The 144,179-nt window shown below is 38.6% G+C and overlaps 5 protein-coding genes across 7 annotated transcripts in view; 3 read left to right on the forward strand and 2 right to left on the reverse strand.

Annotated features, from left to right (window-relative positions):
- Positions 1-934: 934 nt before the first annotated feature.
- On the forward strand, positions 935-5,942 carry LRIF1 (ligand dependent nuclear receptor interacting factor 1). The gene is made up of 4 exons (XM_070939897.1): positions 935-1,029; positions 2,502-3,987; positions 4,314-4,556; positions 5,409-5,942. Exons 1-4 carry the CDS (start codon positions 974-976, stop codon positions 5,865-5,867), a joined length of 2,244 nt encoding a protein of 747 aa, XP_070795998.1. The 5' UTR covers positions 935-973; the 3' UTR covers positions 5,868-5,942.
- Positions 5,943-8,493: 2,551 nt separating this feature from the next.
- On the reverse strand, positions 8,494-35,014 carry DRAM2 (DNA damage regulated autophagy modulator 2). Of its 2 annotated transcripts, none has more exons than XM_070939900.1 (8): positions 34,974-35,014; positions 28,310-28,464; positions 19,654-19,721; positions 18,924-19,063; positions 15,094-15,271; positions 13,999-14,078; positions 12,593-12,685; positions 8,494-10,448 (listed from the first exon to the last, which is right to left on the reverse strand). In XM_070939900.1, exons 2-8 carry the CDS (start codon positions 28,438-28,440, stop codon positions 10,341-10,343), a joined length of 798 nt encoding a protein of 265 aa, XP_070796001.1. In that variant the 5' UTR covers positions 28,441-28,464; positions 34,974-35,014; the 3' UTR covers positions 8,494-10,340. The 2 variants fall into 2 exon arrangements, with proteins under 2 accessions (XP_070796001.1, XP_070796000.1); XM_070939899.1 differs by lacking the exon at positions 34,974-35,014 and adding an exon at positions 34,652-34,770.
- A 529-nt stretch (positions 35,015-35,543) lies between these two features.
- Positions 35,544-67,712, forward strand: CEPT1 (choline/ethanolamine phosphotransferase 1). Its single transcript, XM_070939901.1, has 9 exons — positions 35,544-35,564; positions 38,068-38,469; positions 45,938-46,085; positions 50,021-50,162; positions 56,628-56,712; positions 60,126-60,257; positions 64,127-64,285; positions 64,534-64,659; positions 66,786-67,712. The coding sequence occupies exons 2-9, from the start codon at positions 38,131-38,133 to the stop codon at positions 66,903-66,905; spliced, it is 1,251 nt and encodes a 416-aa protein (XP_070796002.1). The 5' UTR covers positions 35,544-35,564; positions 38,068-38,130; the 3' UTR covers positions 66,906-67,712.
- Positions 67,713-72,992: 5,280 nt separating this feature from the next.
- Positions 72,993-117,598, reverse strand: DENND2D (DENN domain containing 2D). The gene is made up of 12 exons (XM_070939902.1): positions 117,535-117,598; positions 110,309-110,487; positions 107,504-107,616; positions 105,155-105,224; positions 97,315-97,392; positions 96,438-96,578; positions 83,749-83,897; positions 82,774-82,951; positions 82,058-82,099; positions 80,219-80,303; positions 73,703-73,942; positions 72,993-73,054 (listed from the first exon to the last, which is right to left on the reverse strand). Exons 1-12 carry the CDS (start codon positions 117,596-117,598, stop codon positions 72,993-72,995), a joined length of 1,401 nt encoding a protein of 466 aa, XP_070796003.1.
- Positions 117,599-140,480: 22,882 nt separating this feature from the next.
- MYBPH (myosin binding protein H) overlaps positions 140,481-144,179 on the forward strand; it is a 26,979-nt gene continuing 23,280 nt past the window's right edge. Inside the window, exons 1-2 of one of the 2 annotated variants that reach the window (XM_070941604.1) lie at positions 140,481-140,737; positions 141,892-142,032. In XM_070941604.1, the coding sequence (XP_070797705.1) occupies positions 140,581-140,737; positions 141,892-142,032 (298 nt within the window). In that variant the 5' untranslated portion in view covers positions 140,481-140,580. The remainder of the gene's footprint in view (positions 140,738-141,891; positions 142,033-144,179) is intronic. The other variant, XM_070941605.1, reaches the window with a different exon arrangement.

A 144,179-nucleotide genomic window follows, 5' to 3' on the forward strand; every position in this document is an offset into this window, starting at 1 on the left:
CTAGACATACCCAGTAGACATAGTCACATGGTGGCTCAGTGACTAAAACGCTGAGCTTGTCAATTGAAAGGTTGGCAGTTCAATGGTTCGAATCCCTAGTGCCGTGTAATGGGGTGAGCTCCTGTTACTTGTCCCAGCTTCTGCCAACCTAGCAGTTTGAAAGCACGTAAAAAAATGCAAGTAGAAAAATAGGGACCATGGAGGGAAGGTAACAGCATTCTGTATGCCTTTAGCATTTAATCATGCTGGCCACATGACCATGGAGACGTCTTTGGACAGCACTGGCTCTTCAGCTTTGAAACAGAGATGAGCACCACCCCCTAGAGTCGGGAACGACTAGCACATATGTGCAAGGGGGTCCTTGACCTTGACCTCTACCCACTTCACGTAACCATTCTTCATACATTTTAGCTTCCAGACCCCTAATCATTTTTGTTGCTTTTCTCTGCACTCTTTCCAGTCTCTCAACATCTATTTTTCCCACAACAACCCTGTGAGGTGGGTTGGGCTAAGAGAGAATGACTGGCTCAAAGTCACCTAGCTGGATTTTAAACCTGGGGAGGGGTGTAGATGTAGAATGTAAATTCTGATGACACTTGGCCTGCTAAAGCTAAAATTGATGTATTTAGTTTTAGAATGTATATTTAATTCCTACTGTAACATAATATGTAATTTGTCCAAAAGTTAAGGATTTATTCTTTCAGTTGAATTAAAAACTATTAATAGAAATGTATACATAAATATTCTTTTTTAAGGGTACAATAAATTAATCTGCCAAACTGAAAAAGTAGCATCATGATCAAAACCAGGCAAGAGTTCTAATCTCCCTTTTTTTTCTCAAACAGGAAGTACTCATATCAACCCGGATATCCTTCTTGCTAACTCCCGGAAGCTAAAAACCACCTTCCTTCCAAATGGCTATAAAGGTAAAAAAAAATGGCGCTCCTTTATTAAGAAACGAAAGTAGGACGCGATGGACGGAAGTGTACAGGAAGTGGCTGTTTATGGCTGTACAGCGAGGACAAGAGAGTAGGTTTATTAGGCTTTCCCCACGTCCATTAGAGTGGATTTAAGAGTTATCCCTTGGCAAAGGAGAGATTGTCGTCTCGGATCGGGGTAACTCTTCCGGGATGTAATCCTGGAGTTCCCCAGTTGCGATGTCCGAGGTGGCGCTGGGGGTAGTAGCTACGAAGGGGAAGGAGAAGGGGGAGGGGGACCCTGCAGTTGACACCCCATCGTAGTGACCATTGAGGGACATTTTCCTCCCCAGCTCTCTGCTTGCGCAGGAAAAGGGGCGGGGGGCGACGTAGTACCAGACCACACCAACTATCCCGGTTGGTTGCGAAGACGGAGGGCTCCGCCTCTCTAAATTGGAGGAAAGCAGCTCTACTTTCCCGCGCTCCCAGGGCGCCCCGTAGTTGTTACAGGTGTACCCGCTGCTCCCTCGCGGGCCCTGTATTGTAGGGGCTCCTCGCTGATTCTTGAGAAACATGGCGAAAGCCATCCCTGTCTCTTCTTTTTCCTGTGGAAGGTGTCCCCTTAGATAGTCATTGAACGGTGAAGTGGTTGGGGGAAAGGCTGCCATTTTTATCTTCCTCAATCCTTCAGTGGGCAAAGTGTGGCCAAAGTAATGTGGTTTCAAGCAGATCTGAGCGCACTGATAGGATCCTACTTAAGTAGATATGCAGAGTTTGGAATGTCAAATGTTTTTACAACAGCCATTAGGGAAATATATATAAATTATAAATGAATTGTTGAAAAGAAGAAAGCTTGGGGTAATTTGGAGCAGGTACTTGCAGAAAAAGGCTGAACTTCTGATCTGAAGTAAAATGTTCAGGTCCAAAATTGGTTTAATTATATACTTACAATTTGTGCCTAATCCCAGTTTGTGGATCTCAAAGAATGAAGGAAGACAGTGAAAATAATACTCTAAAATTTGAAAGCATTTCAATTACGTTGGAGGCAAATAGCTCTAGACTTTCTATCGGCCTGATTGATTGATTGATCAATTGATTCCACTTCATTCAAATTATCCCACCTTTATTATTCTATCTAGAACAGATAGGTTGTGTTTCTCTTCTGCCTTCTAGCTAAAAAATATTTTAGTTCATTTGTTCAAAGAATATAATAAGATCTTAGGACCTATTTAAAAAGCAAAAAAGGGTAACAATTTAACAGAAGAGCTATTTATTGGCTGGAGGAATGGAGAAGTGATATAATCACCAGTGGGAGTGTGCCTTCGTTTTTTCTTCAGTATTAGTGTTTAAATTACATTTTAATGCTTAAGTTGCATTAAGTTACATTTTTATAAAACTAACACAGTAGATGGAATGATTTTTTTTCTGTAAGTAGTTATTAAAAGGCAGTTGATGGTATTTTGGAATTTAGAAGAAATACCACTTAAAGTAGAATAATATTGATTAAACTCACAAAATCAAAATATTTATTTGAAACTTAATAGCTTGTTATAAGAGTAATGGATATATATTTTTCTCTTTAAGTATTACAGATTGTGTATATCGACTAGTTGTAATGACTGGGCTGGATGGAAAAAAAGTTTTGAAATTGCTTCCAGCTTCTAAACCTTTAAATAACTTGAAGCCTCTGGTTCAGTCTCCAGTCGTGTCTCATGCTGTTAAAGGAAATGTTTCACTATCTGTTCATGATTATGCGAAGACTTCATTTGCAAGTACTATTACATCTGCTGCTGCTAAAATCTCTAAATTAAAGACCATTGCAGCCAGGCGTTTAATTTTACCGAAGCCTTTAAATCAACTAGAACAAGTTAATGTAACATTTGTTGTAAAACAAAATCCAATTACATTAACAGTTTCTGGCATTCAGAGTAGTTATTCAGCTGATAGATCATCCTTGCAGAAATCTTTTGCTCCAATTTATTTGGACACAAGCACAACAGTTGTGAAAATAGAAAATGCTCCACTTTCCATAAAACCGCCAATGTTACCTTCTGACCACCACCTTCAAATACCCGCTCATACTAAAGTTAAAACTCTTCCAGTTTCTGTTTTGCCACCAGTAATTCAGGACAAAATCCTGGCTACAGTTGCAGCCTCAAATACTTCAGGGACAGATGAAAATAACAATGCACCAATTTTTGTATCACCAGTAAATACAGTGAAAATGCCTGCTTCTGAATCCTTGGAAACAAAATCAGTGGGAGAAGTATCCAGTTCTTTAATACTGGCAACACCACAGGAGTTTGTCAATAGCTCTGCTATAGAAGTATCAACCTCTGGTAGTATGGAAAATAAGATGGGTCCTATCAAATGGGTTGTTCATGAAAATCCACAGTCATCAACATCTTACCTTGTCCCTGTAAAATCATCTAACAAGGTGGCATCTGAGCTCTTAAAAACTGATATGAAAAATACCAAAAACAATTCTACCAGTATTTTGCCTGTTTGTTCTAGCAGCCTCCATGAAAGTCATGCAAAAATGCCTTCTATAAAAGATGATACTCTAACAATGTGCAACGGTGTTGCAAAGTTGTATTTACTGGCTAAGAAGGAGGGTAATATTTTATCAACATTCAAGCTTAGCAAGCAAGAAAGCACAATTGTCAGAAAACAAACATCAGAATTAATTAGTTCAGTTATAGATAATGCCATAACTAATCAGGTTATCAATCTTGTTTTATCAAAAAATAAAAGGATTGCATCTAATGTGAAAGAATCTAAATTCAGTGATAATACAATACCATATCTAGAATCTGAAGTAAATAAGAATTTTAAAACAGAATCAACACCTTCTGCTTCACCACATAACAATCTTCAAATAAGCAGTATCAGCCAACATGAAGCAGTGTCCTCAGGGAGGAGTGCTTCCATTGGGATAAATGTTGCTCAGAAATATGTCACAAAAGAAAACACATATGATAGTATACATAAAGATCTTTCTTCTAAAGCAGCTACTGATCCTACATCACCACCTGAGGTACATCATGCAATCAAAGAAGAAGAAGAACAGGTAATTCTTCATATCAAACTATTTATATTGAATATATCATTGGGATCATGCTCATATCTGCCAATATGATGAGTGGAAATGGAAATGAAATATTTTTTCTGTAGCAACCTCTTCCTTGAGGAATAACTTGCTGAAGGACGTTGGCATGGGTTTTTTCCATTTTTTTATAGACCTCACAATTTTAGATCATCAGGTGATAAATAGATGCTTGATAAATAGATGCTTGTATTTTATATCTTTTTATATTCAGTATTTACACATTTATTGTCTCGTAAAGTACTTTTAAGGAATAAAATGATTGAAATGAGTAATGTTTACTATTTTAGGTTAAAATATCTTCAGGAATGCCAATTTGGATGAAGCATATCCAAGAACAACAGAAAAAACAGTATCTTCAGTTGAGAAAAAAATTTGGTCTCTTTAAAGAAGAGAGAGTTTATCTTAGGAGAGTTTCATCAGTTCCATCTAAAAATTCAGAAGCATCTGTATTTTCCAATAGTGTACAAATGAATGACATTGATAATTGGATGTCTACACCTATAAAAAGTGAATCTGAAAAAGAAGAAACGGTATGTAGAATATTACATTTATGATTAATATTCTTTGATACTTATCCCTAATAATAACTATTATGAATAATAAAGCCAGTCACAATGATTGGCTGGATTATTGTGATATCATTAAATGTTTATAGGTTCATTTTATTACAGAATATGTGGTTTTCAAGAAAAGTATGGAAGTATTAAACTAACATCAAAGTATATGCCGTATTATTTTTATAGCTTTTGACATGCTATTTTTAGTGTTTTGTAACATTCACAAAGGAAGAGATATAGTAATAAGTGAAGCAATTTGAGTACTTTAACTTTTGAACGTAAAATAATATCCCACTACTTGTTTTTCCTTTATGAAAAGTGATATATTGAATGTACTGTGAAACTGTTAAACAGGAAGTTCTCAGTTTTATAGGCCAATATGGTGATGCCTTAAAAGAAGAACAATTTTAGGGGGTCATGTGCTTATCCCTTCCATCCCTAATAGGTTCCTTTCAAGGACTTCCTCCCAGCACAAGCTGTAGTGGCAGTAAATCTAAACTAGTGGACTTGTTGAAGTTGCATGTTGGTTTAGGAAGGGTGTTTCAGAAGGCTTTGAATTCAATAGAACCAAAGCTTTTCCTGGTATGTTTTCTAGCCCAGTCTGTAATACACTTCCTTTTGACCCCTTCTAAAATTGGATTTTCTAACATTAGAACACATTCAAAGTAGAAGAAAAATTGGGTTTTCAACCATAGGAAGAAAAAGGGAGATATCCTTGGGACATTGTCCACAAGACATTGAGTTGCATTCAGAATAGCTGTAGAGTGGGTTGCTTAATTTATATTGTCACAATAGTATACTACTCTTTTTATTCTTTATTTACAGATAATTGGGGAAGAAGGAGGGAAGTTGAATATAAAGAGGAAGACAAAAGCAATACCAGTTTTAGAAAATCCAAAGAAGAGAAAAAATGATGTCACAACAATGCAGAACTCTGACTCTGAGTGTAACAGCTCTTATTCAGTAATGGAAAACTTGAATAATTCTTGCACACAGAACTTATCGGAACAAGAACATTCTAGTTTTCTTCAGTGTCCTCATAACGTCTCAGATCCTTGGGTTTGTAACAACTCTGAAGTGGACAGAGTTTTGAAGTCTACTTTGAATTGCCATGAAAATGAAACTGCTCTCGATGAAAGTTCTTTCAAAAAGGATATTTTTCCTTTCAGCCCCCCAGACTTGGAAGAAACAATAAAAGATGAGAAAATAACAAGGCTTAAACTATTGCTGAGGGAACGAGAAGCAGCCTTAGAAGCACTTCGAAAAAAAATGCATCAATGTTAAAAAAGCTAGTTTGCAAATTGCTAAAATGTTACCTGTTGCTGTTCATTTAACATATAATAAATCTAATTTTCCTAATGTTTACCTGGCATTAATAAGTACAACTATGAATGAATGGAGTCCAGTTCCAAGACAAGATGTATGCAAATCTAGAATCTTATTGACAAGAATATAACTTGCTCAGAAATTTATTTAATTCATTATATTTTTTACAGTAAATACAATTTATATTCATGCTGATCATGATCAGTCTCGAGACAGTGGTTTCACAAATGAAGTGTAGATAGAATTCTTCAGTTGCAAATGTCTCTAAAGCATATAACTAGCTTAATACTGACAGAAATGTATTAGCTTAGATTTTATTTAGAACATTCAGTGACTAATATTGAATATTGTTATTTAAGTGAGTAAATTTGTTCCAAAACTCAAAATAACATTTTTGAGTCACTAACAATAACAGCAGTAGCACTTACATTTATATACTGCTTCACAGTCCTCTCTAAGCAGTTTATAGAGCCAGCATATTGGCCTCAACAATCTGGGTCCTCATTTTACTGACTTTGGAAAGATGGAAGACTGAATCAACCTTGACCCTGGTCAGATTTGAATTGCCAAATTGCAGTCAGCCAGCAGTCAACAGAAGTAGCCTGCAGTACTGCATTCTAAGTTCTAACCACTGCGCTACAGTTCATTTATCTCAAAGGTGCTTTTTTCAAAGGCAACTGAACTTTCTGGGTTTTTTTCTTCTTTGAAGATGTTTCGCTTCTCCTCCAAGAAGCTTCTTCAGTTCTGACTTGATGGTAAAAATGGAAGCATAGACCCATAGCTCATTTAGTTTCTCAAGAGCTTAAATTTAGATCCAGACTTAAACAAATAATGTATTGAAAAGAATTAGAACAGTGAACTGTACTGCAAAGTACAGTAATTTGCAGTTTGCTACTTATACGCTTTTCCAAGATATTCCAGCCATTGTCTGCTTTCCTACGGTACTTATTTTTGATGCTATGGTGACTCTCTAAACAGCTTAGAGAGGACTGTGAAGCGGTATGTAAATGTAAGTGCTATTGCTGTTGATCTTTAGTGACCCCTCCATCTCTTAAATAATTATGTCAGTATTGTGGCCCCAGAGCAGCTCAGAAGTAATCAGCTTGTTTGGGATTTGTTTTAGCTTCATAAAAATGGATTTGGTAGAATGAATTTGCTATTAAAATAATAGCAAAATAAGACATCCCCGATAATAAACCCAATCGGGCTTTGGAGTGCATGCGCTAAAATAAGTCTCCCCCCGAAAATAAGCCCTCCCTGAAAAACGCAGAGCTGGAAATCAGGTAAGATGGCAAGAGGAGCCCCATCATGCTCGACGCGCCCCAAAATAATAAGACCCCCAAGCGCTTTTCTGTGAATGTAATTCATGAATTCTTTTCAGAAAATCAGTGTTTCTCCTTTTCTATAATACATGAACAGGGAAATCTCACTGGCTTATTCTTTAACAGTATTACTCATTTGATCGGAATGTAAACCATGCTGATTTACTAACTCTAACTCAAGTTTTTTTGTTGGTTTCTGTATGTTAATGGAGCTGTGTGTAGTTGGTACCTACCTGGACCTTTGAGATACAGTGCTAAGGGATAGGGTTGTCCTATCTTCAGTTGTGTTGGATCCTAACTTGACCAACTAGACTGTGTGTAATGGAGCCTTGAGCTTCTGGTTCTGTGAAAATGGTCTTGTGTTTTCTTTGCCCCTCCCGTTCACCATAGCTTTTAATAGGGGATTTTGCCAGGAGGAGATTCATCAGGTGGAGACACCATAGCCTTAGAAATTAAGCACTACTGGGGATTGTGGAGGACCTTGGCAAAAGTCAAGATAGTGTTTCACTAACTGGCAAAGGCCATCTTGTGTGGCAATGACTATAGATCCAGTTTCACATTTATAATGCTGGGGCTTTTGGTATCTAAGGTGCTGACTGGCCCTATTGACTGGTAGTGGGAACTGCTGCAGATATTGTACATATTTTGCTGCTTCCTGGCCAAGATGCTTTCTGTAATTCCAGGGCCCACGGTGGTTGGACACCAACAGTGGCAATTTGATCTGGAATTGGGGGAGCTTTCACTGTCCCCCTTGTCATGGTCAGGTCATGCCTGATAGCCATGGGAGTTTCTGGTGTAATTAATCACTGCAGGAAGATAGGGCCTATTATATTGGAACGTAAAGCCATCAGGTGAGATCATGTCACCATGATATGCTGATGGTATCCAATTATATTTCATATATCGTATTTTTTGGACTATAAGACACACCAGAGAATAAGATGCACCAAGAGGTAAGCAAGAAAAAAACTTTTTGCCCTCCCCAGCCCCCAGAAGCACTCTGCAGGCTTCCCAAACGCTCTGCGCGTCCCACTTTTTTGCAAAAATGGGGCACGCAGAGGGTTTGGGAAGCCTGCATAGTAGTGCTGGGGGCTGGGGATTGGGAGGCCAAAAAACGGGCCCATTTTTCACCCATTTTCGCAAAAACAGCATTTTTGCCCTCCCCAGCCCACAGGAGCACTCTGCAGACCTCCCAAAGCCTGTGCGTGCCCTGTTTTTGCAAAAAACAGAGAAAACTTTTCTATAAACTTTTGTCAGCAAACTTTAATCTGCAAAAATTTTATTTTATAAATTATCATTTTTTATATTACATAGTACAATATTTTGTGAGGTTCTTAAAAACTTTCTATAAACAATTGGCAAAAGTCAGTAAAAATCATTAATAGTAGTATTTTCATATAAAATGACATTCTTATATATTGCATTGAATGTTATATAAGCATATGTACAGTTCTGTGCAAAAGTTTTTGGCAGTTGTGCAAAAATGCTGTAAATTAAGAATGGCTTTCAGAAATAGATTAATAGTTTATTTTTTTATCAATTAACAAAATGGAAAGTAAATGAATAGAAGAGGATTCTAAATCATTTGGGTGATCACCCTTTGCCTTCAAAACAGCATCAATTCTTCTTGGTACATACAGTTTCTGAAGGAATTTGGCAAGGTTCCTTCAAGTTGTTCCAAACATGTTGGAGAACCACAGAACTTCTGTGGATATAGGCTGCCTCAAATCCTTTTGTCCCTTCACATAATCCCAAACTTGATGTTCAGATTAGAGCTCAATGAGGGCCAAACTATCACTTCCAGGACTTCTTTATACTGACGATAATTCTTAATGACATTGGCTGTATGTTTAGGGTCATTGTCCTGCTAAAGAATTTGTGGCTAATCACAAACCTCCCTGATAGCATGGTATGATAGGTAAGTAGAAGCCTGTATTTCTCAACATTGATCCTGATCCTGACCAAATCTTGAATTCCATTTGAAGAAATGCAGCCCAAACGTGTAAGGAATCTCCACCATGCTTCACTGTTGCCTGCAGACGCATTATGGTATGCTCTCCAGCCCTTTGGTGAACAAACTATCTCCTGTTACAGCCAAATGTCATATTTTGATTCATCACTCCAGAGCACCTGCTGCCATTTTTCTACACCCCAGTTCCGATATTTTTGTGCATAGTTGGGTCACTTGGCCTTGTTTCCATATCAAAGTATTGTTTTTTGGGCACAAAAAGCTCTTCTGCCCAGACTTCTCCAGACAATAGATCGATGTACTTGGGCCCCACTGATTTCTGCCAGTTCTGAGCTGATGACACTGCTAGACATCTTCCAATTTCAAAGGGAAGTGAGCATGATGTGTCTGTCATTTGCTTAATTAAGTTTCCTTGGCCAACCACTGCATCTTCAATTTTGCCCAATTCTTTCTGCTTCTTCAGAAGAGCCTGAACAGCACATCTGGAAACTCCAGACTGCTTTGCAATCTTTGCCTGGGAAAGACCTTGCTGATGCAGTATAATTTAGCTTTTGTCTTGTTCCTGTTCTCGGTTTTGCCATAGTGTATGACCTGTGACATGAAACTGTCTTCCACAACCTCACCTTAGTAGCAGAGTTTGGCTGTATCTCACCCAGTTTTAAGCTTTTAAGCCGTTTCTGTTTCAATTAGTGACTGTTTCAATCTACATATGACACTGATGTTCATTAGTCCCTGGTTGGTATAAATTGGTTAATCACATACCTGACTCTAATCCTACAAAATCCCTGACTTGTGCAAGTGTAAGAATTGATGCTGTTTTGAAGCCAAAAGGTGGTCACCCTAAATATTGATTTGATTTGGATTTCTCTTTTGTCAATTTACTTTCCATTTTCTTAATTGATAAAAAATAAACTATTAACACTTATATTTCTAAAAGCATTCTTAATGTACCGCATTTTTGCACAACTACCTAAAACCTTCGCACAGGACTGTACTTATATCCATGTATATGGGCTGATGCCAGTGGAACTAATAAGACATCATGATTTTTGCATATTAAAAAAATGGGAGTGCTATATGTGAACCAAAGCCTTTTTTCCAAGATAAGTTCTAATTTATGTCATTTTCTCCGTTTTCTTCTCATATGCTTCCTGTGATTGGTATTCCTTGCTCATCTTGTAGAAGCTGCTCTTGAGTGTGATAAAGATTAGGGCCAAATAGTCTTGTTTCCATATGCAATGAGATTTTCTACAATAAATGGTGGAAATGAATGAAATTTATTAGTAAATTTGGTTCTGTTATGATAAAACAACAACTTGATTCTACTTTATAAAAAATAATTAAGGAATCTCATGTATAACATTACTGTCTTAATAATTTTATCAACATTCAAAAATTGCACAAAATCATCTCAAATCATTCCATCTGAGACTTTGTTCTCTTCCTTGTCTACCCCTTAAAGAGAGTCCCTAAAGTCCCTGAAAGTCACTACTTCTAAATGCTGAATGGGACTGTTTCCAGAGTTTTGCCTGGACTCCTTCCTTTCCCAACAGGTAGAAGGTCTTCCTGGCTCCCCGTGAGATGTTGCTCTCAGGTGCTCACTGTGTTCTTGGAGCCCTTTCCTTTGAAAGCTGTATGATGCCAGTGAGTTGGGCTTCAGAGAATCAGAATGTTTCTAGGCCCAACCATTGATGTCACTGGCCTTGGAAGGACCTCAGGTAAAAATGAGTTTCAAGATTCCAATTCTAAACAGATATGTTCAAATCCACCACAGACTTGAACATATACAGTACTACATAAATATTAGCCCAACAATGAGTAATGGAGAGAGAAGGAGAGAAATATTTTGCAGCACACTACCTTTAATTTTTTTCCTTGTTACTGAGCCAAACTACATATGTTTGTATTTCTTAGGCTTATAGGCTGCTTCAACTGTACCCAATTTTAAGCAATGTATGCTTCATCTCTCATGATTAAAACAATACAAATTCCAAAAGGCCTGAGCCATCTATTCACAGGTAAAATGCTGGTTTATTGGAGGAAGTGGCAACCAAGAAAGATCCATTTAAGACCTCTGATAGTAATGCTCTGAATAAAGACCCAAAGGGAACCCTCCCTCCCTGATCTTATTAAGAGTGCATTTAACAGGTAACTATAATCAAAGTTTGACCCTTGAGTCCATCAGAAACAAGATCTCATACACAGTAATCAGAGGAATAATATCTCTGGTTACCTGCATGGCTTTCTGCAACACAGCAGCCACTTTCCCTCCCCTGCCCTGGGCTTTCAGCTGATGCAAAAACCAAAATTCAAATCAGAAATGTGAGGGTCACACTTCTGACAGTCTCTCCCTTCACCCAATTCTCAGTAACATGCCAGGTTTGTCCTCTCTACAATTAAATCATGGGTTAGGAGACGTTTACTATGAAAAAGCTAATATATTACTCAATTCTAATTCAAAAATAAGAAAATGCATTGCTAACAACTGAGCAATTTGCTCTATCTTTTATAGATGCAATTATTCTGAAAAATATACTTCAGGATCAGTTTCTGAAAATAAAATATTCATATATCTCTATTTAGCTTTAAGATCAGAAAATCAAGAAATAAAAAAGGAAGTATTTTGAATAATCACCTATTTTACTTATAATATCAAAGGCTAATTTCTGTTCCAGAATTCATAATAAATTTTAATAAAGTATTTTCTTTATGTCCTGTAAGTATGGAAAATTGTCTTGATGCTTTCTAAAAGGTAATGGTAAAGGTTCCCCTCACACATATGTGCTAGTTGTTCCCAACTCTAGGGGGTGGTGCTCATCTCCGTTTCAAAGCCAAAGAGCAGCGCTGTCCAAAGATGTCTCCGTGGTCATGGGGCCAGCATGACTAAACACCAAAGGGGCATGGAAAGCTGTTATCTTTCTACCAAAGGTAGTCCCTATTTTTCTACTTGCATTTTTTACATGCTTTTGAACTGCTAGGTTGGCAGAAGCTGGGACAAGTAACAGGAGCTCACCCCATTACGCGGCACTAGGGATTCGAACCGCTGAACTGCCACCCTTTCGATCGACAAGCTCAGCGTCTTAGCCACTGAGCACTGCGGTAGAAACTTGATGGTTTCTATTCCAACTCAATTGCAGATAGATTTAACTTCAAACTTTCCAAATCTAAGATATTTAATAAAACAGAAACAAAACACCTGTCTCTATGAGCCAACTCCTATTTGTGTTTCTCATACAATGTTCACTCCAAAATGGCAAATCCCTCAGATATAATTTGGTTCCAACTACTTTCTCTAATTGCTAAATCCAAAGCCATCTGTAGCCACTGTCTCCAGATTAAGAATACTTCCTGTCTACCAAAGGTTTGTTCACCCTTGCAGTAGAGAAACTTACCTGGAAGTCACGGATGAAAGTCAGGAAAAAACTGACAAAAGTGAAAGCCAAAGACCATTCAGAGACTGTGGTAATGATATGAAAGGTATATCCCTGTAGAAGATATTTTTTAAAAAATGTATTAGTTTCCTGCGGCTGCGCATAACCTGCCGCTTGTGGCCAGGATTCTGGAGAACAGCCGCCCCCAACTCGCCCGCCACCGAGAACAGGCAGCGCTGCCCCTGCTACTTTCCTGGGGCTGCGGAGTGATTCTCATCCTGCCACTTGCAGCCAGGATTCTGGAGGAGAACCGCTCCCCCCTCACCAGCTATCGAGAACAAGGAGTACTGCTGCTGCTGTTCTGGGGCACCCAAGCTGGCCAGGCGCTCCGGACCGCAGATGCGTGTCATCGTGGGCTGGAGGGCTGGGGCCGCGCAAGAAGCCTACTCGGGTGGGGAGGGAGGGAAGCCCTGGCCCGTCCATCCTGGCTCTCTCTAGTAACCAACCGCCGGGATCCTGTCTCCGCATCTTTGGGCACAGGAGCTGTTCTTCGCGTGCGCATGCGCACCAGAAGACTAGGTGGCCAGCACGCATGCACACGTCGGAAACCATCTTCCTGGCACGCGCATGCTCACTGCGTGACTGCTCTTTCTGTTTCTGGCGCTCCCGCATGCATGAAGACCAACTGGCTGGCACGCCGGAACCCAGAAAAGCAACGGGCAATGGCTCTGTGTGCCCAGAGAGATGGCTCTGCATGCCATTTCCAGCACGCGTGCCATAGGTTCGCCATCATGGCTCTAGAGATTATGAGAGCTGAAATTTGGAAAGGCTTTAACAATACCAAAATATAACCAAAAAAAAAGAGAGAGAATAAGACAAATAATAATTCTCAATGGAAGTTATTAATGGCTATTAAACATGGCTTGTGTGTCTACACATACACACAAATATACAAACACACATTTTCTCCATGTTTACAGGCATTAGTATAATAAAAGACCTTTTGTTCATGTCCTGTCTTTGAACTTCTCAGTAACATCTAGGAATAAAATTTTGGCCTGATTCAGCAGAAAACCTAACTTTATTAAACTAGCTTTATTAAATATGAAAGAGGCTAGACCAGCTACTCTGGATCTCTTTTTAAATTGCAGTAATGAAGCCAACTGTAGACTTCTTATGTTTGTGTGTATTAGCAGAACTAAGTATGGTATTTTGGGGAAACAATATATAAACACTACAATGCACTAAGAATATCTTGGAATGTCTTCTGCAATGCACTTGACACATTTCATTTGTGTCTTCTGTTTTTTAAAAAAATATTTTATTATAACACAATATGACAAACACATAACATACAATATTTGAATATATCCTCTTTTTAACCAATGTTTCTTAGTGGTTTTCTTTTTAAGAAAAATCAAACTTACTTTCTCCTGGGGATTCCAATGCTGCCTCTGTAGGGAATCTATTCCACTTAAGCTGAGTAAGATGAATGAAGAAATAGCCACTTTAATCATTAAGGAATATCTTTGAAATACAGAGGAAATAACCTTACTCTCCATCCATTCTTGTTTAATCCCACTTGTTTTTTTTATTTAAAGGCTGTACACCCTAGGTGTTTTGAGAAGGGATGGTGTAATCTTTAGAGTTATGTCTAGTTTGCCCCATCCTTTTGAAATGTGCCAATAATGCAGCAAATGTCCCATCTTATGGTCAGTCAGTACCAAATACAATCATGGCATCATCCAGAAAATTGTTAAGGATCAGGAGATTCTCATAAACCCATGAGATTAAGAAGATACAATTGAGAAGAGAATCAACAAAAATCAGGGATTCTAAAAGTTCCGCTCTCCTCCAGCACCCCAATGCAATGCCCACGGCTTGCGCGGGGCAGACCGTGGTGGCTGCAAGGCCAAGATGCTGCCCATGCAACGGGGGGGAAAAAAGGGTGGGGGGTAGAATGCAGGCATCCCTTGCAAACCGGGAGAAAAGGTAAGTAGAACCCACCTCTGATACCTGCCTTTGTGTATGTGTGTGTGTATGGATGGATAGATGGATAGATAGATATAGATATAGATATAGATATAGATATAGATATAGATATAGATATAGATATAGATGTAGGTCTTTGGTTATTCGGGTTTTCTCCCGCATAAAATTGGAAGTGTCTTGGCGACGTTTCGATGAAGTCTCAAATATCGCTATCTGCAAACCACTATAAAAACCTAGAGATCTAGCATTATTGGAAGTTCATTATTTCTAATTAAGAGCAAAATTATAATGGTATACAGATATAGATATATAGATATATAAAATATATTTATTGTTTTTGTTGCATTGTCTAGCTACCTCTCTGGGAAACAAAAAACAAAGCTTCTAAAGTTTATATATTTTATAATCTTTTCCAGCACTGTTATAACAAGCAGTCATGTTAGCCACCTGAAGATAAAGTGTGTTTCATTTAAAATAGACTTTTAAGAAATACTCATTCATCACTTGTACTGTTTTACCACAAAGGATACTACTCATTATGCTTACTGTGCACCATAGCAGTATTGTAAATCTGATCCAAAATATATCCTTCCCATGAATCTGTGGTTGCATCTTATAGGAAATAATTGTCTGAACCAGAATATATATGACTCCAATTCCAAATGTGAGGAAAGCTCCAAATGTATGTATGAAAAATACAGCAGTTTTCTACAGGAAAATAACATAATTCAATGATTTTTAGAGAACATTGGAGTAATAGTTGAAAGGTTCAAAAAATATAACAAAACTGAATCTTTGAATAGACCCTCTCAACTTTGGCTGAATAACAAATATCGCTATCTGCAAACTACTATAAAAACCTAGAGATCTAGCATTATTGGAAGTTCATTATTTCTAATTAAGAGCAAAATTGTAATGGTATATATTCTAAAGACAGCGATTTTGCTCAAAGGCGGCAATTTTATTTAATGAGTCTTTTCGCCAAACTACAATACTCACCCAACTAAACGATTAATTTAAGAAAATATTTTCCCCTTTTTCTTTTGCCAGGTTACAATTTGGTGAAAAAAATAATTGGCTTTTTAAATCATAGACCAAAAAAAAGAACAACATCCAAGGATTTGCAGGCTTCTTTTGCGTGTGCTAAAAGTGTTTATGATTCCAAGATAAAATCACTGGGTAAAATGGGATTCGTGTAGAAGAAAGGTTCTTTGCTCACTTTTCTGAAGTTTGCCAAAAAACAAACAAACCCCAACAACTAAATAACCAACTAGATTTCTGGAGGATACATAAATCAATAGAAGCTTTATAGGTCATCTAATAGCTATCTGGAGGAAACCATACACTGAATTTGATAATAAGAACCAGCTGTCAAGCATGAAGATGGCAATATCACAGTTGAGGATATCTTTATTACTGCAGGACTATAGCCATCACTGAAGACAGAATGAATTTTGTTCATACATCATTTTATACATAATCAGCCCATAAGCTGAAATGCAAATGGGTCATAAATCAAAGCAATGATCCCAAACTTACAATTAAGTCTACAACAGAATGAATGGAACAGAATAAAATGAGTCAAAATATTTCTGAATGGTTCAATGAGGGTCTAAAACTCCATAGAAATTCACCAGGGCTTAAAAGAAAGCAGTTTTACTGGAGAACCTGAAATATGACTGGGTTTAAATTATCGTGGAGGAATGGACAAAGTTGCCTGGGCAGAAATATAAAAGACTCATAATAATGGTTATGATATATTGTTATAATAGATTCCAGAGTGGATGAAACCAATTACAGTACTGACTTGACGGAGGCAATTGCTTTTTCACAAATAAAATATGAAATATGAAATAAACAGACACTAAATGTTGTGCTTATCTGCTCACTTAGACTTTAAATATCAGTACGGACTAATATTCAGTGGCAAATTATAAGCAAAAATTCAGAAGAAAAATCAAAGGGACCAATATTTTTCACAGAATTATAGGTACAAAAAGTATTTTCCTCTGCTGATGGTATATATTTATTTGAAACTCTCTAAATCTAACCCTTCCTTTGCATTTTAGTTTATTATAATAGTAACTGAAAATGCTGACTCTATTCTATAACCAAAAGATTTATGATTGCAATCCCCCAGAGTGACCATGGTGTAAGATTGATGGCCAATAAATTTTACAATAAAGAAATAAAAGGTGTTGTTTATATTCTGTTTTCCTTTAGTGAGATCAGGATGATTATGTGCCATTTCCAAGTAGTTCATCAAGCAAGAACACTTAACTTCTAACAGCTTTCTACATTATGTGTTTACAGACATGTCTCACAATGACTAATCCTAAAAGATATATTGTGACTAACCAAAGACGAAGCTTCAACGATAGGAACTCTTCTTTCTCCAAACTCAACATTATAATCGTCAACTGTCTTTGGCTTGAAAGGAATACTTTGCAGCAAGTATTTTTCATTTTAAGGCCAAAATGTGAGATCTCGACAGCAAGTATTACTGCTATCACAATAAGAAATGCCAGATTCTAACATCACATTCAAAACTGCACCTACTTCTGAATAAAGGTTCCCCTCGCACATATGTGCTAGCCGTTTCCAACTCTAGGGGGTGGTGCTCATCTCCGTTTCAAAACTGAAGAGCCAGCACTGTCCAAAGACTTCTTTGTGGTCATGTGGCCATCACGACTAAATGCCAAAGGCGCACGGAACGCTGTTACCTTCCCACCAAAAGTGGTCCATATTTTTCTACTTGCATTTTTTACATGTTTTCAAACTGCTAGGTTGGCAGAAGCTGGGACAAGTAACAGGAGCTCACCCCATTACACGGCACTAGGGATTCGAACCGCTGACCTTTTGATCAACAATCTCAGCGTTTTACCCACTGAGCCACTGCTCAGTCATTAATAATTCATTTGTTCTTCATGAAGTATTGTGATGAAGGAATTAAGAATAGAACATTGAGAATAAAGAGGCTGAGATTTAAATTCATATTTGGCCACAAAACCTAATAAATTACCTTGGCCTGTTGCTATTTCTCTGTTTAACGTATTCCATTGGACTCTATAGAATAACGCTTAAAGGAAAGGAGTACAAATGTAATAAATATACTTACAAAGTATTTTTAAAAATACTTTTTGTGTTTCAAACCTAATTAATGTATGAGGAATAAGAGATTTGGAATTAACTTTGATATTTAGCATCAACAATCTGTTTACTTTATGGAAAGAAGGGCACCTCCTCGACAAGAAAAAATACTTTAGATAATTTTGATAAGAAACATAATTAATGTCTTGAAAACAAAATCAATTATTTTCCATAAAATAAGTATCTTGACAGCTTTTAACAACTTACAATCTAGTTACATTTAGTTACAGTCATAGTATTTATTCAATGGGAAAAGGTTTTAAATTTGCAGTAATTTATCTACACTCTTCTTAATCACTGTGAGATTTTTTTTTATTCTTCTCATTATTTTCATTCTACAGTGACATCTAGCGTTCATGACACAAACTATATTTGATCTATTTAAACTATATTTGCTTGGAAAAATTATATAGACTAAATAAGCAATAAAGAACATTACCAGCAAATGCTCCTGACCACACTGTTTTAAGAGAAATGTTAAAAAAAAATGTGGATGTTTATTCCAGCAATGCCAAATACTATATTGTATTTGTTACATTTTCTCAAAATATAGCTTGCTAGTTGTCAGGACTGATTTATTCTGAGATTTATTTCTGAGATTTATTTGTACTGAAATAGATCCTTTTTATTTAACTTAATTCTATTAATAATGTAGTATTTTGCTTGCAAATATATTCATTTTAAAAATATTATCTGGCCTAAATAAAATAAAACCATTCCAAATAGCAGTTTGTCCTGGAAACTTAAAAGTAACTTACATTTATTTGATTTATATCTTGTTGCTTATGGTAAATAAAATTAAGAAATAGCTATAGAAATATCCTCAGTATCCAACTACATTGTAAAAGCCAATCAATACCAATTAAAGGTGCTTCCAAGTAGACATATACTGTTCAAAATATATTGTACATCTTAATTTTAAACTATTTTAACTGATGTTGTCTTGTGTTTTTAATAGGCTGTACACCACCCTGAGTCCTTCGGGAGAAGGGCGGTATAGAAATAAAATTATTCTTATTCTTATTCTTGTGCCGTCTCTTTTGGAAGCATGGAAGAATTGGTGGGAAAAAATGATGTTCCCAATGTCAATAGTATAACACATACCTTTCTTATCAAGTTTCATTTAGGCATATCCTTAGAATAGGCTATTACAGTCTTATGATGAAGATATGTACTTTTGTAATTCAATCATCACAGACAAAACACAAACCTGGAAGTTTGCAATGATGCAAATCCCAAAACAGCTAACCATTCCTATCACTAAGCCAGCCTTATTGAGTCTGAGCATCTTGGGTTCTTCAGGGTTCAAAGCACTGACTTGTTTGTACCGAACATATATGGTGGCGATACCTGTGAATGAACAATTGAAGTAGAGTAAGAATAGAGAAGCATGATATCAAATGCAATGAAGACTAAGTAACAATTATAGCCACATGAAAATTGTGGTCTTTTATGCAAGACATAACAAAAGAATTGTAGAAGTAAATTAACTGTCTGAGGACTCCTTTCATGCTAGGTATAAGGGTTTGGAGAAACCTGCCAACCATGATTTTTAATCCAGCCATCCAATAACTCCACTTAAGTAACTATAGCTTACGTTCTCTGAATGTAAAGCGGAGAGTGATATGTTATTTAGCTATTCCTGCAGTAGCTGTGCTCCCCTACTCTGCCCAGGTGTTGTTGGAATAGATTTTCAGACTATTTCATTAGAGTAGATGCAACTCTGTATAACTGTTTCAATCTTTAATGTCTGTAAAATGTCTGTAGTGTTTTTGTCTCAATTGCATATGCCAACTGCATTGCCCCAAACATCTTTCAGTGAATGTTCTTTTCCTTTAGTTAAGATTTATCTGTAGTTAAGATTTATCTTACTCTGTAGTCTCATTAAAGCCCACATCTAAGCAATCTCAGAAGCTCAGTATTATTTTTACTGTACTTACCCAAGAAGGAAACAAAGCATAACATTATTCCAAACAAGCATCTTTCTGGAGGTGTTGTTCCTAAGTCACTGAAAGATAAGCAACTTATGATACTAAGCATCCTGCAATGCAATTGGAATGACAAAATCTATGAAATACACAATTAACACCCATTATTAATGTTGACACTAATGATAAGTGATGTAGCATGAGTAAAGATAAAGATTTCTTTAATAACTATATTGTTATTATACATAGTTATATTATACATATAACTGCATAGTAACATAGATAGTGGTTTGCCAATACCTATCTCCATGATGTATTTTTAAATCCCATATGAAGCTTACAGACCTGGGACTTCCTGGAGATTTTTCATTCAACTACTCCTACATCTGAGCCTGCTAAATATTTTAGAATCAGCTAAGGTCAGCAATGTATCAAATTATTTTTCTGTTCTTTCAAAAAATATGTGTAATGATATGTGGGACTGACCTTAGAAGACCGGGGGTGCTTCCCAGGAAATTATCAGATAAGAACGGGTGTAGCACACAGGTGCATAATGAGCAGAGAAAGAAACTCAGAAAAGAACTTCCCTAACTTGTCAGGCAGTAAAATAGATGTAGTCAAACTGTATTGAAATAGTTTATCATACAGTAAACCGAGCATAATTATACTTACCAAAGCATATACATTTAAAAACAGGAAATACATATTTGTAAATAATGGCTAATATTTACATAGCATAAGTAGTTACGCGTATTTTACATAAGTCAGTTCAGGGTGACTTAAGACTGTTAAGACAAATCTGAGTCTTAATATTTCTTCTCAGTTTCATTTAAGATCAGAAGCCAAGGATGCCATTGAAGCCCCTAAGTAGTAATTGATGTCAAACATCGATAGTATCAATAATAATGAATTTATACTTTAATAAATCAAATAACAGCTCAAGGAACTGCAGTCACTGCTATTTTGAAGATAAAAGAATTGCAGAGATATACTATTTCCAGCTTCAATTATACAATACTTACAAAATATCATCTATAACCCAGGCCTAGGCTATTGCTTCCTATTAATATATAAGAGGTCAAATATCTTAATAGATACTGTAGTCTTGCAATTCATAAGCAAATACCAATTTTTGAAGAGCAATATATCAAATTGGTTTAGAACCAAGGCTTGCTTTAAAACAGAAGCAGCAGCTTGAACTAGGAGGAAGAGAAAGAAAATACTGTACCTTGTTTAACATTGTACAATTGTATGTGCAAATCCTCAAATCTCTTTATTCTCTAATAATAAAGTACAATGAACTTCAGCTGACTTGCTTTAGAACTAAAAATTGGTCTACTAAAGATGTAAAGAGTTTCAGATTACATCTTGACCTCCATGACTCAAAGCAACTACGCCTATATTATAAGGGACCAGCAAAAGAGAATACTTAGTTCTGCAGTCAAAATCTACACCAAATGTCTGTCCTTCACATCTCAAAATAGTAAAAATTATTTTCATAGTTGCCGCATTGGGAATGAGCTGTCTGAAGTACTACTAATTTATTTTATTTATTTATTTATTATATTTCTATACTGCCTTTCTCCCGTAGGACTCAAGGCGGTGTACAGTCAAGAAAAATATAGACACACAAACATCATAAAATTGCTAATTAAAATTATTACTTAGTTTGGTCAATTAAATAAAACCCAGAATTAGATAACATTTAAAAATCATTCACATGTTCATATGTTTAGCCCCGCCTGTTGCAACATCAGGGTCTTGAGGGCACGGCGGAAAGCACGGAGATCTGGGATATTCCGTATCTCCGGGGGCAGTTCATTCCAAAGGGTTAGAGCCCCCACAGAGAAGGCCCTCCCCCTGGGAGTCGCCAGTCGACATAATTTGATTGACGGTACCCTGAGTAGTCCCTCCCTGTGAGAACGAACTGGTCAGTGGGAGGCTATTGGTGGCAAAAGATGGTCTCGTAGGTACCCAGGTCCTAAGCCATGGAGCGCTTTAAAGGTGATAACTAACACCTTGAATCGCACCCGGAAGACCACCGGGAGCCAGTGCAGCTCGCGTAGGAGAGGTGTTACATGGGCGTAACGAGCTGCACCCATAATCACCCGCGCGGCTACGTTCTGGACCAGTTGGAGCCTCCGGGTGCTTTTCAAGGGGAGCCCCATGTAGAGAACATTACAGTAGTCCATACGGGAGGTAATTAGGGCATGAGTGACCGTGTGCAAGGCGTCCCGATCCAGAAAGGGACGCAACTGGCGGATCAGGCGAACCTAATAAAAGGCACCCCTGGCCACGGCCGTCAAATGATCTTCTAAAGATAACCGTGAATCCAGGAGGTCACCCAAGTTGCGGGCCCTCTCTGTGGGGAGCAAGATCTCATCCCCTATTGTCAGTGATGGTACCAGCTGACTATACCGGGACCCCGGAAGCCACAACCACTCAGTCTTGGAGGGTTTGAGTCTGAGCTTGTTTCTCCCCATCCAGATCCGCACGACTTCCAGGCAACGGGACATCACAGCAAGGGCATCATTGGGGTGGTCTGGGGTGGAGATGTATAGCTATGTGTCATCAGCATACTGATGAACACTCACCCCAAAACCACGGATGATCTCGCCTAGCGGTTTTATATAAATGTAATAATTAGCTAGAGCAGGCATGTCCAACCTACTGTCCATGGGTCACATGCGGCCCTGAACATTTAGTAACATGGCCCACAAGATATAATGAAAATATTTTTAAAAATAAAGTAAGTTTGTTATTTACATATATTTATATATATATATATATTATATGTGGTTCAGGCAAGCCAAAAGGTTGGACACTCATGAGCTAGAGGCTTTAAGAATATGGAAAATATAAAAGATTTAAATATAAGAATTTAAATTTACAGCAAAATTGGATGTGGTGGAGAGAGAAGGAAAAGAACAAGTTTTTATACAATATTTCCAGAAGTAAATGAAAGTTCAGATATACATCCATCATAGAATTGTAATATACACCAAAGGAACCAAGATGATAAAACTTGACATTATTTGAAATTAAATTCATTGGGCCTATGAACATCTTGGGAATAATCCAATGAGCATCTTTAGAGATAGTTCTTGATTTATGACCATAATGCAGACCGCCCATTCCAGCTGTAGTTTGTGATAGTCATAAAACGGGTTAAGCTTTTTTTTTACAGAAGTCATTAAACAAATCCACAGTCATTAAGCAAACACCACAATCATTAAGTGAACCCATTGTTTGCTACCAAATGTTTTTGACAAAATTGGAAGTAAATACCAATTTTCAGTAAAATGTTGTAAATCATGGTCACATGACCACGGGATGCTGCAAATGGCCATAAATGTGGACCAAGTGCCTGAAATGCTGTCATGAGACTGTGAGGGAGGTGACTCATAAGTACCTTTGGTGGGGTCCATTGTAACTTCAACTCTGATCATTAAGTTCAGAATTACTTGAATTGTGAAGTTCCACAATGAATGGAAACATACAAAACCACCAATGTGTTCCTGTACTTTCTTCATTCCAATTCAGTTCAAGGAGCTTTGAAAGGAATCTCCAAAGTTCAAAAAACAGTTCTTTTCAAAGTAATCCACAATGTCTTTTAATGGCTTTACAAAGAAAGAAGAAACACAATGACTAATAAACTTTTAACTAACTGGCACAGCAACAAAAGGTTTGGCGCAGGAACGGAAGTGGAGAAGCTGATGGATTTTACTGGAAACAGACTTTACAATAGAATTAAAAAGGATATGTAGAGTTTTAAGCGTGGAAGTATTGACCTTGAATTAAAATGCTTATGGACAGATAAGGAAATGAAGAAGCAAAATAGATAAATTAGATAGCAATGTTTGAATGCTTAATTGTTTAAATGATTCAAAGTTTAAGTGAGCTTTACATAAAAACAAGAAGTGCTTATGGTAAAATAAAGATAGAAAGATAATTAAAATAGAAGTGGGAAGTTAAGGTGACTAAATTGATATTTTCATAAAAGCATAATTTGATGTAACATGTTTTAGTTTTAATTTGATAACAAAGTGGTGGATGATAATTATGATCAATTGTTAATGATTATAGATGATATACTAAGGTACACAGATGGAAGTCATAATTGTGATTGAATTTAACACATGTTGGAAATGATTAATATTAAGAAATAGATGGGGACACACCCTGGAAGAGTATAGTTGGAAACAGTGGATTAATAGACAATATATTGAAAAAGAAATTTTTAAAATAAGTTAGCAGAATAGTAGTTGGGAGTTTTGGAGGAGAATATGCTGAGAACTCAGCCAAAATAATGTAATGCTGGAAATCAGCTAAATAATAGGTGGAGTTATGGAGGAGAATGCTGTTAATCAGCCAAAATAAAGCATGCTGGAAATCAGCCAAAACAATGGAAAAGTCTGGTAATCAGCCAAATAATAGTTGGAGTTATGGAGGAGAATATTTTATTTATTTATTTATTTATTTTATTAGGCTTATATGCTGCCCTATCTCCAACAGACTCAGGGCGGCTCACAACAATAAAAACGATAATAATCCATTATACAAAGTTAAAATGCTAATTAGATCAGATACAATTAAAAACCCATAAAAACCGCATCAGTCCAGGCCGGGGGACTCGAATAACCAAGTTTTTAATTCGCGGTGAGAGGTGCAAAGGTCAGGGGCCAGCCGAAGCCCCATGGGGAGTTGATTCCAGAGGGTGGGCACGCCCACAGAGAAGGCTCTACCCCTGGGGGCCGACAGCTGACATTGTCTCGCCAACAGTACCCTAAGCAGGCCCTCCCTATGGGCGCGAACTGGGTGATGGGATGTTGTTGCTGGTTGCAGGTGGTCCGCCAAATATCCTGGGCCTAAGCCATGTAGGGCTTTATAGTTCATCACCAGCTCCTTGAATCTCACCCGGAGGGCAACCGGCAACCAATGCAGGTCGCGCAGGAGGGGTGTTACATGGGAGTATCTGGATTCTCCCATCACAACCCGCGCGGCTGCATTTTGCACCAGCTGAAGCCTCCGAGTGGTCCTCAAGGGCAGCCCCATGTAGAGAGTGTTACAGTAGTCAATACGGGAGATGACTGTGTTACAGTAGTCAATACGGGAGTAACTGTGCATAGGGCATCTCAGTCCAAAAGTAGGGGCACAACGGGCGCACCAGACGAATCTGGGCATATGCCCCCCTGGTCATGGTCGTTATATGGTCTGCTAAACTCAACCGTGAGTCCAGGAGGACACCCAAGTTGTGTGCCAGGTCTACAGGGGGTAAAACTTCACCCCCTATAGCCAGCGATGGAATCTCTCCTATGGACCGAGATGCCGGTACCCATAGCCACTCGATCTTGGCAGGGTTGAGTCCAAGTCTGTTCCTTCCCATCCAGACCCGTACCGCTTCCAGGCACCGGGCCATCACGTCGAGGGCATCACTGGGTTGGTTTGGGGTGGATATAAAGAGCTGAGTATCATCAGCATATTGGTGGTACCTCACCCCGAAACCACGGATGATCTCTCCCAGCGGTTTCATATAGACGTTGAACAGGAGGGGCAAGAGAACCAACCCCTGGGGCACTTCACAAGTGAGGGGCCTCAAGGTTGATCTCTGCCCCCCTGCCAACACTGCTTGCGTTCGACCCAAGAGGTAGGAGGAGAACCACCGTAAAACGGTGTCTCCCACTCCCAACCTCTCGAGGCGATGCAGCAAGATACCGTGGTCGACAGTATCAAAAGCCGAAAGATCTAATAGGACCAGAACAGAGGAATAACCTCTGTCCCGAGCCTTCCAGAGATCATCCACCAGCGCGACCAATGCCGTCTCTGTGCTGTACCCGGGCCTGAAACCCGATTGGTACGGTAATTCGCTTCATCCAGGGTCAGCGGGAGCTGACATGCCACTACACTCTCAACAACCTTCGCTAGAAAGCGGAGGTTGGAGACCGGACGAAAATGACTCAAAACAGCTGGATCCAAGGTCAGTTTCTTGAGGAGGGGCCTCACCACCACCTCCTTCAAGGCAGTCAGAAACTTCCCTCCCTCAAGGAAGCCGTTATCACCGCCTGGATCCAGCCGCGTGTCCCCTCCCAAGCTGAATAAACCAGCCAGGAGGGGCACGGGTCCAGGACACAAGTGGCCGCACTCAGCTTCCCCATGATCCTGTCCACTTCCTCTGGGGTAACAGAATCAAATTCTTCCCAAAGCACAGGACCCGCTGCCTCTTCACCGTCTGACTCTGTCCAGTCAGAGTCCAAGCCGTCCCAAATCTGAGCGACCTTGTCCAACAGGTGCTGGCTAAATTCCTTGGCTCGCCCCCGCAAAGGGTCTTCCCTCACCCTCTGAGTCAGGAGGGAGCGGGACATCCTGAACAGGGTACCTGGGCGATTCTCTGCGGACGCGATGACATCAGCGAAGTAGCGACGCTTTGCCGTCGCCAACTCCACCAAGTAGGCCCGTATGGCCGACCTTAACTGGGACCGGTTAGATTTGGAACGACTGGCTCTCCAACGGCTCTCTAGGCCTCGCCTATGTCGTTTCATCCTCCGGAGCTCAAGGCGCCAGCCAGGATCTGTGACTTGTCAGAGGCCACAAAGGGACGACCCGGTCAAGAGTCCCGGCAGCAACCTCATCCCAGGCATCCACCAGGGTCGTGGCCGGGGCGTGGGAGAGAGAGAGAGGTATCATCCCAAGCTCCGTTTGGAACCTCTCCGGGTTCATCAGGCACCTGGAGCGGAACCAGATGGTCGGCTCCGCCTCCCAGCGAGGAGGGGCGGCGTACTGGAAACTCAGCCGAAGGAGATAGTGGTCAGTCCATGACAGGGGATAAATGGAAGACAATCCCCCACCGAGCCCCACTCGCCACTGCTCCGAGACAAAAACAAGATCGGGCATGTAGCCGCCCTCATGTGTCAGGCCCTGAATAATCTGAGTCAGGTCCACAGCTGCCATGGAAGCCATGAACTCCCGAGCCACCCCCGACGCCCCACCCAGGGACGGCAGATTGAAGTCCCCTAGAACAATGAGTCTGGGAAACTCCACCACCAGCCCTGATAGGGCGTCGAGTAGCCCGGGCAGGGCTGTTGATACGCAGCTGGGAGACAAGTACACAATCAACAAGCCCAACTGCCCACATGGGCCCCACTTCATGAGGAGAGCCTCACACCCGTCTATCTTAGAAGCAGTGACCTCCCGCGGACTAAGGGTCTCCCTAATAACAACCGCCACCCCCACCCACCCTGGGCCCTTGGCTGATGCAGCACCCGGAAGCCTGGTGGGCAAAGTTCAGTCAGAGGGGCACCACCCCCACCGAGCCCAACCAGGTTTCCATAATGCAAGCCAGGTCTGTGTTTTCCTCCTCAATCAAATCACGAATGAGGGAATATGCTGAAAACTCAGCCAAAATATGTTATGCTGGAAATCAGCCAAACAATAGGTGGAGTGATGGAGGAAAATGAGGAGAATACATTGAAGAATAATTATTAATAAGGGGTGAAAAAGAAAATGTTGGGCGATAATTAAAATGAAATGGAAAATTTTGAGATGTCTGTGTAAAAGTTTAAGATCAAGATAGGATGAATTGGGTCTAGAAAATGAGAAAAATAGAAAGAAATTTTGATTAATAAATTAAAATAAAAATTAAGTTGTATACATTTGGAAATTAAGATTCGTAGTGATAAAATTGTAAGGTAAATATATAGATTAATAGATTAGATTGATTTTGTGTTCAACGTTGATTTTAAAAGGAAAATTTAGATAGAGTGGTATTGAATTTTGATTTATAATTGAATTTATAAATTGAATATAAAAATGTAGTATAGTAGGAGATTAAGATGTATGATCAGATAATAGAAAGATTTAAATTAAGATGTTGGAATTTATGTTAAAATTATTTGTTCTCATTTGTTAAACTAGTATACCCATTTGTGACCGGACCAAGACTTCGTTCTTGAGAAAAAAAAAATAAAAATGTTTATGTTGGAAAAAATAAAAAAAATTTACACAAGGAGCTTTGAAGAGATTTCTAAGCACACTCATCCTTGTTTCTTACATTATATATTTGGTCTGATACCAGTATTTAACAGACAAACCATTTTGGAAAACATATGAATGAAAAATATATTTAAAGTAAGCAAATAAATATGTAAATACATTTGATATCCTGCCACCTTAGTAACCTTTTGCAAATCTAATTAAAAGAGCAAGGGAAAGAGGGAAGAATCACTTCAGTATGTGTGTATATGTAGTGTGTGTGTGTGTGTGTGTGTGTGTGTGTGTGCAGAGGGGCTGCTATGAAGCAGTGTAAGTCTAAGCTCTAAGTGCTATTTCTATTGTTATATTGTGCATGTCTATCTATCTTATGAATATATTATGAAATAAACTTCATCCATTTTGATATGGAGAGGTAAACCTAACAATGTTTGTTAAAAGAAAAATGACAATAAAGAGAAAAAAATCCACTACTACTGTTAGTCTTTCAAATTCACAAAGAATGTTAATGTATTTTAAGTTTGTCATTTCATTTTATAACAAACTCAAATTATTAAATGCTGTGGCTTTTAACCTAACTCCAGTTTTAAAAACTTTTAGAGCAAAAAACAGGAGTAAGAAAAGTTTCGTAGATGTAACATTAGAACATAAATTGCAGTGCAAAAATATAAAGTATACTGACCTGATATAGGGTACCAAAGGGTCAATATGGTGTAAGAATACTCCAACAACATATGGAAACACAAAAGTAGCAGATGAGCAAATAACCAGGGAAGAAGGCAAGAAACTCAGTCCTTGCTGAAACCACCACATTTCAAAATGATCCAGAGTCAAATACTGAAATAAATAAACAAATAAATAAATAAATAACTTTTTCTTTCTTCTTGCCTTGAAAGCAAATAAATTGTATGTATTTATAATAACATTTCTACATCATCCCATTTCTTCCAATTCATTAATATACTATCCTTCTGCTCTGTATTTCAAAATATTTCCTCTTTTCATTGAATTATCAAATCAGGACATCATTTGAAACAGTATTTTCAGCTTCCCTATTTGAGTTGTATTCTAACTCTAGCTCAAACCATGATAAAGTGAACAAACTATTTGGAGCATGTTTTTAAGAATAGGATGGGGAAATAAAAGATCAAATCAAAATGTTGATAACCTTTATCTTCTAGTCTAAAAAAAGGTAGAACCCAATGCCGTACAATTTAGCCTTTAATATATACAATTATATATTTTGTAATAGAAAGTACAAACAACCACATTCATGCCTCCCTCATCTTCCATTCCAACTCCACAGGACTGCCTTTAAAGACCATGTAGAAACTGGAGGTAATGCAAAACACATCTAAAGGTGGCACGGTGCTAAGAGGGGATTAAGGGCTTTCTTATCTAATTTTCTAACCAAAATTTTAATGGCTTCTGAAAGGGGGGTGGGTATAAACAGGGTGGATCATGGGATTTGGGGGGCAATCCACAGAGGGAGGGATTAGCAAATAATTTTCCAAAAGTGAAGCCAAAGTCAACACAAAATTACATCATAGGAAACTCGGAACTGGGAATAGGCAGACTTAATACTGGCATGGAAATGGGCTGTTCCATCAAGGTTATGGTTGGGAGGGGCAGATATGGTGGGAGCAGGAGGCCACATCATGTCAGAGGGGTACGCACCCACTATCTTCAAGCAGTGGCGTGCTCTGACCTCCAAAGTTCTTCTCGTTCCTTGGGTTGCTCAGGGTCTCAGAGCCTGAGTCTTAGGCTGATGTTATGCAACGCCAGGTCCGCGGCTAACAAAGCCCCCCTCATCTGTGACCTAATTCAGGAGGGGAAAGCGGACCTGGCAGGTATTACAGAGACCTGGTTGGGCAATGAAGGGGGGGGTCCCCCTCGTAGAAATGTGCCCACCAGGTTTCCACACATTCCATCAGCCAAGGACTGGGGATAGGGGTGGAGGTGTGGCGGTCCTTATAAAGGTAGGTCTTGACCCTAGAGAAGTCACTGTCCCACAGACAACCGGATGTGAGTCCCTCCTCATGAAGTGGGGTTATGGGTTACAGATGGGCCTGTTGATTGCGTACCTGGCTCCCTGCCACGTATCAGCAGCCCTGCCTGAGCTCAACGTAATAGCCGAGGTGGCAGTTGAAACTCCTAAGCTACTGGTTATGGGAGATTTCAACCTGCCATCCATTGGTGAAACGTCTGAAGGGGCTCGGGAGTTTATGGCTTCCATGACGGCCATGGACCTGACCCAATTAGTTCATGGCCCTACTCACATGGGGGGACACACTCTGGATTTGATCTTTATCTCTGACCAGTGGCTGAATGGTCTAGATATAGGGGATATAGTCATCGAACCCTTGTCATGGTCAGACCTTCTGACCACTACAACCCACCGCAGGGAGGCGGAATCAATTAAATGGTTCCGTCCCAGGCGCCTGATGGATCCTGATAGGTTCCGGATGGAGCTTGGGCCATTTCCTGAGACCCTGGCTCATGACTCAGCTGAAGACCTAGTGGCATCCTGGGATAGGATGGCCACTGGTGCTTTAGACCGGGTCGTGCCTTTGCGGACTCTGACCCGGCGTCAAACCTACCCAGCTCCTTGGTTCTCTGATGAGCTGAGGGAGATGAAACATCGGAAAAGACGCCTAGAGAGCAGTTGGAGGACTAGCCGTTCCGAATCCGACCGAACACTAGTGAGATCTTATATTAAGACCTACTTAGTGGCGATAAAAGCGGCAAAATGTAACTATTTTTCTGCTTTTATTGCATCGGCAGATAATTGCCCAGCCGCCTTGTTTAGGGTTACCGGCTCTCTACTCCAGCTGAGAGCCCGGGAAGACCCTCTGCAAGGATGAGCTGAGGATTTTGCACAATATCTGCACGATAAAATCGCTCAGGTTCGGGAAGGCTTGGACTCTAACTGGGTTAATTCGGATGAAATGACTTGAGGATATTATCTGGGATGAGTTTGATACCGTGACTCCTGAGGACGTGGACAGGTTACTGGGGAAACTGAATGCGACCACATGTTTATTGGACCCGTGCCCTTCCTGGCTAGTGCTGGCTACCCGGGAGGTTACACATAGCTGGCTCCAGAGAATTATTAATGCTTCTTTGAGCAAGGGATTCTTACCTCCCGCCTTGAAAGAGGCGGTGGTGAGACCCCTCCTTAAGAAGCCCTCTCTGGATCCAGCTGTTTTAGCAAACTATCGTCCAGTCTCCAACTTTCGCTTTTTAGCGAAGGTTGTCGAAAGTGTGGTGGCATGACAGCTCCCACAGTATCTGGATGAAGCTGTATCTAGACTCGTTCCAGTCCAGCTTCAGGCCTGGATACAGCACAGAAACAGCATTGGTCGCGTTGGTTGATTATCTCTGGAGGGCTCGGGATAAGGGATGTTCCTCTATCCTGGTCCTATTAGATCTCTCAGTGGCTTTTGATACCATTGATCATGGTATCATGCTGCACCGGTTGGAGGGGCTGGGAGTGGGAGGCACCGTATTACGGTGGTTCTCGTCCTACCTCTCTGACAAGTCGCAGTCAGTGTTGACAGGTGGACAGAGATCGACCTCGAGGCCCCTTACTTGTGGGGTGCCACAGGGGTCGGTCCTCTCTGTGGTTTTGGGGTGCGATGTCATCTGTACACTGATGACACTCAGCTGTACATCTCCACCACAAACCATTCCAATGATGCCCTTGAAGTGATGTCCCGGTGCCTTGAGGCCGTACGGGTCTGGATGGGGAGAAACAGGCTTCGACTCAACCCTTCCAAGACTGCGTGGCTGTGGCTGCCGGCATCCCAGTACAGCCAGTTAGTCCCATCACTAACTATTGGGGATGAGTTATTGACCCCCGCAGAGAAAGCTCGCAATTTAGGCATCCTCCTGGATGCACGACTGTCGTTAGAAGATCATATAACAGCCGTGGCCAGAGGAGCTTTCTATCAGGTTCGCCTGATTCGCCAATTGTGTCCCTTTCTAGACTGGGACTCATTACGCACAGTCACTCAAGCCCTCGTCATTTCCTGACTTGACTACTGCAATGCTCTCTACATGGGGCTCCCCTTGAAGTGCACCCGGAAGCTCCAACTGGTCCAGAATGCGGCCGCGCGAGTAATTATGGGAGCAACATGGCGCTCACATTTAACACCTCTTCTACGCGAGCTGCACTGGCTTCCGGTGACCTTCCGAGTGTGCTTCAAGGTGTTGGTTCTTACCTTTAAAGTGCTCCATGGCTTAGGACCTGAGTACTTACGAGACCACCTGCTGCAACCGATAAACTCCCACCAACCAATACGCTCTCACAGAGTAGGCCTACTCATTGTACCATCATTAAAACAATGTCGTCTAGTAGTTCCAAGGGCGAGAGCCTTCTCTGTGGGGGTACCTACTCTTTGGAACAAAATACCCTCTGGAATACGAATAATCCCAGATCTTCGCACTTTCCAACGTGCCCTGAAGACCTTTCTGTTTCAACAAGCAGGGCTAGCATAAACATCTAAATTCTATGCCAAGGTCTTAGCAGATACACTAAGTTGACTCAATTTTTTATTTACTGTTTATAAAAAAAAAAATTATATGTATATAAAATCTTATTCTGTTCACCGCCCTGAGTCCTTCGGGAGAAAGGCAGTATAGAAATTCAGATAATAATAATAATAATAATAATAATAATAATAATAATAATAATAATAATAATAGTAGGAAATAATCTGATATGTCACATAACACCAGCACTGCAGGAGCTGAATGAGATGCTGATGAGACTGGATTTTACATTTTTGTCCATCAAGTCTTTCCCAAGGACCTGGGATAGGCAGATATTGTTTGATAGTGTTAAAGGTACTGTCACAGGATGTAAGCTATTCCAAATAAAGATGCCTTTTGCAATTGACTGGTGTTGATGTTGTCAATGCCAGTGGTGTTCAAGTGGTGTTCCAATTGTTTTGGGACTGCATCCAGGAGCCTATTATGTCAGCCAGCTATTTAGACTGGATTTGGCATTTTTGTCTAGAAACTGGCATGAGGGAACCCAGATGGCTTCATGCCTATGGTGGGACTAGAACTCAGTCTCCCAGTTTTTAGCATGATGCCTACAACTACAATCAATAGGCTATAAAGTCTACATGGCTGAGGACCTGATTATCTGTGAGATTGTTTACTTCAAATAGATTCTCCCCAAAAGATACTGGCAGGGAGTATATGCTCATAGTTTCATCTTCCATGAGAGCTCAGAAACAATCTCTCAATGTGGAGGTTGCCTTCTTGAAGAATAATTTATCTCTGAAATAAAATACGCATCCTCATTTTTGTTAATTGAAAGGCTAGTTAAATTTCACCTTTTTCAAGGAATATTTGGAAGCTGTGGAATGAGTAAAGGATGTACACAGGATTTATTATTTCAATTTATATAGCTGTCCATTCCAAATATATGACTCTAGATAGCTACAGCAATTAAAAACAAAATAAAATTAATGCAATATAAAAATTAATACTGTGTTTTCCCCAAAATAAGACCCTGTCTTATGTATTTTTGAACCCTGAAATAAGCGCTTGGCCTTATTACCATGTGCTCAAAAGCCCGATTGGGCTTATTATCAGGGGATGTCTTATTTTGGGGAAAACAGGGTATAACAAAATATAGAATAATATTTAAAAATAGAACACAATTCATAGTCATGTTATTCCAAAATCCATTAATTATCAACAATAATTAACATAATCATGGCACAGGTTCTGTCATACATTGAGATCCCCGCATCCAATGGCAAAACCAAGTCCTTAAGGCCTTACGAAAAGATCAGGACTAATCTGATCTCCGGGGTATGTGTGTGTGAGAGAAGGGGGGGGGAGGGAGGAAGGAGAGAGAGATTCCAAAGGATAGGACAAGCAATAGAAAATGAAGGACATTGCCTATTACAGACTGTTATAATATTATAATATGCGGGTTTCTATTGTTATATTTTAATGTAATCTTTACTTTATAAGCCACATTGATTCAACAACAGATAAAGTATAAAAGTGTCTGTAATAATTATGATATAAGGTACACACCCACACAAGCTAATTCTGGAGCAAAGCCTTATTCTGCAAGTATTTTATTTTGTTGCACAACGTGCCACTGAAATTGCAACTAACAAAAGAGAATAGCCTTACATAATCAACTACTGCATTTTAACATTGGTAATATAGAGACATTAATTGCCCACTGAGATGAGATAATATTTAAACAGATTAGTAGAAGAAAGAAAACTGAATTGTTGAAGATCTGAAAGGTTCTTAAAAGAGAATGGGTAGAGTGAGAAGAAACTTGTTTTTTTCTGTTTTCTGTTTTTTCAAGATTTTAAAAGCACCTACAAACAAGGGCTGCCTTAACCAGTGAAAAGGTCTGGCTGATTTTGCTTCTGCAATTATTTAGAAATATTATGAGTTGTAGAGGAGAATAAAAGTCCATCTTGACTTCTAATTCATCTTTATTACATATTGTGCCTTGATAAATGGCTAGAGTCTGATCCATTGTGACTTCTATGGAACTGGGGTGATGGATGCCAATGAAATTCCATAACTAGTCAAAGTAAACCTCATGCAATCATTATTTTCTGCAGCCCATTTTGAAACTCAATTGGTCCTTTTCAATGAAACATTTACTGTCCCGAGACAAATCTCAGCCAGTTATCAATCAATCTTTTTATTGATCAATCTCTGTCTCCCTGTAATGCAATTCAAAATTCAAAACCTCTATAATTATATAGAGGATCAATTGGACTAGAGAACTGAGCACAGCAAACAACTTGCATCTTTAAACTACACTATCAATAATACTCTTTATTAAGAAAAAAAAAGTTTTAAACTGTTCGTTGCCCATACTATAGTATGGAGAAGTAGCCATTTCAGTTTCACATTTAGAACCTGCCCATATTTTGTTTTTTCTTTTTAAACAGAGAAAATAGGAAAGAGGGACAAAATAGCTGACAAAGCCGATGTATTATTATCACTAGCAACTGTCGGTCGTGAACACCTGAATCGGAGGGTCTCTGCTTCAGCCAAGTGATCCAGCCAGATTGGGAAGAGGCTGGAGGAGAAAGCTAAGGAAAGCTGTCTTGTCCTCTCTTCTCTCGGGCATCACCGTAACGAACACTATATATTCTTCTCCTGGTGGTTTGAAAAATACAAAATTTTTCTGAGGACCCAGATTATGGGGGCAATAAGCTGACTTTGTATAAATATACAAAAGTATGAAGGCTATTGCTTAACGCATTGTAAGCCGCCCTGAGTCTCCGGAGAAGGGCGGCATATAAATCAAATTTAAAAAAAAAATAAGCAAAAGCTGCAACAATTACTTTTCTTGAGCTTTCATTTTATGACTTCGCCCTCACCCCGGACATATCCTAGAGATCCTAGACTTTAAAAATCTGCCTAACACGATATAAACTTAACCTCCGCCACCAGCAGCCCGTCAGCAGCCTCCTCCTCCTCCGGCCCGAGTGGCAGAGAAAGCCGCGCTCTCCCTCGCAGGGTGGCGCCTGACTGGATATAACCCTTTCGTCGTTTGTGCTGGCGAAGCGCGCTCTGACATTCGACAATCCCAAACGAGGTTACTCCAGCTATTTACTACCTCACGCTCTCTTGCAACCGCCTCATCTCCCCGCCCACAGGCGCCTTCGAGGGCGGGCCTATACGAAGTGGACGGGAAACGACGGAAGCAATCAGAGCTCGCGCCCTCCCTCCCTCTCAACCCCGCGTGTGGTTGCCGCCTCTTTGCCCATGCGCATCAAAGCACCGATCTCCGGGTGTCCCACGCACGCCCCCTGCTCCGTTAGTTGCCTGTTCCAGCCGCGAGCCCTTCCTAAGCAACCACACAGCCGGCCTTATTTACGGCAGGCGTAAAAAAAGGACGTAAACGCGCCTCCTGGGCGAAGAGGCTGGTTAAGGTAAATGCCGGGTGTTCTTGGTGCGCTTCGGGATTGGCTCTGTTGGGCGGTAGAAGCTTGGTCTCTGGCCGGCGTCGGGTGTCTTTCGAGTTCAGCCAAAGAAGGTTGACTCAGGTTGGGGTCTCTCTGCCTCACCTGCCGCGAAGTGGGTGGGCAATGGTCGTCCTTCTTTTCTCTCTTGTTGAGCCTGGTAGGCTCCTGCGCAAGAGACAGACAGGGAGGGTGTCGCTTGCGCTGCCTTGTTTTTCCACTCGGAAAGGGCTGCTGCCGTTTATGCCCGGACAGGCTGGCAATCAGTCAGTCAGTCAGTCAATTCGCGGAGGGAGCGATGTAATCGGAGCGGGCGTTCTTCAAATGCCGGGGACAAGTCAAAACAACCCTCTCCTCCACGTAGATATAAGCAGAGTGCTTGTGTCAAATACACGGGTGGCATGCATAAAATAAAGTGTGCCTCAGCATTATATGGATTTTCAAGATTGAAATACCTGGTTTGAGTTGTGTTCAGATTTTCGATTGCTGGTGTATTGGTGGAGATGCATCAGCGTTTCGGGCAAAGTGCTAATTGCCGTATCTACTTTCCTTTAACGAAAACCTTAAAATTGGAATCTTGTACATTGTATAAACCCGCCTTATTTGTAAAATCACAGTACTCTTTCTTCTCAGTCTTTTTGTCACTTAAATTACATTAAGAGTAACACGATTTCCTCAGTAGTGTTCTTCTGAAGTGTTGTTATATGCAGCTCCCTTAAGAGAGTTACATATAAAATTGCAAAAACTTCTTTTCATTGATTACATTTTCTTTTAGTTATTGTATTTACTGAGTACCTTAGATTTACTGACTTAAGTGAATCAGTTAACTAATTTGCTGCAAAAGATACATCAATTATGTACTTTGCAATTATATAGAAAGCAATAAAATCTATATTAGTAAAGTTTTAAATACTCTTAATTGTTAAATGGAGACGCTGATAACTTCAAACAATTTGGAACATGCAGTAGGTTACAAACTTATTCCATTGTTTTCAATTTAGTTTACTATACATATCTCCGAACAGGAACTTCTTAAAGAAAAAAAAATTATTGAAATAAAATTATTCAGGCTAAATCATGCTCAAATTAATCTCAACACTTGCTCAAATCTTCCTTTATCTATAAACAAAAGAAAGTACAAACTGGACCATAACACACATTTTCCTGTATTAAATAGAGGAAATCTAGAACTCTCCATCTGCTGATTGTCTTACCATTACAATATAGAAATAGTCTTATCATTACAATATAGAAATGTTCCTGATTGCAGCCCATAATACTTCTGTCATCGGCCCTTCGGTCTCCTCCCTCTTTTGGAATGCATCTGTCATGACGGAAGTGCATCTTCAATGTAATTCCTTACATAATCCATAAATATTGCTTTCCAGGGAATAGCAAGAAGTTATTGGATGTGAGCAGCACACTTTATTTAAGTGGAGGGTTAAGATTAAAACAAAGCAAAGCAAATAGGATTAAGAATTTAATGAACAGAAGGGCTTTGTGAAAATTATTTTAAAAATTTGATGACTCCGATCAGGAGATACACATTTTACACATAGGAAGCATGTATTTGAATGTGTTTTCATTTCTAAACTAATCAGTATTAAGAATTACCTTAACTAGTAATAATCAGTAAGTACTTTTTTGAGATGACTTTCCATAATGTAATTATTTTTCATTTTTATTCTTTATTATTGTTGGTTGCACAGTCAACCAGATGTTTAGACTGGATTTAGCATTTTTCTTTACCTATTTAGTACTTCTTAAATACCTTGGATAGAGAGATATTGTTGAATAATATTAAAGATACTATCATAGGATGTAAACTGTTCCAAGTTAATCTGCTTTTTGCAATACACTGATGGTGATTTTGTCAATGTTGAGGGGTTCAATTGCACCCAAGGCATCTATTATTCTTACTTAGATTTATATCATAACTTTTCTCCAGGATCTCACAACAGCTTAGTTATGGATGTCCTTTCATTTTACTCTCACTAGAAATCTGTAAGATTGGTTGGGCTGAAAGAAAATAAGTGTTTCATAGTTACTTTTTGATTCATTATGACCATTCTTCAGTCTCCTCAGTAACAAGTCCCAAACTGTAGAGTATTCACTAGAGTGTTGCATTTATTTTTTTAAAAAAGGAACATTAAAGTTGGTGCAACTATAGCTTGGTTTAATGTATCTACAAATATCCTGGACTTTCAGCTATTGTAGAATAGGAATAGGAATAGAATTAGAATTGAATTGAATTGAATTGAATACTTTATTGGCCAAGTGTGATTGGACACACAAGGAGTTTGTCTTGGTGCATACGCTCTCAGTGTACATAAAAGAAAAGATACATTCATCAAGAATCATGAGGTACAACACTTAATGATAGTCATAGGGAACTTGTACTTCTCACCATTAAACACTTCAAAATTTTACAATATTTTTCCTCCTATATTAATCTAAATACTTTCTGTTCCAGGATCTTATGTTTCTTTACAACAATTAAACTTTGTCAGATACAGACTTTAAAGTGAATAAATCCATGAGTGGGAATCGATCACTGAAGAAACGATGTGGGGAATTGCATCTGGAATCCCCTGCACGCTATGGTCACGTTCCTTCTACAGGATGTACATTGAGCAAATTGTTTCAGTTGCCAACACCGCCTTTATCAAAGCATCAGTTAAAACGATTAGAAGAACACAAATATCAAAGTGCTGGACGGTCCCTACTTGAGCCACTTATGCAAGGTTACTGGGAGTGGTTAGTGCGAAGAGTACCAGCCTGGATTGCCCCTAATCTGATTACAATTGTTGGACTGATAATAAACATCTGCACAACCATAATATTAGTATTTTACTGTCCAACAGCTACTGAGCAGGTAAGTTAAGATCTCTAATTCTTTTTTGTGATCACTGTTAATTTTATTTGTTTTGTTAATATTCTGTGAAATTTAAAGATTTGTGAGGAAAAAAAAGGTGAACCACTTTGTGTGCAAGATCTTGCTAGCTTGATATTATGGGAATTGTAGCTCAACATACGTGAAAAACATCAATGTAGAGAAGGTACAATTAAAATGTATTACAAAATGCTCTCCTTTAATTCAGTGTCTTTGTAAATTATGAGATATATACATTTAAGCCATGCAGAGCTTCTGTAATGGGCTGAGATAATCTTGAAGAAAAGGAGGAAGAACCACAGTTAAGGCAATGATCAGATGAAAGAAATCTCAGCAGAGAACAGATTGGGATTTGAGAAAGCATCTCTGACTTGACTCTTCCTATTCTCTTTAGAATAAAGGCAAGGAGAAATGAGTTAGACACATTTGGAGTTGCAAAATTCTGTTGCTGTAACCCTATAATAAAAGTAGTTTTGGTATTCATGACTTCAGCATTCAAGTCTGATTTATCTCAAAGGGCTGACATCTTCAGTTTCATAAAACAATTGTTTGGTGTGTGTGAGGATATACCTGTTTGCAGCTTCTTAAGGCAGCTGTGTAGAGGTTGGTACTGGGTAGTTGCTATCCAATCTCAGGATAAGATTCAATAATTTTAAAAAGTTCCAGACACTTGATAACATTTATCCCTGCTTGCTATCAATAACTTTTTGCCTTCCAATCAAAATTCCTTAATATATTGTATATTATGAATCAGCATTTAGCCAGTTATGCTGAGATAGTTGTTCTACTGTCTTTATTCATGAACTATTTAACAGTTACTAAATAGGATTCCTAATTAAACCTTTCATGTGAAAGATGAATAGCTACTCGGTTGTAAATATCTTATTTTAAATTGCTATTTGATTAAACTAGTGAAAGTTCAAAGGATTGCTAGTTGTTATCAAATTCACTTATCCTATCCTGAGAAAAGATAGTGTGCACCTTAAACATTTCCCTGGCTGATGCTTGTGCAGAATAATTTTTTGTTAGCATCTCACAGCATTTTGCACTGATAGGAACCTGTTTTAAAAAATTAATATACCAATATCTTTCATCATTAGCTACAGGTGGCTAACTCCTTTGGTTGCTTTTTCTCCAAAGTTACTTTTTTAAAAAGGTTATATTTTCCTATTTTACCTTTTCAAGAGATTAGATCATTTTTATAGCTCTACAATGGATTTTTCAAAATTTTTACCCTCTATGTACAGAGCTGACATTTTACTATTTATGATACTATAATTGGAGGCTACGTATTTAATACATAATGAATATTGATGAGGATGTTTCAGTAAAAAAAATTGTTGAATCTTTTTAATTGTTTTTTTTACAATTTTTATAACCATTCATCTCCTTACCGACTGAGGAGGGACTAACAGAATGGCAACAGTTGCATTTAAAAGAAAAGAAATGCAAAAAGAATTTTAAAACAACCATATGATCGTTTTTCCACTGTTAGCAATAGCAATAGACCTAAACTTATATACCGCTTCACGGTGCTTTTACAGCCCTCTCTAAGCAGTTTACAGAGTCAGCATATTGTCCCAAACAATCTGGGTCCTCATTTTACCATCTCTGAAGAATAGAAGGCTGAGTCAACCTTGAGCCTGGTGATATTCGATCTGCCAAATTGCAGGCAGCCAGTAGGCAGCAGTACTGCATTTTAACCACTGCGCCACCACAGCTCTGTTAGGTACCCAAAATCAACAAAGGACTTTGGAATTCAAACTTATTTTCCTCTTTACATACCAAGCTCCAACTTCCATATAACAAAATGAATAGAAGCATATTCTTAATGAAGATTTTTTTTTTCTGGAATATCGCACTTCCCCCAAAAAAATGCATCTGGCCCCCAAGTGGGCCTTGTTTAAAGGCCTTGAGTTAAACTGGTGACATGTTTGATTGCCTTTAATAATTGCTCTTCTTCTCACATTTGTGGCATTTGCATTTTGTTTCAATTGTATTGTTTTTACTATATGCTACCTAAAATTGTTATAGTATTTGATGGCCATCTCTGAAATAAGTATATTATTTCTTTTTGCTTTACTTCAACAAACTTTCATTCCTCCCATCAGAAATTAGCCATTATCTTTGTATCATCATTTGCACATCCTGAAATTTCTCAATTTTTTCATACTTATATGTATTTTTCCTTGATAGAATGCTTACTGTTTGGTTTAGATTTTTGCCACTCGTGTAACTTTCAATTGTCCATTCCATTTTTCCTGTTGAACACAACTATCTTGATATTTGAGACATTAATATTCCAATCCATATTCATTGTTGCATCATGCAGTCCATCTGACAAATGCTGCAAATCATTTGAGTTTTTACCAAATATATGGTATCATTACCTGCATACAAAAACATATATAGATACATTTCTCCAACCAAAATACCTCTATTATCACTATCACAAACATTTATGCATTTATCTATAGATGTAAGTATATTAAACAAGAAAAGTACATTATATATTCTTGATGGTAGAACCATTTACTAGGTTCTATTGATACGCAAACTATGTTCAGCAACTTACCACCTTCTATTAAAAAGATCACTTGGTATTTTGGGGAAGTGCTGTATTGTGGAGAAAAGCAGCTCAGGAACAGATTCCTTATTTAGGCAATTTCTCTGTGAGGGTGGGCAGGTGTAGGGAAAAATGGGTCAGGTACAGGATAAGATATAGTAATTGAAAAAGTCATAAACATTGGGCATTGGTCATAAAGTTACCTTTTTTGTCACTGTTGTAACTGAACAGTTGCTGTCCGAGGCAGTTGCTAAGCAAGATCTACCTGTTATCTTCAAATAAGCAGCAGAGTTCAAAAGGAGTTTTAAAATCAAGGTGGGATGTTCAGAGAATTGCACATATGTGGAAAAAAATATAACCCCCACCTTTTGGGGCTTATTTACAAATTGTCACTGAAATGTGATTCAGAAACCAAATATATTTAAATATTTTACATTCAAATGCTTGCAGCATTTCAACAGAACAATTGATGTGCAACAATGGGAATATCAATGGAAGACAAATATTAAATATACCACAAATATAGTGGACTGTATATGCGCTTAGCTCAGGATGTGATAATGATGACTGCAAATATTACATTCGAAGAAAACTAGTGTAAAATGTTTTATCTTTGGTATATTATTCAGTCCAATTTCAAAAAACTGCTGGAAATGCAATAATCAAGGTAGATCATTTTTTCACACTTGGTGCACTGTTGGAATCCTGTTAATCCTGGATGATGATTCGTTATAGAATGAAACAGATCTTAAAGATTAATTTTCTTTCCTGTTTTTCTGCCAAACATCAAACTGTACATCAAAAGTAGAGAGAGAGCTTTGATTATGATAACAGGTGCCTGCATATCTTATGCATCATAATTCCTTCTTTAGATGAAGGGAAAATCAACTTGTACAAGCATGCATCAATGTCAGAAACAAGGCCAATACAGAATTTAATTTAATTTAGAAACTGTTTATGGATTATGATTGCCCATGTGGATTTGTACCACAATCTTAGTCTGCTTTCTATTAAGATAAGTTTTAAAAATGTAGATGTTCTCTGATTTAATGCAGTAAAGATACACTTTCTCAGATTAGAAAAAAAGCAACTCCTTTTTTTATCCATAGTTCTTATATTTGTTATTTTACTGATTTTTGAATATTGTTTTAACTTTAAAACTGGTTTAGAAGAGCTTTGTTGATTAAAATCACCTTTACTTTTTACTGTGTGCACGCACGCACACACACACACACACACACACACACACACACATACACACATACCCACAGCATATACTCTTTAGTTAGTGTACCTGAATGCCCTCACATAACTGTCTATAAACATATAAGCGGGGAAAAAGATTTATGTGTATTTTTAATAAAGTTTAAATGAAATGGGAAAAAAAAGTAAAGGTGATAGACTATAATTGGAAATGATACTTTAAAGTGAAGTTTCACTGTTATACAAAATTGAATGAATTTTGTCTTTCTAAGGGGCTATAAAATATATTTTATCCTTTCCTTTAAACTAAGAACTATGCTGTTCTTTTTGACTCCACCATTAGCAGTAAAATCTCAGGTTCAAAAGATTTTTGCCAGTGGCAGCTAAATTCACATTGGCAGATTCTGGAAACTTTTATGAAACAAGAACTTGGTTATATGAATATGCATAGATATATCTCACAAACATATTTATCTTTGTGATTATAAAACTCGTTTAAAAGGCAGAAAAAGCAACAAGACATTCTTTTTTTTAAAAAAGGAGAAGCTTAATCATGGAGTAGTTAAGCATTGAGACTAATTATGTTTAACCACAGAGCCTTTGAAATTTGGTTTTATCTTGAAAGTACTACGAAAAATGTATTTAGATGCAGATTTGATCAAATTCAACTCTGAAAATCCCCAGATTTTTATTATTGATTCTTTAATTTGGGCACAGATGCACAATTTATATGCTTGGCACGTTTAGCATTCTACATCTGACATAAGTGAAATACAACAGAGAGGAATTCCTACCCCCCCTTACCCCCATTTCTAGTTTGGTTATTTGTTTTTGGTAACGATATAGCATCAGAAAAGCTATCAGATAGGAGAACAAATGAAACAAATACAGATAAATCATTTTATGAATAAATACAGTATATAATAATAATAATCCTTTATGTAGTCAACTAATTGGAAAACAGTCTAATCCTGAACAGTTTAAAAGCTTGAAAGATGTGGTCTTTAAATCTTTTATTGTGAAATCTAAGACTAGGGCAATTATAATGCAAATATATGCATGCTTGCACAAAAATATATTGCACTGAAAGTGAGGTTATTCTGAGTGTTAGAACTATAGCCTATGTGGTAGTCCTCGACTTACAACAGTTTGTTTAGTGACCATTCAAAGTTATAGCAGCATTAAAAAATGTGACTTATGACCGGTTTTCATAGTCACAACCTTTGCAGCATCTCCATGATCATGTGATCAAAATTCAGATGCTTGCAACTGGTTCATATTTATAACCTTTGCTGTGTCTCAGGGTCACATGATCCCGTTTTGGGACCTTCTGATAAGCAAAGTCAATGGGGAATTCAGATTCACTTAACAACCAGGTTACTAATTTACCAACTGCAGTGATTCACTTAACAACTGTCATAAAGAAAAGTCGTAAAATGGGCAAAACTCACTTAACAAATGTCTCACTTAATAACAGAAATTTTGGGCTCAATTGTGGTCGTAAGTCAAGGACTACCTATATGTACAGTAGTTCCTGCCTATGGAGATTCTCAGTCATCCAGGTCATGGTTGTCCCAAAGGTGCTTTTTCAAGCGGCAACTGGACTTTCGTGGCTGGGGGGGGGGTGTTATTGTTGTTTTGTTGTTTGTTTTTTTGCTTTTCCGAAGCAAAATGTCTTCAAAGAAAAACAAGAAAGTCCAGTTGCCTCTTGAAAAAGCACTTTGGGGACAGTAGTTCCTGCCCTAACAAATAGTTTGGCTAACATAATTTATATTTAAAATAAGAATACCATCTCACCATATTAAAAGTTAAAGGGATCCTATGCTATCAAGAAGTGACCTTTTATCATCCAGATTAGAGAATGAGATGGAAATCAGGAAAAAGAATCAAGGCTACCTTCCAATTGTGAACGCTGTTTCTGATTCCCCTGGATGCATTATATTTATTATTCAGAAATAGAAATAAATGTATTGGCTGTCATTGCTGAGTATTCTTAAACAACATCTGGGTCATGTAAGCACTGAGCTTTAACTTGTGAACAAACCATCATGGCTGGATTCATTTGGTGACATGATAGCAGTATTCCAGTATTTGAGGTGCTGCTACAAAGAAGAGGGGGTCAACTTATTTTCTAAACCACCAGAAGGCAAGACGAAGAAACAATGAATGGAAACTAACCTGGAATTAAGGAGAAGCTTCCCATCTGAGAGGACAATTAACCAGTGGAACAGCTTGTTGTCAGAAGTTCTGTGTGCTTCGTCACTGGAGGTTTTTTTTAAAAAAACCGCATAGCCACTTGTCTGGAATGGTATAAGGCCATGATGGCGAACCTATGGCACGCTTGCCACAGGTGGCACGCAGAGTCATATCTGTGGGCACATGAGTGTTGCACTAGCTCAGTGGCCAGCTGATTTTCAGGCCTTCCGAGCCCACCGGAAGATGGGAGCGGGCCGTTTCCAGCTTCCGGAGGGCCACTGGAGGGGTGGGGAAGGCCATTTTCCCTCTGGACCCTGGGGAGAGCGAAAAACAGGCCCACTGTGCCATCGTGTGCTAAAAGTGGGAGGAGCACAGGGGGGGGTCGTGCACGCATGCGCAGGGGTAGTGATGTACTGAATTATGGGTGTGGGCACGCGTGTATGCGACACCCCTCCCAGCGCTCTCCCCGCTTTTGGCACACAACGGCAAAAAGATTAGCCATCACTGGTATAAGGTCTGCTGCTTGAGTAGGGGAGTGGACTAAAAGACCTCCAAGGCCCCTTCCAACTCCATTCTGCTTGATTGATTGATTGATTGATTGATTGATTGATTGATATAATGCTTTGCTGTTGGCTAGTTTACAAATTACAGTGGCTGATTTCATTGTAAATGGTGACAGTAAATAGTATCAGTTACTTAGTATATGTAACACCAGTACTCCCTGAGCTGCATTGGTTGCTGGTGTCTTTCAGGTGCAATTCATAGTGCTGGTTGCCACTTTTAAAGACCTCCATGGCTTGGAACCAGTTTACCTCAGGGATCATTTCCCCCCCAAGTTCTTTCTACCATCCGGTCTGATCCAGCAGACTGGATCAGGTCCTATTAGCCAGGGAAGGCTAGTTGGTGGGCTGTAGGAGGTATGCTTTTTGTGTCATAATGCCCACTATATGGAAAATCCTTCCTCTGGAGATTAGCTTAGGTTATGCTGACCTTTCATAAGGCCCTAAAGACCTTGATATGTGCTCGGGTGCATGGTCCCAAGTATTGAAGAGTCCTGTCTCCTGATTGTGTTAACCAACCTGGATTGTAACATTCTCTTTAGCTGTTTTTTTACTTTCTCTTTTATGATGGAATTCGTTTTTAATTTATTCATTCGCTAGAGTTACTTGTTAAGATGGTAGCCATGCAGATTAAATAAGCCTGCTGAAACAAAACAAATTAATATTGGGCATGTTCACCAATAATCCTTTAAATTACAAAACTTGCAGATGGTTTAGGTTTAATCTTAATGCGCTTTGCTGTAATGCTCTTTTTGTATGCAAGAAACTTCGGAACTGGATATGAATAAAAGAAGGAATATTACTTGCATTTTTTTATAACTAATCATGCAATAGAATAGATTGTCACTATATGAGATTCATGCCTGATTTAAGACCTACACATTTATTTACATGTTGCTGCTTTTTTGCATACATTCTCTTTTAGGCACCTCCTTGGGCATATATTGCATGTGCTTGTGGCCTTTTCATCTATCAGTCTTTGGATGCAATAGATGGCAAACAGGCAAGAAGAACCAATAGTAGTAGTCCTCTGGGAGAACTATTTGACCATGGCTGTGATTCATTGTCCACAGGTACTACACTAGATAATGGTCTATTAAGTAATTTATGAGGACGAAACTTTCTAAAATTGTTTGGTGCTCTAATAAAATGAGAATAATTTGCCTTGGTTGTATAATTCTCATGCCACAGGTCAGAACTTTGGTAATATATTTTACAAAGGTTCTACATTTGATTAGTTTGATATTAGCAGGTTATAGCCTCTGGTTGCCTTTGTTTGGGAAGCTAAGCACAGTTTGGCCTGGTTGGTACTTCCATAGAGAACTCCATGGAATGCTAGAGCTCCAGGTTAGGCTGGAGAATCACAAAGTTATCCTGTCAAACTCAATGCAAGGGAATCCCTTTTTTATTTCATACTAAGTAGTTTAAGTCTTAGTTTAAGACTGAAATGCTTGAAATACTTGTTTGAATATTTAAATTTCCTTAAAACTTTAAACCATTTCCAAAATTCCATAAAGAGAAAGAACAGCTGAACCAAAATTAAAATATTTGCAGATAGTGTGCTTTCAGTGGCTCTCTTGCTCTTTTATCAGTGTTCTGTGTAAAACATGGACACATATAAAACACATTCTGATGTCCCCCTAAATTGCAGCTGTGGAGCCTTATGGCATAACCCAAGAAGTTTTCTGGTGAACAAAGACTAAAGTTAAAGTAGTCACATGGATTTTGAAGGAGGGGAGCTTGTTACTGAATTTGTTTATGTGTAGGTGGGTGTGTTCAGGTGCGCCTGCACACACATCTAGATATGTGTCGATGCAGACGTTGTGACAGACTCACTTTTGTTTTATTTATGTCTACTTTTTATCAGTTCATTTGTTTGCTCTCAGAGCTCAGATGCACCTCCAAATTGTGCCCTGTCACTCAGGAATAGAACTGTTCATCGCATTTCACCCAAGGCAATCTTCATAGTGTACCTGTATTGTGATTCATGTGCTAGACCATGAAGAAGTGGCTCAAATACAATTTTTATTTTCTGTTTGGACCATTTTGTCATTGTTGTTAGACATTCAGACTGACATGAAAATTGAAACATGATGCACTGTTGATAATCCAGGAATTAAATTCTTGCTAAAGATTATTTACCTTTTCTCACGACTGTATTAAGCTACTATTAAGTTATCTCTACTAAATAAAGTCATGCAAGCCAATTTGGTATAGTGATTAAAGGCATGATACTGTGAGTTCTAGTCCTGCTGTAGGCGCAAAGCCAGCTGGGTGATTTTTTTTTTAAATTTGATTTATATGCCGCCCTTCTCCGGAGATTCAGGGCGGCTTACAATGCGTTAAGCAATAGCCTTCATACTTTTGTATATTTATACAAAGTCAGCTTATTGCCCCCACAAACTGGGATTTTGGGACAGGTATTCACTCTCAGCCCTAGGATCGAAGCAAAGGCAAGTGATTTCTGAAAATGTTGCCAAGAAAACTGTGTGGATTTGTACTGGCAATCGCAATTGTCAAGATTGACTCAAAATCACACACACGTGCAAAACCCAAAAAAGTAAAATTATTACAAAAACTGCTTCCACCAAAACTTCATGCCACAGGTCAAAACTTTGGTAATACATTTACAAAAAATAGAGTATTCTAAAATCATCCTGTTGGAATTTTATATTGGAATTTTAATGGTTCATCTTAATTGTATGCTTTGCTGTACTATACTATGAAACAAAGAAATAAGCAGAGGCCTTTATATGTATATCTTAGTAAGAATGCTGTTGTAGCTATTGCAGCATAAACTGTTATTTGTCTATGAATAAATGATAACAAATTACACAGTTGATATTTTTTGTGGTACTGTACATTTACTAATTTCTCCTGCCTTTCTATGATCAACTTGGATTGGTACTTGTTTTTGGGTTGTGCTTTTAGTAGATATTAACTGTTAATAACACAACCAACAAAACTGCTGCAAGGTCACAATTATTGTGAATATTTATTTATGAAGTACTCCAAGGGGGATGCATGATACTTGAAAACAACTACACATCACCAGATTTTAGAATGCTCGCTTCAATGGCTAGGCTGTACCTTTCCTAATTAGATTTCACATAATATGTTCAAAATTCTGCAATATTTTCTATAATAATAGAAAAATAAGGGTAAAAATTTTTCTCTGTTGCTTATTATAGAAAACAGTGTATGACTGTTTCAAAGAATAGTACAACAATTGTGTGATCTAATTCTTGTTTTCTTTTCTATTTGGAATCATCTTGCTGAATTATGAAAATGAACCAAATAAAGACACTTTTTTCTTTTATCATAGTCAGACTTTCCATATTCCCCACCATGGTTATAGAATTATCAAGTGGGGAATGCAGATCAAGAAAGTTCTCATTCAATATTGAGATTCAAGGGAAATAAAATTCAATTCAAATTTGAAACTAGGTTTGATTTGAACCAAACTGATTTTAAAAAGAATCATGCACTGTTTTGGGAAAGTTCTAAACTCTTGCAGCTAGCTTGTTTTTATGACTGAGTGGAATAAAATAATAGCGATGGGAGACCATTTAGAAATATTAACTCCTGGCAGATAGTTTCAAGGATTTCGCTACAATAAATTTTTGCTATATTGCCCTATGCCTCTAATGAGCTGAGAGTTGTCTAACAACAAATCTATAGAGAAAATATAATGAATTAATACAGACTGTTTTTTAAAAGCTTTCAAATGCTAATTAAAAAATAAATTCTTACTACTAAATTGGGTGTTTTAATCTGTGTTTCGGCCGAAATATTTAATAATTTTAAGGGATTTTTTAATATTTGTATTATCTGTATTTTATCTTGGCTGTTCACCGCCCTGAGTCCTTTGGGAGTAGGGCGGTATAGAAATTTGATTAATAAATAATAAATAAATAAATAAATAAATAAATAAATAAATAAATAAATAAACTAAAGAACAAACAGTTCTAGACTCTTTGACCACATTTCAGCGTCTGAAATGGGACTCTGGAATTGGCCTGGCTTATTAGTTAGCTAGTCACCTTACAATCAGAAGGCCCAATCAGTCTCCATTCTTTCCCCCAAAGCTTTGATCATATGGAAGGAAAGCTGCCCAGTACTTCTATAAACAGAAAGCATGGTAAATCCATAACATCTTTAAATCTCCTAAGCAGTTTAAACTGCTTTAGAAACTTGATTACTATTCAAACTGAATACTTCAAAGTTTTAGATGCTGACTCTAGGATAACAAAGGCAAGAGGTTGAAATTAGATTTCCTGTAAATAGTCAAATATTGCTAATGGTATAATTTGTATGCATGTCTGGAAAGAAAACTCATTAAATTGAATATTATTAGATTTTAACCCCCTGTAAATACACACATATTCATACAGGTATATAAGCCTCAAGGCGGCAAACATATCTAATGCTCTTACCTCTTATTTTTCCCACAACAGCAACCTTGTGAGATGGATTAAGCTGAGAGAGAATAACTGGTTCCAAATCACCCAACTGGTTTACATGCTTAAGTGAGGCCTAGAAATTACAGACTCTGATTTCTAGGCCAGCATCTTAACCACTATATCAAACTGTTCCCCAAAATGTACTTAATTTATTTTCAAACTGAGTGAATTCACATGTGACTGAGCATCTAGTATCATTTCCAATGTAGTTAATTAAGAGTTCTGAAATTCGTTGCCATGTATATTGTTTGTGTTTATTCATAGTGTCATTATGCTACCACAAAATATTAACCATTTGTGGAAATCTTATTTTTAATCTTGCACAAGTGTAAAATGTAATTGATAACACTTACAAAAGTTGGAGGCAATTCTGTATGCCTTTTGAAGTAAATGTTTGTTGTGAATCTTATACTTTCCAGAATCCATCAGAAATATAAGTGAGTGAGAGGACAATTTACATATTAGAAGTTATTAAACAGCCATAATGATCCATTAGCAAATATGTGCAATTTCTACCCCTTAGTTTTAATTTATTTTATCTTCAGTCTTCGTGGTTTTGGGAACGTGTATCGCTGTGCGACTGGGGACAAATCCTGACTGGATGTTTTTCTGCTGTTTTGCTGGGACATTCATGTTTTACTGTGCACACTGGCAGACATATGTCTCTGGAACAATGCGCTTTGGAATGTAAGTAATGTAGCTGAGAGAAATATTTTGCTATCTTACCTATCTTTTTACAGTTGTAAAATGACACCTGATATAAACAATTTTAATTATTTAAGTCTGTTGTTTGAATTCAGTGCCAACTAGATGCACAACAACTTATTTTGCATATTTTTAAAAAATCATTTTTAAAAAACATCTTTCCTTCCTTGAATGATAAGGTCTGGTTTGTGTATCACTTACTATGGAATTAACAGTGTCTGTCTGTATGATGAATAATTAATTTGATCATGATAGCATAATAGCATGATAGATGTGTGAAAGTTAGATCTGGATTTCTTTTTTCAAAAGCTACAAAATCACTGCTTGACTGCATTGGTTCATGCTGCTAATTGTATAACTTTTTTATCCCAAAGGTAGGACTACTAATTTAGAAATAGTGTTCATACACTTTGTCTCTCATCTCTTGGTTGCAAGGCTAAAAAGCATTGGGTACACAAATGATGCAAAACCATAGTATATGGTAATTTGTTTCGTTTCAATTTAGTCTGTAGGAATCCAGCCACTGTTGTTTTTATAAAGGATAGTTTTATATTTTAATATATTAGATGAAGCAATCCAGTTGTTAACAACCCACAATTTATTAAGCAGTGGCAGTGTGTGAACCAGCATTAAGATCATGGCTAACAAATTCCTAAAATACAAGACTTTTTAAATTCAGTTTAGAGCATTTTAAGTAATAAGGTAAAATAAGGCTATATTCAAGTACATGGCCTTTGTATGATCCTTTTCACTTTCTGAAGCAGTAAACTTCAATTGATTTCATGTGAGGTTTGAATTCTGAGGAAAACTAAATCTTACATATTCACTGTGACCAACAGATTTTCACAGTTTGAAAATTGTTTTCCAATAAACGTTAAATATTAGAGCTAGATATTAAACATAGGTCCTGGAATGTAACCTAAGATATAAAATGCTCCTTCACTGAATTAAGAAATAGCAAGATCATGCAGATTTCATGCAAATTTTATCATTTAAGTGTGTACTAATAAATATAAATTAAAGGAAATATTCATAGATTTTTATTGTGATTTATTGAACTATATTTAATTTATTTATTTTATTTATTTATATGCCACATTTTTTAAAATAAATAACTCAAGGCTGCAAACATACTTCCCTCCTCTTATTTTCTCTACATCAACAACCCTGTGATATAAGTTGGGCTGAAAGAGAGTGACTGGCCCAAAGTCACCCAGCTGGTTTTTCATGTCTAAGGTGGGACTAGAACTCACAGTTTCTGGTTTCTAGCCTGGTGCCTTAACCAAGTCTAAGACAAATATTTAAAGAATCTGATGTGACTAAAACTTTATATGCTTTTGTTTTAGACATACAATTGGGCTACCTAAGTGTAAAATGTACTATTTTTAAAATAATAAATAATAACACTGAAATGTTGCCATTAAAATATATATTTAATTTCAAAGTATTTTATAGCCTATTATTTTCTGTTCAGATATGATTTCATGTGAGTGTAACAGAGATGGTCATAACAGAGAAATTAAATTTAAAAAACATTTTTTTCATTTATTCATAGAGGGGATCATTTCTGCTCTCTTGGTGGTTTTCGTAAGCCAAGTTTGGTATTACTGCTATAGGTTATCTAAAGGATTACATGAGGCTAATATAAAGTTGGCCTTAAAATTTTAAACTGGATTTGTGTAAGATCTGTTTAGCAACTGTTACAGGAATTATATATTGCTTTCAAAATATTTCTAGTCTCCCTCTTTTAAATTACTGATTGCAATTCAGTAATTTTGCACTTAGGAATTTTGCAGTGGAGTTCAGCTAATGGGGATTACAATTGTTGTTTTCTTCTCTTTGTAATTTTAACCTTGTAACTTTTTAAAGATTTCCTGTGATTTTGAATCCATTTCTTCATTTATGAGTAAAAATTTGCAGTCACAGGACTTTCAAACTGAAATGTTTCCCCCCCTCACTTTTAGATTTGATGTTACTGAGTCTGAAGTCTGTATTATAATAATTCACTTCCTAACAGGAATTCTTGGATCTGAATTTTGGAATTATACGGTAAATGATAAAAATTGGTTTTGTCTAGGAAGCAATGATATAAATTCTATGGAGGCAGCCCTTTTTTGTCATGCACACTAAAAGGCAATTGTTTTACTAACAATATTTTCCAGACATTTGTTTCAATATAAGATGATATATCCATGATGGCAAACCTATGGCACCCGTGCCACAGGTGGCACATGGAGCCATATCGGTGGGCACGCGAGCTCAGCTCCAGCGCACATGTGCGCGCCGGCCAGCTGATTTTCGGGCTTCTGGGCATACTGGAAGTCAACAAACAGGCCATTTCCGGCCTCTGGAGGGACTCCGGGGGGTAGGGAAGGCCGTTTTTTCCCCTCCCCAGGCTCCAAGAAAGGCTCTGGAGCCTGGGGAGGGCGAAAAATTGGCCTACTGGGCCCACTGTTCCATCGCATGCCAAAAGCAGGGGAAGCGCGGGAGAGTCGCGCACACATACATGGGGGTGGGGCGCATAGAATTATGGGTGTGGGCACGCACTTGCATTATCCCCACACGTTCCCCACGCTTTTGGCACACAATGGCAAAAAGGTTAGCCACCACTGTGATATATAATATCTGAATAATATCTGAATATAATATCTGTGATATATAATATCTGAAGACACAGATTCAGTCAGTTTATAAAGTTTCCCTTCTGCCCTTATTTTAAAAAAGACTTTGTTTTGAAACATGGATATTTTATTCCTTTATTCCTGTTTATTGAAACAAAACTTGGTCGCTAAATGAGGAATGGGCATATTTATGTTCATACAAATATTCTCATTCATCCTTTGCAGTTCCTTAACCTCAAGTTTAAGAAAGATTCTACAATCTCCTTTCTAAAATGCATAACAAATAAATTTCTTATAAGTTTAAATTCTGTCATCTAGCTCTCCTTTCAAATACTTTGAACTTTAAGTTGTGCTAATTTTTCAGTTCTTTTGTGATATCCATCACAAAAATGGTTTTTAACAGTTCTAATGGGGCATGCTGATATAAACATAATTTTATATAAGCAAGTACATTTATTCCTTGAATTTATTTATTTCTGACTGATGGATGCAAATGAGTTCCAGAGAGAACTGGGGGATATCCAGGGGGCCTTGCTGCATGGTCCTGCCAAAGCTCTGGTTATATCCTGGAACCAAAGGGCAGCCAAAATTTTGAATAGAATTGTGCCTATGTGGCTTCTCTTGACCCTTTGATCCCAACACTCTCCATGGTTCACAGAAGAACTGCAAGTTCTGAAAAGGGCTAAATGACTAGTAGAGCACCTCTGGAGGAAAACAAGATATGAATCCGACCGTACACAAGTAAGAGCTGCTATTAAGGTATACCTCATGGCAGTAAGAGTAGCAAAACTCCATTATTTCTTGCTCTTATTGCATCTGCAGAGTGTCACCCTGTTCAGAATAACCCAGTCCCTGTAGGAACAGGGGGACTCGTATGTATGCCAGTTGCACCCTTTCCTGAATTGGGAATCCCTGCACTCAGTCTCTCAAGCTCTGGTGATCTCTGATTTGGACTATTGAAACAGGCTCTATATTGGTCTACCATTGAAGAGTATCCAGAAGCTTCTGCTGGTGCAGAATGCAGCTGTAGTTTTGAAGACCCAGGGTGGCCCATATTACACCGCTGTTCCATGAGCAGTACTGATTGTCAGTTTGCTTCTGGGTCCAATTCAAAGTGTTGGTTATCATCTATAAAGACTTTCATGGCATGGATCCAGGTTATCTGAGGAATAGCTCATTCCATTGGGATTATCCCACACTGGCAGAAGAGGCATGCTACGGATCCCATCACTAAGGAATTTCAGCTGGCAGGATCCAGGAGAAGAGCTTTTTCTGCTGTGGCATCCACCCTCTGGAACATTGTACCCCCCTCCAAGATGAGATCTTCACCCTCCCTTCTGGTCTTCTGAAATGGCTTGAAGACCTGGCTCTATTAGCTGACCTGGGGCCCCAATGAGAGAGTGACATCTTGGAGGTCGAAATAAATTTCTACTAATATTGATTTTGAAAAGGAAAACCTCACACAGAAGGAATTTCCAAAGTAACATGTTTGGTATATTGACATCTAGAAATGTTAATCCTTTTAATGACAGATTAATGCTACCGGTTTGGACCGGTTCAGCCAAATTGGTAGCGGTGGCAGCGCAAGGCTCCGCTCACCCACCAAGTCGTCATTACTTCCTGGTTTTAACCAGGAAGTAATCTTTTTTTTACCCTCTGCACATGGCTTTGCGCATGAGCAGAGGTTCCAAACATGCACATGACGAACTGGTAGGGAAGGTAAGTAGATTTCACCTCTGATCTAAAGTCATATATTTGTTGTATAAATTGATGGAAAATGAAGATGTTTGTTATTATTAGGAATATCAGCTTAGGTTGCTCCATTTGTAATAATAGTATTTCACTACACTTATAAATGTGAGTGGTCAAGTGTGGTCTTCGGATGTTGACTTGACTTCATATGCAGTTTCATTATGTCTTCTGGCATGCCTGCCATTCCTACAGTCTTACCTGGTTTTTTTCCTCCTGACATTCCTGTAACGTCTTTTTTTTTTTTTTTTTTACTGATATGTGATCTATGCAAGATTGCTTAATCTAATTCTGTGGTTTTCACATATGGATTGATATATATGCATGTCTTTTGATGTATGGATCTGTGTACCTGTCTCCGTGGTTGAATATAGGTATAAAGTATATGTAAGAATTCTTGCCAGGACTTAGATTTCTATTTGAACTTTCTGAAACAATAATTGGATATTAGTGGATAATTCCCAAATAACCTGTATTACCCACCATATCATAAACTAGATATTGTGCTACTAGTGGTCAAATATAAATACATTTTTCAGAAATTATCAACTACACATTTAAACATTTGCTTTCATTCTTTTCATGTGAAATGGTCTACATTTATGTTAAATACAATAATATTTTCCTATGCAATTGTACTTTGGGGGCTTGAAACATTATAGAAAGTGGAAGATGTCTTTTTGTTGGTGTATGTCAAGATGTGCATTTTATCTGTACTACATTTATTTTTCTGAACATCACCAATTCTCCTGAGAAATGAGTGTTTTGTTGGGAGGAAGAAATGTGGTTTGGCATTTGCAGATCAAAGCCTTATCTTTGCCTTATCAAGAAGAACTTGGAAGGAGGATTGTAGGCAGAAAGAATGGCATATTTGGAATAAAAAAAAAATAAGAAAGCACAAATTAGCCTGAAGAGAGATGCCGTTGTAGTTTCCCTTGCCTTGAATTTCTATGAATGGGCAAAAGCATAGGTGGGCACTTATTGCCCTGGGCTGCATGCAACCCCAATACTTTTCATATATACCCAGGCTTTCTTCAAAAGTTGTTAATAAATTGTAATATAAGATTATACATCTCTATAATATTCAAGTTAACTGTACAAGTAGTCCTCAACTTACAATCATTCATTTAGTGATCTTTCAGGTGGCACTGAAAAAAATAACTTATGCCTGGTTTTCTCACTTACAACTATTGCAGCATCCCCACAATCATGTTATTAAAATTTGGGCACTTGGCAAGTGGCATGTATTTATGACAGTTGCATTGTATTGGAGTCATGCAATCACCATTCATATCGTTCCCAGGTGGCTTCTGATAAGCAAAGTCAATGGGAGAAGCCAGGTTCACTCAACAACCAGATGACTCATTTAACAATTTCAGTGATTCACTTAACAATTGTTGTTGTACAATGGGGTAAAACTCACTTAACTTCACCTTGCTCTGTGATTGAAATTTTGGGTTCAATTATGTTTGCAAGTCAAGGACTACCTGTATTTGATTAATGTACATTAAATAAAATTGAATTTACTCTCTATACTACTTTTACTCATTCCATTATTAGCAGCTGTCTTACCAACTGCTTGTCATTATTTGAAATAAATAAAACTTTTAATATTCCTAGCTGCACTTCTATACAGCCAAAGCATTGGTCAAAAGGAAAATTCTGAAAGTTTCTCTTGTAACCAATCATTCAATGCAATGAGAAAGTCACATTTACATTTTAAAACCAGCTTGAGTGTTGTAGAAATTTAAAGCATTGCTGGTTCCCTGTTTATCAACTATGTACTCAATGGCAATTTAGAGTTGTGGTCTTGACCACTCTGACTAAATAAAACAGGAGAACATATTGTAAATTAACTACATAAAAATAAATGATAGCTCTGTACTGTGAAGCCAATGAGCTACATCAGTTATATATTTTTAAAAATATTTTGCTTTAATTTTTCCCCCTCATTCCACTCATTCTTTTTCTCTCTCTCTTACCTTGTGCATGATAAACAAGAGCTGCTGTGCCTGCAAAATTATTTAAAATTGCTTTGAGTAATTCTGCTTTTTTGGCTTTTTTTGTACCTAATCAGAATTGATGTGACTGAGGTGCAAGTCTTCATAATAATCATGCATTTACTGGCAGCGATTGGAGGACCTACATTTTGGGAAACTATGGTAATTTTGTCCATCTCTGTATCTTATATCTTTTAATCTTCTATTCTAGAGAAATTCATTTCCTTATATATTTATATTACTCTTATTTTTGTTGGAAAGATTTTAATAAAATGCTGTGATTCAGTCAAAATCTCTTCCATAAGAAATAATTTTGACTGGTAGCTAAACAGCTTACTAATATATTGGATAATTCAGTAGCAAAAAAAGTAGATTGCACATGCATAAATTAAAAATTGTTAGACTGGTAGAGCTATGCATCATTTGGAGGGATGCTTTGCATAGAACTAGGATTATGTCAGGAATGGAAAATATGTTTTCTTCTAACCCAAAAGAAGCCATTACATACTAGAAGTTCTGCTGAACCACTTCAGTCAGCCATGGTTCAGCAGAAACAAAACTAGAATATTTTGATTGTTCTAGCTATTATGTGAATCAAAATCTGGAGAGATCCCTGAGTATTTGATGGGTGAATATAGCAAGGGCTAGCCCCCTTTCACTCTTTTTCTTTTCAGTAGCCTTCAGTTTCACCTCCAGTCTCTACCACCTGTGTTCATACTCCTCAGCCACCGCTAACGTTCTTGGGTTTTTTCTTAACTCCACTCCCAACCAATCACATTTTGATTTGTAACTAAAGCAAAAAAGGCCCATTTTATTCCATATACAGACAAAAACTATTGGAAACATATATGTTTAGCTCAAGCATGGAACACTTGAAACTGAACTGTTCTGTTCAGTTTATGCATGGAATGTTATGTACATCCTTAGATAGCCCCTTTCCAAATTTGTTGTTCTGAATATTGAGGCAACGTGTGAGGCTCTTTTCCAGGCTTTGGGGGCAAAAGACCCACAAAGTAACCCTGTCAAGCCTTTGAGAGACATATCTGTCTCAACTCTCAGCTATGGATTTAGAGGGACAGCTTGCAAAGAATCTCCAATTGGCATGCATAAATCTACTAATGTAAATCTTATAATATAAATGCAGTTCAAACAATGGTAAAGAAACAACTAATAAGATAATTTGGCTGCCATAGATGCTTGAGCATGTTGTTTTATCTATAACAATTGTTAGTGTCATATGTAAGTTATCTAAATATTGAAAATGAATAATTGATGGATCTTATAAAATATATTACAGTAAAAGCAAGTAAAACTAACAAATTATTTTAAAACTTGGATAAATGCTCATTTCAAACAATATTTCTTTCATTTGGTACCCTTAGCTACTTAAGTTGCTTTTTATATTGGGTAAAAAAAGGCATAGTGCTAGGTGTACTAAATAAAGAGAAATACTGTATATATCAGTATATATACTCAAACATTCTACTTTTCTTTCTGTATCACTTTATGTTTACATGATGGTTACACAAAACATGTTCTAATGGTATTATTGCAGTATTCGGTCCAAAAGTTAAAGAGAAACAAATTGAATGGGACAGAGAATGAGGATAGCAGCCTTCTTTACTACATTTCATGCTAGTGTAGTCCTAGAATATTCTGAAAGAGGTTTACAATATATTGTTGTGGCCTCCCTTTGGTTTTGTTCATCTTAACACATGTATGATTCTGTACAAATAATGAAATGTCTGCAGTCTCTAAAAACCAAATGAATGAAGGCACAAATGCTTACAACATGATGAGGAAGAAGTACCGGTATTTTTTTTTAACTTTGCATCACTCTTTGTAAGGGAAATGGATGCTGGAACTGCTCATGTGTGATGTATGCTGCCATTCTACGATTTAAAATAGCAATCTGTTTCATGAAAAAATGTATTAAATACATGGAACAAATATTTATTATGCCATAAATAAGAAGCTGGATAATAGGCTAGCAATATAGTTATAAACAGGTTGGTTTTAGATCACACACACTGTAAATTAAGGAGAGGGTTTACAGCTTACATCTCCATGCTAATATTTAGTTTGCTAAAAAAACATAACCAGCCTGTGTGAAATACATAACTTTGATATTTTATGCAAGATATTTTATAGTTGAAAAAGACATCTAGAACCCCAGGAATTCTATTTTTCTTGGGCGGGGGGGGGCACACAAAAGAATTGCAGCTAATTTTAGCAAGGTTATTACAATTGCTCTATTTTTTTAATTAGGCTGCAATTCTGTAAACACTGCCTTACTGTATATGCATAATCGTATATACACTTGCTTATATACTTACCCTTAATGAACACTATGATATTTATTTCTGAATAAGCATGTATTAGAATTACAATATAAGAAAAAAAGTCATGTAGAATAAGTACAGAAGATCCACCTGTAGTCCGATTATTTAAAAATTATGTTTACAATTGAGAAATGGAAACATATTTATTTATTTATTTATTTATTTATTTATATGCCGCCCTTCTCCGGAGACTCAGGGCGGCTTACAATGTGCTAAGCAATAGCCTTCATCCTTTTGTATATTTATACAAAGTCAGCTTATTGCCCCCACAACTGAGTCCTCAATTTACCTACCTTAGAAAGGATGGAAGGCTGAGTCAACCTTCAGCCTGGCGAGATTCGAACCTGCAGTAATTGCAGGCAGCTGGTCTTAATAACAGGGTGCTTTAGATCACTGTACTACCAAGGCTCTTTTATTTATTCACATGTCACCATTTAGTTTATAAAGTCTAAATGCCTGCAGAAGGGCATAGGTTCAGTTATCTTCAGACTGGTCTAAAATTCCACAGAGCCATTGCTATGTTACTCTACTGTGGTATAGAGCAATATTCTATGTTCTTGTGAAATTAACAATAATTGGATAATGTAAATTATTGTAGGTGAAGCAGTCATTATTATTATCCATTAATCATTGTTTACAAGTAGTATAGTTCTGACTATAGGATGCTATACACGGAACCATGAGTGCTAGCACTCCATATCATTGCCATCTGCTTGGTTCTGTCCAGAGAACTGCAAAATGATCCATTATTGCATTCCCATGCAGCTCTTTTTTCCCCCTTTATGTCTGTTTGTGACATAGAATTTTGGAGTATATCCAAAGGTCCTTTCCTCATTCTTCTGTGATTTTCAACCAGCTTTCTTCCCTTAACACATGCAGTCAATTATTTTCATTATGCCATTTCTTACATCAAAGGCAATATCTATTATAACTTAATTAAATCTTGGTTCCTGATTATGCCAAAATAGGTAGTCAAATGTTTAGTCCTTCCATTCACTTATTATTTGCTTTTTCTTAGGAAATAAATGTTCACATATAGGTCTAGCGTTTCATTATAAATAAAAAAAATTCTGAAAGGTAAGGTAATGTATTCCAAAGGTTTTTTTAAAGCCCTGTTCCAGAAAATTCCTGCATACAGATTTAGAAAAGTGGAATGTTTTGAGTTCATTTGAAATCTAAAATAAAATTAACATGAAATATTTAAACTGTTTAATATTTTCCTTTCTTGTTAAGATTCCAGTGTTAAACATTCACATGAAAATACTTCCAGCTATTTGTACAGTAGCAGGAACCATATTCTCTTGTACAAACTACTTTGGTGTGATCTTCACAGGTGGAGTTGGCAAAAATGGATCAACCATAGCAGTAAGTGTTTTTCTGTTTTGTTTTGTTTTGTTTTGTATTTTTAGTATACATTATTATTCCATTTTCTCTTCTGTATAATCCTCCCTCCTTCCCTCTCTTCCTCCCTCCCTCCCTTCCTTTTTTTCCCGAAGGCTCATAGGAGTTATAAAAAAAACTCTCAGTAAAAATTATCATTAAAATAATAAATTCTCAACAGCATCGTAACAGATTTTTAAAAATTCAAAGTTCTGGGTTCTCCAATACACCCCAACATTCAAAGCATGTCCTTCTCCTGGATTAGATGAGAAGGCAAACTCAGGACAAAAGAGGTAGACTAGAGCTCTGTGGTCAGGCATAGGGTTTGTAATAAAAAATATCAGTTTCCTAGTTTCAAGTTCTCATCAGATGGCATTTTCAGAGTCAAGATCTGAAGCAAAATTACTTTGGTCAATCTGATTCTATATGATTTAAAATAAAATAGTCTTATTTTAAAATTTTTGCAGGCTAATTAATAAGATCCTCCACTACATTATTAGTAAAAGGGAAGAATATATTATACAGCATCTAAATAAAAATTCCAATATAATATAGTGACTAAGAAAAGATACTTTTTTACATCTGGTTCTGGGGGTGCATCATTTTCTATTACAAATTTCAAACTGTTTTATAATAGATTAATTTTATACATTTTCATAAGATAAAACACATTCCAATCAAGATTAAAGAAAATAGCAGTTTTTGTTTGTCCACACTCTTAGGTTACTAGAGCACCACTGATGATCTTCTAAAAATAAACTAAGACCAGTTGTCTTTGGAGCAGATTTTGCATTAATTTAGATGAGTGTTTAATATATACAGTGGTGCTTAAAAGTTTGTGAACTCTTTTAAATGTTCAGTATTTCTGCATGTATGACCTAAATTCTGTTCTCCACACAAATCCTGAAACTAGATTACCCAATTAAACAAAAGAGTCAAAAATGCACATGTTCATTTATTTAATTAGGAAGATGATTGAAAACTATATATTTGTGGTTGGCAAAATGTATAAACCTCTAGGATTATCAGTTCATTTGAAGGGGAAATGAAAGTCAGGCATTTCAGTCAATGGGATGATAATCAGGTGTGAGTGTAAAAATTTCTGCCTTATTTAAAGAAAATAATTCTGGGTACCAGTATCAAAGTCTGATCTTCACAATTTGTGAAAATGTGTCATGGCTCAAACTAAGGAGATTTCTGGGGATCTCTGAAAAACAATTGTTAGTGCTCACCAGGCTGAAAAAGGCAACAAAATTATTCCCAAAGAATTTGGACTCAGCAGTCCATTGTCAGGTAGATTGAATAGAAGTAGAAGTAATTCACACTTCATTACTCTTCTCAAGACTGGACAAACAACCAAGACCACACCAATGGCAAAGTGTGTAATAGTCTGGGAGGCCTCAAAGAAACCCAGAGTGACATCTAAGAAACTAAAGCCCTCCCTTGCATTGGTGAACATAAGGATACTAAACAATGGTGTAAATAGCAGGATTGTAAGGACAAAGCTACTAGTCTCTAAAAAGAACATTGCTGTCCATCTAAAATTTGTGAAAGGCCACATTGATAAGCCAGAAGGCTATTGGAACAATGTTCTGTGTACAGATGAGACCAAAATAGAACTTTTTGGTTTGAATGAAAAGTGTTATGTTTGACAAAAAGAAAAAGCTTTTATTCCAGCATAAAACCTTATCCTATCTGTGAAAGATGGTATCATGTATCATGATTCCGCCCTGCTATGATACCTCTGAACCAGGATGGCTGCCATTATTTATGGAATTCTGAATTGTGCTAGCAAATTCTTCAGGAAAATAAGGGTATTTATCCTTAAATTCATGACCAAGAGTCATGAATTTAAGTCATGCAACAAGATAGCAATAGCATATAGACTTATATACCACTTCACAGTGCTTTACAGCCCTCTCTAAGTAGTTTACAAAGTCAGCATATTCCCCCAACAATGTGGGTCCTCATTTTACCAACCTCGGAAGAATGGGTGAGTCAACCTTGAGCCTGATGAGAGTCGAACTGCCAAATTGCAGGCTGCTAGCAGTCAGCAGAAGTAGCCTGCAGTACTGCATCACTGCGCTAATAATAATCCAAAACATAGAAATTGTACAATAAAAGAATGGTTAAAGCAAAAGGAAGTCAATGTTTTGGCAGGAAGCCTACCAGCCTGAGTTGACACTGTTCTGTGTGGAGGTATAGGATAAAATACTTCCAAGATGATGTGCAGGACTGATCAGTTATTGGAAACTTTTAGTTGCAGTTATTGTTGCCCAAGGAGGGCACACCAGTTACTTAAAGCAAAAGTTTATATAGTTTTACTATACACAAATATGTAGCTTTGAATCATTTTCATCAATAAGTAAACAAGTTTTTTCGCTGATTTGTTCACTTGTGTACTCTTGTCTAAGTTTTAGGATTGGGTGGAAAATAGATCATGTTTTAGGCCATTTTTATGCCAAAACATTAAAAATGCAAAAGGCCTCACAAACTTTAAACACCACTGTATATTGGAAATTACATGAAACATATAGGTTACCCACCCTTCTACATATAAAGCATAGGAAAGTGATAAGCTATGAGTTTTATCAGTGCCTCCCACAATCTGCTTTGCAATCTCCTGGGTGTATACTGATTGCACTGTTGAAACTGGGAACAAAAACATCAATTTCATTGAATAGGGTTTTTTTCCTCCTCAAACTTCTGAACAATTTAAGACACCCATTTTTTGCTTTAATCCTCCATCTCCCACTCTATACACATACAAAAGCTGAACACGATTGTCCAATTTGGCTTGCAGCCCTTTAAAGTCCAAAATGTAATTTAAAAATTGTATTCCTATTATCTTTCTCTTCAAAATTAAAGTCAATGCTATTAACTCTTGAAGGTCCTCAAAGGATCTGTTTATCCTGTTGCCACAAGCCTCTTTTTTTATTTTTAATTTTTTTTGTCTTTTATTTATATTTCCGAGATACTGTATCTAGGTAGAATATGAAGAAAATGTGATATAGTAGCTTACTACTTAAGTAACTTAAAATTGGTTATGAATAAGTTCACTTCATATTGGAACATATTTACCAAATCTTGCCATCCCTGATTCTAAATATATTCATAATTTTGCCTCTGGATAGATGGAATTAAGTTTCTCAGCCTCCTCAGACATGACCTTCCATTCACAACTCCCAAACTGCATTCGCGTCAGGACCCTTCCTCCTTTAGGGCAGGAGTGTCAAACTCAATTTCATTGAGGGCTGCATCAGGGTTGTGTTTTATCTTCAGGGGGGCATGGCCAGCTTAACATCATTTGTGTCGGCAGCTGTGGTGGCCTGAACCGCTCTGCCAGTGAAAACTGGCTTCCGAGTTCCGTTTTCAGCTGCGACAGCCTCCTGCAACCCTCTGTCAGGGAAAATGGAGCTCGGGAGGGCCGCCCGATTAGTAGCTTCTTACCCAACCATCATGACATCTTAGCTGCACATTGTTCAGTACATTTCTTTGGGGCTGATTTTTTTTTAAAAAAATTTTTTTCTTCAGTGTTATTCTGTTCAGTCTTTTTGAACCTGAACAACTGCAATTTTAAATTGCAGAATTAAATTAGATAAATGTGTGCTTATTCATCCTTGCATCTTAACTAAATATTGTAGGTCGTATAGTTCTTATTAGTTCCCCATTGACTTTGAAAAAGTTCAGTGAGATTGAGTTATAATTAAAAGTTATGTATGTATGTATGTATGTATGTATGTATGTATGTATGTATGTATTTTTGACCAAGGTGTGCTCTGGAATGCTGACAATTGCATTTATGTTATATGCCCAGCATTGTAAATTAATATTAAAATCTCTTTCCTATGTAGGGAACAAGTGTCCTTTCACCATTTCTTCATATTGGAACTGTCATTACATTAGCTGCCATGATCTACAAGAAATCTGCTGTGGAACTTTTTGAAAAACATCCTTGCCTCTATATACTGACTTTTGGGTTTGTTTCTGCTAAGATAACTAATAAACTAGTGGTACGTATTTCCTTATGCTTTTAACTCATTTTCTATGAAATGCTTCACTGTTACAGCTTTATTCTTTTTTTCTCCCAGTCCAGAATTACTAGTGTATATGGTGACCCTTCAACAGGGTTTATCCTATGACTGGCCGTAATCCAGTCCTTAAAGAGAAACATTTTTCAAATGTACTATATGTAGTTCCTTCCGCCATAGACATTATTAATTCTGATTATAAATAACAAATGCTTGTTTTTTCTCTGTAGGTTGCTCATATGACCAAAAGCGAGATGCACCTTCACGACACAGCATTCATAGGTCCAGCACTTTTGTTCTTGGATCAATATTTTAATAGCTTTATTGACGAATACATTGTACTTTGGATTGCCTTGGTAAGTGGCAAGTGCATTTTTAAGATACATGTATACATCCTTGATTTTCTATTGACAATGCTGGATTCATAATTATTACTATATTATTTATAAATTTGCATGCCACCCATTCTCAACAACTCTGGACAGCTCACAACAGCAACAAAAAAAAAAATAAATTATAATAAAATCAATAATACATAAAAAATAAAGATAAAGGATGGCAAGCGCAATAAAGTGAAGTGAAAAACTAGGTCTTCATGATTCTTCTAAACAGCAAAGTGGGAGCCACCTGGATCTTAAGGGCAACCATGTTCCTAAGGGCAGGTAGTGCTATAGAGAAAGCATGCTTCTGTGGTATCCAGAACCTTGAATTGCACTGAGAAACAAACCAGTATAATTTTCCACATCTCTGGAGCATGCCTAAACAGATACCCTCAGCAGAAAACGACAAGTACAGTGGTGGGTTGCTACCGGTTTGCCCCGGATCGGTCAAACCGGTAGCGACGGTGGCGGGAGGCTCCGCCCACCTACCCGGACATTCCTGCGCATGTGCAGAAGTGTCATGCATGCACGCAAGTGCACACGTGACCACGAGCGAACAGGTAGCGGCCGAAATTGAAACTGACTATTGGACAAGTAGTTTGATGTTTTATATTGCACAATAAAGTAATGCCATCTGTAGTTTGAGAAAGAATTTTTACAATAGAAACATGTTATTTAAAGTCTGCTGAATTTATAGTCTGAGAAATCACAGCTAAGTATCTTATTCTTAGACCAGGTATCAATCTTTTCCTTTGGCTATGTGCATTGGAAAAATAATCCAAATTGTTCATCTTTTATAAAAGTAAGCCAGTGTTTCTAAAGAAAGATAACATTTTGCAGTTCCCTTCATATCCTCAATAAAATATTGGCATTTAAGAAAATATTATTCATTTTAGCCATGTTATCAATTATGTTTTTAAAATGCTCTCTTTCCTTGTGGGTTTTAGTTTTTACAGATTTACAGAGTTGGAAGGGACCTTGTAGGTTATCTAGTCCACACACACACACCCCACCCAAGCAGGAGACTCTACACTTGTGATGGCAAACCTATGGCATGCGTGCCGGAAGTGGCATGCTGAGCCATCTATCCAGACACACCAGTCATCGCCCGTTGCTCTTCAGGTTCCGGTGCACACATGCCCCCCGGTAAGCTGGTCTTTGCGCGCATGGGAGCACCAGAAACTGGAAGAGCAGCTCCCCGGTGCGCATGTGCACACCGGGAAGCTGAGCTTCTGGTTTTTGGTGTGCATATGCTTGCCAGCCAGCTGGTCTTTGCATGTGCATGCATGCCAGAAAGCAGAAGACCAGGTGACTGGCGCACATGCATACGCTGGAAAATGGAAGCTCAGCTTCCCAGCACGCAAAACTGCTCTTCCAGTTTCTGGCACTCCCCCGCATGCACCCACCTGTTTCAGCACTCGGTGCCAAAAAAGTTTGCCAACACTGCCCTACACCATTTCTGACAATATTGTTATAACCAAATCATGAAAGATGTATTAATTTGAATGATAAGGGATTTCAACATAAGGTTTGTACTTCTGTCTTGTGAAACTATATAGCTTTCATAGACCATGCCCATGATTAAGAAAAGGTTGATGTTTTTGTATTGATGATGGAAATCCTCTAGCCTAGAATATTAAAGAATCCCATATCTCCAATAGAGGACTTCAAATCATAGAGCCTAAGATCTTCAGTTGCATTGGAGCAAGAACGTTGTGGACTTTCTCCTTTTGGGACAATATAAGGCAGAGATTCCGCAGAGACATCTCACAAGCATTCTAGTTGCAAAAGGGAAACTAAACTGGTTCACTCCTATCAAGTTAAGCTTTATTTTCTTTTGCATGAAATGACATCATGGAAGTACATCCTTTAGGAACATGCCTGCCCTGTCCTCTAGCTTAGGCTGCTGGGAGACTGGATCTTTCCCAGCTCCCATTTCTGCTTTAAAATGCAGGAAAAAAATATTTCTCCGGTCTGGACAAGATCAAATCTTATTGAAAAGAGTATCCTCATGTTTAAAATGATGGGTTCAAAACACAAAGAATAAATTGTGTGAAAGTTTTTATGTCCAAATCTCATAAGTGTTTAAATTATCCTTTCAGATTTTTTCTCTTTTTGATTTACTCCGATACTGTGTCAGTGTCTGCAATCAAATTGCTTCTCATCTTCACATCAGTGTCTTTAAGATCAAGACCTACAGTACGTATTCAAATCATCACTAGGTTGTTGCAATAACTAGTAGCTGTTTTCTACAAGAGAGAATGCGGTTATATTGAGGAGTCTACAGAAACTGCAGCAGATAGGAACAAATCTAATTTATAATAATGTTGTATAACTAATTTTGTTATGAATGACACCCCCTAGTTAGACAGTCCTCCAACAAAAGGAGAATCCCAAGTATTCTCCAAATGTCTATATTACCAGGTCCACGGGTGTGTACCTAGAGAAGCATGCAGAGAATAAGGCTTTGTCATTGTAATTACCTTGACCACAAACCAGGCTCTCAGATAAATGGATTCCCAACAACAGGAATTTCTAATACAGTGTATTTACAAGCTATAAGCCTGTTTGCTTTTAATTTAATTATCCTTTAAGGTGCTCATTTAATACTGTCCCAAAAGTATAATTATTAATTGCCTTGAGAAATTCTGGCATCTCACTACCTTTGGTGGCTGGAATACTTTGGACTTGAGCCTAGATTCATCACCAGTTGCTGATAACTGTGGTTAGTTTTTAAGAAAACAGATACTTCATGTTATTTGCATTGTCTCTGGAAGCTGGCGTTTTGAAATGCTATCTTTGGAAGCAATCCACTGTGGCTGATCATTTTGTCATTGCACATTGTACACAGCCACTGTGCTTGATAAATTACATCTTTTGTCTTTAAAAAATTCTAACCCTAGTCCCCTAAAATGTGGGATGATTGTCAGCATGCAGTATAGTGTGTTATCTGTCAATTTATTTTTTAAAATAAACACTTTAAAATAAATTTTCAGGATTTTTTTTTCAGTGGAAAGTCTATACAAAATTTGCAGTTACTTTTTGTATAAAATTTATGCAAAAATATTTCTGTTTAATAAATGAAAATTCTCATAACTATAATAATAATTGTGCTCTTATGTTTTGATCAATCAGCAAAATATTAATTTGAACTGTTAAAAGTATATTTGTGCAGTTGAACTATATTAGCATTAAGGAATCAAAACCCTAGACCCAAAGGAAATAAGGCTCATTGCAGTTTTTCTTACATAAATAGTACATAGACTATGGGACGCCACCAAAATAAAAGTCACCCTGCACTCAAAAGAGATGCATTGGTAATTATACATTTCAGGAAAGGGAAACAATTATGCAGGCATATATATTCATAAGTAATAGATGATACACTATCCTATATATTCGTAAGTATTTGATCTTGAGTTACTTCCTGCCCTTGTGCTGTCTGCTATCTTCAAAAGAGAACAATTGTCTTAGTGGGAAGAAACAATTCAAAATGAGCACTAAATCCCAAGAGGAAGAGATTCTTCATTGGCATCTTGAAAACATATATATATATATTATTTTCTACTGAAATAATTGCAACAGTGTAATATTTTTATTAGACACGCTAGAATGAAGTATATGAAGCTCCTGACTCAAGAAATCAACTTGTTTTTACTCTCTATTATGTAACATTGAGTCAAATGTAACCAAGGACGAAATTAGTAAAAATTATACCTGAGAAATAATATATACCAGACAAATATCAAGTTTCATGCTGTGATATTACTGGAAGTTTATATAACATTTCTCTAGCCATACTCAGTGAGGTTTAGAAGATTTTGAAGGCTCTTTAAACACCTGCTATCTTGGACAAGCTATTATCCAACAAACATTGATGCAAAAACATTGACAATGACTCTAGCATATAGATTATAGACACTTTCTCAGATTTTTCAACTTCTAGAGTCCAGTTTTTTGTTTTTTTTAATTTGATTTATATGCCGCCCTTCTCCGGAGACTCAGGGCGGTTTACAATGCGTTAAGCAATAGCCTTCACACTTTTGTATATTTTATACAAAGTCAACTTATTGTCCCCACAATCTGGGTCCTCATTTTACCTACCTTAGAAAGGATGGAAGGCTGAGTCAACCTTGAGCCTGGTGAGATTTGAACTTGCAATAATTGCAGGCAGCTGGTGTTAATAACAATGCTTTAGTCTGCTGTGCCACCAGGCGCACCAGTTTAATAAAATGATTGCTAAGCATTTGATATTATATTGCTGACATTCTGGATATGTATTCACAAAAAATGAATTAAATTAGTGGTGGTTTTTTTTTTTTTTTTTTAATTTGATTTATATGCCGCCCTTCTCTGGAGACTCAGGGCGGCTTACAATGCTTTAAGCAATAGCCTTCATTCTTTTGTATATTTTATACAAAGTCAGCTTATTGCCCCCACAAACTGGGTCCTCATTTCACCTACCTTAGAAAGGATGGAAGGCTGAGTCAACCTTGAGCCTTGGAGAGATTCGAACCAGCAGAAATTGCAGGCAGCTGTGTTAATAACAGGGTGCACTAAACCCTTGTACTATCAAGGCTCTTAATACCCTCAATAGTACATGTCTGCATACACTTCTGTGGCACTTTAATTCTTTTTTGTATTCCATGATAATTTTTAGAACACTATTTTTTGCAATTTATTCATATGAGCAGACTTATCTAAACCACATACTGTATTTGAAACAGTCCTCTTTTCCTTTATATTAGCCAGCTATAATCTCATTCATTGTTTTCTTAATCTCCAATAATCTGTAATGTATTCTCTTTATCTCTTTCCATCCATTCATGTGACCTAGTGGAATATTTTTTTCCTGAAAATCTATTTTATTCAGAAGATAGTGTATCAAGATGTCTCATGGATGCACTTTACCTCCTTTTTAAATTTGCTGTTGAATCATTGGCTTATTTTATTAAACAAACCGAGAATATTTCAACATAACAGCTAGAAATGAACACAAACTTTTATTCTAGCCTAATAATATAGGTACATTTATATCCATTCTAGGATAAGGAGCACTATGTAGCATGCAGAAAAGGAGTAAGAAATAGTCAACAAAATGTAAAGGCACAAAATAAGGAAATATAAATATGAATAAGATTCTTAGGTTCATTTTCATTTGTAATTGAAACTAAAGAATGGATATATTGCACTCAAAAATGAATATTCCCTTGGAATAACTATTCCCAGATATTTAAAAAAATTCAAGGGACAGTTAAAAATCCCAATTAAGTTTTGAAAACATTTGAGTTGTTCCAAGAGAAATTTGAATTGTCTAAATTTGAAAAACAGCAGTACAGTAAAACTTTTAAAATATCATCATTGTCTGCACTTCAGCTGATTAAGTAGTCTGGATGATTTACATATGTTTATATGTAAACATATAAACATATGTTTACAGATGCATCTTTTGTAATTAATAAATCATGTATTGGTATGATGTAATCATGCGAATGGTATAATCAGGTCATTATTCAAATGAAATAAAATGACATAAATTGAAGCAGATTACAAATTCAGATTCAACAAACATTTAGGAATAATAGACATTCTCATCTCCCAAATAGTGCTTTGAATTGAGATTTTATTGTGTATTCAATTAAATCTTCTTGGAACTTTGACAGTTTGACATTAGCAATACTTAAATTCATAAGTTATTGTCAGTACTGGGATGTGTTTCAAATAATTCTAAGTTACTAATATTCTTTAACAGTTAAGAGTACTGTATAATAAAGCTGGATAGCAGATTTTTTTAAAAAAGAATCTCTAACGAAGAATTGGAGTATCCCATATTAACAAAGCAATGGCTAAGGGTCAAAAAATATTAAGTGTATTTCTCATCTTAGGATCAGACTAATTCAACAAACATTACATGTTTAGTGTACAACAAAGAGAAGGGGTTGAAACACTTGGCCTCAGGAAAAGTTTATTTATATGATAAGATGTCCACTATTGCTTATTTTTTTGTTTAATATCCTAAAGTGAATTAATAAATATTACAAAGATCACAGTGTTTAAAGATGTGAATGTGACTCTGAATTATATACAAAAACTTTGAATTTATCACTCTGGATTTATGGATTTAATAAGCATGGGAAGGACAGCCAGCCAAAAGGTTACTCTTCAATACTGTATTGGAAAGATGGTGGGACCCCAGGATTTAAGTCTGGGACTGTCAATATAATACACCTTCCTATTTAGTAATTCATCCTCTGTCAATGCAGTGGAAAGACTGATTATACTGTTCTATGCAGTCAATTTAATGGAGATATTAGATAATTATGTTTTTTTTCACAGCTTCTATTTTTTTTTATCTTAAAAAAAATCTTTGGGTGGAGGGAACATTCCCCCCTTCCCCTCTGTGCAGATGGCACAGTTTTTCTCCTGTCTATAAAAGAATTTGAATATAGCTTCCTATATAATTATGAATAGAGCATTGTATTTCTTGGAAGCTCTAATATAATTCATTAGGTGAAGAACCTGAACACTTTATAAAAGACATTGCAATAGCATATTGAGCTAATTTTCCTGTAACTATATAAGCTTGATAGCTTGTCCTGTGAGAGGACTTGACTTGTATACTCTCATTAAATTAACTAATTAAAAATGTCCTACAAAGTACACTTTGTTAAATTTGACACGACATGCAACTTTATATATGCCACATTTGTTTTACTCAAGGTAGCAATAATTGGTATACAGAAAACCATGTGGCAAAACATGCCTACCAAGCACCAAGCCTCACATTCTCAAATCCTAAACTGTTAAATTTATACAAGAGGGACATCTATTGTCCCCTCCCACTGCTTTTTTCCCCCCACCTCTTGTAAAGATATGGTACTACTTATCTATTCTTGAGGCAAAGCATGTTGGGGAAATTGGAAATTAGCAGATTTGGTCGATCCAGTCTTCTCTAAGCTAATCATTACTTGCATTCTCTATTTCAGCATAGTGACAGAATATTTCAGGGAGAACAAAGACAAACTTTCTATTTTTAGAAAAGGTATGCAAAATCTACAGCTCCTGAGATAACTCTCTTACATATCATATTTATATTCTTATATCACCATCCTACTTGGTGTCTATATTAGTATTTGTAACATACAAAGAAGAATTTAAGGTAAACTAAGGCAACCTAACACTATTCAACTGTGTTAGATTTCAGTTCTTATCATCTGTAACTAATCTAGCTAACCATCAGATTGTTGAAGTCACAAAAAATGAACACTGGATATAGGAAATTGTTGGGTTTTTTTCTAGCTAAATGATAGCTTTGATTAATATTTTCCAAATTAGCACTGGAAATTCACCAAGATTTAGGCCCCTAAGAACTTCATTGTAAATAGAAACAAATATGTCTGATTAACTTTTCACTGGCAGTTACTTGTTCTAACTGACACTACAATGCCACTTATGATGCTAGGAACAGCAACAGTCCTTCAAAGATAGCATCCTTGGGTTTGCTTGTTCTCCTGGATCCCTCAATGTTCAGTGCAAGAATGTGTGTCTTCCAATTCATTGATATTTTATAGTGGTGGAATGGGTCAAATTGGGTGGACAACTTCCTTTACAAAGTTGACATGGTCACTAGGGGTGGGTTTGCTTTTCTATTTCTTTATTCCTATGCTCTTCAAGTCATTCTTTAATCCAATATTATGATTCTACTTCCCTCCTTTAAACTGTTTAGTAGGAAAAATTTCATGTGATACTGGGACAAGCATTCCTGCTTAAAACATAGCAAACTATAGAACACATGTAGAAATCTAACATCTATTTTACAATCCCATCAAGCACAAACATTCAACGTAAGATGTTTGGCCTGGAAACCAGTTCAATGAGAATAAAAATGTTTCCAAGAATGTAATTGTCTCACTGTTTCCAGTACATTCTCTGTCTTATGCATTGTTTACTGCATCTAATAAAATTTCCAAAAAATGTAGAATCCTATTATCAAAATAGGATTGTTTGATAATGCAGTTTTTATGCTGCCATTCTTTCTGTGGAACTGCAGCTTTGATTGTCAGTTGGACTACAAAATTTCAGGCACGTAAAGAGCAGCGGGTAATGCCAGCCACAAGAAAAAGGAAAACATAGAAAACAGTACCCAAGGCTCCCCATGACTTTTCATGGTTTACATACAAAGCACAAGTACTATCAGGACAGCTAACAATACCAACGGTATCTTTCACCTATGGACCTTATCCAGGTAGATGATCAGTTGCAGGCCTGCCTATCTCCTAGGGACCAATCTTCTCTTATGAAGCAAAGATTCAGGACGGTCTCCTGTACTTCTTTTCTTCTTGATATTCATTTAATTTCTGCTGAAAATACCCTGCAGTTAAAACAAAAGGTGCATTAGTTATTATGTCTGGAACATGTAAACATCCCTTACAATGATCTCCACATATGACTTTGAGAAAATGTTCCATGGGTCAAGATTCATTTGAAAAAAAAAATGACTTCTATAAGAACTAGGAATCAATGGCTAGTGTAGACTGCCTGGCCGTATGAATCCCTGCAGTAAGAACAATAAGATAGGAATAAATCTATAGCACATAGGGGGGAAAAGGGTTGGAAGGGATCTCCTCATCCCACACTTGGCATATTTATTTATTTATTTTAATTTGATTTATATGCCGCCCTTCTCCGGAGACTCAGGGCGGCTTACAATGTGCTCAGCAATTTTGCTCACATATCAAACCCTTGCCATTTTCTACATCTTCCCGTCTGAAGAGTTCAAAGCAGCATCTCAAATGATGCCAAGCTAGCATATGGTGGAAGATTATGCTATATCTTCAGCAAAAAAAAAAAAGGGGGGGGTATTCTAAGGATCTATTTACCTTTAGAAGTTGGGTTAGGGCATGACTGCTATCCTCAGTCTATTCTGTGAGAAGTTTCTGCTAGCTAAAGAATCATCTCTGTGGTTGGAATGTAATGTCAAGGCAAAAAAATACATGGCCACTAGGGCCTAAGAATTTACCTTCTATGCATTTCTTGCTTTTTTCTGCTTCTTGAATAAATAATGAGAACATTTGAGTCTTAACAAATTTTTTCACAAATCTGCGGTTGGTCTTGGAGGTGATAGCCTTGCAAAATGATTGTTCTTGGAAGCTGCCTGTGCCACTTCTGCTCCATTTGATATATGCTGGATAGTGACCAATCATCCTCACAAAGAATTGTATAAAGGTGTCCGAGACATGTGTATTGAATTCCTCAGATGCTTGAAAAAGAAGAGGAAAGAGTGCATGTCAACAGAAATATTTTCCCTATCTTAAAACTTGAAGTGCTACTTCAGAAAATTCTACAAATCACATTAACTGGGACATTGACACAGCTATCACATGGAAGCTGATTTAGAATACTCTCATATAGGTGCCAACAAATAAAAAATTGTGTATAATGCCTCAAATGAAGATTTGAGGTGCTTCCAGAATTGTGAAACTAGTCGCCCTTTCCTTTTCAATCAGATATACAGTCTTAAAATTTTAATCAGCACATTACACCCATTCTTTAATAACAATCTAATTATGCTAAAGTGCCTCAGAATGCCAGGATAGCTGTTGAGGATAATGGAAGGTTCCATACTCGATAAGGATTGAGGGGCCTGGATTTTGGAATGGGGCTGCCATTGGGGGAATAAAGGCACCACTATATGCCAAGGCATTATAGTGGTGATGGGCATTGGTGATCTGGTAGGAGATAGGGAACAGGTCATTATCAGATTAAAAAGCTACGAAAATACTAATATGAATAAGCACATGGCTGCAAAAGAAAGATTTTGCTTATAATGTAGAAAAATGATTCAGCTTAAAAAAATTAAAAGCCTTCCAAATTTATTAACCTAGCCATGAAATTCTACAAATTCACTCTTTTTGCCATGTTACTTCAAGAAAGACATTGCAACAAATCTTCTTGAAACCAAGGCTTAATTTTAAGCTACAAATCAAATCACCCTCATGTAGTTATTTTAGCTAATAATTATTAAACAAAAAGCTATTCTCATGATTTAAGCTCTTTACGTATGGTAAATTGGTGGTATCTTTATCATTCTCCTTGTCTTAATATCACCAAGTAAATGGTAAACATGCAGCAGAAGAGTTGTATTCTATACTACATGTTACAAGAAACTTGTCCTGGATGGATTAGACTCGAGATGTTATCAGAAGTAAAGCTGAGTGATTAGAAAATGAATTTGAAAAACCAATGTCACAAATACATTCTATTTCATGTTTGAATTTTTCTTCACTGAATGCATCATTTATTGTGTTGCCCAAAAGTTCCTCGGCCTATAAAACACAAGGAAACGGCATGAACATTTATATTTTACACCACCCTCTTATTTAATGTCAGCCTCCAGGCAGCTGGCTAAAACTGAAAACTAGAGTTTCCTAGAGTTTCCTTTTAACAAAATTTATTGGAAAGGAATGGAACAGAGTGACAGAAATCTGAACAGTGGCATTGTTTTCACATCAGAACTCAATTTTTTTTCAGCTTGTTAATGCAGAGGCTTTTCCAGATTTTTTTTTTTACTAATTGGCCGTCTATGAACATGCAAGAGAATAATACTACAATTGTCTTCCTGATAGCTGAGAAATGTGTAGGTGAGTCAGGATGTGAAGTTTGCTTTAGATAGTGTACCAGGCAGAATACAGGTAAACTTGTTAACTAAATTCCACAGTGGCATGATTCCAATCAAATAAGCATATAATTTGGCGTTTCTTCTCAACTGCAGTTTCAGGCTGTACCCGTCAATCAGCTCTCTGCACCACTGTTTTTGCTTGATGCAAACAATTTTATGTGATATACATGCAAATAATTCTCTTCAAAGTAGACATGACGCACTACAGGAAGTATGTATCAAATACTTTTCAACCTCCAAAAATGAAATAGAACAGCATATGGCAAGCTGCACATATACTATTCCACCCTACTTTTTAACATAACCTATTTATTTTGACATATCAGAACATACCACATATTTCCACTTTCATTATTCCCTATAAGGAATGGTTAACATTACATTCTATATTAACTATATATTTATATATATTATTAAAATAGTTTAAAAATATTTAAAGCGTATTTTGATCCTATCTTAATTCTGAACAATGAACAGGACATTGAATTTGGCATCCACTCCTATGTTTAGCATACTATTGTTACTTCCAATTCTGAGTTTGATGTTCTGGAACTTGTCCAAACCTTCACTTCTTTCAGCTTCTGGCAATTGTGAACTAGAGCCAACTGCTGAAACCATTGCTGTTGGAAGCCATATGGTGGGTTGTCTACTGCAGCTAAGTTTCAAATTCTATTTGCCAATTCAAGATTTCTCTGACCTAAATTTGAGATTCTACAGTTGTCTCTCAGAGGTCCTCTGTCAATATTTATTTCCTTTTGAATTCTCAACATAATGCAATTGTTGCTCTAGTTATGGTTTTATTATTTTTGACAGGTGACAACTTTTAGCTATTTTCATGAAGACACAGTCTCATGCTTTAAAGTCTGTTAAAGTAACTTTCCTGTTGATTTTAACATTTTCTCTGCTTTCCCTGTAACCAGAACAGGTCCTGAAGAATCTTAGGTTGAAGTGTTATATGAACAGACAAAGGGGTTGTCCTCAATATGTGGCCCATCAAAAACTACACCAGGGAGCACTCCAGGCCAATCAATACTCTATTCCAAACTTCCACTAAAACTTAACAAACTTTCTTACCTATTCCTTACAGTTTTATAAAATATTCATTTATTTATTGTTCAATTACTTATTGTTCATTGTCCAGTTCCCCATTCAATTTGGCTGAGGGTATCTTAAACTGGACTCTGTTAATATTGTTCCAAGACCTTTTAAATTATGCTATTTTTCTACTGGCAAAATGGAATATCTGTACATACAGCATGATGTACAAGATATAACTAGCGAATACATCTGCAATTTTAAAATACACAACAAAGCTGACTTATCTGACAAATTATTTTCTGAATTCACTGAAAGCAACTATGTCTGCCAAATTAACAAATGCCATCAACTATTTTACACCATGATACATCTAGAATTTCATGAGATAATGTTTTTTGTTTGTTACTTGGCCTCTGCTCTAGACAAAGCTTGCACTGTTCAGCCCATTTTCTACATAGTGCGTCATCCTTGCTAAATGCATAGTTTCCCAATTACTGACACATAATGCAACTCTTGATGTAATTTATGAAAGCAACTAAGCATTTCTGTTTTCATATTACTATGGACAATAATCTTACTCTCAGCCATCACTAGAAACCTTATACAGAAATTAAATCTTTGATAGACCAATGTAATTGTTGCAAAACAGATTCTCTAAGCCATTTTGATGGTATTACCCAAGTAAAAGCCTGTAATTCCAAACATTGATTTGGGTAATGAAATCAACTAATCTACCCTTACATTTGATGGAGAACTGAAAGACTAAATAAATTTCTCAAAAGACTGAATACAAAGTGAAGTTCATGTTTTGTTTTGAACGCGGAACAAGCTACCACCTTCCCAAGGGTCTACATTTTAGGTAGCCATGGCTTGGCAAAATACAAATCAGGAACATTGATGATATATCTTAGATCCAATGGCAAATTTTTTAAACCTAGGCATACTTTATTCTGCTTCAGTCAAAGTTCATGATGGTGTTTTTTTTTTTTAAGAAAGCAAACGTCTAAACATTCTTAGATGTGGCTGACTGAATAACTGATTTTCTAGGATCATAAAACTTTTCTATATACAATATTGTTTTTACATCTTGCAATGCCCTACACCTTAATCTACAAATCATTGCCATATGGTATTATTACATAACAGTTATTTCAATATGTCTGCTTCATTGGGAATATACCTGTGCAAGAAATCTAAGGGACCCACTAATGACATATTAGTTCAGCCTTAAGTTTTTAATTGCTTCTGATGAAATGCTCATGTATCTCATTCACCTGAGACTGGACATTATTTAAGTTAAATTTATCACACTCCTATTGGGTTCTTTCCATCACTACCTTTAATATGTCATGATCTTCTCACATGGAGAAAGCTATAATCATATCTAACATAAAATGAGCATCAGCTATATCATCAAACATTTCATTATTCAGTGATACACATTATTCAGTGATACACCATGGCTTAGGACCCGGTTACTTACGAGACCACCTTCTGCCTCCGATAACCTCCCACCGGCCAACACGCTCCCACAGAGAAGGCCTCCTCAGGGTGCCGTCTGTCAGGCAATGTCGGCTGGCGACCCCCCGGGGAAAAGCCTTCTCTGTGGGGGCACCCGCCCTCTGGAATGAGCTACCCCCAGGGATACGACTAATCCCGGACCTCCGGACCTTCCGCCGGGCCCTGAAGACTTTTTTATTCCAGCAAGCCGGGCTGGGTTAACAGTTTTTTAATTGGGGAATTTTTATGGGTAAGGGGTTTTAAATTGGAGAAGCCAAAGATAATTTAATTTCGTTTTAATGTATTTTAATATTTGTATTGTGTTGTTTTTAATTCTGGCTGTTCACCGCCCCGAGTCCTTCGGGAGAGGGGGCGGTATAAAAATTAAATAAATAAATAAATAAATAAAATAAATAAATAAATAAATAAATAAAATATTTACCTTATTACTTTAGTGAAATGTTATCTATTTACTTATTGTGCTTACAGTGCTACAATTGATTCCACATAGAATTTCTGAAGGCATAACATTCATCCCCTAAAACAAACAAAAAATTCAACATACCCTAATACTCAATAGTTTAATGATATCTAAACCCTCAATAAAATTCACAGCATTACCCCTTAAATGCTCTACAGAAAAGTCTATTTTGATTGTCTTCCTCAATACAAAGAGACAGTTCACATACTGAGAAAAAAGTGCTTTTACTACTGCTCACCTAATCACTATTATTGTCATGCAAGAGGTGGCTCTGTCAACATTACTTTGAAATAAATGGCCTGGATAGACCAGTTCTACCTGAATCTGGTAGCCCAAGTACATTTCAAGTATAAATGAACATGATGCAGATGATTAATCTAAATTGATGTGCCAGTCCTTATCCTTTTTAATCTAGAATAATCACTATACTTTTGACTTTGAACCTCCAACAATGCAGGAACTGAAAAAAAATATTACCCTGCTATACCTTCCATAAGGTACCATGTTTTCCCCAAAATAAAGACATCCCCTGAAAATAAGCCCAATCGGGCTTTTGAGCACATGGCAATAAGGCCAAGCGCTTATTTCAGGGTTCAAAAAAATATGAGACAGGGTCTTATTTTCGGGGAAACATGGTATCTCAGAACAAACTCTGAATGATGACTTTTCTTCAGCGATAACAATTAACCCAACAGATAGGTCTATTTACTTTAACCACAACACTATTTTTTTCTAACTGCTGTATCTTTCAATTTCTCTGCACAATAAAAGGTGTGCTTTAGGGTACCATTTAGTCAACAATGTTTTAATTTCCATCATTCAAATTCTACATCCTAACTGAAAATCATGTTTCCTTCTCAGCAATGGACTAGCAGATAATCAGGTAACACAAAAATGAAAAAAGGTCTTCTGTTTGGTTGCATTCACTCTTAAAACAAGCTCCCTCACATAGTCAAACCATGAACCATCACATGGAACCAGAAAAATGTCAGAATAAGATAATATCACATCTCTAACATCACAGGTCATTGCTTCCTTAAACCCAAAAGTGCTTTTGCAAAAGGCAACTGGACTTTCTTTGTTTTTCCTTTCTTTGTTTCACTTCTCATCCAAGAAGCTTCTTCAGTTCTTTCTTGAAGAAAAAGGTAATATATGAGTTCATCTGTTCATTATCTACTAAGATCGAGGCCAACATTTTAATTATTCAAGCACATCATTTTTTGTTAGGATTATAATGAGATTTAAAGCTAGGATCCTTTTTAAAAATAACAGTCTGTAATTTCAGTTTATAATTTTCTGCAAGATTTCTTGAGAGAAATAAAGTATCCATTTACAAATAAGCTACATACTTCTTTTGTTCCGCTAGCCTAAATACTTTCATTTTCGCAGTGCCAAACATTTTTTAAAATTTTTCTGAATTTAGGAATCTGCAGCCACTTCTGATAATATATAACATTTTTTCTTATACCAAGGAGATGCTGACTAACCATGCTTCAGAAACTTTTCATTATTCTTGGCAGGACATCCCTCAAAGTGAAATAACATAGCATACTTAAGACAAGTTACACATATAATGTTCCACTCCATATGAACTATTTATTCCAAGAGCATTTTTATGTTAGCAAACTAAGTACAAATCTTATCATACACACAAATTTATTAACTCATTGTTTTCTATTCTTCAAGCATCTTCCTCCAACCTGATGCCTTCAAATATGTTGTGTTTCTTCCCACAGTTTCCAACCAATAGCCATACTAGAGGGGAATTAGGGGATCTGAGTTCTAATGATGATGAAAAATAGCTGGGTAGGCAAAGCTGCTACAGAGAATGACCTTACTCTGGATGTTGTTGTTCATTGTTGGCAAAGAGTGCAACATTTCACTTCTCAACTTGGGTGGCAAAATCTCCTCCTCATCTCCAACCTGTAGAATTATTAAAGAGGGAAGTTACATCAATAGCCAACTGTTGCAAATTAGCACTTGTAGCATAGTGAAAGATCCACAGTTCCTCACAACACTTGGAGGCCTATTCAAGAAGAAACTGGTCTTACTGTTAACTCATTAAAGCAGGGGTATCAAATTGGCGGCCCATGGCCAGATGCAACACACACAGCCACGCCTACCCCAGCTTTGTGAAGGGAACATTGCGATACGTCACATGATGGCAATGTGACGTGGCGCGTTTGATACCCGTGCACTAAAGCTATTTTTAGCCTGAGTTACAGATAGGCTGCCATCTGGACGGTTATCCCTTGACCCTGATACAGCATCAAGAAGAATTCAGGCAAGGTGGAATTTAGATAATGAAGATGAAGAGCTTTCTGATGTGTCACACGAAACATCAGCAAACAGTGATAGATCAATGATACTGTAAGTAAAGGGAGGATAGCTAATTGAAATATTAATAGCCCATTTTTCAAGGCAACCCAAGTCAAGAATAGGAGACAACCATAACCTGAAATTGGGAAAGAACCGGAGCAAAGTAAAGTCAGCAGAATTAAGCAAGAAATATTGAAGAGAGGAAGAGATGAAACGGATTAAGAAAGAAGAAAATAGGTCATAAGGAAAAGATATCAAGAGAGTACAAATCAGGACTAGACCACATTTATTTTGTGGAGGCTTGGTGCTCTCTGAGCTTGATTATCTGCTAGAAGATGATGTATTACCTAACATCTTCAAGCACTGATGATAGTACCTATTTGGATAATGAAATCTCTGCAAACAAACAACCAAGCTATTGAATATGCTTCTGGCTTTATTTTAATTACCCTAGGCCTAGGGTGCTCCAAAATAATGGTGCCCAAATGTAGTAGCAAAATTAATCTGCCCATTTTGTATTTTTAAAAGAACTAGCCCCTAAAAAGGGGACAAAATTTTATCTTGATCAGTTCTAGTAACATCGCTGCATTTTTGCTAACCTTGCCTTGTAGCTTTCAGTGGCTATTTTGAATAGGCAGGCCTGTGTGTGTGTAGGGGTAGGAAGGGAGGGAGGGAGGGAAGAGAGAAAGGGAGGGAGGGAGAAAGAGAGAGAGATCTCACCCTGGTTACCACTTCTTTACCTTCCTACCATCGGGAAGGAGATATAGAAGCATAGCCAACCGCACAAACAGGCTGAAGAACAGTTTTTATCTGTGGGTTGTCAGACTCCTGAATGCGAAATAACATCATAACTATGTAGTATGATGGACTTGCAGGGCCGGCGCAACGTGAAACATGTTCACAGTGGTGCAATAGGACTGGGTGTTTTGTTAACATGATTTATTGGGTTAGGGATTTTCTGTCTTCAATGTGAGTTGCATTGTACTGGGGGGGTGCATTGAGGAAGCTCAACTAATCTCATTGTAAATATGTTGTGCACTGATAATAAAGATTTGAATTGAATTGAATTGAATTGAATTGAATTGAATTGAATTGAGAGAGAGAGAGAGAGAGAGAGAGAGAGAGAGGGAGGGAGGGAGGGAGGGAGGGAGGGAGAGAGAGAGAGAGAGAGAGAGAGAGAAGCTGTCAGAAAAAAAATGTTGCAAGCCATTGCTGTGTAAAGTGAGTGGCAACCAAGCAACTGAAGCAGAGCTAAAATTCTGAGAAGAAACTGAACAGGATGGATTTTACATCATTGCCTAGAAGTGCAGATCTAAGTTCCACAAGTGGTTACAATATAGGACTTGGATGAAACTTACCATTTTTAAGAAATCTCCTTGGGACAGATCTACAAGCAACACCTAAAAAGGAAGCAGTACTTAGATTTATGTATTTAAACAATTTGTAGGGCCACCCATGTTTAAACTGTGTGGCCCACAACAGTAAATCACAAAAACCATTTGACAAAAACTAAAAGCTCAGTGTGTTAATCATCCTCCCAGAGTGCACTAACACAGGGATTCCCAACCCCTGGGCTGTGACCCATTATCAGGCCATGGACAGTTCACACAAGCGATGGGCCAGGACACGCATGCACAGCTCAATTCGCACAAGCGGCAGGCTTTTCACACTAGCCCGCTGCTCGTGAGTTGAGTTGCTTGTGTGACAGGCCAGCGACTTACTCAAGTGAAAGTCCGGTGCACACACATGCACCGGTCCACCTGTTGCATGGGTAAGTTTCCCTCTCCTCACCAACCCCACTGCCCGCCAAGCCATAAAGGTTGGGGACTGCTGCCCTAACAACAACCAACCACAGGCTCCCACCACACTACTCCAGTGCCTGGGTAAACAGCAGGTTTCAATGGGGCCTAAGGCTAAAACAAATGTAGTTGACTAAGTAATTGATAGGGATGATTAGGAACATTAAGAACATACAGAAATATCACCATAGCCAATCTTTGTGCTGGTATTTGTCCCAGAGATATAGCAAATGTTTGGTACATTCAACTATCTTTGGAAGCATGCAAGACTGTACCTCTTCCATAGGCTGATCCAGAACTTCTTCCAGATAGCGCTTTTGGATCCCAACCATAAATGGTGTAGGACAGCAGACTGTACTGAGAAGTTTCTCTGGAACCACTGGGATGTATGTATGGGCCCAAGTAAATGGGTAAAGAAGAGCAGCAGCCGAGTGAATGCACTTGGAGAGGGAGCTGAAAGGAAACCAATATTACATAGTAAAATATTAAATAATATTTTAAAGCTAAGTAGTGTATCTGTATGGTTCATAAATACCCTTGGCATGTTTATTATTTCATTGTTTAAATACATTGCCACTACTGTCTTAAAGAATTGATTACAATACTGTATTACTGATTTTAAAAATATACAAATGTAATTATGCTTCTAACAGTGAAATATATTTCTGCCTCATTCTGCAATTATTCTTAGCAGGGACCAGGGAAACCTGCTATCTCCAATAGCTCCAGAACTGTAAATAAGATGCATTCCAGCATCTGTCTCTCACCCACTCCCTCCCCCGACCTTTTGCTGCCCTATATCTTCTCCTATTGGTATCTTACAATTTATTACTTTGTTGTTTTCATCGTATGATTTATGATTGTATCTTATGATTTATCACTTTGTTGTTTGTATGTACATTGAGAACTTATGCACCGGAGACAAATTCCTTGTATGCCCAATCACACTTGGCCAATAAAGAATATGTCAATAAAGAATATTCTGTCTAACCTAACCTTCTAACCTTAAAATGTCCCAACCACCAGGTCATATCAAAATATTTATGTTATACATATAAAAAGGAAACCTGTATGTATTTGTCCATCTGCCATATGGACATTTCACAAATGAAAAAAACAAAATAATAGCATGTTATAAAATGGAAACCTAATCCAGAGTAAATGCTATGCTCCGGTCCTACTGTCTGGTGAAGCATAACTGACTTCTTGATTTCAATGGGACAAGCACAAAATTGCTTCCTTAGACTTACCTAAGCTCATCAGCCAAGAAGACTATCCGTCTCTCCAGAACTACAGAGGCAAATATCAGAAGTATCTTCTCAGGACTGAGGCACTTTAAAAGGGCCTGAAATTCCACATGCTCCAGGTGAGAATCCAATGGCCGGGTCAGCTCAATTTGCTAAAAACATGACAACAGGATAAAGTTAGCATAGTAATCATGGTTGAATACAGTTTTCTAAAAAATAATAATTTTCACTGGGATTAAGATTCATCTTTTTTCCAGTTCTGAATAAATGGTTATGACAGCTGTAATTACACCCTTAGTACCTAAAATAGGAGGCAATACTAAAATATGTCTTAGCACAATGAGGTAACTGTAGGCTCTCATATTTGCCTGTGGTATGCCTGAGTTCTACATTATGTATAAATATGGGGGAACTCTGGTAAGTCTAAAATATTTTTTCATCTAAATCCGTTATCAAATTAAAATGTGTCTATTCTGCTTGGCTCAAAGAAGCCACTGTTTAAATTAACAAGTGTTTTTCTAATTCTAAAATCTGGAGGCACCTGATAGCACCTTTTCAGACTAATATTTTACTAAAAAGCGTATATTTTCATAAAATATCAAGAGTTACATCTCATTTCATCAGGTGCCTCAGTGAGTTGATGAAGAGAATTGTAGCTAACGTTATGCAATTTAACACAATTTTGAGTTGGAAAAGATACTACTAACTAGACAGAGGTCTTCAAACTTGGCAGCTTTAAAACTTATGGACTTCAACTCCCAGAATTGTCCAGCCAGCATAGCTCTGGCTATTCTCCAGCCAGCATAGCTCTGGCTATTCTGGGAGCTGAAGTCCACAAGACTTAAAGCTTCCAAGTTTGAAGACCTCTGAACTAGACCCTTCTCATTTTTGACTACCATATCATAAACAAACACAACTTTCCTTCTCAATATCTGTCAGGCTATCCTGACATGCTCTGCAATAAATCATGGATCTTCTGACATTTTGTGACTTAGTTCAACTCTTCAGCCAAGCGTGGCAGAAATTCAAAGGCAGCTCCACTAGACTGGAATGTTTATTGAGGGTAAGAATGAAGCTATGCTCATGAGTTGAGCCCACTGCCAGTGAGAAGATATAAATGACTTTTATTGCTTTTGGATTTAAACTTGTGTCTTCTTCTTGCCTTTATGAATAAATATGTATTTAGAACAGGCCTTAGTACTAATACTGAGTAATTATTACATACTTATGTAATGGTCATTTCCAGCTTGGCAATTAATAATTCTAGCCTCAGCCCTCACAAATTCAGTTGTAATCCAGATCAGTTAAGAAATAAGTATTGATCACCTCCTTGTAGCTATGCAAGGGAAGATGGGAGTGCAGATGCACACATGGAGGTGAAACATCATTATATTCACACACTATAGCACAGGGGTGTCAAACTCAATTTCATTGAGGGTCGCATCAGGGTTGTGTTTGACCTCGGGTGGCCGGTGTGGGTGTGGCCAGGGAGGGTGTGGCCAGCTCAACATTACTCATGTCGGGGGCACCTGTGGTGGCCCAAGCACTCTACCAGTAAAAACAGGCTCCCAAGTTCTGTTTTCACCTGCAATGGCCACCTGCAACCCTCTGCCAGTGAAAACAAAGCTCAGGAGGGGCAACCGTGGCCCTTGCGAGCTCCATTTTCACTGGCAGAGGCACCGCAATCCAGTACTTCTCTGTTTCCAGGGTGACCACACGGGCCAGATCTAAACACTCCATGGGAAAGATCTTGCCCCTGGACCTTGAGTTTGACAGCCCTCCTATAGCACAACATAACAGAATAACAGGGTCGGAAGGGACTTTGGAGATCTTCTAGTCCAACTGTCGAGCGTCAAGAAGCACTCGACATCGTGTCCATGCACCAGCAGAACATGGATACCCGGCTGGAAGGGGGGGGGGGGGCTGAGCCACATGGGTGATGGTGGTGGAATAGGCTTCCGAGTAGGCGTTTATGTGCACGGGTGCCTTAAGGGATCGTGTGGGATTAGTTTACCACTCTGAGAACGCTCTAGAAAAATGACATCCCAGTAAGCCCGGAGGAAATGAGGACGTACGAGACCTCCCAGCTGAGTGTAATCGGGAAGGCGCTATATAAGAACTCGATTGCAAGGGCGTGACAGCTGCGTCTTTGTTTTGCTATGTTTTGCATTCCGGTTTCTGTAAGAGCTGTTTGCCACGATTAAATGAAGATACATCAGCTTGGCTTTAAGCGTATTCTTTGGACGTGGACACAGTCCTAGGGGAGCCGAGAGGAAGACGCAGCTCTCCCTTTTCCCAAGCTGTTTGGAGCTGCCCCGTGAGGGAACGGGATGGCGGAGGGCGTAGCGGGCGACACGCTGCCGGAGGATACAGCGGAAACCGTGGGCGAGGCAGAGGAGGAGGTCGACGCCGGGATGGACGGGGCGGGCAGCCCGCCGGTGGTGTGGCCGAAACAGCATAAGCCCCCAGTGAACGGAAGGAACGCGAACGCAACGCCCGGGAGACGCCCGGCCCAGAGACAGGTGGGATGCGTCTTCAAGCCCCGCCCTATGCTGGTTCCCAGTTCCAGAACTGGAGAGAACGGCGGTGGCTGGAAGACGAGGAAGGGGACTGGAGCCACTCCACTGGCCTGGGGGCTTCCACCCTAGAGATCCTGCGCGACCGTTTTGGCGAGGCGAGCTTCCGCGACGCGCCCTCCTGGCAGCCATGGGCGCCCAGCATGGAGGCAGCCACCTCCTGGTCGGGAGGCAGTACGGCGGGTGGGAGTTCTGACAGCAAATTCCGCCTTGCCAGCCCAAAGCTGAAGTTGAAGGGGCGTGAACAACGCTGGGTGAGTGGAGAGCGGAGACAGGCTGTACATTCATATGGTGGGGGTGAGGGCAGCCGCGCGACTCCTGGTGCCGCTACGCAACCCGGGAGAGAGAGGAGAGAAGACCCTGCGAGAGATGCCCCTCGACAGCTACCCGGCACAGAGAGTAGGCCATCGCAACAGCGTTACGGAGACCCGCTGCCGGCATGGGGCCACGGTCCCTGGGCACCCCCCTCCATCACCATCCCTGGGGATTACCGCCTGTACAGGCTGCATTCGATGGAACTGCAGGAAAGGTGGCACTGTTCTTGAGTCAGGTAATAAGCCATATGGACCTTTATGGCAGATTATATCCTTCACAGTGGTCCATGGTCGTTGCGGTCACAGCAGTGCTAACGGGAGAGGCAGCCGAATGGGTCGCCGATTTACATAGTGAACACGCCCGCGAGTTAACAGATCTGGGCCTGTTCCTTGAAGCGTTACGCAATAGGTTCGAGGATGAAACTCGGACCCAGGTCATCGAAGGTGAATTAGTCAACCTACGACAGCATGGTCGCCCTGCCAAGGATTATGTCAAGGAGTTCCGTAACCTGGCAGGGAAACTCCATTCGTGGCCAGAGCGCTTACTTATCCACCAATTCCAGGCAGGGTTGGATAGAGAAATAAAGCAGGCCTGTGTCTACCGGTGTCTAGGCCCGCGATTGTCCGAATGGTACAAGGCAGCGGTGAGCCTAGACATTGGCTTACGGGAATTCAGGCCTCGGAACACACCACAGCTCCAGTCCCGTCGTGGTCCAGGTGGCAGATCTAGCGACTGCGGGGTGTTTAGAGAAACCCCGGTAGCCGGCCGCTACCGAAGCGAACAGACGCCCGTTCTGGTGCTTTCGGTGCAACCAGGAGGGTCATAGAGCTGCGGACTGCCCCGTCGCAGCCCTGCGACTGTCAACTCCCCAGCCACCCGTTCCAACTACCACACCACGTGACCGAACCCTACGAACACCAGAACGCTCTAGGGCGGCCACGCAGATGCCCTCGTTAGAACCAACAACCAGTTCCAGCAATAGCAGGCCAGGTACGGCTCGTGTCCCCGACGCATCCAAAGAAAGCGACAATGGAGACGAGCTGCAGGATCCTATGGTAAGTGACCCTGTACACCCCTTCCTGATACCGGTGACCCTTAGACATCCTGTCACTAAGAAGGAGTGTGAACAAAAAGCCTTAATTGACACAGGCTGTACTCGGTGCCTTACTACGTACTACGGCGCTCGGTAGCTGAGGGCTTGGGCCTTTGGATCCTGACTCTTCGTACCCCCATTAAATTCGAGCAGATGGATGGGTCCATCCTGGGAGGCACGCCTACCGCCAGTGTTACAGAACCCGTTTTCCTGCAAATAGGAGCCCATCAGGAAATGATCCGGTTCATAGTAGTAACCCAGATGATCGAACCCATCATTCTTGGGCTTGCGTGGTTAGACAGGTGGGAACCACACATTTGGTGGGAGGGGGGTTATCGTAGGCTCAGGCTTCCATGTACAAAAGAGAGGGTGGCTCTCCAGCAAGAGGCAACAAGGCAAGGCACATACCCCCAAGCTTATAATGACCTCGCCCGAGTATTCAGCGAAGAAGTGACATCCTGCCCCCCCCATCGGGACACGGATTGTGGTATCAAAATACTCCCTGGAGCCCGGTTGCCAAAACCCCGTATGTACTCGATGACACCACAGGAACTGAAGGAATTGCGAACGTATATAGATAAAAACCTGGCCCGGGGATTTATTCGTCCCAGTCGTTCGCATTTAGTGGCACCCGTCCTCTTTCGGGGTAAGAAGGATGGGGGCTTACGTTTATGTGTTGACTACCGGGGATTGAATGCTGTCTGCGTAGAACCGTTGTACCCCCTGCCACTGATGACTGATTTGTTGGCTACCCTGGCGTCAGGGAAAATCTTCACGAAATTGGACCTCCGTGAAGCCTATTATCGGGTACGGATATGGCAGGGAGACGAGTGGAAAACCACATTTAACACTCCCCTCGGCAGCTACCAGTTCCTGGTGATGCCCTTCGGTCTACAAGGAGCACCAGCGGTGTTTATGCAGCTTATAAACGGTATTTTACATGAACACCTATATCAGGGCGTACTAGTCTATCTGGACGACATTTTGATTTACTCTGATACAATGGACAAACACGTCCAGCTGGTTAGACAAGTCCTGACCAAATTGCTGGACGCACATCTTTTTGTAAAACTCTCAAAATGTGAGTTCCACCGGGAGGAGATCGATTATCTAGGTTTTCGAATTAGTCATACTGGTATCCAGATGGACCCAAAGAAAGTAGCAGCGGTTTTAGAGTGGAAAGCTCCGCAAACCCGTAGACAATTGCAGAGTTTTTTGGGTTTTGCAAACTTTTATCGACATTTTATTCCGTCCTTTGCAACAACAGCATTACCATTAACGGAGCTATTGCGAACAAAAGGTGTGGTGGCCCCTGGGAAAAAACCCAGGCCGGGATACAAACTACAATGGTCATCTGAATGTCAACGAGTCTTTGAAAACCTTAAACGGGCTTTTGCCACTTAACCCGTATTGATACACCCTAACATGTCACAACCGTCCATTATACAAGCAGATGCTAGTGACGTGGCAGTAGGAGCTATTCTAATGCAGAAAGATGCAAACGGTATGCTAAGGCCTTGTGCATACACCTCCCGAAAATTTACAACCGCAGAAAGGAACTGGGCAGTGTGGGAGAAAGAGGCCTATGCTGTAAGATGGGCGTTACAAACATGGTGGCACCTACTGGAGGGTAATCCCATGCCGTTCGAGGTTTGGACGGATCACAAGAATCTACAGGCCCTCCAAACGCCTCAAAAACTATCCCCAAAACAGGTGAGGTGGGCACAATATTTCCAGCGGTTCCGTTTTGCCCTTGTATATAAGCCAGCTAGAGGAATGTTTTTAGCGGATGAGTTGTCAAGGATGCCGCAATATCATAGTAAACGAGATGAGGGTTTACAAGCAGTGATCTCACCCATGAAAGCGTACGTACTGACAGCCCCGCAGACCGAGGATTGGCTGACGATCTTACGGAAAGCCATTCGGACGGACGCATGGGCACAAAACAATGCGGCGTCCCTAACCCATCGTGATGGCCTAGCATGGTGGGGAGATAAACTGTATATTCCAGCAACATTGAGACAGCGAGTGTTACTCCAGTGCCATGATAGAAAAACCGCCGGACACTTCGGGTTCCTCAAAACCCTACATCTGACGCGCAGACAATTCTGGTGGCCTAAAATGAGGAAAGACATCGACCAATACGTCCGGGGATGCCACACGTGCGCGGTATCCAAACCACAACCAGGGAAGCCACTGGGCTTATTACAAACCGTAGCCGAACCAAACAGACCATGGGAGGAGATAGCCATGGATTTCATTGTAGACCTTCCCAGTAGCAGAGGTTATACCGTTATTTGGACAGTAGTCGATCTTTTCTCAAAGTAAGCCCACTTAATTCCATGTAAAGGTTTATCTTCTGCCCGACGCCTAGTACGTTTATTCCTACAACATATTTACCGTTTGCATGGAGTGCCTAAAAGGATAATATCAGACAGAGGGGTACAGTTCACCGCCCGATTCTGGAGAGGTTTCCTTCGTGATATAGGGTCAACCCAGGGCCTTAGTTCAGCTTATCACCCTAGTACGAACGGTGTTGCTGAACCCACGAATGCCATGGTAGAACGATACTTACGCTCCTACATTACCTACCAACAAAACGATTGGGTTGATTACCTTCTATTTGCTGAAACGGCATACAATAACGCAGTACATCGGAGTACGGGATTTACGCCGTTCCGGGTAGTCACGGGGAGGGAATTCCCTGCTATCCCAGAATTAGACCTTTCCCTCCCAAAGCCTATGACTCCCAACGACTGGTCTACTAACGTGAATGCTGTGTGGCCTCACGTGAAAACTGCTTTGACACAGGCAGCCGATGAATACAAGCTCCAGGCAGACAAAAGGAGGGCTACATGTCCACCTTTTCAGATCGGAGACCTGGTTTATTTGTCGACAAAATACTTAAAGCTACGATTACCAAGTAAAAAGCTAGGACCCAAATATATAGGCCCATTTCCTATCATTAGAGTAATTAACCCCGTAACATTCATGCTAAAACTACCCCCCTTATTGGGAAAGACCCATCCGGTATTCCACTCTAGTTTGTTAAAACCGGCCACTACACCCATTACAACACCAAAACCACCTCCTGGCCCGGTAACCGGCGCCCACTATGAAATACAAGACATCATCGATTCCAAACTACGTAGAGGTCAGTTATACTATTTAGTTCGCTGGACAGGGTATCCTGATAGTGAAGCATCCTGGGTACCTGTAAAAGATATAAACGCCCCAAGATTACTGAGAAAGTTCCACAAAGCAAACCCCCAGAAACCACATCCAGTACCTGACCATTAATATTATCCCTTTTTGTCTCCTCCTCTTAGACGGACGCCTGGTAGGGGGAGCCGCCTGTCGAGCGTCAAGAAGCACTCGACATCATGTCCATGCACCAGCAAAACATGGATACCCGGCTGGAAGGGGGGGGCTGAGCCACATGGGTGATGGTGGTGGAATAGGTTTCTGAGTAGGCGTTTATGTGCACGGGTGCCTTAAGGGATCGCGTGGGATTAGCTTACCACTCTGAGAACGCTCTAGAAAAATGATGACATCCCAGTAAGCCCGGAGGAAATGAGGACGTACGAGACCTCCCAGCTGAGTGTAATCGGGAAGGCGCTATATAAGAACTCGATTGCAAGGGCGTGACAGCTGCGTCTTTGTTTTGCTATGTTTTGCATTCCGGTTTCTGTAAGAGCTGTTTGCCACGATTAAACGAAGATACATCAGCTTGGCTTTAAGCGTATTCTTTGGACAGTCCTAGGGGAGCCGAGACCAACCTTGTGCACAAGCAGGAGACTCTATGCTATATTACTATTCTAGACAACTGGCTGTCCAGTCTCTTCGGTGATGGAGCACCCACAACTTCTGAAGGCAAGCCATTCCATTGGTTGATTTTCTCACAGTTAGGAAATTTCTCCTTAGTTCTAGGTTGCTTCTCTCCTTGATTAGTTTACATCCATTGTTTTTTATCTAGCCTTCTGGTCCTTTGGAAAATAAGCTGACCACCACCACCACCCCACACACACACACACCTCTTTGTGGCAGCCCCTAAAGTATTGGAACACTACTATCATGTCACCTCAGTCCTTCTTTTCACTAGACTAAACACACCCAATGTTTGATTTGATTTAGCAATCCATAACACTAAATTATGGACTACAGTTTGCAAAAACATAGTGACTAGGTTCATACTACTGAAACAAATCACACTGGTGTAGAGTCATGACTTATATTTCTTTTGGCTTATGAAATAGCTGTGCATTTACAAAATTAGTCATTCTATCAACTTTTTGATATTAATAGAGAGATGCATATGTGTAATTTGAAAAAAAATTGGAAGAGGAGTTTTGCACTTCTTCTTGAGTATGCCATTTCCCCCCTCCACTATTCATTAAGGCTTGCCCAAATTTTCAGGCTTTTGCTATTGCATTGGTGCAGTACAATGGTTAAAATAATCTGTTTTCCCAGAAAGTCAGTTCAACATGAGGCTGGTACAAAGACGTTTTCTATGCCCATATAAGGCTAATAGAAAGATACAGATGCTTTTGAAGAATATGTTCTGCACACCCCATCAAACTCCTCCAGTTGCATGAAGCACTGAGCACGCCAGGAAACCAAATACCAAAACGTCACCGTCTGATAGTTGACAGAGAGAAAACTCTAATACCAAAACAGGAAGTCAGTATAGCAAATCACACAGAAGACAATGCAGCAGAGTAAGGAAAGTCTGTGTTTTGTGGTGGATTCTTGTGCTGTTGTGGCAAAGAGGACAAAAACTGAATCTCTCCCTAAACAACTATTAATTACACAGGAACCTCACTTATGTCTGGAAATCATACTTGATAGTAAAACACATTCCACTTTTTTTAAAGATTTGTTTGCTTCAGTTACCAATCACCAATTACCAAATGCATCGCTCAAAGATCTGGAGAATCAGGACAAACATAGACCATGGTATTTCTTAAACAAAGATCCTTAACATACAATTGCAAACTGAATCTGGCAAAATACCATCCAGATACAATCAGGACATAAGATCGGTTTCCTATTATTGCATTCTGATATTTTGTCATCAGCTGTGGATTCTAGAAAAACTTTTATGTGAAAAGGGCTTCTCTCTGTCTGGGAATAATACTGAATCACTGACTCACATTTTATTCTACTGTTCTCTTATTAACTACTAATAACCCTCATTCCTTAGATGATTGAATGAGCTTTACATGAAGTTCCTCTTGGTTAACAAAAAACACAAAACAATATGGCCGTCACTAAGTTAGCGGTTGCATTCATGCATTGCTAATATGGAGGTGATTATAGGTTATATCAAGTTTCACATTGTTCTTTTGCTGTGTTTTATTCTGTTGGGTGTAATAAAGAATACGTTTTAAAGTAGCCACCAAATTAATACGACAGAAAATTATTAAATACTAATTAAATTTAATTAATTAAATTAAATATATTAATTTAATTAATTATTAAATTCCATCAAACGCTATTTTATTTACATTTAAATTAAACAAAATAAAATTTAGCTTGTATTCTGGCTTTCCATACAGCCAATGAACAGAGCCACTGAAAAAGCAAGGATAGCCCTTGGCCCAGAATGTGCATTGCTAAACCACACTGTGGTCCAACTTATTAGGTTATTACTTTCATATCTTGTGTTTTCCTTAGGAATGCAAGGTAGCCTACATAGGAGCTTCCTGTTATTTAATCCCCATAAAAGCTCTTGTTAGGGTGGAAAGTCCACAGCCACACAGTGAATTCTGTGATCAAGTGGAGATTTGAACCTGAATCTCCTGATTCAAGTCCAGCAATGTAATCACAATACTGCATGGCTTCTCCAAGCCAATGCATGTAGAGCTCCAGGTGTACAGGAAGCAAACCATAAAATGGAGCTTCTCATCTGCTCAATCCTCAATTAATTAAATATTTTCATATTTACTTCTAAATCTTTCATGCTGCAGCAGTTTCTTGACTCTCTGTTTCATTGAAACCAGTTTCAAAACATCAGTTATCATTTCCTAATTTTTCAACCTCATTGAGGTTAAGCAGTGCCACTAGCGGCAATTCCATCCTGTCTGAGATGGTGAAGGGAAATGTCAAGTGAAGGAGAAACTAATGAAATAGTTTGACCTAATAAAATGACTAAAGATGATGCTATGCTTTGCCGATAATGCTTGAAAATATAAAATGCAAATAACTTACAAAGGGGTTAGAGCTGCAAATTCAAGGCCTATGTACTGAAGAGGAAGTCAATGCGCTGCTGATCCTGTGTTTGATCCTCAAGGTTTGTTAACTAAACAAGTCAAGGTTTAAAATAACCTACTAGGCCCGTGATGGCGAACCTATGGCACGTGTGCCACAGGTGGCACGTGGAGCCATATCTGTGAGCACGTGAGAGTTGCCCTAGCTCAACTCCAGCATGCCTGAATGCGCCGGCTAGCTGATTTTCAGGCCTTCCGGGCCCACCGGAAGTCAGGAAATGGGCTGTTTCTGGCTTCCGGAGAGTCTCCAGGGAACTCCCCAGGCTCCAAGAAAGCCTCTGGAGCCTGGGGAGGGTGAAAAACCTACCGGGCCCTGGTAACTTTTTTGTTGTTGAGTGTCAAAAGTGGGGGGGAGCACAGGGGTGTCGGGCACGCATGCGCGGGGGCGGGGAGGCATTAAATTATGGGTGTGGGCACACGAGTGTGCGACCGCCTCCGCTCCCCCCACTTTTGGCACATGATGGCAAAAAGGTTAGCCATCACTGTACTAGGCCAAACCAAACCAGATTAATCTAGTAGTTAAGGCACCAAGCCAGGAGACTATGAGTTCTAGTCTTGTCTTAGGCATTGAAAGCCGGGTGAATGACTTTGGACCGGTCACTCTCTATCACCCCAACTCAACTCACAGGGTGCTTGTGGGGAAAATAGAAGAGAAAGGAGTGTATGTTGCCTTGGATTATTTATAAAAATAATAAATGTGGGATAGGGTAGGGTCTGCCACTAAGAAGTCATAGCATCTTTTTTTCCTTCAAACAAGACCATTATATAAGCTTTGTCCCTTTTCTCTCTCAGTGGGCATAATTTTGTAGTCTATCTCTTGCACACCTGGCTCAAGATGACTGTATGGAACCAAATCAACAATTGGGGTGGGGTGGGGGTTTCCCCGGTAATAGGTATCCAATTGGCACCTCTTTTTTCCCCCTATATCAATTATACAGGTCATATTCGGCAGGACTGAGGCAGTGCCATTACTGAATAAATATTTAAAATGTGGGATGGGGAGGAGCAAGGGAATCCAGCTAATTATCACTCTATATATTTGCTTATTATGATTAGTAAACATTATGCCTTCCATCTGAATAATAAATTACAAGTCTCATAGAGAAAGAATCAACTCTGGGCAAAGAACAAGCCAGTTTTCACCCCAGCTGTTCTATATTAGGTCCTATGGCAGCTAATTGAAAAAATATAACTGCAAGAGCAGGCCTACAATTTATATAGATTTCAAATCACTTTTTGATTCAAAATCACTTCAAAAATATTTGGTTTTTGGAGTGTTTTGGAGAAGTTAAAATAATACTATCATAGATAGGCATCTCCTGTTTTTAATTCAAACACTTTACAAAAATGCCATTTTTCATGTTTTTATAAAGAATTAGGAGAAATGCTTTAAGTATTTTGACTAATCCAATCTCTATTTGAAAGGGAATTAGATAAAAAAATTTTAGCCCCACCCTATTTAATCTCTATTTAAACTTCTTAGCAAGTAGATTGTCGAATTCAGGTTTCCACTCCCAAGTTTACAGGAATGGATATTCTGTTCTTTTGTATGCTAATGGTGTAGCTCTGCATTCAGATCTTTTACCCATTACTGTAAAAGCAGTAATGCTGGTAATTAATGACCAGAAAACCAAGTGGTTGTTCTTGCCAGGAAACCTAAAATATTTAAATGACTTATCAAGGGGATGAATTAAATAGAATGAAATGTTTTGAATATTCAGGAGTAGTACTCCAGGCCACAACTGCTTCAAAGATGCATATGCTGTTTTACAAGCACAAAAGAATGCAAGAGCCATAATGAAATTCTACATAGCAAAACCTATGACCCAAATACTTTCTGGTATTGACCCGGATTTTGTTTCATTATTCATTATAAATCACTTTGAGCCACACAAAGTTTTTGCAAAAACTCTTCTAGGTGCCCTGATGCATACTTAATGTGCCTCTTAAAATAGAAGCAGGACAACCAAAAATGGAGCTGAGGACAATGTTGTTAATACTCCCTTACTGGCTTGAATGCCACTTTTTCCTGATTCCAATAGTCCTGGGAGACCAATTTTAATCCTTGGAACAACCGGCAATTTAGGTGACAATGAGCACAATTGCTCCTTTTGGAATACATTCAGGCAAAAAGAATAATGAGAGAAATGGCCCTAGATATTTGTAAACAATTCATTATGGATTGGACATGGGCAAACATATGGAAGATATGATATTACTGATTGACACTCTCTCATATAGAGGTCAGTCCTCTCAACTCAGACTTTTTACAGATTATTCCTTGCAAATCTTATTAATTCTATGGATGTTCTATTGCTTTTCTTAAACCCTGTTGGGAGCTACTGATTTATACATTTGCTTAACATGATGACTTTGATTATAACATTTAATTACAGATCATGTTACAATCAGCCAAAGGTATTTCAAGTAGGCACACACCTCTGTCCCGGATTCAGGGATGAAGCTTTTAATGGTAACAGTTCTTCCTGGTGCTGGGAAGGAAGATTCACGTAGGCCCTGCATAAAGGGGTAGACGACTGCTGCCGAGATCTGCCGCCTCTTCTCTACTTCATCTAAAATCTATAAAAAGGAAAAAGATACCCATCATTTTGCAGCTTCCCAACTCGGCTCTTGATAGTGGCTTTCCTCCTCCTGAAATTATTCAAAGCCAACAGAGTCTTAAACAAAGTAATGATGTCCTGATACCATCTCCTCCTGAATCATGTGTCTCCTTCAAACGCATTTCATCCTCAGAACCAAAGTGTAAGAACCGAAGGTCAAGAAATAGTAACGGTGATAGATAATGATTAAGCCAAACTTGAACAACTTACATGGATCCAGTCATTTTCATTCTCCTTTCACAAGAGGAAACTAATTGAGAAGGTATATTAATTTAGTTATATCTGGTCTTAAAAACTATGACTGAAGTGATATTTTAAATTTAGCTCAAAGCTTCTTGTATTATTCATTTGTACACCAAGTAATTCGAAATAGCTGAATTATCTGAACTGAGCTACTGTTTTCTGTATTCAAATTAAAATGCTATATTTTTTTTCATTCTAATAATGGTGAAAATTCTCTAAATGAACAAAATATATCTCTATGAGTAGTCCCAGTCAATTCCCAATTATCTGGGATGAGGGACCTGACTTTCTTTCCTTTTTTCTGTGTAAGATCGGAAGAAGAAAAATATAGAAAGCTAATCTTATGATGAAGCAAGATTAGGAACAGTAGAACATATATTTCTGCCTATGCTACCTAACAAAGAGTTTAATGTTTTTTGTATTTCGGGAAACAGACTATTTAGAAAACATACCTTTGAAAATAGTCCAAAGCAACCAATACAGCTTACAATGCAATAAACTTCAGGGAGACGAGCATCTCGTCCAGAAGGCTGAAAAGCAGTGTTATGTAGAAAAAAAGTCACCATTAAACTTCCTTTTTAAATTAAAATTAAATGTCACTATTAAAGTACACATCTATGTTATGGAAATATACAAAACTATTATAGCAGCAAATATGGCTGCTTAACTAAGTTCCCAACTTTTGATCTAGGGAACAATGGCATTCCAAAATAATGTTGATAGTTTCTGGTGCAAACCCATATGCATATGGTTAAAACTTGGGAAATCTGAGAAAATTTGGATCTTTAACTTCAAATCTTGGAATCTTTCAAGCAAATACATGGTAATGTTACCAGATTTTATATGACTGTGACTTTCTCATTCAAAAGCATTCCATTCCATTTTAGGATTCCATGGGCTATCAAAAAGGGTCATTTGTGCTATGGAATCGGCAGGCATTGCCTTACTGACCTCTAGAGGTTATAAGATGGTCTTCCAAAGCTTTTAAAGATGACTGAGAGGGTTGCATAATATAAAGTTTGAGAACTACTGGCATAAATCACAGGCAAGTTTAAACATCCGGAACTTATTTTCTTGATTTCAGAGTGGCCAAATAAATAAGCTAGTTTATAAAATGGCCTTTGTGGAATCAGGATTACATCTGTCCTTTACTACATGAGTCAGATTTTTGTAAACAAATATATCATTCAGTATGAAAAACAAATAAACCAAGCTCCAGATCAGCGCCATGGTTATTGGAGTGCTCTGACTCACTCCCTTTCTTAACATCTCATTAAATACAGAACATAAGAAAGAGACATTCCTGGATGATTTTCTTTTTCACAATCTTCCACAGAATGTGCAAATTGGATTTTAAAGCAGGAAGGAGCCCAATTTACCTACAATGAACAAAACAAAAAATGTTTTCTTTTTTAACAAGCTGGTTCAACTAACTAGGGTTTCTTAACTAAATACAGCTCAGACCTGAACAACTTGAACTGTATAGCTCTGTGCAATCTGAAGATTTTACCTAGCCGGATAATGAAATACCTTCATGAAAACAACCAAGCTCAAAGAGAACCAAAGACTCCACTCCACTGTGTATTTCTTCCAGGAAGAATTTTTATGACATAAAATTAGCCAAACAAAACTATCTGTTCCATCCTACTATTACTTTGGAAATATGATCATTTTGATATGAGATTTTTAAATAGAAAAGGCCAGATATATCCCGCCCCAAAGAATCTAAACTGCAACGTAATATTATCTTATGAGGAAAGGGGCGTACTGTCTATTATTCTTCCCCTTTAAAGAAAACACTGAATTGGAAAAAATGACCAAAAAACACATAGATTTTAAACCAGAGATTTTTTTAATTGGGGATTATACCTGAAATATATAATAAAGAACTGAGATATCTGATTGTGAATGTATTAACAGCGGCTAGGATTGTGTTTGCTAAAAATTGGAAAAATGAGAAAATACCAACGCAGGATGAAGTCATTAAGAAAATAATGGAATGTGCTGAAATGAGCAAATTGACATTTGAAATTAGAGAACAAGAAGATAAACAATACTATAAAATATGGGACCTATTCTATCAATGGTTAGATAAAAAAATATGGAAATGAAATATGGTAGAGACTTTCACAATACAAGAATTGAAGAACTATGTGAAATATAACATATAGATGTATTATTGTTGGATAGATTCAGGAGGATGAAATGAATGTTATAATAAAAATTATCAAATCTTAGAATACTTTGAATGATAATGAGGGAAGAACTAGTCATAGTCAAATAAATGATTAATGAGGATAACAATATAAAGATATATATTAGGTCGATGATATGAGAATCTAGGTAAATTGTAAATTGTAAGCTATGAATTTGGTGAATGATGCACAAAAGACTGGTAACCAACCGACACACTGTTTGCAATTGAAGATGGTTTTATGAATGTTTAAAAATAAAAAAATATTTTCCAAAAAAAAAAAAAAGAAAGAAAGCACTAAATGAGGACATAAGCTGGTTCCAGCCATGTTACCAGACGTGATAATAGCATATCTCAATCCTGGCCATGCTAAATTCCTATCAAACATCAATCTTAAAGAATAACAGTTTCAGGAAGGAGGGAAATACCTTTCAATCTTATCCACTCAAGCACTTTATTAATATTTTTTCTCTCAGTGAAAAAAAATCATACCAAAAGAAAAGCAGGAAAGACTGGATATCGGAAGATGATCTTAAAGCTGCACCCTGTTCACTTACAGGGAATACCTGTTCAACCTAAATGGATCCAAAGAGTGGTTATGCTTAGCTTGTCCCAATTTTTTTCTTTCTTCTAAACCCCTACAATTGAAATATTTATTACAAATGCCACTGGAGCTAAAGGATTGCGGGACCATTTCCCCAGCTTAAGGTCAAAGCTTAAAAAATGTTCACCTTGGTTCAGAAGCAGTTTCGATTAATTATTACACAGCCCTTCAAGTGTGCAAACACTTTAATCCTTTTTGGATATTGTGCCCCACATAACTGCAGGGCAGGGAGAGTAAGGTTCAACTTGTTGGCACTGACCCAGCCATTGTCCCACTGCTCCAACCATATATATAAGTGTGTGTGTGCGTATGTATGTGTGTGTGTGTGCCGATCCCTAATTTATTATGTAGTTAAAGTCCTGAGTCATAGCAGCTGACTCATTAACAGAAGTTTGCTCTATGGCTGAAACTGTTAATCATTATTTAATATATTACATTAATTGGAAGATACTTTGCAATTTGTCTTATTTATGTTTATATCATGAGATCCCATTCATTTGGTAAACCGTTGCCTAAGAACACACAAAATAACTATTTCCTTTTAATTTTTTCATTGTGCAAGCTGGAGCTTCTGAGATTTATTTTTTTACCATTTCCAGCCAATAGATGCTGCAATGAAGCTGTGTCCTATGGGACAGAATGATGGGCAGCTGCTCAGAATGTTGCTGACTTCTCCATTCTAAGCTCCCCCTTCCTCTTCCTTCCTAATCACCTGAGCTAGAGGGAGCTTTTTAAAAGAGTTTGGGAAGAATCTCCAAAGTAATGCACTGCAAGCTTGCCTTAACTTTTATTTTCTAATTACATCTCTAAAATTAATACATGGATAGTAAGCCAATCAATGCAAAATGATAGCTATAAAACAAAACAATTCTTTGATTTTGCCCAGAGAGATCATATCAAAGTCTGCTTTCTGTAAATATCTAAAGATTAAGCAAACTCTAAGAAGCAATAAAAGAAACATGTGAGAAACAGGTCTTCTTTATGACAAAAGCACTTAAAGATTGAAAGGAACTGATGTGAAAAATAAGAAATGAAAGGAGAAACTAAGCTGGTGAAAGCAGGGTGGAGTGAGCTACTGATAGGATGAGAAGAGGGAAATGTGCACTCAGCTGCCACCTGTGTTTTACATTGGCTTTTCTCGGTGAACTCTGTGAGTCATAGGACATATGTTTTGTTTCATTTCAGACTACCTGTTAACACAGCCACTTATTAAAAAGGAAGCCAAGACTGGCTTCAGTTTCTAAATTGTGATAGTGTAAAATGTTCTAAAATCTACCTCACAGATCTCAATATAAAAACATATTGTTATGTACGAGGCAGGTACAAAAAAAAAAAAAGGAAAAGGATAAACCTGGATTACAAGTTTGTCTACTATATATATGGAAATCAAGAGTCCTAGAGTCCACCTGCAGATGGAACAATGTAACTCAGATGCAAACAAAAGCATATGATAGCATCAAGAGAGTAAAAGAATTGAAATGGAAATGGGCTGGTCACATAGCAAGAAGAACTGATGGCAGATGGACTAAGGCAGTGATGGCTAACCTTTTTGCTGTCGCATGCCAAAAGCGGGGGGAGTGCGGGGGGGTCACATGAACACATGCCCACACCCATAATTCAATGTGCCCCGCGCATGCACATATGAACCCCCCCTCGCTCCCCTCGCTTTTGGCATGCGATGGCACAGTGGGCCCAATAGGCCCATTTTTCACCCTCCCCAGGCTCCAGAGGCTTTCTTGGAGCCTGGGGAGGGCAAAAACAGCCTTCCACACTCCCCAGAGGCCCTCTGGAGGCCGGAAACAGACCGTTTCCCAGCTTCCGGAAGGCCCGAAAATCAGCTGGCCGGCACGCACATGCACTGGAGCTGAGCTAGGGCAACGCTCACTTGCCCACAGATATGGTTCTGCGTGCCACCTATGGCACCCGTGCCACAGGTTCACCATCACGGAAGTAAAGCATAGTTATAGAATGGATTCCACTTGATAAAAACAGTCCCCAAAAGAGACCTAAAACAAGATAGAGCTACAATGTCAGCAAGTATTACTGGCCCAATCGGCAAAAGAAAGCTTGAGACCATATTGGTTGGAAGCATGTGGAAAGCGACTTCATCCTGCAATGGATAAACAATGGCTAGAATGAACGAACTCAGATGCTACCACTTGTCCCTAACTCTGCATATCTCTTCAGTGTCCAGGAACACCCTCCCCGCAAAAAAATTTGATATTCTAGTGTCTTTCCCATACAGCCACTTTTGCTATTCTTTCCTCCTGACTAGGGACCTGGAAGGACCTAACACACAAATGTTGCTGCTTCCATAATGCATCTTTACCACATACCTGAAATAGCCATACAGATGAAGCACATGACATTACGAGATTTTCCGACATCACCAAATGTAGGAAAAATTTTCTCCAGCTGCCATGCAGAATGTGTCAATGGTTCTTAGAAGGCCAGTACTTGGGCACTATATCCAATAATTTTTCCCCCTGAAGCACTTCCATTCCATTGACCTATCGGTCACTAGATGGCAGCAAAAAAGTGGTTTCTTAAATTTCTATGGAGATTCTCAATCATCCAGGTCATGGTTATTCCAAAAGTGCTTTTTTCAAAAGGCAACTGGACTTTCTTTGTTTTTCTTGAAGCAAAACAGAGCTTTGCTTGAACGAGAAGTGAAACGTTTTAAAGCAAAACAAAGGAAGTCCATTTGCATTTTGAAAAAGCACCTTTGGGACTTTCTTAAATTGTTGATTGTTGGCAATCAATCTACCAACCAAGCAACGATTGACCACTAGATGACAGCAAAGATATAGTTGCATTTCTTTGCTGTCATCTGGTGGCAGAAAGTTGCCAATATTTACCTACTGTATAGTATAAATATTATGGAAGATCTGAGAAAGAGCTTTTGCTATATGTCATGGATAGATAAATTGTTCTGCATTTCAAAATACAGCCAATTAACTGATCATGGAAGCCAGGTTTCTGGTCTCCTGCAGAGCTAAAACAGCACTGCATCACAAGTGCTGAGCCCAGCAACCAAGTGGAGGGGGTGGTTCTATGCTGGCCCAATTGCAACCAAGCAGACCATCAATCCTGGCTACATCAAGCACCTCCTCATCCCTAGGATGCGTACACAAGTCCACATCTGCAAGTCTTTACAATTGTTCAAAATAGCTAGCAAATTATCTACTTCAGGGAAAAGCATTAATCCTATCGAGAGCAGTAGTAACTACTATTGTTTCTTTCTTCCCCTTAAATAAAACATAACATTATCACAGTGAATATATAAATTAGGCTGGGGAGAAGCTTAGAAGAATATATAACAACACTTCAGTTTTTTTACAACTTTGTAATCTTAAATTATGAAGTATCAATTTATACTACCATGAATATTTTAACTACCAATCCTATCATCCCCAAGCCAATTTGATTATTGGGCTATCAACGATCATGTGACTACCAGTTCTATCACTCCTACATATCATGACTTTTAGTTGGAAGAGATGATTAATTTATTATAAATTCATAACCTAACATTTTGGAGGTCACCATGTTGGAGAAGGCGGTTTAAAATAATTTAAAAGAGATTGTGGACATCAGCAACTCAACACAAACTTACCCCATCATTTTAAATCCCATTTGCAATTCTGTTTGGAGTCAGCATAATTTTTAAAAATAATTTTTAATAGCAGGAAGAATAAATAGTGACTGGATAATATATACACACCAAATATATTTATTAATTGTTACTTAAATAACCTTATTTCACTCCATATGGATATCAATTCCCAAAGTAGATGCTATTGTTCTTTTATAATCACAAGGAAAATATCTCCCTGAAGAGGTATTTTCCAGTTTGAGACATGAAAACCTTCTATAACCCTGTCTTACAGTATTGAAAACTCACTTCCCAGCTGAGGAAACTGTCGAGAAATTAACAAACAAATCAACTACTGCCTCTCATGGGATCTTTTCTTCCTTCATTTTCTCTCTCTTTATCTTTTCTCTTATTTTATCTGAAGCATAGAATTAAAGAAAAACATGCATGTACAAAAAAAAAAAATCACTTCACTTCTATAGTACTCTAGCCAGAAATTATAGCTGGCTGTCTCAAGGAATCATTATTAATATTCTCTATCTATCGCAATCCACCAGTCTGATTTTTTTCTATCTTTCCCCACCATGTTATCTTTCCTCTCCATGTTTGCCATTTCTCATTTACTCTTTGGTTATTAATAAAGCTAGGGGTGATAAAAGACCAATGTTATAAATTCTTATTGGTGCAGTAACTCTAATGTTATTCTTATCTAAGATGGCCCAGAACTTTGGAACATAATTTCAGTTCTGTCCAAAGTTACAGGGTTATAAAAAGTATGTTTGCCAGAGTGGAGCAAAGCTACTTTTCTGTCTTGTATTTTTCAATACAAGATTTGTATTTATTCCCCTTTAAGTCAAGTTCTCTAAAGTTAGATATTACTACTTTTACATTTCAGGGAAAAAGAAATCTAACTACAGATCATTGCAAAAACGCTGGCCTAGTCATACTAACAAAATGTGGACACCACAGTCATAATTAAACTAATTCAGTACATAACAGGAGATAACATCCTTTTTCCAATTCTGTATTTTGTCCATTTACTCAATAGCAACTATGATCTAATATGGCTTCTGAGCATACAGGAATGGTCAGAAGCCAAATATTCTTCCAAAGAATAACCTGCTCAAACTTTAAATGTGAGGTTACTAGCATTCTACCTTCTCCAACGTGGTATCTTTCAGATTGTTGGACTAGAAATCCCATAACTGTGGATTATGGAAGGTTGTGTAGCTTGTGTTAGGAAAGCAAAGCAGACTACTCTACTGCTGGGCCATGTGGTATGATTCTGCAATAGTCACAACTTTACAAGTGGCTATAATTCAATGCAGTCACTGAAACATGGTGGCTGCTTCCAGGATCGCACCACAATGGGATACCCCGTCCTCCTTCCCTAACTCAAGCCCTGGAGCTCCAGAGATCTTTGAAAGGTAAGTGTGCAATTAGTGATGCAGGGCGAGCAGGTGTGGGGCCTGATGGTGTAGGAAGCAGGCCTAAGGAATGTGGGGACCCAGCAGGGGAATGGAGGGGAGATAGGCAGGAAGCTCTGAAGAAGCTGTAATTTCAGTATCGGGTTATTAGTAGCTTTGGGGGGGGGTGTCTGCTGTAACTTTGAACGGTCACTAAACAACCAGTCATAAATCAAGGATTATCTATATTAAATTTTTTCTAATTTAGCAAGAACCAGGCTCTAGCACCATGATTCAAATAGACAATAATATTTTTTAATCATGATGAAACATATTTATTTTTCTGGCATTTTAAAGAATTATTTATTATATGGAAAGGTATGACTTGCATAGAATGTATTGCCTCAATTGATCCAATACCTCAGCCAAGTAAACTCTTAACAAGTCAAATATTGTTTTTCAAAACAATAAAATTAAAAAAGGAAATATTCACCAACAGTCTCCTGCAGTAGCCAATTTTTCTACTCCCATCAATATTGGTAAGGACAAAAGAAAAAGTTTCACTGCAAAGAATAAAAGACATAGAATATTACTAGTTTTATTTGTTTGTTTATCATATTTATATAGTTCCCCGTCTCACAGAACATGACTCTGAGCAGTGTACAATGAAAACTAAAAATTAAAAAAAAAATCTAAATTAAAAACACCAATCAAACTTACCAATGATAGAGTAGCAGATAGAGCTATCATGATAGGCAATATAGCCATTTCACTAATTTGCCACTTCTCTGAGATTCCCAAATCTGATGATACAACCAGGTTTTAAGGGACTTGTGGAACAATGTCAGGGTGGGGCCAGTCTCACCTTACGGGAAATGGGGTTCACAACAGAAAAGGGCTGATTCCAAAGTCCTTTACAGAGAGGACCTGTAGCATACCCTCCTCTGCTGGATTTAACATGATGGGCAAATGTAATTAGGTGGGTGAAAGGTCCTTCAATCAACTCAGTCCCATGCTGTGAAGTTTTAAAAATCAAAACAGTACCTTGAATTGGATTCCAAAGCAAACTGGCATCTAATGCAGCTCACAGAGCAGATGTGATAACATGTCATTCTGGAGGCACACATAACTTCCTGCACCACCATATTTTCAACCAGTTGATGCTTCAGAATACTCTTCAACATAGCCTCCTATAGTGTGCGTTACAATAGGCTATCTGGGAAGTGACCAAGATGACGGTGAGGAGACCTTCCTGACCCGGGAATAGGCACAACTGGTAACAATTTGAAGTTATGCAAAGGCCTTCCTAGTGACAACTGCCAACTATTCTTTGAGCAGGAGTCATGATTTCTGTCCATTCTGCACACCAGGTCTGTTTGGAGCAGTACCATCCAATACCAAAGATGGCCCCTAAACCGGAGGGCTGCAAAACCCAGACCCACTCAGCCTTGCCAGGGTTCAGTTGAAGCCTGTTGTTCCCCATTTAGGTTTTCATAACCTCTAGGTACTAGGATAGAATGTCATCAGCAAAATAGGTATAAAATTTATAAAAATAACAAAATATAAAAATAGTCCAATATTTTATAATATTTATAAATAATTTGCAAAACACTGCATGGAAATTATACAAGAAAGGCTATTCAGTACAGCATTTATTTAGGGGTCTGGTGGCTCAGCAGACTGAAAGCATTATGATTAACACCAGCTGTCTGCAATTACTGTAAATTCGAATCTCACCAGGCTCAAGGTTGACTCAGCCTTCCATCCTTTCTAAGGTAGGTAAATTGAGGACCCAGTTTGTGGGGGCAATAAGCTGACTTTGTATAAATATACAAAAAGTATGAAGGCTATTGCTTAACGCATTGTAAGCCGCCCTGAGTCTCCGGAGAAGGGCGGCATATAAATCAATTTTTTTAAAAAAAAATATTTTAGCCAGGACTATTGAAATAAAAAAAGAAAATCTGTTTTGAAATCCAAAATCACCATACCATACCAAAATTTTCCAAGAAGGACATTCTGATTGATTGTAAGGATTGATAAGACTATTCAGAGTCAGGAGATTGCCCAACCATGTATAGTTAAAGGTCAGAAAAAGAAATCTCTAGGAACATTAACTTATTATAATTACCAATTCTAATTCCCCTTGTGCTGCCCAGAGCAGTGTACAAAAAAGCATGAAAAACCATCTATTTACAAAACAGCACCAAAACCCATCTAATCACCAAACTGAATAGAATTCATTTTAAAATGCTCCCTTGAAACAAAACAATATGAATATGCCTACTTAAAATAAAATTCCATTAAAACAGCCTATTTCCTCCTCAGTTGGCATCTTTGGGGGGTTGCAGATCATCTAAAGTGCTGCTCCTGAACATAAGATTGCAACCTTTTTCTCCTCCAAAGTGCCATTTGTATTCGGGGATTTAGAATACTCTATTTACTACATACAGGAAGCCACCAAATTAGCATTTAGCTGAAGATCTTCAAAAACAAGAGTGGGAAAGTTGCCCTATTTGCTTGCTGAATAACCTGTCAGGTAAATTTTCTCAAACAAGCTGTACTGGAAAACTCAAGAATAATAATTCTTCCTAAAAAAAGGGAGGGAAGCGGTCCAAAGTACATACCGATTTAAACAAGTACCATTTATTTACTCAAGTATCATACATTTATTCCACTGAGTGGAATAATGGTACGATAATTCTGGACTGATTGTTATATAGAAATGAGGAAAATGTGAACTTAGTTTTTGTTTGCTTTTGTTTTCATGGCATTCATTGGGGTATACTTGGTCTCTTGTAAGACAGTTCTACAATCTTGCTGTATACTATCCCAGGACAGTTACCTCTTATACTCCTTGAGGGGTGCCCATTCATTACCATCTGGGAAGCAGAACAAGGGAATGGCCTGAAGCAACCTTTCCTCTTCTTCACGCTGTCCCCTCAGTAGATTCTCACGCTGAAACACAAAGCAGAAAGTAGATAGAATAAAGTTGTGAGAGAAACTTTTTTGCATTTGTACTTTTGACTCAGTGTTCACTCCTGACAAGTGCCTGGACAAGTCCCTGTAGTTTTGGCAAGATTTTGGAAATGGTTTGCCATTACCTGTTTTCTAGGGCTGAGAGGAAGTGATTGGCCGAAGGTGACCCAACTGGCTTTGTGTCTAAGGCAGAACTAGAATTCAGTCTCCCAGTTTCATGCCTTAACCACTATACCAGACTAGTAGTTTCCTTATGACTTAATCAAAAAAACCCAATGTCTGGGTTATTAGAGATGCAAAAGTGAAAAACGACAAGTAAAGAAATGTCCGCTAACATCACTTACTTACAGACTTGTATTTAATTGTGTATGGTATGTGTACTAATATATAACTATTTCTGGAGACTTGAAATAAGGCTCAAGGTCATCCACTTTTGTCAGGACTAATCACAGAAACAAAACTGTCAGTTCTTTTAAACAGATGATTATATATATTGTACATACTAGAATTGTTCTCAAAATGATTAGTATGCTTGTAAAATTACTAAGATAATATTCATAAACCACTTTTTACATTCTCAAGTGACATTCAATAATCATTATTAGCAACATGTAGCCAAATATTTTTTACAACTTCTTTTCCAAATGCAGGGTTCAACAAGAAAATACTTTTAATCTCCATATAATGAATACTGGTCTGTCTTTAAAAAAATATGATTGTCTCTAAGAAGAAACAAAAATTGGTATTGTATTTTTAGACTCCTTACTCAGTAGTAAAGTAGATGTTTTGTGGGCAAAAGATCCAATTCACACTCTGGCATTTCCAATAAATATCAAACATTAATCAAATACACTAATGTGATATTTTATAGCTGTATATTTAATAACTTTCCCCTTCTGTCATGTTAAAAATTACAATTTGGTTTTAATGTTTGGAAGCTCATGAAGGTCACTTCCAAATGACCTTCTGGGGACTACATGTAATCCTGATGCTCAGACAGTGGGCCTCTGACATAGAAGGTAATCAGGAAAGATCTGAAAGCTGCTTCTAGTCAGAATAAACAGTTTTGACAGTCTGATTCTGTATACAGCTTCCTAGACCCCATACACATACAATCTGGTTGTTGCTCAACACTAAGCAGGATTTTAAAAAGGGGAAAAAAACAGTAAAAACTTGCAGGAATTTAGACTTGCTCCTACATACCTTTTCTTCTATGCACACACAATCATGAAGCAGAACTTCATTTAAAGAAACCTTCTCCTCATCAGAATGTAAACAGATCTAGGGATTTCCCCATCTGCAGCTAACCACAGCACAAAGATGTCTAGCAATATCTTTTTCAGGGCCCCCTAAATATTGCCATTATTGTGTTTTACCTCAGCCCTTGATTGACACAGTTGTAAATCGGCATTAGTTTATTTTCCTTATTACTCCAACTTTGTCCAAGGACAGCCTTAAGATATATAAAATCCATTAGACTTTGTCACTCCTTACTTTGAAAAGAAATCAGATGACAGCAATGTGAAAAGAAACAAAAGCAGGGCAGGTTCAGCAATGGAAAAACTAAGTGTCATCATGTTATACTTTATGCCAGTTGAAAGGTGGATGAGATGCATTTCAGCTCAATAATAGGGAAAGGCTTCTAAGTTGATTATTAATCTAAGTAAGATATGCTGTATTCGATGCCTCCAAAGAATGTCTTAGGAGCAAGGTTCATACCCATAGTAAGGAGTTTAAGAGCACCTGCTCAGGAAAAAAAGAGCAGTGGAAGAGCAGATTGCATCTTAAGTGTCTTGTATTCACATCTGGTGGTTTTGGTGGCTTGTGTCATTTATCAGCCAGAATCAATCATATACTTCCCCTTGCTACATAGGCTGTGTGATGAAAATATATAGTCAAATAAAATGAAACTGCTGCACTATGAAAGGGAACCATATGAAGCAAAGCCAAGCCAAAGCAAAAGAAAAGATGATGAGGCCCAGATGCTCAAAAATAGAAAATAAAGGACACAGATTCTAATTACTTTGGATTACTTTGGAGAAACACACAATTAGACCAACGCAACCTAAGCTTTAGCAGACCTCTATGCACTTTTTTTGTTAGGAGATATATTTCATGTAGTCTCAAATAAGACAAACTGTCTGGCCATTGCAATCTTGGTGCCTTCTTCCCTATCTACGTCTGTTATAAGTTGTCCTGGAAAAGGCTTCTTGATTTTATCTATCTAGAAGCTCTGACATCAATCAATCATTCTCCCTTAATGCCTTGAGGTAGGCTTTAATAGCAGGTGCTAATTTGGATTTACCCAATGTTGTCCTTCAGCACTGCCCTAGGCATCTCTTCAACCATTTTATCTCCTTCAACTCATTGGTAAACTCCAAAGCACTGCAAAAGGGTGGACAGCATCACTTACTGAGATGTACCACTGAGTGTCATCCACATACTCATGATATCTTATCCCATGGTGATGGATAAACTCACCCAGAAGCTTCATATAGATGTTAAAAGGGAGTGGAGAGAGAACACTGGATGAAATGAAATTGGTACACAGCCAGCTATGGTTGTTGCTCCAGGTTTTGCCACATATTTATCTCTGAGAAATATCTGAAAGGGGCTCCTCACAATGTTCTAATTTCTACACATGATGAAATCATTATGTTCAATTCCTTACCTTTGGAAATTGATAGGTAATCTTGGGCTCATAATTTCCCTTTGTGTCCTTTTTAAGTGAGACCACAACCAGGTATTCAAAAAATGGGTGTCCTGCTGAATAAGAAAAACTGCTTCTTTGTTTCAGCCTTACATCAGCACCAGATTTGCTTTCTGTAGGATTTGCATCCTGGGAGTCACCTATAATGCAAAACAACAGCAACATTATCACTTATAGTTTGAGAAATGTAAAACGTAAAAATCTTGGCTAAGATCAGACAGACATTCCATCTCAAGGAAAGTGAATTATCTGTCTTGAAATAAATGCTTCTAAAGGTAGCAAACTGAAACTATTCCTCACCATTTTGGAACCTATTTGCTACCTATAGAATCTAGCCTTAACAAGCAAGGTTTGCCTTCTTGTGCATAAACATTTGCCCCAACCTCTTATTAGCAATGCATAGCTAGCAAACATTTATAGCCATCAGGCACATTAACAGTGACCTCATCTCTGATCCCTTATCATCTGTTGCTGCACACATCCTCAGTCTTTATATAAAATGTCCCCAAGAAAGCTTTGATGATCTGAACCATCTGCTCACACTTTTTGTCTGCCTTCAAAATAACCTGCTCTGAATCGAGAGTATTCTACGTTCACCTCTACGCTGACACCTGCTCTCTTGAATGCCTTCACTGACATCCACTTGGCAGGTAGATACTACGTAAAAATCTGTTGCTTCCTTCAGGCTTTTCTTGAATGGATGTTGCTATTTTTCATTAAAGTTGTTTTCAACTTCGTTTAATTGCATTTATCTATCACTGTCTAGTAAGAATCAGAATATCATTATAAATCTTTATCCATGGATCAGAAAGGAAGGAAAGAAAGAGCAGAACAGAAGAAGAGTCATCTTGTGTGAGAAATGGGTGGCATAAAAGTTTAATAAACAAAAAATAAATAATATGTATGTATGTGTATACACACACACACACACACACACACACATATATATATATATATATATGCAAAGAAGGTCTTCTGAGTTAGTCAAATAATAAATTACAGATAATGACTGCATGAGGCTGCATGAGGCAATGTAACTTTTGCTAATAGGTGGATTCAACTGCCTGAAGGGAAAAAAATCAAGTTTTAAGCATACAAGGAGTGTAGAGGAAAATCCCTTCTGTGTTTGCCTTAGACAGCCGATTCTATAGATAAAGAAGTAAGGAACGTCATTACCAAAGCAGAAACAAATCTGGGAGAAGAAAGAACACATTTCCAAGCTGCCATGCAATCAAGTCAGCACCCAATACCCTTGACATCTTGTACATCAGCTGCATTTGAAAAACATGCTAAAGCTATAAACTACCCTTAATTAACTACCTTGGCTGTGGTTATTGGGCATGCTCAGCACAGACCAAGCAATTATATTATAGCTTTTAATAGCATGGTTTATTTCACACAACACTGTAACGGCTATTTTGTTCAAGACATTAGAAAAATATAAATTAAACATATAAATATCATCTGAAAACTGTATTTGAACCAAATGTGGTTGTAAGACTCAATTATTTGAACTGAATAGAGGAACAAAATATAGTTGCCCGCTTGCTCCTCTATTCTGTGTAATGTCACTGAAGACCCTCCAATTGGAACTATAGAATAATTTAAATATTGACAGCATAGCCCCATAAATTGCCCACACTGATTGATGCTATCGAAACCAACCAAATATTTCCTTTTGGTTAGTGAGGAAATACCAAAATAAGAGGAAGGAAGGAGCAGAATTCACAATAAATTTTTAAAAGACTACAGTTCTGTTGGTCAAAATTGCACTCAAGATAGAATGAGTTTAAAACAAACCTTGCTTTATGATTTGTACTACCATGTTTCCCCGAAAATAAGACCCTGTCTTATATATTTTTGAACCCTGAAATAAGCGCTTGGCCTTATTGCCATGTGCTCAAAAGCCCGATTGGGCTTCTTATCAGGGGATGTCTTATTTTGGGGGAAACAGGGTATAGACATAAAATATCTTGGAATGCTACTTCCAATATACACTGCTCAAAAAAATAAAGGGAACACAAGCAGAAGACATCTGAGATCTGAATGAATGAAATAACCTTATTAAATACTTTGTTCGTTACATACAGTAGTTTTGTGTTCCCTTTAGTTGTTTGAGCAGTGTATAAACTACTGTATGTAAAGAACAAAGTATTTAATAAGGCTATTTCATTCATTCAGATCTCGGATGTCTTCTGCTTGTGTTCCCTTTATTTTTTTGAGCAGTATATTTCCAATGGTATGCTAAATTATAATTTGTAGTTTATAAAATTAAAGTCAAGCTTAGTTAGGGACTTATAAAACCTATTTTGGAGAACTGCACCTCTAAAAATGTTTATACTTTTTAAGATATAGACAGTGACTTTAACCTGGAAAAATCCTAATATTATGTAAAAATTATTTAGAAAAAGTGTATTCCAAAAGAAAAGGTATGCATAAATATAAAATTATTGTAGTGTCATATCTTAAAAGGGATGGAGATTTTCTAATATACTCTATGATTTATTTGAAACTTCTATTATTTTGAAAAATAAGTTTAAAAATTGGAGGGGGGGAATCAGAAAAAATGTGATCTGAAGACTCACATTCCTATAGTCAAGATCAGGATATATAACCTTATTTCACAAGAAAATAGACCTAAAATATTATGAAGAGGGCTTGCAAAGTTCCTTCTTGAATTGCACAATTGAAATCTGCAAAAGTGGCACCAAATACGAATACCGTCTTCTTTGTCACTATTGGGCAACCTTCTTTTTCAGTTAATTTAAAGATAAAGCAGAAGAGAATTGCCACTGCCCCCAGATCTACATCCAACATTTTTTTTACCATGACTGGCTGGGGAAGAAGGGGAAAAAACGGAGTGGGGGGTTGATGGCTACTTTAGTTTTAATTTTCAAATCCTCCTGGGTGTTCATTCCATGGTATTGGAGAGCAAAAGACACATCCATGTCCAAGAGATTTCTGGACTAAAACACCTGTAGGCTCTTTTTTATACATTTTTGTTAATGTTTCCTCCTTTTGTGCTATAGATAAAAAAAAATAAGATGTAGAACCAGCCCTGGAATTTTGCAAATCAGCAAAGGCTGCAAAACACACATATGCAGACACACACGCACAGAAATTAATGGGCTCCTCACTTCAAAGGTTTCATTTCATTTTTCATTTTCATTTTATTAAATTTGTTTCCACTGAACACTTGGTTTCTTGGAATCCTGTGAGCAGTTTTGAAGTGCTATCCCATCCATCAGATGAAATTCCAGAGTCTCCTCTCCCTAATAAGGACAACAGACTCCTGTGGACTAATGACTTGCAGGAAACTGTTGCCTCTGGTAAGCGCACCACCCATTTTGAAGGTTGCATTTGTATTTATGTCTCTAATGATGCTCCAGCTGACAAACTAAATAACACCCTAACCATACACACATACCCATCAGATTGTTTGGGTAAAATATTGTCTTTTAGTTCTCTGACTGTAATAGCAAATAACAACTATTTCTGTAAAAATTGACAATCTTGACTGGCTAGGGATGCCCATCCAGGATTCTTACAGAAAGCAAACTACCCTTAGTGAGTTTCTGTGCTTGATACCCTTCCATCTGGATGGATAAGTGGCTTGGAAAGAGTAACACTTGTGTTCCTCCAAGCCCGAGTAGCAAAAAGGATTCTTTCCTCATGTATCAACATAAACAGTTGTTCTTAATAACAGCATTAATGTGGGCAGATTGAGATCCAGAGACCTTGATCATTTTTTTCCTAAACCAAATGCTTCATTGTCAGCTTCATGTTCATATGAAATGCTTCACAACAACAACAACAACAACAACAACAACAACAAAAAGAATTCAGTTGCTTTTCAGAAATATTACTATGAACATTTAATCAGGATCTTTTTAAGGACTATTTAGAATTACCTCTATTCGGGAATTCTCTGATGACAACATGAGGCCTCTTCTAAACAACATTATATCAGCTTACTCATTCCAAAATGCTGTGTCTGTTTCCCCCTTCCTTTTCTGCTTATCTTGTTTTGAAGGACTGGAGAAAGTGGGGTGGGGGGGAGAGAGTAGAGAAGTGGCTTGCCTCCTTAGTTGTCAGTTCTCCTATCCCCTGGAGCAGAGATCTCCAACTTTGGCAACTTTAAGCCTGGAGGACTTCAACTCCCAGAATTGATGGGAGTTGAAGTCCGCCAGGCTTAAAGTTACCAAGGTTGGAGACCCCTGCCCTGGAGTGATCACTCTGCAGCAAAAAAGACCAGAGAGCAAAAGACCATCTTATCTTCTGCTTCTAGTAACTAGCACAAAGGGGGGTGTTTTTCATCCACCACTTTTTTCCCCACCAACTCTGCTGTTACTTATTTCTGAGACACCCCTTTTACATATCGGTAGCCCCACATAAAACTCTGAAAACATTAAGAGGTAAAGAAGCGTCCCAATTCAGAAAAATGGAAATGGGCAAACACTTTACAGGTAGCCTCGACTTACAACCATTCATTCCCTGACGATTTGAAGTTATGAGAGTTCTGAACTAAGGTACTTATGACCAGGGGTGGGTCCTACTTACCTTTACTACCGGTTCGCAATGGGAGCGTGCACGCTTCTGCGCATGGACAGAAACTTCTGTGCATGCACAGATCATCATTTATGACGTCCGGGTGGGTGGGCGGAGCCTCCCGCCGCTTTTACTATCAGATCTAGAAAACCGGACAGAACTGGGAGCAACCCACCACTGCTTATGATCCATACCTGCAGTTACGACTGTGGTAGCACCCCTGTGATCAAGTGATCAAAATTTTGGAGTTTGGCAACCATCCAAATTTACAACAGTGGGGTGCTTTCATTCACCCCAATCCTTTATCTCCCCCTCATCTATGCCCTTTTGGCCCCCTGCTGCCCTGCGCTCCACTGCCCAGCTGACCTTTGCCAATTTCTTATTCCTTCCTGCTGATGAGGAATACATGGCCTTCCTGAGGGAGCTGCTGGCAACATGAGGCAGACTCCCCCAGGTCTTGGGAGATAACCACTGCAGGGAAGAAAGCCTCATCTGGCCAGCAGCTGCCTCACAAAAAGCCAAGCTGGGCACCCCTCATCAGCAGTGGAGCAAGAAGGTGAAGATCAGCTGGGGCCTTGGAGTGTAGAGCAGCAGAGGGTACTCTGGCTGGGCCAAGGTAAGGCTAGGCTTCACACAGCACAAAGGGGCTTCCTGGTGCATCATGCCACTGGGGCTTTTTCCATCTACATCACACCACGAAGTCTCTTTGTGCCATACAAAACCCATCCTCATTCTGAGCCCAGTCAACAGCACAGTGCAGAGGAGCTTTGTCATACGTCACATTTTGAGGGCATTTTGCAGTCCCAGAGCCACAAATCATCAAGAAGCACTTGAGCTGCAGTGTATTCTTTCCCCAGCCTTCCTGAGCTCAGGCCACACCACCACACCACTCCTCCCCCAACTTGTGCATTACTTGCGCTGGCCCTCCCAAGGCAGCAACCCCATGCTCCTTAGCTGGGATTCCCTCCACTTCCTGCTTAACAGGAATTATGACGGCAACTGAGACTGCTGGGACTGCAGGACATCTTGCTTTAGGACCACATCACTTAATGGTGGAAATTCCAGCTCCAACTGTGGTCATAAATCAAGGATTATCTGTACACAGAACTATAATCTTTGTTTGACTTTGGCTGTGACGTAAATTACATTCAATTTGCAGTGTTGTATTAATCCAGCCATGTATTGTAGACAAGAAACATTTACTTTGTGAACAGAACAGAACAGAAAAGGGAGTTGTAAACCTGCCCCACATGTGCACTTCCTGGTTCCTGATACAAAGTTGTTACACATCTGAGTTTATTTCATACTTGACATAAAATAATCCCAGCCTTGATGCTGAATGAATCCATCTGGACTCCCCAATACACACTGCAGTACGCTTATACTTAATCCTTTTCAATACAGTCATACACTTATACTTAATCCTTTTCAATAATAGTAACTCGAGTTTCTCAGCAAGCAACTTTGTTGAATGGCCATTCAACATGGAAAAATCCGCCAGTTGCCAGATCAGAGGTATTCTTAAAGGCCAGGTGTACATTATAGCACAGATAAAAGAGGCCAAGACCTTTTACACTGGTATAATAAAATAGAATAACCTTAATTATCTTGCTTTAACCAAACAAGTAATCAGAATTAGGATCAATACTTTGCCCAAAAGCATAATCAATTTATTTGTTAAGGTCTCTCAGACCTCATTGTTATTTTCCCTCCATCTTGACTACGGAGTCAAAAACCAGTAGCTAAAGTTTAGTTAAGCGGAAACTAAACTGCACAAAATAACCTTCATTTCTGCATCCTGTTTCTTATTTTCTGAAAATTCAGAATCAGCTCTAATCTCTAGCTGCAAAAACAACATGTTGTGCCTTAAAGGTCCATCTAAACCAGTGGTTCTCAACCTGTGGGTCGGGACCCCTTTGAGGGTCGAACGACCCTTTCACTGGGGTCGCCTAAGACCATCGGAAAACATATATTTTCAATGGTTTCAGGAATAATTTTATGGTTGGGGGTCACCACAACATGAGGAACTGTATTAAAGGGTCGCAGCATTAGGAAGGTTGAGAACCACTGATCTAAATAATTATCACAGAGACTTTATACGAGCAGGTATAAAACCCAATCCTGGCCGCTTCAGTTTATTTATTTATTGCCAGTTCACTTCATTCATTCAGTCTTGTTCCCAAAATTCCTCCTTCCAGTTTTCCCGGTTATTCCAAACGTTTTCCTTCCGATGTCGTCATATGAAAGTACACAAGGGACTTTCCTACCGTGAATTTATCGGAAGCACTGGGGGGACGGGGACGGGGGGGGGAGAGAGACAGAGACCGCTCAGCGTCTGACCAACCGGCGGGGGCGGAGAATAAGGGTAGAAGACCCAGCACAAACTTGGCATGTTTATTCCGTCGCCCCCCCCAAAAAAAAAACTTTTTACAGGGACGGCGCACCCCAAGACGCGAATTCACTAAGAGGATCGGCGAGGACGCTGCTCTTTCCCGACGAGTTCGAACTACAACAGAGCAGGGGAAGCAGGAGCGAGAAGAGCGAAGGGAGGAAAGGAAGGAGACGAAGGCTGGGCTGGCGCCAGACTGACGGACAAGTGGGAGGAAGAGAGCTCGCCCGGTCCTGCCCCTCAGGCTCACCTCTCCTAGACGACCTCCGTATCAGGCTATTTCGGAAGAAGCGGACGAACCTCTCTCCCGCCATGCCGTCAGCGGCTCGCTCTCCGCCGCACCGGGCTGCCGCCGTCTCCTCCGTCTTAAAAAAAAAAACTTCTGCACCTGGGAAAAGTGAAAGCTGGTGGCAGCGGCGGAGTCACCGGGCGGGAGGAGCCTTCGGGAGGCTGGGAAGAGGCGCGCTGCAGTTCCCGAGCGAGGCGGTGGGCGGAGAGCAGAAGCCTCTGGAGTTGGAACAACACCTGAAGGACGGCAGCCTGCCAAGAAAACACCAGGCCGCCACGTGCGCACGCCTCACTTAAATTGAGACCCAAGCCTGCCCGCATTGGCTGTGGGATCGTCAGGCTTTCCGGGTCGGCGCAGCGTCATTCCAGACTCACAAGAGGCTTGCTCGTACATTTGTACACCGCTGCAGGCCTTTTGCCTTTCTCTGTTTTATATTTATCTTTGGCCATGCTACTCGGGAGCTTTTCAATCAGAATATGGAATATATATATATTCCATATATATATATATTTAAAACTGCAAATTTCCTCCCTGTCTCACATGGCTCCTGTGGAACAGATTTTATTCTTTAAAATGTCTTCTGCTAAAGGCATAAAATATATTTAATTTATCACGTTCAAAGTTATAAAAAAAAAACTTCAATTGCACCCAGCATCCTGGAGAAGTACAACACCCAAGCTAAGATCCATTATTTTTCTAAATCCAAGCTTTTCTTAAATAGTAACTCCAGCCATACACAGGGGGATCACGCACACATGTGATTCCCCCATGTGTGAGCACCCCCACAGACACTACAGGTAGTCCTCCACTTATGACCACAATTGAGCCCAAAATTTATGTTGTTAAGTGAGAAATGTGTTAAGTAAGTTTTACCCCATTTTACAACCTTTCTTGCCACATTTGTTAAGCGAATCACTGCAGTTGTTAAATTTGTAACATGGTTGTTAAGTGAATCTGACGTCCCCATTGACTTTGCTTGTCAGAATGTTGTAAAAAATGATCATGTGACTTTGGGACACTGCAAACATCAGAAATGTGAGTCGATTGTCAAGCATCCAAATGTAAATCATGTGACCATGGGGATGCTGCAACTGTCATAAGTGTGAAAAATAGTCATGTCACTTTTTTAGTGCTGTTGTGTTGTGACCCAGGCCCAACTAAGTAGTAGGAAAATCAGTCAATGAAAAAAACAAACTTTATTCAAACAGCTGAGAATTACTTCATTCCCAGCGTCGTTCAACTAAATTAAAGCAAATTCCTTCCAACACAAATTCCTCAGTCCTATCGCAAACCTTGGTCCAATTAGGCAAACTGCCAAAGGCCTTTCTTGGCAAACATTCAGAAGTCACAGATACAAAAATAAATACAAGACGTAGACAAAGTAGAAGACGAAGCTACCAACGTTGTTTTCCGGCACAGCCCAAACGCCGTTGCTGGTCTGTTTTAAGCCTTATGGGAGGGGCCAATCATCTCTTGGCCCTACTCCCGAGTTGCCCTCTTTGCTTGAGCTGTTCTTGCCTTCTGGCAGCTCTTCTCATGCATGCATTAGGAACAGGCTCCTCCTGTTCCTCTGCCTCACTCCTATCAGTCTCTGGAGGCTCTAGAGTCCGCACCTCACTCTCCGATGGTCCTGGCCCCATTTCTGCCTCTGACGCAGAGCCCTCATCTGGGCCTTCCCCAGCCTCCATGACTGGCCCATGTTCTTCCTCAGCCTCATCGCTGTTTGACTTCGCTGCCAGCTCCGCAGGCTGCTGGCAGACCACAACACATTGTAACTTCAAACAGTCACTAAGTAACTGTTGTAAATCAAGGATTACCTGTATATACAGCAGTATATAATATATTGGTCTGCCTGTGGAATATCTATGTGTTAAATCACAGGTTTAGTTTCGATGCAAGCTTATCCAAGTGAAATTTATTTAATAAACTAGTATTAAACCAACTCTAAATTCGTCAAGAAAATGTATGTTCACATTAACCTGATCTCATTATGTGACTAAGTCGCTTCCTTAATCGATTGTGGAAATACTGTAGCCATGACATTCTGATTAGCAAGCTGATAAACTTGATTAGCAAAATATATGGGCTGGGTGGCATTTCTGTTATGTGCACATCAGACAATCAAACTGAAAGAATACTCACTTGGATTTTTGGAATGAAGTATTAAATGGCGTGCCACAATATTCAGTCCTGAGTCCTATACTTGAAACATTTTTATTAAAGGGCTTGGGTGAAGAAGTGGGAAAATGCTTATAAAATTGGCTGGTTATGTAATCTGAGTGAATCAGCCAAATAAATCAAAAACTCAGATTGGTCTTAATAGGGTAGAGCAGTTTTTCTCAATCCTGGTCCACGAAAGCTTGAAGAAATGTTATGATTTAAATCTTGAGTTAAATCTTGGTGGTCTGTGGCCAAGGTCCACAAAAGATACTTAAAGGGGGTCAGTGGTGAAGTAAAGGTTGAGAAGCATTGGACTAGAGGATAATTTATTAAAATTGAATAGACAATGCAAAAGTCTTCATTTAGGAAATAGCATTCCAATAAAGTAGGTTAAGAAGGGGGATATCTGCCTCTGTGAAAAAGTTCTTGGAAAAGTTGCTTTCAGACTGCATCTGAGTCAATAAAATAGTGTTTCTACAAAAAAAAAGGCAAAAGAGGTAGTTTCCAAATCAAAGGAAGCACATTTTGTAATTCAATACGTTGGTGTTTCCACAGCCCCTATGCCTTCGTTTACTCCAACAGAGGTCAAAGGTCATGAAGTTATTTCCTTGTTTTGTACCAGTCAGACCTGTAAAACACAAGTACTGTGTTGCTCTTTTACCACAGGCATGCATAGATTATCTTTCAAGACCTTTTTTAGTTTGCTTAGGATTCAATCATTTTGCAGTTTGTTTGGCCTGTCCAGGTGGACAAGGATATTTATTGCTGGGGCAAAACAGTTTATCAGAACCATCTCAGGTATGTCCAGTTCAAGTTTTACACCTTAGGAAGAATTCCTGTAAAGGGAGATTAAATGATTTGGGAATATTAATTGTTAAGGTGACTTACCTGGAGATATGTTACTATTCTGAAAATACCTGAAGGTAATTTATTCTTCCATAGATTATCAGGACCTTATATTCACAGAAGGATAAAGGTTACTCTCCATTGTCCCAGACTGCAAGACACAAAATAGTGCCTTTAAGTAAAAGGAGGACAGATACTAAATGAACTTTAGAAAAAAAGGTTTCAATTTGTTAATTGACATAGGATAGACAGCCCTCTGTTAGGAAAATTTCAATGTGGATTCCTAAGGATGTGTAGCTGAGATTATTATGTAGCTGGTTGACAATTCGTATTCAATGTTTAGTCCTCAACAGAATTCATCAAATTTGCAGATGATACTAAGCTGGCAGGAATGGCCAACACTCCAGAAAACAAGCTCCAGATCCAAAAAGATCTTGTCAGATTGAACATTGGGCCCAATCTAACAAAATGATATTCAATGTAGATAAAAGTAAGGTTTTACACTTAAGTCAAAAAAACAACTGTATAGGTATAGACTAGGCGACACTTGGCTTAATGCCAGTAAATGTGAGAGAGATCTTGGACTCCTAGTGGACAATCATTTAAATATGAGCCAATAGTGTGCAGCAGCAGCCAAAAAAGCCAATGCAATCCTAGGCTGCATTAATGGAGGGATAGAATCAAGATAATGTGAAGTTCTAATACTGCTTTACAAAGCCTTAGCAAGACCACACTTGGAATACTGCATCCAGTTCTAGTCACCACAATACAAAAAAGATGTTAGTGACCCTGGAAAAAGTGCAGAGAAAAGCAACAAAATGATTAGGGGCTGGAGGCTAAAACATATGAAGAACGTTTGCAGGAATTGGGTATGTCTAGCCTAATGAAAAGAAGGACGGGGGGGGGGACATGATAACACTGTTCTGGTATTTGAGGGGCTCCTACAAAGATGAGGGGGTGAAACTATTTCAAAGTACTTTGGGAAGCCCCCCCCCCCCGAAGAATGAAATATTTTGGGAAATATTAAAAAGGCAGAATATTATATTTCCCTAAAGGAGAAATGGAGAAACATGTAACCCCTAAGTCTTTCTTAATAGCCTACAGCAGATGCCAGCATTTAAGAGATAAAGAGCTTATTGAAAGAGGAAGACAAGTCTCTAGATAGCTCTATTCATAAGCAAAGCAAATACTGCAGGCAGAAATCCATTCGAGACAGGATATTTTGAAACTGCTTGCAGCACAGCTAACAAAGGCAGAATGATACGATTAGAAAGCAGCCTCTCACCCAAGATCCAACACAGGACAAAAGCCATTAGCCACAATAGGAATTGCCCAACACCCTTTCAGAACACAAGATCCTTCATTGCACCACCCAAGAACAGTTAAAACTTCAAAGTCACAGAAACCAATAAAGATCCATCCACTCATTCAGCCATTTGTTCAGCTGACCCAGAACTGTGTCTTTTTGGTTCTGTTCAATAAATCAACTTTCCAATCAGCTTCTATGTTGTTTCCAGCTTCTTTCTCCCAGCTTGGAACTGAACTAAATGGATGTTTCTTCCAACAGTACCAAAAGACAAGACAAGAAACAATGGTTGGGAACTAACCAAGATGAGAAGCAACCTAGAACTAAGGAGAAATTTCCTAACAGTGAGAGCAATCAACCAATGGAATTGTTTGCCTTCAGAAATTGTGGGTGCTCCATCACCGAAGGCTTTAAAAAAGACAACCATTTGTCCGAAATAATATAGGGTCCCCTGCTCAAGCAGAGGGTTGGACTAGAGATCTCTGAGATCCTTTCCAACTTTATTGTTCTATGTTCTACTATAATCCCCTTTAACAAAAGGTGCTTGCTGTTGTACGGATGTGCAATACTACATTCTATGCATGAGCAATTTAGTGCATGGAACAGATAATTTGAGTGGTTCATATCCAGACAAAGCTTATGTATTTTACATGGTCATAGACCCACGGTGTATATTTTAGGCAGAAATATTTTGGGGTGGGACGAGGAAAAAGGAGTGTTAGTTACAGAGTACAGTACAATACTCAGTACAGTACAATTTGACCCCAACATTTCTGTTGCTAAGTGAGACATTTGTCAAGTGACTTTTGCTCCATTTTATGACATTTCTTGCCACAGTTGTTAAGTGAACCACTGTAGTAGTTAAGTTAGTAACACGGTTGTTATGTGAATCTGGCTTCCTCATTGACTTTGCTCGTCAGAAGATCGCAAAAGGTGATCACGTGATCTCAGGACACTGCAACCATCGTAAATATAAGTCAGTTGCCAAGCATCTGAACTTTGATCACATGACTATGGGGCTGCTGCAATGCTCATAAGTGTGAAAAATGGTCATAGGTCACTTTCTTCAGTGCTATTGTAATTTTGAACGGTCACTAAATGAACTGCTGTAAGTTGAGGACTAACTGCTGTAAGTTGAGGGTACTTACGAGATGCCTTCTGCCACCGATAGCGTCCCACCGGCCAATACGCTCCCACAGAGAGGGACTTCTCAGGGCGCCGTCGGTCAAACAATGTTGACTGGCGGCCCCCAGGGGGAGAGCCTTCTCTGTGGGGGCACCTGCCCTCTGGAATGAATTGCCCCCGGAGATACGTATGATCCCTGACCTACGCACCTTTCACCATGCCCTCAAGACATTATTGTTTCAACAAGCTGGGCTGGTTTAAACATGAATTTTAATGGCTGTTTTAATTTTTTTAAATAATATTGGGGCCAAATTATTTAATATGTTTTTAAACTGTTTTTAAATTTTATGGATATGTATGTTTTATTGTTGGCTGTACACCACCCTGAGTCTTTTGGGAGAAGGGCGGTATAAAAATTTAAATAATAAATAAATAAATAATAATACCTGAATAGCAATGGGAGTGATAGGAAAATGAAAGCCCTAGGAAGATAAGGGGGAAAGATAGCTGGATGTGTGATGGTATCTAAGGTAGGCGAGGAAAGGATGGCACTGGAAAAATAGGGAGGGGGAGAAAGATTATCAAACATTAATTCAAGCATAGTTTGAATATAGCATAATATCAAGCACAACTGGCCCATCTTCTCATGTCTGCATTTTCTTAGAAGCTTCCTTTCCCCCCTTTTTCTTAACCGTAAACCATGCGTTGCCACCAACCTTGGAATTACGTCGGGGTGAAATCTACTTACCTTCCCAACCGGTTCTGAAGTGCACGTGCTGCGTGCATGCGTCACATGCATGTGTGGACTCTCTGTGCATGAGCAAACCCTTCTGCGCATGCACAGATGGTAAAAAACAGGTTAAAACCAGGAAGTAACAACGACCAGGTGGGTGGGCGCAGCCTCGCACTGCCATCGCTACCGTTCTCCCAACCACCAGCTGCCATCGCTACCAGTTCAGCTGAACCAGTCCAAACCAGGAGCATTTCACCCCTGATTTACATGCAGCAGGCTCATGTACAGTGGTGGATTGCCCCCAGTTCAGACCAGTTCGCAAGAACCGGTAGTAAAACTGGCGGGAGGCCACGCCCACTGCTCTGGATGTCATCATCAGCGATCTGCGCATGCACAGAAGGCACACTCGCTTGCTTTGCTCGCATGCAGTCACAATCCTGTTGCAAACCGGTAGTAAAGGTAAGTAGAACCCACACCTGCTCATGCAGGCTGTTTAGATATGCTGTGCTTGAATTCACAAATGGCAACAGCACACAACAACAACCAAGGTATCATCTATAAAAGGAAATGTTGAAAAACAGCAAGTGAGTCAGCTGGGGCACATCTTATCAAAAGGCTGAGGGGAGAGGGGGGTAAGGGGGTAAGAGCCCCCTTTCTGTACACAACTTGTGGGAATGGCTGCACTACTAGGCAGCTTGAAAGAATGGGTTGGAGAACATCTATGCAGTTGCTAGGAGTCAAAATTTGATATTACATAATTCCATCCGAAAGCAAACTATTCCAGGGTGTAGCTCAGTTGAACTGTGGCATTCTTGCAATGGTTCAAGTGAACTTCCAAGTCACAATGTGTTTGATTCATATTTTGATTTCATGCATACTCCTAAAACAAGCCAGCCTTATCTTATTGGAATGTAATCCTGCAGCCACTTACCTGGGTGTAGAACCTACTGAATGTAACTGAATGTACTTCTTGCAAGGTATATCCTACAATATTGTGCGTTCACCTCCATAACGCAAAGTACCTCACTATGGCAAAGAACAAATGTCTTGCATAGAATCAAATTATGAAATGCTCATATGTAAAGGCAGAAATTTTGAAACATTAAAGACTAAGCAATTTATCCCAAAGCGTTAAGTGTTACTTACATTACACTATGATCTATTTTTCATGATGTTTTATGGAAGTGGTAGCCAATTCACTCCAAAACTGGACCTGCCGTGGTCAACCAAGACAACCCAGGGTAAATGAGTAGCTTTCACTGATACTGCAATCATCTTCCAGTTCTCTTTCCCAAGGAAATAGGAACAAAGAACATAGAACAAGATCAGTTTAAGTTCCGAAACTGGTAGTCAGTTTGCAATAACTTAAATTATCTAAGGCATGTTGGTAGATTATAATTCCCCAGAACAGAAGCCAGCACCCCAAATACCTATTTAGTATATATTTCATTGAAAACACAACAGTACAGAGAAATCTAGAGTAGTTCCAAGCTTAGAGAAAAAGAATTAGATTTTCATAATTGAATTAGTCCAAAATGCCAATTAACCTCCAAGGAAAAGTAGTTATGAAATAAGCCAGTTAAAGGTTTGAGTACATCTAAAATGAAAACAAACTTTTGACATATTGCACAATCAACTGCATAATTGCTGCATAACTGCATAATTATTATTATTTGAATAATTGTATTCTATTATCTGTAATCCCAAATCCAAACCAAAATAGCAATAAATGCATTTCATTGCTTACATAACCATTTCTTTCTGCATGATCTGATTTTGGAAATATACATTTATTTTCTTTATATCCTCCCTCTAAATTGTTCTGAAGAATGAAACACTTGCTCACAATTCTGTGACTTAAGAGTTTAATAAAAAATTATCCTAATACAGATTCTGATATTTTTCTTACACCAATATAATAATTTTCAATGCCATATTGCTTAGTAAATGAGTAACATCAAACTAGATATCTAAAGTTTCATTTAAATATAACTGTTTCTCAAACAAAATACTGATAGAACTGGGCACTAATTAATGTAAAAACACAATCTTAGTGAATTTATTTGATGCATTATATTTTTCACCACATGATGTCAGGGTAACACAATGAAGCTACATGTTGGCAAGATGAACAAAAGTATACATGTATATTAAATATTATATAATATATGTGTATAAAGAATATACAGGAGTGTCTGCAGGATGTGGTAAAAAAAGTCAAGATGGTGTCCATGATGGAGCAATTGAAGCTTTGCCTGGTTTCTTTGTGTATCACACATTTAACATCCAGCTGCCTGCAATTACTGTGAGTTCAATTGTCACCAGGCTCAAGGTCGACTCAGCCTTCCATCCTTTCTAAGGTGGGTAAAATGAGGACCCGGTTTGTGGGAGCAATAAAGTGACTTTGTATAAAATATACAAAAGTATGAAGGCTATTGCTTAACACATTGTAAGCCGCCCTGAGTCTCCGGAGAAGGGCGGCATATAAAAAAAAAAAATTATGTGACACACGTAAGAATTGGTGGAGCTTTTATTGCACTGTAATGGTCTCCATCTTGCTTTTTTTTATACTGTTGCTGCTGACATCTCTGAATACATAAATGGAGTCCATGTTGCAATTATTCTGAACTTAAATATGCATCTGAAAATGTTTCATGCATGATGTGTAATTTTGCACAGAACAACATTTCTAAGTCTTTGTGGCATCTAGTGGTCACTCATATTTTTGCAGCCCAGTTCTAGAATCCCAGTATATGGTGCATTTTCATACCATAAATGCAAATTGCTGGAGGACAGAGCTGAAAAATCATATTTGCAAATAAAAGAAAATGGAATGGTTTGAGTGGGCTCTGCAGCCTGACTGGATTAGGCTATTTTCCATTACATCCATTATATTCTGCCCAAGCTTTTCAAGGAATTAGCTGATTGTGTTTTGGATTAACTACAATTATTCATCAATCAAAAAACCCCAACAATTCTCAGTGTTTTCCTAAGACAGTTCCTGAACTTTCACATTGCAATCAATCATAATTGAGTCATGTCGGGAGAATAAATCACAATAAAGTCAAAAGTAAACAAACCACAGTATGGTTTAGTGTGCATTATAAGCCATGATGTATGATTTAATATGATGTAGGAACTAAACTACTATACCTTCTTCAATTAACAGTTAAAACAAACCATGGCTTAGTGAAATATATGAATCTCATTGATACAGTATCTGTGCATTAAATATAATTAGAATGCTTGTAGCTGTTATGGCTGTTATAGATGTAGAAAGTTAGCACCCACCCCTCACCTTGAAGAAAGAAATATTTTGAGAAATATTAAAAAGGCAGAATATTATATTTCCCTAAATGAGAAATTGAGAAACATGCTCTTGGAGACAAAAAGCATGTTTATTGATGGCACTCAGCAGATGTCAGCATTTAAGAGATAAAGAGCTTGTTGAGATCTAGGTAGCTCTATTCGTAAGCAAATTCCCTGCAGCTAGGTCTGAGCAAAGGTAGGATAGCCCTTAGCCACAATAGGAATTGCCCAACAAGCCCCTTCATTGCATCAGCAGACCAAGCTTCAACCAAGCTTGGCTCAGACAACCTACAGAACTGGCTATGACCCCTACAACTGCCAATGGAATGCATGTTCTTGCACAAGAACAAGAATCTCAACTTGAAAGCCCAAGAGAAGGTTGGCCCGTCATTTTCAACTCCATGTGGTCAGCTACCCAGAACCATGTGTTTGGTGGTTCTGCTTCATCAATACATGGATCCTCTTTCCAATTAGCCTCCAGCCTCCATTTTGTCTCCAATGCCTTTCTCCCAGCTTGGAAGCCCCAGCTTGGAAGTGAACCAGATGGATATTTCTTCCAACATAGGATTTCAGCAATGGGAGACAAAGCAGGACTATCATATCTGGGCTGCACTAGATGGCAGTAGATTGAGTTTCCACACCCCACTGCTTCCCTCTACTAGTCATCCAGATTTTTGTAGCCCAAAGCTTGTAACCCCTAGACAAATCCTATTACATTTCCAGTGAGTTTGTGAAATTCTGTGTTCCTTCCATTTGTGGGATCATTTTCAAGCTAGGAAAATTGAGAGCCATTAGAAGACATTACTTCTGCTCCCAAGAGTCCCTAGTCAAATGGCAGTGATGAAAAGGTAGATAAGCCTCCTGCTTAGATTTGCCAGGAAATAATGATTTAATTTGCTGGGAGGGGAAGTTTCTTGGCCAATCAGCTTGAAACTCTCCTTTGAACCTCTTAATGAGTGCTGATAATTCCTAAGTATTTGTTGGCATTTGAAACAGTAAATTACTCTGTGCCTCACACCATGAAGTCCTTTCCAGAAAGCCAAGCTAAGTTTACTCTGGAGCATGTGAGATCAGATATCAGCTGGGGTGTCTCTGTGTTATTGCTTTCTTCTTCCATTCTCTAGCTTTGCAGATCCAGGCCGATTTGTGTAGCTCACCTGGAGTCTCATAAACCACATACTGTGCAAGTTCTCTTCTGCATAAAGGAAAACGGATCAGAATGCAAAACAAACTCTTTGTTTTCCTACTGGTAGGGGAGAGACTGATGGAACTGTACAGACTGTGACTCATTTATACCTCAATGAACAAGAACAATCGTAACAATCCCCCAAAATTGCCTTATGCTTTATAGATGTAGTTGCTGAAAGTAACAAATGCCAAAATAAAGTTGGCAACAAACATGCTTGTATCAATGTCAGGATCCAAATACAAGCAAATACAAATAAATACAAGCAAAACTTAAATATAAATAAAAGCAGCTGGAAACAATAGTATCGTGTTTATATACACATTTTCTACATTGCATTATTTTCTGTCCCATAGATTTTTAAAAAATTAGAAAATATTTTTAGTCTTTTGGTCTACTTGTTAATGTTACACCACAGACAGTCCATGTCAGATGTTAAAATGTTATAATGGGGATTAATTCTGTAGCATCTCAATGGAAAATATGAGTACCCCAGTAGTTCCTGCCTAGATGTTAGTTCTCATAGGACATTTCTAGAAGGGAAGAAAGCAGAGAAAACAGGGGAACTAACTCTGCATTTCCACACATAAGCTAAACAAGTTTTTTTTTAAAGGGGGTACTTTTTTAAAAAGGGGGGTACTTTACTGTGCTCATCAGCACTGGCATCAATATGTTGGAAAGAAATAATAAACTAAATGTTTGACATCTAAACAAAAGACTGCCATGAGAATTTAGCCTTGTGTTTCTTCATTAGGTATATCAGTTGCCTGGAAACCCAAGGATTACTTTGTAAAATCCATCATGGCTGGCCAAGATGTCACAATTAAAAGTAAATAGCAAGGAGATTTATTTCCCCTCCTCTTTAATAAGTTTAGAATCCAAATCCTCAAGCTGGGCTTCCAATGATATACAGTAAATAATAATGTGAATCCCTTGCATTCTTGCAGTTGTCACCCAACAGGATCTCAAAGGACTTTATAGACTGTGAAGTGGAATTCATCCCTGACATGCTTGCAGGGACATTCTTTGGCAGAGTCCCACAACATTTAAACTCTATAATAACTACTTCAGTGAGAGTCTCTCACCTTTAGCAGGGCTCTTAGTGAATAGAATCTGAAAGGCAATATATCAGTCAATATGCCAAGAGCTCTTAATATGCAATTGTCCTATATTCCCTCTGGAAAAGAAATGCTCTGAAGAGCTGAACCAACTACTGTTAATAAAGAACTTCACAAAGATTTTGCTCAGTCTGGGTATATGTAGTCTGAAGAACCAAACTTCTTATACTCCATTTTTCTCTTCAGTTCTTTTTATTTTTAGGCAACAGACTTGAGGTGAAGTCCTGTCTTAAACGTCGTTGTCTAAGTGATAAAAATACAATGGATAATAAGCCATACTGTGCCTTTAGTATCACCCACCTTCGATATGTTCAGCTGAAACTAATGCATATTCAACATTTTTTAAAGTACCTAAAACAAAAAATTCAAAGGATATCTACCAACAGCAATAATTACCATATCTTTCAGAGTATAAGACGCTCTGGAGTATAAGACGCACATTAGTTTTTGGGGAGGAAAAAAAAAAATTCTGCCTCTGCTTACCAGGATCCAGTATTCATCTGGCTAGCATCCTTGCAGCAAACAGCAAACAACCTGGTCAGCTTCAGCACATTATCGCAGCCTGATTCAGCACGAACAGATGATTGGCGGTTGGATCGGCCTCCCAGAATACCGCCAATCAGCTGTTCCAGGTTGCAAGGATTGCTACAGCCTATCACCGCCTCCACGCGTTGCATTTTGGCCTCTGCATGTCCCATTTTCGGCTCCTTCCAGGTGGTGGGGTTTGCCACCGCTGCTGATCCCCTCCGCCTAGAACCGGCCGAAAATGCATCATGTGGAGGCCAAAAATGGGGCAGGCGGAGGCTGAAAAAATGACATGCGGAGGCAGCGATCGGCAGCGATGTGCTGTGGCAATCCCCACAGCCTGGAATGGGTCTAAAATGGGGCATGCGGAGCCCAAAATCACAACACCTGAGGGCCGAAAATGCAATGCCTGGAGGTGGCGATCAGCAGCGATGTGATGTGGTGATCCATGCAGCCTGGAACGGGTGTAAAAACAGGGCATGTGGAGGCCAAAAACACGATGCGCAGAGGCTAAAAACAGCCGAAGGGTAAGGGCCAGTGGGTGGCGGGGCTTCAGCAATATTCACTGTATAAGACGCACAGACATTTCCATCAACTTTGGGGGGGGTGGGGAAGTGCATCTTATACTCTGAAAAAGTGCTTTTAATTCAATAAAGTTTGCATAGAATCTTTCCGTAGAAAATCCTATGGATCAAATGGTACTTTATGCATACATTAGTAAGGAATTGTCCTCTTAGAAGAGAAAAGTTATTAAAGAATGCAATTAGGAGCAAAGAAACTTTGGCTCTTTCCTCATTAGTCATATATATCAACAGTAGTCTCATATGCCTGTTATGTCACAGAGAGGCTTTAAAATTTCTGTTCCAAATATATGCAAGTTTGGACCTAAATCATTGACATTTTGTCCTACATTACCTCAAAAGCAGTTTTTCCAGACTCTGGTGCTTGTCCTATGTATGTATGTACTGTATATATGTATGCATGAATGAATGAATGCATGAATTAACAGTATTTCTTTTTTATATCAAGTTAAGTTTTGAAAACAAATGTAAAACCTAATACAATAATAAAATAATGAAGAAAAAGAAAAAGGAACCAAAAAAAGCTAAAAATGTAAGAAAGAAAGAAAAATAAAAAATAAAAATACAAGTACTTTCAGATCTTCTTTACAGCAGTTATAAGTACAATTATAAATTTACACCATAGCTTTCTATAATATAACCTGTTCAATAATAAAAACTATAAATCATCCATTTTCGGTCAGAATAAACATATTGTCTTTTTTTAATCAAAGAAGTCAGTTTGGCCATCTCAGTAAGCTTCACCAACCATTCATCCATTGTATCCATTCAATCTTTGTTCATGTAATATAATCTCACTGTGATTATAATACTGTATGTAAAAACCAAAGTTCCATTTTTTTTCCAACTCTATCCAGTAATCCCAAGAAGTAGACTTCTGTTCTCAGTTATATACTGATCCTTGAAAATCCTTTGATTCCTTAAAATCTTTGAATATTTTTGAATCCAAATTTTTTTGCTTTTTATATGTCTAAGTGTGACTAAGTATGATAAAATATCCCTTCTTCTTGTTCATATTTTCAACATGAAGTGCCTTTATACATTTTAGACCATTTTTTTGTGGTGACATATATCAATCTTACATCTTTTTATACAAATTTTCTTTTAAAGTTATAACACAATAAATTTCAATCCTTTCAACCACATATTTTCCCATTTTTTCATCTGCATGTTTTAGACTTCTGTTCTTGGGAATTTCCTCCCCACTCCATCCTTATTTTTAAGAGTTTCACAGTTTGTTTCTTATATTATTTGATCCAAATGAGATTATGAGTTCAAGAAAGAGGTAAAATATTGCTTTGGAGCACAGTTATTTTACATGTGATATGAGCTATTACTTGTCAACCAGCAATATCACTGGATTTCATTCTCTTATTTCAGGACAATTTAAAAATATAAGAACATAATCCTAGCCCTTATCCTGATGGATCTGGTCAGCCTTTAGTTTCTTACAGGAACCAACCAGATGTCCTGGGATTTTCACAAGCTGGTGATGGAGACATACTCCTCTCTTGCTGTTGCTCCACTGCTACTGGTATTTGGAGACATGCTGCTCTCAACTTGAAGGTAACTTTTTTTTTACAAGTTAATAGTTTTTGATAGACCTTTCCTCCATCATTTATCCAACCCTTTTTAAAACTGTGCCAATTAATGGCCATAAGCATAATTTATGGTGGTGAATTCAGCAAGTTATGTATGGTGTGAAGAAAGGTTCAGTTGGGTTGAGTTTTAGCTTTTTTTTTTCCTTGTTGTCCTAATTTTCCTTTGAGCTTTTTTTGAATATTTTGTGTAAATATTCTGAGAGACAAAGAAAAATGTGCTGCTGTCCATTTTTTCCACTGTTTTATACAGTTTGATCATGTCCTCCTTAATCACCTTTTTCTGAGGGAAGGCATTCCAAATAGTCTAACCTTTCCTCATAAGGATATGCAGTAGTTGAGATTCCTAATAATTTGGTTTGCTTTATTTTGAACTTTTTCCAGCTCTGTTTTATTCATTTTCAAATGCCGTGATTAGAACTACAGGGTAGTTCTACAGTTTTATTAGAACTATGCAGTATTCCAAATGTGGGCACATTATTGAAAATAAATATTCAAAATAAAACTCTGTAAATTATGATGACCTCTGTCTGAGGTCATCATAATTTACACTGCTTTATTTTTAACCCATTTCTGATGGATTCCTAGCCTTTAATGTTTACAGCTTTGCAATCCACTCAGCAGCATGTTTGAATGTTTATGGAATGCGTTTCAGATGGTATTGCATTCAGAGATACATGATCCTAATTTAATTTTTCCTTTGTCATTTGTCATTTAAGCTCTTACATATTGCTATTATTCGGCATTTACCGATAAATTTGGCATCACAATTTGTTCTTGCAAAAACACTTGTACACAGAGTAAATCCATGCTTACTGATTAAAAGTGGGACCCACTGTGTTCAAGTATGATTAAAACTGCTGCTATAAATAAACAATATTATATCATCAACCAGGTCAAAGGAATTAATGTTTGCAACTCAAGTACTGTGTCTGCAATGCAACTGATGTAGTACAATTTGATCTAGGCGAGTATCTACATTTGGATATGTTAAGCTGAAGCAAAAGTGGATATGTATTTTGAAAATGAAAATTTGGCTGAAGCAATCCTCCTTTACTCCACGGGCTGCTAAAAGGGGACAATTTTCCATCATTCCCCTAACAAAACAGGGAAACAATTCTGCCATACTATTAATTGCCACGGGTACTTAGAGCTAGGAAAATGCAGCACATCATCAATATGTATACTTTGGCTACATTCTCAAACATAATTAGCTAGGGAAAAAAACTAAAGTGTGCATCAACATGATGTGTGATCTGAAAACTACCAAATCAATCATTTATATGCACATGCACACATCTACTCTAGATTTCCCCACCAACACAAAAGTTATCCAAAGCCTTCATCTTTCTCATTGTTTCTACATCTTTTGAAAGTAATTAGAGATCTTCTTTCAATGTCCCTTAAAGTTGTGCCTCACAAGTGAGGAATTAAAACAAAGACTAGGAATTCCTAGCACATGGTGGATGAGAATTGGGATTCTTCCCAATTCTGTGATTATGTTGCTGCCTGTTCCATTACATCAAAAGCAAAGGATATTTCTATGGAGCTGGGATCACACCAGGGGTGAAATGCTACCGGTTCACACCGATTCGGGCGAACCAATAGTTTAAAAAAAGCTACCAATTCATCTGAACCAGTATTTCCGATGATCAACTGGGCCGCATGATTTATATTCTCTAGAAAGCAGGAAATCTTGCTTTCCAGCAAATCTAAATCGCGTGGCACAGCTGTTCCCCCCCCTCATTATTCTACTTACCTTCAAAAGGCTCCTTTTTCCACATGAAGCACACATTTGGTGCACACTGCACATGCGCACGCATGCAGCTTGCGTTTGGTGTGCACCACACGTGTGTGCATGCAGCATGCATTTGGCACAGACTGCACATGCATGTGCACACAGTGTGTATTTGGCACACACTGCGCATGCGCACACAGCATGCATTTAGCTGTGCAGCGTGCATTTGGCACGCACTGTTCATGCATGCGCACAGCACATGTTTGGTGCGCAACCCGCGGAGGATTTCACCACTGGAACACACTATACTTCAAATCAGTGCCTTGTTGACTGTCCTCAGATGTAAGTCTCCTTTTTGTTCTTGGAATCCTGAAACGGAGAACAGAAATAGGAGGATTTGCATTTGCCACTTTAAAAACAGAAAGTGATGTCTTCTGTTGGTCAATGTATGTACCTCTGAGACAGAGGACAGAACTTGACCTGTTACACAAGTCACATGACCAATTCCTCAAAAATAAAGTTTAGTTGCCTGGCAGCATTTCTATGCGTCAGACACTTATTAGAGCTCTCAGCTGCTGCCTCACACCAGGGGAGTGAGGTAGCTTGTGTGAGGACAAACAGGTGGATGGATACTGGCAATACCCAATATATGGCCCCTATCACATATTACATCTACATATGGAAAGCCCAGACTGGATTTTTTCATTTAGAACGAACAGGCAGATTGAAGCAGATTGAAGCTGCCCTGAGTCTCCGGAGAAAGGCGGCATATAAATTGAACTAATAAATAAATGTTGGAAATATCCCAAAGGCATTTTTATTCTAACCCCTTCCCTAAAACCAATATAGCTTTATATGTAGATGTGTATTTAGTTAGTTAGTTAGTTAGTTAGTTAGTTAGTTAGTTAGTTAGTTAGTTATTCCATAAAGAAGATTTCTACAGTCTCACCTCCAAATTCAGATATATTGTGTATAATTTCTTGGTGAAGGAGCAGACATCCAAAAATTTCACAGAATAAGAATCTTCACTTAAAAATATTCATGTTGCTGGAAAACTTTAGTAGGTCATGGATATTCAGCCTGCATTATTTAACTTGGTAAACATTGGTGTGGGAATAGAAACAGTAGAAACAGGAATTTTGAAGAATCAAACTCATCCGAGCAGCCAGAAAAGGAGGATGATAAAAGAAAGATGCCCTGAGACTGCCACTGCTGACATGGACTCCTAAGAATCATACAATAGTCCAAAATTATATTTTATAATTTTATATATTTTATATAAATTTTATAATAAAATATGAAAAATAAAATAATAAAAATATTTTGTAATTTTATAAATATAATTATATTTATAACTATAAATAATTAAAATATATAATTATATTTAAAAGATCATCAGAGTGGAAAAAGCTTACATCGCAATTACAAATTACCAGATTTTTCTAAAATACTCTTAAGTTTTACACAGTAGCCTCAACCAGAAGTCTCCAAACTTGGCAACTTTAAGACTTGTGGACTTCAATTTTGAGAGTCCACAAGTCTTAAAGTTGCCAAGGTTGGAGACTCTGCTCCTAAACCATGAGATATGCTTGGTTTTAGCTTAGCAAATTCTGTAATTTATAAACAAGAGTTTGTAGTTTAGTAGAATCTGTGAATTCAGTTACTGGTTGGATGCATTGTCAAATTTTGTTTGTTTGTTATATTAACATAATTCTGTGGCAAGTGTTTTCTCTCTGTGTCTCTCTGTCTGTCTCGCTCTGTCTGTCTCTCTGTGTGTATGTGCGTATGCGTGCGTGCATGTGTGCCTTCAAGTAAGTATTGACTCCTGCCAACTGCATAGACAGGTCCATGCAATTTTCTTGGCAACATTTTGGAAATGGTTTGCCGTGGTCTTCTTTCTAGAAGTGAGAAAGAGTGACTGGCCCAAAGTCACCCAGCTGGCTTCATGACTAAAATAGAATTAGAACTCATAGACTCCTAGTTTCTGGTCTGGTATCTTAACATCTTCTAGGTTATACTCCAAAACAGATTTTGGAAGTATAAAAGAAAAAAAATTAAGTAGAGATCAGATTCCATTTTAACCAATACCGCTAAATAATGAATGTCTTTGTTTTAAGGGTTCAAAATATACTAATTTTATTTCCCATCTTTCTTTTGGGAATCCAAGTTGGCTTATCTGGAGTCTCTTATTTTATCCTCACAACAACCCTGTGAGATAGATGGGGCTAAGAAATAGTCACAATCTCAAAGATCCCCAAAACTTGATAAATACGTGAAGATTTCCACAACTGTTTCCCATTCTGATCAGATTTTTAAAAAATCACATTGAATTCGTTGCCTTAAACCTACTCCAACAGTTCAGATTTTCAATGAATGAAATTGTTAATAAGAAACTACATAAAGTACATTCCCAATTACTTAGAACAGACCAGAATACACTGTCTTGCTGAAGTGACAATCTCATGAATGAGACATTCTTCATATTGCTAAGGCTCACCCACAGCTGCCGTCATTGTTCAAAAGTGAGGTGGATATACAATTGTGTGGCATGCACATATTGAAAAGCGGATTGGTTTGTTGTCCAATGACTCATCATTCTCTAAATGAATTTTTCCAGGCATGGAAATGCTGCCTTGTTAGCCTAGAAATGTATAAAATAACATTCCTAACTATCAATAGCTAACAAGCTTTTATGAAAGAATGGTTGCCCATGTGATCTTCCACTGCAGTATGTACTCATCAAGGAGTGTTCATTCAGTACATTCTTAGGCATATTCTCAGTGTCTGGATTTATGCATTGAGCTTAGCCATAGTTGACCCATGATTTGTAGAATAAAATTGGATTCACTCCGTATACTGCTGTAGCTCAACATAATTAGGCTTAAACAATATGCTAGGTCACAAAAAGCAAACCACATGTATTGGCTTATTGTGAGAACCAAGCCAATCTCTGTGGGCAAACAACATAACCCACGAGGGCAAACAACATAGCAACATAACCCACAAGTGATGCATATTGAGATGTGCATGACAGAGATGCAGGAACACAATAAATGTGGAAAAGATTTCTAAAATAAAAAAGTTTAAACTATACAAAATGCTTTGTTCCAATAAAGATAAGACCCCACACTTTATAGTAGGATTTAGATTTTGTAATATTGTTATATGAGATGGAAGACTCATAATACTTCAGGTATTGAATGAAGACTATAATTTGCGCATATTAATCTTGTAAATTCAAATTACATTTGAGGCAGTTGTAAACTTTGATACTAATCTTTTTTTTTTCAAAAAAAGCAAAAATTTAGCAACATAAATCCAATTAGATTTACCCCATCATAGAAGTGAAGGTTGAACTTTTGATGTTTAATATCCATATCTGGATGGGGAGAAACCGGCTCAAACTCAACCCTTCCAAGACTGAGTGGCTGTGGTTCCCGGCATCCCGATATAGTCAGATGACTCCATCTCTGACTATTGGGGGCGAGTCTTTGGCCCCCTCGGAGAGGGCCCACAATCTGGGTGTCCTTCTGGATACGCAGCTGTCCTTGGAGGAACATCTGATGGCTGTGGCCAGGGGGACTTTTTGTCAGGTCTGCCTGATACGCCAGTTGCGGCCCTTTCTTGATCGGGATGCCCTGCGCACAGTCACTCATGTCCTCGTCACCTCTCACCTGGACTACTGCAACACTCTCTACATGGGGCTCCCCTTGAGGGGCACCCGGAGGCTCCAACTGGTCCAGAATGCGGCCGCACAGGTAGTTATGGGAGCTGCTTGGTGCTCCCATATAACACCTCTCCTGCGTGAGCTGCACTGGCTCCCAGTGGTCTTCCGGGTGCGCTTCAAGGTGTTGGTTATCACTTTTAAAGCGCTCCATGGCATAGGACCTAGATATCTTCAAGACCGCCTACTGCTACCGACGGCCTCCCATCGACCTGTGCGCTCCACAGAGAGGGCCTCCTCGGGGTGCCATCAGCCAAACAATGTAGGCTGGTGACCCCCAGGGGGAGGGCCTTCTCTGTGGGGGCACCCACCCTCTGGAACCAACTGCCCCCAGAGATTAGGAGAATCCAAGACCTCGGTGCCTTCCGCCGTGCCCTTAAAACCCTCTTTTTCCAGCAAGCTGGGCTGGCTTAACTTTTTTCTTAATTTTTTAAATGTTTTAAATGGGTTTATTATTGTTCTTAAATTACGGGGCCAAATTTATATATATTCTTTTAATACTATTTTAATGTTTGTAATTTATGTTTTTATTCGGCTGTACACCGCCCTGAGTCCTCAGGGAAAAGGGCGGTATATAAATTGGATATAAAATAAAAATAAAATATCAACTGATGAGATTGGAGGCTGTTTTTTGGAACTCTTCATTAAGTGTAAGACATTTTGATTCCAAAAAGAAAGAAAAAGGTTGCTGTGGCTGATTTTTGAGCCATTCACTGGGTTCATCTTCACCTCTCTCTAACCATGAGAGAAAGATGCCCCATAATTTTTTATTTATATAAACAGTTTTTATCACCATCCATCTCACGACAACGACTCTAATGACCATGGAGGATTAAACTTTAAAAAAAACAAGACAAATAAACATCCAAAACAATAATATAATGCCCATCTAAAGTCTAAAAACCATTCCATTTCCAGTTAATGAAGAAAAGAACCAGATAAACCAACCAACAGGGCCCAAATGTCTGAGAGATCCTCCAGGTCTCTAATGCCTTATGAAAGGCCAACAGTTTCAGGGCAGGGGTGGGTTCTACTTACCTTTACTACTGTTTTGCAGCGGGGCTGCACACGTGCTCTTCTGAGCATGTGCAGAAGCGTTTTGATGATATCGGGGTCAGTGGGTGGAGCCTGCCGTCAATTTTATTACTGGTTCTATAGAAACCCACCACTGGTTCAGTGGAATCTGGATCTCCAGGGGAACAGTATTCCACAAGGCAGTTGCTGTGGCAGAGGAGGCATGACTCAAGCCCCAAAAGATAACATTACCTAACAGAAGGGAAATGGAGCATGCCAACCTACTGGTGCTTTTTAAAAAAGTTATTTTCCTTTTCTCATGCTGACTCTAGTTCAGATTCATATTTACCTTGTGAGCACAATCTAGTAAGGCAAGAGATATGATAGCTCTAAACACAGCCTTACTAGATTGTGCTCACCCACAAATCTACAGGACCTGAACTGCAGAGTAGGCTAAGGTTTCCACGCATCCCACGGATGCTTTATTCAATGAATGTTGCCCTATAAAACAGAACAATGGCAGCTCAGGACCATATTTTGATAAAAGATCTTCTTGTCTATTAAATATTTCCTTGCCAGCAGGTGACACTAGAGGAATTCAAGTTTGCTTAAATTGTCCAGTATCACATCTGCAAAGACAACATCAGTTATTGGCCTTGTGGGCAGCACATTTTTGTATTACTTCTTGGACTGAGGAAAGTACAATAGATAAAATATAAGGGAGCCTACAGAAATGTGAATCAGGTCTTTTCAAATACAATCTGAGTTGAATGAGGGGCTCTTCCACAGGTTGCTATGAAGGAATGAAAAAAATTACTGAGTTTCCTATTTTCTCAAAGTATAAATTCCAATTGTTTTTTAAAAAAATCAAAGCTCTTTTCCTCCTATGCAAGATACTTAAATCTCTTGGCTGTTGGAAAACCAATAGCTATTTTTATAGTTGTGTATACTCAGCTTAGTTGTGTATACTCAGCTTAATTTTAAATGCTCTGCCTATATTTCCTGTGTTATTTATTTATTACATTTTCCCTCTTTTTTAGAAATGGTTCCTGTTTAAAGTATTTCATCTCACAGAACTTTGATTACAATGCATACAGTAGGTTGCTCTACTATTAAATATAACAAAGGCAACCAATGTCTGAAAACCTTATTTAACTATCCCATTGGACTTGGTAATTTCTTTTAGAGAACTATGAAGTTCCTTATATTTCAAGTTATCTCACAACGTACATTATCTTGGCTACCTTCATTTTTGGTATTTGTTATTCCTAAAAGAGTGGCAATATATGAACAAAGTTAGTAAATAAATAAAAGCTCATTCAAGACTAAAATATTTGCTGTGGCTTCAAATACACCATTTGTGCCCTGCTGGCTCTGAGGAAAGAAAATGGTGTTGTTGTAACTAAAGCTATGGCTGAAGACAGCTTGTAGGTAGATATTTATTTTATTTCTTAGAGTTATACTTCAGCATTGTTCCAGAAGGTCAAGCAGCTTATGTAACATTTAAAACTCTTCCAGTTTTCCACCCAGCAATAAGCCTGACTGGCCCAAACTTTCTCCAAGAATTTCCATGGCCCTGGATCCCTCCACCAGGGCTGGGTAGTGATTGCCTTCACCATTTTATTTCTTTCATGAACTTTTGTGAGAAACTTCTGAAGATCCATCAAGCCTAAGAATTTCAGAGCAGAGGCTGAATTTTCAGAGGGGGGGGGAGGCTCCATTCCTTCCCGTTTAATTCCCAAAATTTCCTCCAAACGGATTGAAGAATAGATACTTCCATGCTTAGAAAACTGCCCTCAAGTATCCAGCAGCTACTCCTGCGGGGAGTTACTAAATCCACAGCTCGCAGCTGCCCGACCCTCTAATCCTGCAGACAGGTGGGCCAACGCCGGGCGAGGAGGGGGCGGTCCGGAGACGACTCCTGGACCTATAAACCGGCCTCCTCCGGTAGGAGCAGAAGGCGAGCACCCGGGGAGAGAAAGCGCCCACAGGAGCTCGTTTCCGCAGGCGGGAAACTGGACCGGTTGAACACCTCCGCCCGTCGATGTCTGACCTCGAAGCTGCTCCGGCGGCTCCAGAGGTCGGCCTGCCCGCAGATCCGCCCGCTCCGGAGGAATCCCCGACAACTAACCTGGGCGGAGCGAGAAGCCAGCCGGCGCCCGCTGCAGAGCGCGTCCTGCCCATCGAGAAGACCGAAGAAGGTGAGGGAGGCAGACGGGAGGCGGTGAAATGAAGAGAAGGGAAGGAGGGCTGCGTGGCCCTCTTTCCTCCAGGCCACCCAGCCAGGTGATGCGATGATGGGCGGCGTGCTGGGGGAATGGAGGGGCATTTCCTCTCCCAGTCGACGTTCAAAAAGCAATGTAAAACTCATATTCCGATCATTTCCTGTGATGCTGGTGACAACCCTCTTTTTAAAAATCATTGTCTTCCATGGGGAAAAAGGGTTTTGCTAGGCTACAGCTTCCCCAAAGCTAAATGAAGATGATAAGCATTGTAAATGGGATGACATTAAAATGATGACAAAGTGCATTAGGACATAGGCACACAGATGCTGCAAATAGATGCTTATGTTAAGACATCTGACACCAGGACATATTTCATAGCATTTGTTTGAGCATGTCATTGGGCACATGTCATTTGCACCCACTTCACCCGCAGATGCCCATGATCTTCGTGCAACATGTGAGCCCAAACCAGTGCTGGTCAAGCCTTTGATATCTAGATCAGCCTGTCCCATCCTTGAACTCTGTGGATAATTTAAAACTAGAGCTTTTAGATTTTGCATTGGGCATACTCGGGGATTCTGTCGGAGGATAGACCAAAACTTCTAGAACCCATCAAGCTGAGGGAAACTGGTCTAGGGAAAGCATAGATCTCATTAAATAAATGTTTGCACATCCGTCACTCTTAATCGCAGATATTCATGTCTGCTTTTGGTGTGGTGCCCAAATAACTGGTTGTACAGTTGAAAATGAGAAAGAGCCTATTATATAGTTTTAACTTTCTGCATGGAACGTTCACCCAGTGGGAAATTCAGCACAGGTAGGCTGTTTGGTTCTATGGAAATCCCTATGCATGGATATGTGTTCACAAGGGCCCTGGAAAGCCAGTATGCATTGCCAGTTGGAACAAATGAAATTAGTCCATTAGTGCATAGTTCTCCACTCATAAATTCATCTGAGACACTGATTACAATTAAAAGTTGTGTGCAACAGGTAGGGATGTGTTTAAATTAACCAGCAAATATTCCCAGATTGTCCAGCTAAGCCATTCAGGGAGAACTGTGAGTTAGTACAGCATCAAAGTTGCACCTGTAGGGATGGCAAATTATTTGTTAATGTTTCTATATTTATAGTGGCAGCACCTTTCAGTGCACCGCTGAATTTGGCAGTGGAGGATGTGAATGACAGCTCTGTGACCCTAACATGGGATGGCCCTGAAAATGTGGGCCCTTCTGGTCTGGACGGATATGTAGTGGAGTACTGCAAAGATGGAAGTAGGTTTGGTTTTATTCCCTTGCAAGCATGAAAATTGCAGCATTGGCATATCAATTAGTATGAATGCATTGTTTCTCCTCTTGATAGTTGGCAGCCACAGTCAAAGAGAATAGTATGGGAGGGGGATAGATTTGATGTAATCTTCATTGAAATCTTGAAAAAGTGTTGCTCAGTTGTTGTTTTTAAAAAATGAAATGGTTACTTCTGCTAAGTAGTAGCACACTTGATCACCAAATTACATATTTGCTCCTTGATGCTATATAGCAGATATGGTGGAAGAACCACTTTATAGAACTATAAATTTGTCTGGAATTTGACATGAGGCTTTCCCTTGAAGAGTGTAAGGTGGGAAGATATTTCACAGAGGTAAGTTCTCCTCTGCAAGTGTTGCGCTGATTCTGCTCAACTGCTAAGTAATACAGGTTGCACAGTGGGGCAAGAAATCTTGTGCAAACATCCACTTGAGTAATGTGGCATTATTCAAATAAGGGAAACTGGGAAATACAAATTTTGGTTATCTGCTACATTTTTGTTACAAATATAATTTTTGTAAGAAATCCTTATATAGGAATGTTAGATAACATATAATGGAAGCTGCCAAAATGTACCTCATAGGTATGCCATAGTTGAGGGGTGTCAAACTCACAGCGTCATGGCAGCATCATATGACGTATTGAGACTTTTTTCCCCTTCGCTAAACCGGGCGTGGGTGTGGCCAGCACATGATGCATCTGGCCTGTGGGCCAGGAATTTGACAGCTCTGCTGTACTTGCCCTGCAAAAACTCGGGTTATCACTAAGTGGAGCAAAGTGTGAATGTTTGTTGCTGTCTTTTAATGATCATCAAAGGTTTTCAGCTTATGGAGGAGGTCCTCGAATTGCCTGCCTGTTACTGTCATAAGTTGTGATGGTCATAAAGCAGGTCACTAATGTGACTGACCCAATTTTACAACATTTTTATGGCAGTTGTTCAGCAATCCAATTGCTATGGTTTTGCTGAAAACTGGAAGTATATGCCGGTTTTCTGTGAAAACATTGTAATGAAATCTGCTTTGGAAAACCTGGCTTAGGACATTTCATTTATGAACAACTCTGTAGAATAAGTAAATGATATATTGATGCCATCATAGCTGAGTGGATTTTTTTTAAAAGATTGTTTCACAACATGTTATAATGACAATAAATGATGAATGAAATCTGTTAAATTAATCTAGTGTTGATGAGGTAGCAGCTGATTATTTCCTTTTTTTGATTTTGAAAAGCAGATGGTTTACAAAGATTAATTAGATGGCGTGTTAGAAATACAGGTGGATAAATAATTTCATATAAATACATCACATTGAATTTAGCTGTTGGCACTGCTTGCAGAGTATATTCTGTTTCAAACTGTTTGTGGAATATTTCATTTCGGCCAGTTTCAGCTTGTATGAATATATTACTGTATTGCATAGCCACTTGATGTATTTGGAGGGCTATTATATTTGCTCCCTGATTATATTTCTGATTGATTACAAACTATTAATCTTGAACCAAGTAACATTTTTGTCAACATGATAAAAATGTCCACAAAAGAAAATCTAAATAATACTTTAAAGTTGTCATGGTAACAATAAGGAAGTTGAACAATAGGGGAAAAATTGAAAGCTGAGATTCTGTGTAGTGCGGTAGTTAAAGTGTTGGACAAGGAGTGAAGACACTCAGGTTCAAGTACAGCCGTGGCTGTGGAAGCCCACAGTGTAATTTTCAGCCATCACTCTCAGTTATTTGAGGTCACAGGGTTGTTGTGGGGAATAATTGCAACAAGAAGTGCTATGAGGAAAACTGGAATATATCTATTTATAAATCAATTAAAGTAGATATACTGTATTTGATCAGAAGTAAACAAATTATTAAACAACATGGCTTTGTATTTCCATGTGATAAATAATTTCAAAGAGCCCAATCTCCTCTATACTGTACCTAGTTGAAAACACCTTCTTCTATGCTCAGTAGTCTTCTTCAGTTTTCTTTTTTAAGTAAACTGAATGGACTTTCTCAGTATTTCCAAATCTGGTGATTTCCATCTTCCATTCTTCCCAAACCATGTCAAATACCTCTAAAGAGAAACAGACTTCAAAAGGCTAGTTTTTTGGAAGATAATAAAGGTC

This window comes from Pituophis catenifer, unplaced genomic scaffold (genome assembly GCF_029215685.1).
Source record: "Pituophis catenifer annectens isolate HBS135680 unplaced genomic scaffold, rPitCat1.0.hap2 SCAF_3, whole genome shotgun sequence".
NCBI classification, from domain to species: Eukaryota; Metazoa; Chordata; class Lepidosauria; order Squamata; family Colubridae; genus Pituophis; species Pituophis catenifer.

Bases quoted from the DNA above. Each gene is read 5' to 3' on its own strand.
- CEPT1 (XM_070939901.1), top strand. From the start codon at position 38,131: ATGAGTGGGAATCGATCACTGAAGAAACGATGTGGGGAATTGCATCTG. The intron at 46,086-50,020 runs GTACTACACTAG...TTTTATCTTCAG, and splicing joins CTGTGATTCATTGTCCACAG to TCTTCGTGGTTTTGGGAACG. The intron at 64,286-64,533 runs GTACGTATTTCC...TTTTCTCTGTAG, and splicing joins AGATAACTAATAAACTAGTG to GTTGCTCATATGACCAAAAG.
- LRIF1 (XM_070939897.1), top strand. From the start codon at position 974: ATGGACGGAAGTGTACAGGAAGTGGCTGTTTATGGCTGTACAGCGAGG. The intron at 1,030-2,501 runs GTAGGTTTATTA...TTTCTCTTTAAG, and splicing joins TGTACAGCGAGGACAAGAGA to TATTACAGATTGTGTATATC. The intron at 4,557-5,408 runs GTATGTAGAATA...CTTTATTTACAG, and splicing joins AATCTGAAAAAGAAGAAACG to ATAATTGGGGAAGAAGGAGG.
- DENND2D (XM_070939902.1), bottom strand. From the start codon at position 117,598: ATGGCGGGAGAGAGGTTCGTCCGCTTCTTCCGAAATAGCCTGATACGG. The intron at 97,393-105,154 runs GTGAATATTTCC...ACTGCTTTTCAG, and splicing joins GCTACTGCAGGAGACTGTTG to CCTTCTGGACGAGATGCTCG. The intron at 96,579-97,314 runs GTATGTTTTCTA...TCCTTTTTATAG, and splicing joins GCTTTGGACTATTTTCAAAG to ATTTTAGATGAAGTAGAGAA.
- DRAM2 (XM_070939900.1), bottom strand. From the start codon at position 28,440: ATGTGGTGGTTTCAGCAAGGACTGAGTTTCTTGCCTTCTTCCCTGGTT. The intron at 15,272-18,923 runs GTTTGTGTTTTG...ATTTTCCTGTAG, and splicing joins GCATCATTGCAAACTTCCAG to AAAACTGCTGTATTTTTCAT. The intron at 12,686-13,998 runs GTAAGTTTGATT...TATCTTCTACAG, and splicing joins ATTGGAATCCCCAGGAGAAA to GGATATACCTTTCATATCAT.